At 54.2% G+C, this 106,697-nt stretch overlaps 7 protein-coding genes across 16 annotated transcripts; 4 read left to right on the top strand and 3 right to left on the bottom strand.

The window, feature by feature from the left end:
- The first annotated feature begins 339 nt into the window (after positions 1-339).
- CSK (C-terminal Src kinase) lies at positions 340-18,751 on the top strand. Its single transcript, XM_046008976.1, has 13 exons — positions 340-478; positions 13,667-13,746; positions 14,112-14,225; positions 14,342-14,454; positions 14,818-15,037; positions 15,829-15,922; positions 16,110-16,175; positions 16,259-16,358; positions 16,454-16,544; positions 16,989-17,062; positions 17,148-17,343; positions 17,468-17,554; positions 17,811-18,751. The coding sequence occupies exons 2-13, from the start codon at positions 13,732-13,734 to the stop codon at positions 17,991-17,993; spliced, it is 1,353 nt and encodes a 450-aa protein (XP_045864932.1). The 5' UTR covers positions 340-478; positions 13,667-13,731; the 3' UTR covers positions 17,994-18,751.
- A 4,935-nt stretch (positions 18,752-23,686) lies between these two features.
- LMAN1L (lectin, mannose binding 1 like) lies at positions 23,687-36,843 on the top strand. Its single transcript, XM_046007804.1, has 14 exons — positions 23,687-24,269; positions 27,221-27,375; positions 27,492-27,599; positions 27,697-27,755; positions 29,070-29,169; positions 29,514-29,634; positions 30,457-30,512; positions 31,124-31,256; positions 31,560-31,780; positions 32,143-32,202; positions 32,793-32,860; positions 34,575-34,698; positions 35,318-35,445; positions 36,708-36,843. The coding sequence occupies exons 1-14, from the start codon at positions 24,092-24,094 to the stop codon at positions 36,841-36,843; spliced, it is 1,647 nt and encodes a 548-aa protein (XP_045863760.1). The 5' UTR covers positions 23,687-24,091.
- Positions 36,844-37,833: 990 nt separating this feature from the next.
- Positions 37,834-42,942, top strand: CPLX3 (complexin 3). Its single transcript, XM_046009373.1, has 3 exons — positions 37,834-38,075; positions 39,228-39,315; positions 41,429-42,942. Exons 1-3 carry the CDS (start codon positions 37,912-37,914, stop codon positions 41,651-41,653), a joined length of 477 nt encoding a protein of 158 aa, XP_045865329.1. The 5' UTR covers positions 37,834-37,911; the 3' UTR covers positions 41,654-42,942.
- Positions 42,943-47,101: 4,159 nt separating this feature from the next.
- Positions 47,102-54,186, bottom strand: ULK3 (unc-51 like kinase 3). 2 transcript variants are annotated; one of them, XM_046010122.1, is made up of 16 exons: positions 54,012-54,186; positions 53,221-53,361; positions 53,013-53,133; positions 52,345-52,449; positions 51,482-51,625; positions 51,184-51,266; positions 50,530-50,685; positions 50,271-50,376; positions 50,030-50,070; positions 49,717-49,819; positions 49,522-49,586; positions 49,358-49,436; positions 49,235-49,275; positions 48,833-48,880; positions 48,391-48,457; positions 47,102-48,270 (listed from the first exon to the last, which is right to left on the bottom strand). In XM_046010122.1, the coding sequence occupies exons 1-16, from the start codon at positions 54,168-54,170 to the stop codon at positions 48,254-48,256; spliced, it is 1,476 nt and encodes a 491-aa protein (XP_045866078.1). In that variant the 5' UTR covers positions 54,171-54,186; the 3' UTR covers positions 47,102-48,253. The 2 variants fall into 2 exon arrangements, with proteins under 2 accessions (XP_045866078.1, XP_045866079.1); XM_046010123.1 differs by lacking the exon at positions 51,482-51,625.
- Positions 54,187-55,878: 1,692 nt separating this feature from the next.
- SCAMP2 (secretory carrier membrane protein 2) lies at positions 55,879-77,285 on the bottom strand. 2 transcript variants are annotated; one of them, XM_046007098.1, is made up of 10 exons: positions 77,130-77,285; positions 65,225-65,293; positions 64,723-64,821; positions 64,047-64,175; positions 62,843-62,960; positions 62,163-62,291; positions 61,300-61,459; positions 60,161-60,262; positions 56,532-56,652; positions 55,879-56,327 (listed from the first exon to the last, which is right to left on the bottom strand). In XM_046007098.1, the coding sequence occupies exons 1-10, from the start codon at positions 77,184-77,186 to the stop codon at positions 56,193-56,195; spliced, it is 1,119 nt and encodes a 372-aa protein (XP_045863054.1). In that variant the 5' UTR covers positions 77,187-77,285; the 3' UTR covers positions 55,879-56,192. The 2 variants fall into 2 exon arrangements, with proteins under 2 accessions (XP_045863054.1, XP_045863053.1); XM_046007097.1 differs by lacking the exon at positions 64,047-64,175.
- Positions 77,286-80,478: 3,193 nt separating this feature from the next.
- Positions 80,479-88,358, top strand: MPI (mannose phosphate isomerase). Of its 2 annotated transcripts, XM_046007095.1 has the most exons (8): positions 80,479-80,729; positions 81,218-81,345; positions 82,234-82,434; positions 83,147-83,288; positions 83,632-83,814; positions 85,999-86,172; positions 87,110-87,312; positions 87,645-88,358. In XM_046007095.1, the coding sequence occupies exons 1-8, from the start codon at positions 80,714-80,716 to the stop codon at positions 87,861-87,863; spliced, it is 1,266 nt and encodes a 421-aa protein (XP_045863051.1). In that variant the 5' UTR covers positions 80,479-80,713; the 3' UTR covers positions 87,864-88,358. The 2 variants fall into 2 exon arrangements, with proteins under 2 accessions (XP_045863051.1, XP_045863052.1); XM_046007096.1 differs by lacking the exon at positions 80,479-80,729 and having other exon boundaries at positions 81,222-81,345; positions 82,218-82,434.
- A 1,065-nt stretch (positions 88,359-89,423) lies between these two features.
- FAM219B (family with sequence similarity 219 member B) lies at positions 89,424-97,449 on the bottom strand. 7 transcript variants are annotated; one of them, XM_046007100.1, is made up of 5 exons: positions 94,970-97,447; positions 94,600-94,759; positions 93,896-93,973; positions 93,448-93,496; positions 89,424-91,974 (listed from the first exon to the last, which is right to left on the bottom strand). In XM_046007100.1, the coding sequence occupies exons 1-5, from the start codon at positions 95,181-95,183 to the stop codon at positions 91,810-91,812; spliced, it is 666 nt and encodes a 221-aa protein (XP_045863056.1). In that variant the 5' UTR covers positions 95,184-97,447; the 3' UTR covers positions 89,424-91,809. The 7 variants fall into 7 exon arrangements, with proteins under 7 accessions (XP_045863056.1, XP_045863055.1, XP_045863061.1 ...); XM_046007099.1 differs by having other exon boundaries at positions 89,424-91,977; positions 94,970-97,444; XM_046007105.1 differs by having other exon boundaries at positions 94,672-94,759; positions 94,970-97,438.
- Between the last annotated feature and the right edge of the window lie 9,248 nt (positions 97,450-106,697).

Below are 106,697 nucleotides of genomic sequence, written 5' to 3'. Positions count from 1 at the left end.
GCTACCGCCCCGCCGCGCCGCCGTCGGGGCCGTCCCCCGGCCAGCAGTCCCTCCCGCCCCAGCCAGCCCGTGGTCGCCAGAGCCTCCGGGGCGTGGAGCGCGGGGAGCCTCCGCGGCCCCCGATCCAGCGTCCGGGGCAGCCCCCGGCAGCCCGCGCGACGTTCCAAACTCGAACCTCGGTGGCGGCGTTCGGAAGCGGAACTCTGCCGGGGCCGCGCCGGCTACATTGTTTCCTCCCCCCCGACTCCCTCCCGCCCCCTTTCCCCCGCCTTTCTTCCCTTCCCGACCCGGGCCGCGCGGCCATCCCCGCCTCTGTCTGGCCGTCCCTCCTCCCCCTCTTTTCGCACCAATACCTCTTTGTACCGCACCCCCCGGGGACCCCTGCGCCCCTCCCCTCCCCCCTGGCCGCATGGACCGTCCCGCAGGCCGCTGATGCTGCCCGCAGCGAGGTGGCCCGGACCGCAGTGCCCCGAGAGAGGTGAGTGCATGGAGAGTCTGGAGGGGGTGGGCGTCCGAGTGCTTCCCGAGGGAGTGAGGGTGGAGGTCGCGCGTCCCGCTTCTGTTGCTTCCGTTGCAGCTGCGGTCACGTCCACTCCCATCCCCCACCTCCCTTACCCCCCTCCTTCCCGGTTCGAATTCTCCCGGGAGTCGCTGTCAGCCCGACCGGGAGGGGAGCTCACCAGGGAGGTGCTGCCCTGTGAGCCCCACGGACTTGTCTCAGGCCACTCTGAGTCTGTCCGCTCCTTGCCTCCCCCTGTGTCAGGGCTGACTGGAGCCTGGAGGGAGGGGGCAGCATGGGTCAGGACCCTGGAGAATGGACAGTTTGCCCTTCCCTGCCTGCCCAGGCCCTCCCTGCAGGTCCCCTGGCCTGCCTTGTTCTGAACCTTCCCTCATTCCTCCACCAAGGAGCCAGCTGGCTCTTCTTAGGAAGCCCAGGGCCCACCACCTCCCTTGAACTTGCCAGAGGTTGAGCCTCTCCGCCTCCCAGAAGACCAGGCCTAAGCCAAGGGACCTGTGACCCTTGGGTGGGGAAACTGGGCAGAGCGTCTGTGTGGGTGGACATAACACTGGGCATTAGGACAATGCCCCCACCTCCTGGCAGCCTGGTCATTTCATTCTCCCAGACTCCTCAGGGCCCAAGCCAGGTGTCAGGAAGAGGCGTGTCCAGCCACCAGAGCCTTGGAGCATAACTAGAGGTTCACCTCCCCTCCTATTTTGGGGACTAGTGTACTGAGGCTCAGGGGATGGAGTTGCTACCCCAGGTCTCTGGCAGAGTCAGGCTGTCTGTCCTTTCATTCTCTGCTCCGCGGAGCTGGACTGCTGTGGGTGGGGAGGGAAACCAGGCAGGTACCTTCACCCACCAAGGACCCAGGCCCCCAGCTTGACCCAAGGGACCTTGTGGGGTGAACACGTGCTTCCCAAAGAGGGCTTCCGGGCCCAGCTCTGCTGAGGTCTGGGCTCAGGCAGCATCGGTACTACCCGTGGGATTTCTTCTGGGTGCCCGAGGTGGGTCCCACCAGCAGGGGATGTGGTGGGAAGGGGCGCCGTGTCTGGTGTGTCCCTGGTGCTCAGCTGAAACAGCCTGGTGGTCTGCCCTGCCCCAGGCCTCCCACACATGTGGCCCAGCTGGCCCAGGGACATGAATGGGATCCAGATGGGGAAGGTGAGAGCCCTGTTTCCACAGCCTTGGCTCAGGAGTGTTGCCAGAGTGGGCACACATAGGGGCTCTTTTCCAAGCTCCCCACACTTGGGTGGTTCCAGTGTCTTTTGAGGTGGAGTCCTAACAGGAAGAGAGCAGAGGCAGCAGGAGGGAGGCTGGGAGTGTGGTGGTATACTCTTGCTCCCTGGAGGGTAGGTGGTTCCCTGGAGGATGTTGAACTGTGTCTGGGCCTGCTTGGGGCCACTGGTAGTTTTGTCCCACTCAAGACTCTGCCCTTGATGTAGAGTTTTTTCCCAGTTGCCCCGACATGCATTGTGAAGGGGACCCAGATGTGGTGGGCCTGTGAGGCTCCCTACACCCAGCCTTAACTTCTTTCCAGCCTGGGGCTGAGGCCCGAAGGTTGGGGGCTTTCCTACCAACTGTGAGCTGTATGGGGACGACCCCTGGGTCCCCAGGCCTTTGTAGAAAAGGGTCTGGCTTCAGGTTAGCACAGTTGCAGAGATGTGTTTTTTTATCTGGGGACCTTGGTTTCTTCCTGCCTCTCGGAAGTGGCTGCTCTTCTCTCTGTGTTGGCTTAGGGACGAGGAAGGACCAGATGATGGTCCCCAGGGCCACTGCAGGGGGCACCGGACCTCAAGAGGCTGAGCCACCATGGAGCAGCCCTGAGTACAGATGGGGGCTGAGGCCCAGGATTCACAGTGTGGGACGCAGCTGCCCGAGCAAACTGCCAGCAGGCCTCATAGGGCAGAACAGCCTGGGTCCAGTTCTGGCCTCTATCTTTTGAGGCATTTTGAAGCCTTGACATGTAGTCCCCAAAGAAAGAGGTGTTTGGCCTGAGGATCCAGGAAAGAGAAGGTAGGGAGAGCCCTGCAGGTGCCTGAGGGGCTGTTCCGTATCTGAAAGGCCGTCCCATGGAAGATGTCCCTGAGGTTAGGGCCAGATCTGGGGGACAGTCAGATCCCAGGGAAGCAAATGTGAGCTCAGGAGAAAACTACGTATGTATTACTTTCTTAATGCATAAAGTAGCAACACAGCACCACAGAAAACTTAGAAAACACTGCAAGAATCACAATTTCTTCATCAGAGGAGCAACTGTTTGCATTTTGGAGTTCCCTCCCTGTCCTTTCCTGACCTGTTTTTTCCTTCCTTGCTGTTGTCATTTGAATATGTGCACCATGACACCTTTTTTCTTTTCAGTTCTGTGTCTCTGGGCATTTTCTCATGCTGCCACACAGGGTGTAACTTCGCCACCAGCTTCCAGGCCTCTTCCAAGCCCCCTGACTATAAGCTCATTGTTCCACGCTGCAGTGGGTGCTACAGCTGGTGGGACCACAGGCCCCCAGAGCAGCCTGGGCTATGGCAAAGGGCGGGCAGCTTGGCACCCAGCCGATGTGGTCCTGGGCTCAGCCCCGCCGTTAAGGCTGGTCACCTCAGAGATGGGGATCCTTTGCCACGGGGTGGCCATACATGGGGCAGAGGGCGATATGAGGAGTCCGAACGAACTAACCAAGGTACTAGAAGGTACCCAGCACTGCCCCTAGCCTCGGGTAAGCACTTTGTAAGGAGAGATTGGCGTTGTTCACAGAGCACCCACTGCAGGCTCCCTCGGTGTGTGGGGACGACGCCTGGGCCAGGGAGGGCTAGTCTTGGTCCATGGAGCCCTTCGAAACCCTCTGTTCTTGAGGTACTGGACTACGCCAGCCAGTGTCTGTCCCACCCCACTCCCCATCACCATGGCACGGCTGGTCCAGGACCTGGACCTGACCCTCCCTGTCTCCCTTTGGTCTCCCGGCTCCAGAGCTGACTGGACAAGGCATCTCCTCTGAGAGCCTGCCTGCCTTCTGCCCCAAGCTAGCTTCTGCTACTTCCTAGGCCACCCCAGGTTTCCCTAGCAGAGCTGGAGGCCTATTTAGCTTGGGAAAACCACTACTTGGGCAATGAGCCCAGGCATCCTGAGCCCCAACCCAAGGATGGCATGCCAGCCTCATCTCCCTATCCTTTCCCAGTGGCGGGGGTGGGGCGGGGAAGGGAAGAAAACTGGTGGTGGCTGGAGGTGGGGTGGCAGGGTTTCTGGCCTCCCAGATGGGAGTTGGAAGGAACATAGGTGCTCCACAAATCAGTGGGGAAGTCCTGTGTGTTAGCGGCCACCTCTTCGCCAGATGCTACCTGGGTCCGACCTGAGTGCATACAGCTGACACCCCCTGCTTCCTCTTGCTGGGCTTCTGCGGAGACCAGAGTAACTGGGAGTGCCCTCCTGGAGCCACGCCTTGGGCAGTAGGAGGAAATCAGTCTCAACTTGGCAGTCCTGGGCCTGAGAGACCATAGCCCCAGGTGACCGTAGGGTAATCCAGGACTAACCTAGGCAGGAGGTCCTCCGCCAGGTGGCCCATTCAGTGCAGAGATCCCCCAGGCACCTGGTCTCAGATTCTAGCTGCTCGAGTTCGCCTGTGGAGTGTCTTCCTCCTCCCTGGTCTTGGTGCAGGGGAAGTGGGCATTACAACTACCCTCCTGTCCCACAGCTTGGGCTGGGATGAGGTCACTGGGTGGGGTCCCCTCCAAGATGCTGGCCTGGCTGGGGCAAGCCCTTTGGGTGTTTCTTCGTCTCCGCGCCTTGGTTGGGGACAGGATGGGTGGAGGAGCAGGCTGCCCCCAACGGCGGGCAGGGAGCACTGCCTTTCCCCCTCCTCTCCTGTGGGTCCCTTCATTCAAGGGCTGGAAATAGAATCCGCTAAGTAATGATTAAAGTCAAATTCAGACCTAAAAATAAAGAGCTGGTAAAGGAAGAGCTAGTGTGCTCCCTGCGTGGCTGAGGGGAGAAGCGAGCAGGACAAGGCTAGCTTCCCAGGAGAGGCCAAAGCCCGCTGGGGGATCAGGACTCCTCCGCCAGTGAGGGGAGGGCATCTCTTTTATCAGGCACCAGTTGGGTAGTCTAGCCACACCAGGGAGAGAATCCCATTTTTCCCCTGGGGAGACTGAGGCCCAGAAGGGGGAAGTGTTTTGTCCAGCCACTGCCCAAGAGCTCTCCTTGGCAGGCACCCAGGGACCTGAGGGCCCCACACAGCCCAGTTCGTCCTTTCTGCCTGCTCAGTTTCTCTTCCTGGTTTTGAGGTACTGTGATGAGAGGAGCTTCTCATCACACACCAGCTATGCACGCCTCGGGGGTGCTGGGCCTCCGACCGCAGCTTCCCTCCGTCCCCCTGCCCCCCCCATCTCCGCCCCTTCCGTGATCAGGGCCCAGAGCTGCAGGAACAAGCAGAAGAGAGGCACCCCCCAACCTCCGCCTGTGCTGCTCTCCGCACAGTTGGAAGTTTTGTAGGGGTGAAAACCTGGGTGTCATCTGATGCCTGCCCACCCTGGCTGCTGCTTCTCAGGCCTGCCCAGCCCCACCCCGGGTCTCTATGTTGGTCCTGGGCACCTGTGCTGGCATCCTGTGCCGTAGGGAGACTGGAAGGGAGAAGGAAGGAGGAACCCCGAGAGCTCCCCTGCTTGCCAGCAGAGACCAGACTCAGAGAGGAGTCGGGGGAGCCTGTGGTTCAACTTCCTGTCATGGCTGGTGGGGAGCTCAGAAGCTGGGGGGTCTGCGTAGGCTGAGGAAGCCAGGAGGGCTTCCTGGAGGGGAAAGGCCATGAAAATCAAGATGTTTTGGGCTCCTTGCTTGGAGTTTCTGCCTTCTCTAGGGTTGTTGGCTTCACTAGTAGCTAGATGGCTGTGGGCAATCTCTTGGTCTCTCCGTGCAAAGCAGAATATGGCAGACAATTAAGGAGTGGGCACACGAATGTAACCTCTGCTTCCCAGAGCAGGAGGGCCAAGCTCTAGGCAGATCTCCCTTCAGCTACCTGCTCTCACCTAGCTTCCCATTTTTGGAGGGTCATTTGTCCTGCCCAAGGAAAGGTTGGGGGTTTTTCTCCTGACCAAGTTCTGACAGATCGGAGTTCTGTCAGAGTTCCCTACTCTGCCCCCTTGGAAACTGGACAACCTGTCAGCCTGGTTCCTCCTGTGTCAAACAACAATCAACAGTAAAACCTCACAGGGATTTTTGAGGATTAAGTAAATAACACAGGGTTGGGCCATTGGGCGGTCATCCCCGTGCTTTCATTCCCATGGTCTTGTGCCCATTTCATTTCATTTTCATCACCCATCCTGCCGGGGGAGGGTGTTGATAACCTCCTTCTCCGTCAGGTGTTTAGCAAGACGGTGAGTCCTATGTGTTGGGCCCCCCATGGCTTTACCTTTTGAGTTATGTGTTTTGTGGGTCCCAGTCCTGAGACAGACCAAGAATCTGGGGGCCAAAGTTTTAGGCAGTTCCTGAGCCTCTGGGCCTCAGCCCCCCACCGGTAATGTACATAGGAGACTTCAGGATAAAGGACAAGGACACTCATGATTTTTAAGTGGCTGTTGGAAGTCAGCGCTGAGAGGCTGTATGTAAATGTAGGCAAATGGCCATGCAAAGCCTGCAGCCTGTGCTGGGGGACAGGGGGACAGAGGCCTGTGTGAGGGCCCTGGGGAAGGCCCGAGTCCCTGCTGCCCAGTGCATGTAGGTAATTAGGCTCCTGAGCGGTAATTAGAAACCTTTCTGGGCCAGAAGTGTCAGCCTCACACCGCAGCAGTGCCCCGGGGAGGCGGGGAGGCGGCTTCCCATTAGCCTTCTCTCACACCAGCCCCCATCTCTCCCAAACCACTAGAGGGGATTTCCGGTCCCAGGAGTCACTGGGGGCAGGAAAAAGGCAATGAGTTGCTTTAATTTCGTTTCAAACATTTTTAGCCATTAAGTCACCCCTACCCTTAGAGCAGGAGTCCTGGAGACTGAGGGAGGCCTAGGTGAGTGGGGAGGGAGGGCAAGCAGCACATCCAGGAGCCAGAGCAGGGCCATTCTTCCAGCCCTTTCTTCACCCCCAGGGACATTGGGCATCTTGGAGGGTCTTGCGTGCCAAACTGCAGTGCCTGACCCTGAGACGCGTGTGCGGCGGGTATGCTGAGCGCTCTGGGCCGCCCTCCTGGGTCAGCGCGCCCCTCCAGTCCCACAGCCTCACGGCCTGGTGTGTGGCCTGAGCGTCGGGGTGCCCTTAGCCTGAGTGTCCTTTGCAGAACCAGAGGTGGGGCTGATCTTACTGCAGCCAAACCAGCCCAACTGCTGGCAGCCCCGCCCTCCTCAGGTGCTCTACTGCCCTATCTGAGGGGCGTGCCTGAATCTGGAAGCTCAGTTTTGCTTGTTATCTGTCCTGTGACCTGTCAGAACTTCCGGGCTGGTTCAGAACTTTGGTACACCCCCACCCTGAGCCGCCTTCTGCCGTCATTAACTCTTCCATACCACAGTTTTGGTAGCTTAATCCTGGCCTGGTCCAGCACCTGCCCCCCCCCCCCAATTGCTTCCACTGAAATCATCCCGGTTCCAGCTCCCCTCCCCTTCTTCCCGGAAGCTTTCCTGGGTTGCCCCTGTCTCTTCTGTCTGTGGGGACACCAAGTACCCCTGACCATGACTGACTGTCTGGTAGCCAGGAAGACAGAAGCAGGGAAACATTTTGGTGGCCTTAGGCTGGGCCCACAGGGGAGACAGATGCGTGGGGTTCGTAGAGCCCCCTGGGGTCTCATGGGTCCCTTCCTCCTTTCCATCCTGGCTCACCTAGCAGGGGCTGGTCCACAGTGAGGCTCCAGAACCCTGGCTCGAAGAATGAGAAGGTGTAGTGAACCTGCCTGTTGCTCTGGCAGCTGCCCCTGCCCCCAGACTCTCCAGCTGGGTCCTGTGGCAGAACCAAAGTCTCTGGGGGCCATGGCCTGAGTTCCCCCAGGTCTCTTGTGCACTTCCCTTTTCAGTGAGTATTTTTAGCTGGGTGTAAACAGTTACTGAAGGCTCCCACGCCCCACTGGGCAGTGGAGTTTTGGTGAAGGGGGCAGGGCAGGAGACCCTTGACCTGCCCCAGCCTCTGGTACATGCTAGGCCATGGTGGTCTATGGCTGCCCCCAGGGCAGGGAAAGAGCAGCCTGGGAGTTTTTGGGCTCCCAGTTCTCCTCTCTTCTCCCCTCCCTGCCAGCCCCGGCTACCAAGAAAGGCCTGCCTGAGGCTGCAGCCACTGACCTCAGTGCTTGGGCACAAAGCCCAGCCTGTTCCCGGGACCCCAGCACAAGGGCTGCTGGGAGCAGAGTTTGGGGCAGGAAGTCAGAGTGAAGCGCTGACTTCACAGAGTTCCAAAGCCCCCGTCCCCTGGTCCTTGGCGGGTGTGCCAACAGCTGCTGTCCCTTTGGGGTTAAATATAGTCCCGGCAGTTAGGGGACCTTGGTGTGGCATGGCCTAGCTTCCTCCTTTCCTTTGTTGGTTCATTCATTCATTCGGTACTCATTTACTGAGCAGCCACTCTGGGCTCGGCCCATGCTGGGGACATGAGTCAGCTCCCAGCCTTCCCCCTGCAGAGCTCCCAGGCCAGGATCAGTAAGGTTCTCACCAGAGCCCAGGGATGTGTGAGAGGCTGTGGAAGCCTGGAGCCGGGGGCACAGCTGGGGAACGAAGGAAGGCTCTTGGCAGGGGGGCGGGGTTCAAAAAGTCATTTATTTTCAATCTTATTTTTAGGGAGAGGTTAGTTATAGATACATGCGGTTTTCGAAAAAAGAAAAAAAAAGTCAAAAAGGACAAAATAGCAAATACACAGTGAAAAGTAATTTTCCCTTAAACTGGACTCCCCCCACTTCCCAGCCCAGAGACAACTCGTGTTGCCAATTTCCTGGCTTTCAAGGATAATCCGTGTGTATTTGAGTTTAGGGATGATTTGTATGTCCCCCGCACCGTGTCTTTTTTCACAGGCTCGTATTCGGAGTATTTAAACCTACTAAGAAGCCAAACTAGGGCGCCTGGCCGGCACTGTGGGTGGAGCCCGTGACTCTTGATCTCAGGGTCGTGAGCTTGAGCCACGTCGGGCGTAGAGATTACCTAAAAGATTAATAATAGTAAGGGCGCCTGAATGGCCCAGTTGGTTGAGTGGCGGACTCTTGATTTCCACTCAGGTTGTGATCTCGCGGCTATGAGATCAAGTCCCTCTTCTGGCTCTGTGCTCCACAGGTAATCTGCCTGTTCCTCTCCCTGTCCCTGCACTTTTGTGTGCCCTCTCACATGGTCTTTGAAATAAAGAAATAAAATCTTTAAAAATAATGACAATTATCATAAAAAGCTGAAATAATCATATAAGGAATACCCATACATCCTTCACGCATATTCACCAGATCTTAACATTTGGCCGCATTTGGTTTACCTCTTTTATATGCCTAGATGTGTATACATGGGGCTTGGTGCTGGTTTGTTTGAGTGTCAGTTACAGCCATCTATCTTTCATTTCCAAGTCCTTTAGCATGCACTGCTTACATAATCAGATCACCATGATCACGCTTAAGAAAATTGCTGTTAAAATTCCCTAATATTACCTAACATTTCCATTTTCCCAACTGTCATCCACTGATTTTTATAGCTACTATTTTTCTCCCTCTGAGCCAGAATCCAGTTCAGGATCACTCATTGAATCTCGTTGTCCTGTTGCCTTCTCCCTTTTTTCCAGCTTTATGGAGCTGTAATGGACATACAGTGCTGTGTGAGTCCCTTGTACAGCAAAGGGACCTAATGTACGTGTGTTGCTAAACAGTTACCACAGTGGGCTTGGTGAACACCTGCTCACCTCCAGTAAATTCCATTTTGTTGTTGTGTCCTGTGTCTCTAGTGTCCTGTTTCATTGAGAACATTCTCCAGTCCCTATTCATTTGTTTTGTCTTTTCTTTAAAGATTTTATTTTTCATTTGTCAGAGACAGAGCATAAGCAGGGGGAGCAGCAGGCAGAGAGAGAGGGAAAAGCAGGCTCCCCGCTGAACAGGGAGCCCGATGTAGGACTCGATCCCAGGACCCTAGCATCACGACCTGAGCTGAAGGCAGATGCTTAACCCACTGAGCCACCCAGGTGTCCCCTTTGTTTTGTCTCTTGAGACACTAACTTGGAAAGTCCCGGCCAGTTGTTGAGTCTATGCCTGATGGCATCTTCCTGATTTTAGTCAGGTTGACGGGCTCTGCGGGAATCCTACCCAAAAATCCTAGCAGGAGGCACTCGGCGTCATTTCTTTCATCCTTAATTCGGTTGCACGGTTAACAATGTATCTGCCAGGTCTGCTTGTCGTGCAGGGGCTGCTGCTTTCTGAGTAATCTGTGGGGTGGTCACTGAAAGCCGTGTCCCTGTCTCATTCCACCCAGAAGCTTTTTCTTAAGCGACTTCAACTGGCTCTTTGCCGTTTCTGCTTGCTTTGCCGTCTGGTGCTCTGTGCTCTTAGCCCCTAAAGGTCTGTTCAGGCCCCGTCACCACTGGAACTGTCATTCCCTCTTAGGGATAGCTGGCTGTCTCTTCACTTGGTCCCTCACTGATGGGCATAAAGATCATCTCCCAGTCTCTTGCTGCCACAGACAAGGATTTTATAGGCACACGTGAAACAGAAGCAATTCCTCAGGTGCGCCCCGGAGGTTGAGAGGAGGAAGGAAGTTCCTTGGGGTAGAGAAGAGGGAGGGAATGGAGAGGGAAGGCCAGGCAGGGAGGTGGAAACAGCAGGCAGGACACAGGTCTGGCTGAGGTGTTGGAGAGCCAGCCAGCAGGTCCCGGAAGAGTTAAGTGACTTTCCCAAGGTCATATACACACAGGAAATTGGTAGCAGGGCCAGAAACAGGACTGAGAGTCCCCTACTCCCAGAACAGTGTTCCTGTACTGCCTCCCCAAAGTGGCCTGAAAGGCACACAGAACCCTTGTGTGCCTGGCCCAGGCAGGCTTAGAGGCCTAGGTTCGCTGCAGCCCCTCCCAGCCATTCTGGCTCAGTTGCCCCCCCCCCCCCCAGGAGGGAGACTGCTAAGCCGCCCTGGGGCTCTGGCTCAGGACTTCACCAGGGAAGAGCTGTCAGAGCCCACGGCTTGCACTTGGCATTTCTGTGCAAAGGCAGGTCTCGCTCCTGGTGCGGGAGGTGCCCACTCCAGTCTCTCTAGAGGCGGCCCTCGCTGCTGCAGGGTTTTCACCAGCACATTGTACAGAAGAGAAATCAGGTCCTAAAGTTTTAGCCAACAGAAAAAAGGGGAAGGGCCAGCTCCTTCCCCTGCTTTCCAAATCTATGGCCGCAGCCCCCTGAGGAACCCCCCCACACACACACCACCACTGCAGCTGGCCTTGTCCCTCCTCTGGGCCCTGCTTCTCTTCCTCCCCTACACTCTCCCAGGCCCACAGCAGCTCCTGGGGCGTGGTGTGGGGGCCTTGGGGCATCTGGCACCTGAGCAGGGCAGGGCACTCACTTGAGGTGTAAACCTCAGGCAAGGCCACCTTGCCTCCTTGACCTTGCTCAGGGTCCCTGTCTGTAAAATGGGGTAAGAGTAGCCTCCGTCGTTACAGGATTTGATGAGCCATAGCATGCCAGGGACAGGGCCTTGCACAGAATAAGTGCTCAGAAAACAGGGCCTATTATTATTTGTATTATTATCATCAAGTCAGTGGGGAGGCGGCCGCCGCAGCTGCAGGCTGGGAAGGGAGTGTTTGCAAACTGACAGCCAGGAGGGTGACTAACGGTGGTGCAGTGGTGGTGAGTCTGGGGATGGGGGGGTGGGGGAGGCATGGGGGTGTGGAAAGCTAGCAGAGGCCCTGTTCAGAAGGGCCTGAAGATCAGGGACCCAGCCAGCCCTCATTCGGAAACCCTCATTCAGGAACCCGTTTGGGTTCTGGGCTATCCACCCCTAACTAGCTATAGGGATTCACCCAAGCTGTTCAACCTTGTGAGCCTCAGTTTCTGCTTCTATAAAATGGGGGTAAGAAGAGCTCACAGCTCACCACAGTTTGTGGACCACAAGAGCCCAGCGGGTGGTTCCTGTCCCCAACTCAGTCATGCGAATGTGTGTTTGGGGTTGGGAGGGGTGGGGATTCGTATCTGCTCAGCCTTGTTGGGCCCCAGTCTCCCTGTGCAGACAGCAGAGATCCATGGGCTGGCCTCTGGGGACAAAAAGCACTGTGTATCCTGGGAGGAAGGGTCCCCTTTTTGTCTGCTGGGGGTGGTGGGGGTTATGCCAAGCCCTGCGCCAGACCTTCTCAGTCCAGGGGTCTCATTCTGCTCTGTCCACAGCCTGCATGTGGGGCCTGTTCCTCCCTGTCTGTCAGGGTGAGGGATCTGAGGCTCAGAAGGGTTGAGTCATTCTTCCGAGTTGCAAACTCAACAGAGTCAGGTCTGCCTGACCAGAAGCAGGAGCGAGGCCTGGAAGGGGTGCTGGTTCTCCCTGGCTTCTGCTCTCCTCAGCCACACACTTCTCTGCCGAGGCCCTGGAAGCAGACCGTGGTTCCTCACTTAGGCGTTTGAAGCCCCTGCTAACCTGCAGGGTTGGTGCCAGGCAGGCCACCCCCCCACCAAACTAGCCTCCTCTAGCAGACTGCCAGTGTGCCCGGATGGATGGTCGGGGTGTGCTTGCCAACCCCTCCCGTGGGCTCAAAGCCGGGCCGTTCTCTCTCAGTTGTCCCGGTCTACCTGACCCCCTTGCTCTGCTGTCACCCCAGCCCGGGCCACCCTTCCTGCTTGCCTCCTGTCCTGAAGCTCTCCATTCTTCGGGGCTCAGCTCTGGGGCTCCCTCCTCCAAGAAGCCCACCGAAGCCCTGCAGTCCTTGTTCACCTCACACACCCGGGCACATGCGCTCAAGCATTGCCTCCCCCTACCTGGCCTGGGGGAGGTGGCATTGCAGCCTGGCCCTAGACCTTGTCCGTCCTGTCTGATGAGCCTGGGAACGGGACTCCTGGAGGTTTTCTTCTGACACACTGCAACCGTGGAGGAGTCAGCAGCCTGTCTGAGCCTCAGCCGCCTCAGTCTCCTGTCTGGCAGCAGAGAGCTGGAGCCCCAGCCCTGCTGCTTCCTGAGACAGGAGCTCGGGCTCGGGGCTGGAGGAAGGCGGCGGCGCTGGAGGGGCGCCACGCTAGGGCCGCAGAGTATGTGCGTGCGGGACAGCGTGGCTGCTGCTCTTGGAGTGTGGCTGGGCTGGAGGCTTCTTGGAGGGGCTCCGCTTTACTGGAGTAAACCTACACACCCAAAAGTGCCCCCGTCATAACGGTCAGCTCAGTGAGATACCACAAGGGAAACTCATGCCCCTTCTGGTGGCATTAGCCCTTCCCGAGGGCAGTTGCCATCCCGCACTTGGCTAGATTTCGAACTTTATGAGGTATAAATGGGATTACATGGTCTCTGTTCTTCTGTCGGGCTTCTTAGTTAATACCACTCGGGAAACTCGTCATCGTGGTTTCGTTACTCAGAGTGTTGGTGTTTGCCGCTGAGCCGAGTACCACTCTGTGAAGCTGCACGGTTTGGCAGCTTACCCCGATGGGCGTCTGGGCCGCCCCCAGTGCGAGGCTGGCGACAGATCGTGCTGCGTGAGTGCTCTCATGCCCGTGGCGGTGGCCACCTGCCCTGTGTCCGCTTGGGTGTGTACCTAGCAGTGGGGTGACTGGGCCATGAGGTCGGCATACCTTCGACTTCAGACATCTTCCCCGGGCACGTTTTTACAGGCAGCAGAACTCAGAGGCTCGCAGAGAACAAGTGATTTTCCCAAGTCGCATTGCACCTTCCCCAGCCTCACAGAGCTGCCTCGAGCTCCCTTCCCCCGCAGACCGCACAGCTCACATCCGGACCTCGGGCTGGGAGTGGGGTCAGGTGGCACTGGTGCTGCTTCCCCCCCCCCCCCCCCCCCCCGCCGAGCTTCCTTTGCCTCTGTTGGCCATTCGGTCGGGCTGGAAGCCTCCATGGACCTAGGGTTGGGGACCCCCCTGTCCCTGGCACTCTGTAGCCTTCATGCTCCTGCCTCCCCCATTCAGCACTCTCAGGCTGCTGAGGCTGGAAGAGAGGATGGATGACCCTTGCCCGAGTCCCAGCTCTGGAGGTCTTTGGTGCTTGTTCACATCTCCGCGGGGAAGGAATGGGAGCCCAGTGATTGGGCGGGGCCAGCTCCTCACCCCCTCCCTGCTCTTCCCTTTGTCCTGCAGCTCTCATGGTACCAAGTGGCAGGGTGGCCTTCCTGTGACACGGGGAAGCCCGATCTTCTGAGAAGATGTCAGCAATCCAGGTACCACAGGGGTAGGGGTCTAGAGCAGTTGAGTGTCCCCCCTCCACCTCTGGAGGGGTGCTGAGTGGAAGAGAGAGAATGAGGGCTTGCTTCGATCTGCTCCCCTTGGCCCAACCCTGGCTTTCAACAAAGGAAAATTCAGAGGACACTATTAGATCCAGGGCTCTCAAGATGGGAGTACAGATCTGGGGGTGGTGGGGGAATCTCAGCTGGAAGGCACCCAGAGTTCTTGGGGGTAGGGGTGGGGAGTGCCTCTCCTGGCTCACAAAGGCGGGCCAAGAGGCTCTGACGTTGAGCGTGGATAGGCAGGTGGGTGGAGATGGCCCCAGGGCTGCCTCCACCTGCCCACCTGTCCTGTCCTGCAGGCCGCCTGGCCTTCCGGTACAGAGTGCATTGCCAAGTACAACTTCCATGGCACTGCTGAGCAGGACCTTCCCTTCTGCAAAGGAGACGTGCTCACCATTGTGGCGGTCACCAAGGTAATGGGGGCCTCACATGGCCACAGCTCATCCGGCCTCCATGTGTTCCTGCTGGGTCTGGTCTCCCCTGCAGGCGACGGTGGGCCTGAGAGTGTGTCTGGGCTCCCTCTCCCCAGGACCCAAACTGGTACAAAGCCAAGAACAAGGTGGGCCGTGAGGGCATCATCCCAGCCAACTACGTCCAGAAGCGGGAGGGCGTGAAGGCCGGCACCAAGCTCAGCCTCATGCCGTGAGTACTGTCCAGGAGCAGCCGGGGTCTGCGGTGTGGGGAGGGAGGAGTACGGGAAGCCCTGGTTCTCCCTAGAGGAGTCAGGGAAACAGAGAGGCCGGAGTAGGAGTGGGAATGTGTGAAGACTTCAAGATGAGGGGAAGGGCATGGGTGCTTGACCTCAGAGGTAGGGGGTGGGCCTGGGAGGACCAGAGGAGGAAGTGTGGGAAGCAGGAGATGAGGGCCTCCTACACCTGGCTGAGCCAGTGGGGGCTGTGGTGAGGGGCCGGGCAGAGGGAGCACCTCGGAGAGTGGACCCTGGAGGACACATGTGGGGGGTGGTGACCTCCAGCTACCGTGAGCCATGATCTGGCCTCCCCCCAGCTGGTTCCATGGCAAGATCACACGGGAGCAGGCAGAGCGGCTTCTGTGCCCACCAGAGACGGGCCTGTTCCTGGTGCGGGAGAGCACCAACTACCCCGGGGACTACACTCTGTGCGTGAGCTGTGACGGCAAGGTGGAGCACTACCGCATCATGTACCACGCCAGCAAGCTCAGCATCGACGAGGAGGTGTACTTCGAGAACCTCATGCAGCTGGTCGAGGTGAGCCGGGCCAGCCTTCCGGTTCTGTCCCACCTCTCCTGGCCCCTGGGAGCCTGTGTGTCCCCTGCCTTGATAAAGCTCCTGCTCTGGGCCAGGATTGCCCTCTGACCGCCCACGGTGCCGCCATTGGGAGAGCAGCACTGTCCCCATGTCACAGCCTAGGAGACAGGTTCAGAGCAGTGCAGGGACCTACCTCAGGTCACACAGCTGTAAATTAGCGGTGCCGGGACTAGAAGCTGAGTCTGGCCAATTACAGGGCTAGGCTTCCTTCCAGGCCCACAGAACTCCATGCCTGTCCTCCCGAGTTGCACCCCGATGGCCCTGGGCTCACGGGTTCCCGGGCTCCTGAACCCACACCGATGTGCCCACTTGGTCCTGCAGCTCCCAAGGCCAGTGCTGCCAGCCCTGTTGAGGTTATATCTGGCTTCCGGAAGCCCCAGCGGCCCCCCAGACGCCTCCTGCTGCTGGGGAGGGTCCTGGGCACATCTGTACTGAGCTAGGGCTTGCCTTTTGCCTCGGGATGCTGGTGAGGCCTGAGGCCCGGAGTGGTAGCAACAGCCCCGTGTCTGTCCAGCATCTGGATGTGACTGGAAAGTGGGTCACCAATCTGAGTCTGGGGCCTCCCTAATCCTTCCCCTGGCTGGAAGTGAGAAGCCCTCCTCCCAACCCAAAGCGACTCCAGGCTGGGTGGGCTCGGCCTCCACTGCCCTCTGGCGGTTAGAGACGGGCAGTGCATGGGAGTGGCTGGTGGCTCTCATGGCTGGCCCTCAGTGCCTGCCCTGCCCTCGCAGCACTACACCTCAGACGCAGACGGACTCTGTACGCGGCTCATCAAGCCAAAGGTCATGGAAGGCACCGTGGCAGCCCAGGATGAGTTCTTCCGCAGTGAGTGCCATCCCCGCCCCCAGTCCTCACTTGCCTCCCTGCCTTCTCCCACCCAGGCTCCCTGGCACTGCCCCCATCCCGGAGGCTCTGGAGACCTCCAGGGAGCGCCACACACACGGTCCAGGCTGTGACCGCTGTGAGCCCTGCTCTGGCTTCACCCCTCACTGACACCCCCTCCCCCCGCCAGGCGGCTGGGCACTGAACATGAAGGACCTGAAGCTGCTGCAGACCATTGGGAAGGGGGAGTTTGGAGGTGAGCGGGAGGGGGTGGCAGCCGTGGGGGGGCCAAGGGCCTGTGGAGAGTTCTGGGAACAAGCTCCAGCCCTCCTTCCCCAGATGTGATGCTAGGTGATTACCGAGGGAACAAAGTCGCTGTCAAGTGCATTAAAAATGACGCCACTGCCCAGGCCTTCCTGGCTGAAGCCTCTGTCATGACGTGAGCCGGGGCCAAGGGTGGGTGTGGAGGTCACCCCGGGACAGGGAGGAGATGGGGAGGCTCAGCAGGCTCTGACCACCCGCCTCCTGCCCTAGGCAACTTCGGCATAGCAACCTGGTACAGCTTCTGGGTGTGATCCTGGAGGAGAAAGGCGGGCTCTACATCGTCACTGAGTACATGGCCAAGGTGTGCACCTGCCCGGAGGGCCCACCCCCGTTCTGGAGCTGAGCACCTGGGCCTTCCAGCTGTCCCAAACCCCTCACTGTCCTCGGGCCCCTGCTCCCTTGGGCCCCTCTCTCTCTGAAGTCAGCTTTTGTCCTGACTTGTCGTTTATTCCGTGTGACTAGTTGGATAGCTTGCCAAGCCTCAGTTTCTTCATCTATGAAATGGAGATAGTATCAGAGTTCCTCTGAGAGATTTATGAGATTTAAGGATGAATGCAGGAAAACAGCTGAGTGTGGTGGCCGGCTCGTAGAACCCGGTACCCATTCAGCACTGAGTCCCGGCCTCTCTGCTCCTCCCCCTCCTCGTATCGCCCTCATGTGTTCACCCAGCCCCTGCCCGTGATTCCAGAGGGCTGGGGGGCCAGTCTGACGTGGGGGGCCGCTTGGTCTGTCTGTCCTGCCCCAGGGGAGCCTGGTGGACTACCTGCGGTCGAGGGGTCGGTCGGTGCTGGGCGGAGACTGTCTCCTCAAGTTCTCACTGTGAGTGACGCAGCACCCACTGGGGGGGACCCTGGCCTGCTGCGGGAGCCCTGCCTGAGGGGACGCATGTCTGGCTCTCTCCCAGAGATGTCTGTGAGGCCATGGAGTACCTGGAGGGCAACAACTTCGTGCACCGGGATCTGGCTGCCCGCAACGTGCTGGTGTCAGAGGACAACGTGGCCAAGGTCAGTGACTTCGGCCTCACCAAGGAGGCCTCCAGCACGCAGGACACAGGCAAGCTGCCAGTCAAGTGGACAGCCCCGGAGGCCCTCAGAGAGAAGGTGAAATGGGCCTGTCCCCAGAGCCTGAGGAGTGGGAGGTAGGGGTCCTGGGTTCCCCACCCCCCACCCCCACCACCTCCCAAACTCCCAGGATCTGACAGTGCTCCTCCCACCCGCGTGGCAGAAATTCTCCACCAAGTCTGACGTGTGGAGTTTCGGAATCCTTCTCTGGGAAATCTACTCCTTTGGGCGAGTGCCTTATCCAAGAATTGTGAGTCGAGTGCTGGGACTGGGTCATGGCTGGGGCTGACGGTGAGGCTTTTGGAGCAAGGAGGAAGGGGTGGGCCAGAGAGGCAGCCTTTCTGGGCCCTGCCTTCCATCCTTAGCCACAGAGCAGCCCTCAGGACTTTCAGGAGCCTCCCGGGCCTGGCTCTGAGGCCTGGGTCTGAAGGGGATCCCTGAAGCTGAGTCAGGGTCCGCTGGGGAGTCACGCCCTGCACAGACTAACCCCACCCGCCTGCCCACAGCCCCTGAAGGACGTCGTCCCTCGGGTGGAGAAGGGCTACAAGATGGACGCCCCCGACGGCTGCCCGCCTGCAGTCTACGAGGTCATGAAGAACTGCTGGCATCTGGATGCTGCCACGCGGCCCTCCTTCCTGCAGCTGCGGGAGCAGCTCGAGCACATCAAAACCCACGAGCTGCACCTGTGACCTCTGGCCTCCTCACCCCCCGCACCCCCTGACCCAGGTCGGGGCCTGCAGGGACTGAACATGGAGAGATTGTGGACCTGGTGCCCCCACTTGCTGGGCCCAAGCCTGAACTGAGCCCAGCAGGCCAGTGGGCCTCTTTTCTCTGCCCCAGCCTGCGCCCCCTCTGGCCCCCCAGAGACCCCGCCTAGGCCTGGCACCTTTTCTCATGGACCCACCCAAGGGGCTTCGGGAGCCCCGCCAAAGGGCCAAGAAGGGAGGAGGCTGGGGAGCATGAGGCAGATGCCCTCTGCCATGGTCAGGCTTCTCCTGGCCTCCCATCTCTTGCCTTCTTAGAGTTTTATTCCTTTCCTTTTTTGAGATTTTTTTCCCGTGTGTTTATTTTTTATTATTTTTCAAGATAAGGAGAAAGAAAGTACCCAGCAAATGGGCATTTTACAAGAAGTACGAATCTTATTTTTCCTGTCTGGCCCAGGGATTGGGGAGACCAGGCCCCTCTCTAGGGACCCATCGCCCCAGCCTTGTTCCCCATTCCGTGTTCCGTGTCCCGTGTCGCCTCGGTCGCCCCGTGTTTGCGCTTGACCATGTCGCACTGTTTGCATGCGCCCGAGGCAGACGTCTGTCAGGGGCTTGGAGTTCATTCGTGTGCCGCTGCCGCCCACCCACCTGCCTTGTGAGATGGAACCGTAATAAACCACTCCATGAGGACACCGCTGCCCAGCCTCGGCGCTTCCTCCGCCGAGCCTGCCTGTCCCGCCCGGCCCCCTGTCCCTGTGCCATCTTGTCCATTCCCCTGTCTCTGTGAGTGGGGCTGTGCTTGCCCTGGGAGTGGAGGGGGGCGTGGGGAGCACGGCCGGGAGATGTAGCCGCCGCTTTGTGTCAGCTGCACGAGCGCGTGTCCTGTGTCTGCCGTTGGGGAGCCCTCACCACCAACCCTCCCCCACTGTCCTATTGTGGTCCAGGCTGGGCCCTGGGGCCATTCCAAGCTTCCGACCCCATCCACAGGGTCCTGTGTGGGGCCTAGCTGCCTCCCCTGCCCTGTTGCTCAAGCCAACAGCACAAGGAGGGCTGGAGCCAAGGATGGGCAAGGCAGCCAGCCCCTGCCAGATGGAAGCAGGGCGCCCCGGTTGGAGGCAAGATAAAATGTCTCATGCCTCAGAAGGTGCTGCCCCTGGAGGGTGAGGGAGGGGAAGATTCTGAGCTGCTGGCAGTTCTCACGGTTCACCCCAGATGTAAGAGCACCGCCACCTCCCAGTGCGTGCCCAGCCTTGCGCCTGAGGATACAGAGGTGGAGGCCTTCCCCACCCCGCCTTGGGGGCCACAGATGGAGAATGAGGACCAGCCTTGGCATGTTCTCCCCTCACTCAGGTTGCCCAGGGTCGGTGGTCAGTGTAGAAGCTGTAAAGATTAGGGGAGGCTTATTTCATTCACAGAGACAGGCACCGGTGGCAGGGGGGGTCCCCTCGTCCGGTTGTGGCTTTGACCCAGTCCCAGCCAACAGGGCCTGAAGTCCAGGGAGGTCTGAACTTCACTGTGTGTCTCCTGTCTGTGCCTCAGTCCCTTGCAGCCCAGCTGCTGGCGTTGGCCCCAAACCCCCCAGCCCAGAGCAGCAGCCTCCTCGCCTCCCCCAGTTCATCCTCTACACATCGACAGACTCATTTTTCCAAGACCAGACTATTCATTCAATAGGAGATACTTGAATAGCTGCGTTGTGCTAGGACTGGGGCTCAGCAGCAAAACAGACCTTGTGGAGTTTCCAGTCAGGAGGAGTCACACACACAACTACAAACTGAGAAGTACTATGGAAAAAACATGTGACTTGGGAATGGGATCTTGTCTGTAGGTCAGGGAGGGCTCCTGTAAGAGGCAGCATGTAAGCTGAGATCAGGGTAAACAGGAGGTGTGGGGGTTGGGCAGCAGCATTCCAGGAAGGGATGCTGGGAGTGGAGGGAGGCAGCTCCATCCAGGGTCTCTGGAAACATGGTGAAGCTACACAGGGAGATTTGAGGTGGAGAGGGGAGGCCAGAGGAAGGGTTGGCTTTTGTCACCCTGAGAGCCATGGGGTGCCAGTAACACGTTCTGAGCAGGAAGGAACAATCACATGGGCTGCTGATGGAGAAGTTCCAGGGAGCACAGGGAAGACTGATAAGTGCAGGAGGGGATGGCGGGAGTGGACAGCCTCCAGAGGGACAGTAGAAGCAGCTGAGTGAGCTTGCCAGTGGCTTCATGACATAGGTGAAAACGGGCCAGCCAGCAGGTCCTTTCTTCCCAGAAGACCGGAGCTTGCCCCTGGGTAGCCACAAGGAGGCCGCTGGGGACTTTAGCCAAACCTGAGTTTGCAGGGCTGCAGATTCCAAGCCTGGCTAGGCAGTGTGAGTGAGGCGGGAGGGTCACCAGTCTTGGGAGATTGAGCTGTAAGAAGAGGAAAGAGGATGAATTAGGGGATTTGAAGGCAGCAGAGGCGTGAGCAAATCTGATGCCAGAGGGAAGGACGTTTATCTGCAGGCGGAGTCTAGGTGCTGAGGGGACAGAAAACAGAGGTGCAGGCATGGCAGTGATTGAAGGGGGAGCCTTCCTTTGAGTGGGGAGGTGGCTGACGCCTGCCAGAGCACAGGGGTGTGCCTGCAGTGGGAGCCAGCTCCCAGGGAGGGAGCCACAGGCAGCATCGTGGTGATGGTCATGGTCAGCCCTGGGGAGCGTGGCAGGGAGCTCTGATTCAGAGTTTGCTGACATCTATGGTGGGCTCTCGCCATGGCCAGTGTTGAACCACCAACCTGACTCTGCTGGGAGGGCATTTTGAAAACTGGCCTGGGTTCAGAGCCCTGCAACAGTGCATGGCCATGGAATTGGGACAAAGAACAGGTGGGGGCAGGCAGACAGGGACCCGTGGGTCTGCAGCCAGATAGACAGGTGCTTCCCGTCTTTCCACCCAGTGGCACTCAAGTCTGCCCCATTCCTTCCTTGCATTCTCTCACTTGGCCTATGGCATTTCTGTTCCCTCCTTCCTTTTCTCGCATCCTTCCGCCATGTGCTGGCTGCTGGCTTAGCATAGACAAGGAAGACACAGTTCTTACTTCATGGAGCTCATGATTAATAGGGATCCCACTCAGGCTCAACGTGGTGCCCAGAAATCTGTTGAGATGGAGGGGGCGGGAGCCACAGGGGCAGAGAATGGGGCGCTTCTGACAACGGAAGGGCATTGCCAGGGCAAAGGTGCTGGGGGGCCCTAGCCTGGTGCATCTGGTCCTCAGGTGCCAACACGGGGCTTTCAGGAGCACAGGCAGGTAGAGAGAAAGCAGGGCCCAGACCTCACCCAACCCCGCAGATCCCATGAGATTTTGCACAAAGATGGCCAGTGGTGAGGACCAAGGAGTGATGTGGTCCTTTCTGCATTTTAGAAAAATGATCATGGCTACAATCTGACCCTGGGAATGGGAGTGTCCGGAGTGGAGACAGGGAGACAGTGGGGAGGCAGCAGCTGACCAGGCAGGAGGTGACTGGCGACGGCCCGGGCTGGGGAAGCCATCGGACGTAGAGGAGGAAGGTGAACGCAGTTAGCATTTTACTGATCTGAGCGCTCACTACCAGCCAGGCCCTATTCTCAAGACCCTAGAGGTATCATCTAGGGGACATGAGATGTCCCCCATCTCAGCATGGAAATGCACGCTGAAGAAACAGGCTTGGCAACCAGAGGATCAGGCATGGCGGTCTAGGAGTAAGTAGCAAGAGGAAATTGAAGCAGTGGCTCTGATTGACCGGGTGGGGGAGGGGCTGCCATCCCTGAGACCCTAGCCCAGGACAAGGATGGGCCAGAGGTTGGAGAACAGGAGAGCTGGGGATGGGTGTATTGTCTGGGGGCCTTCGGGACTTCCAGGTAGAGATGTCCCCTGCAGGATTAGGCATTCAGGCCTACAGCTCCAGGAGAAGCCTGCTTGATAGCAGAGGTTTGGGGGTCATGAGCAGAGCAATGGCGCTGGAAGCTGTTGGCATGGGCGAACTTGGCAGGGACATAGCTGGAGAGAGAGGAGAGGCACAAGCGCAAGAAGCCGCCGTGTGAGGGGCCAGGGAGGAAAGGTGGGAGCAAAGGAACAGCTAAGGCCTCCAGGAGCAAGCGGGGGGAGGGGAGCAGAGGAAGTGGATGTTCCGGTGCCTTCCACAAGGCAGAGACAGGTGGAGAAGTGTCCACTAGAAACAAAGAACAGGGTCATTGTCAGGCTTTGCTGGAGCGGTTGTCATGGGGCAGTGGGGGCAGGAGCGAGAAGGACTGAGTGGCAGACCAGGGAGCCGGGCCACACCGGAGCCTGCCTTTCCACGGCGTGGCCATGGCCATGGCCATGCTCATGAAGGTGACGGGAACAGCGGTTGGAGGTGGCTGAGGGCTTACTGTTGAGAAACGAAGATTTCTTTTTAGCGTGTACTAAAATTTTCCACTTACCGCCTTGATTTTAATTAATTTGTAGAGCTTCAGTAACTTAATCCTACTGGGAACTTACAAAGTACAGTGAAACTTCAGCTAGCCAGAATTCTTGGCAAATGAGCCAGCCACTCTGGAAAATGAGCGTTTATTTGAGTGAAAATATTTGAAATGTAGGATTTCTTTTTTAAAACATTTTTAGTATGGAAATAATCACATAAACATATGCAGTAGAGGGAAGATTCTAATGAATGCCCACATCCTAACCATCCAACTTGAACAGCGGCTCCAGACCAATCCTGTGCCCTCTGTGCCCCCTAACCCCCCACCAAGCTCTGAGCTCCAGGACCCTTGGAAGCGGATCCTAGACATGATATCAATTCATTTGTACAGCTTTCCTACATTTCTCTAAAAGAACTTTTTTTAATACTTTATATAATACTTATTTTATTTTAATTAAATTTAAATAAATAATCATTTAATTATAATTTAATAATTATATTATCAATGATATATTAATATATAGTTGCTAGAGTGATGATAATTAAATATAAATTTAATTAAATGATTACTTTAATATTTATTTATTTGACAGAGACACAGCTAGAGAAGGAACACAAACAGGGGGAGTGGGAGAGGGAGAGGGAGAAGCAGGCCGCCCACTTAGGAGGATCCTGACATGGGGCTCAATCCCAGGACCCTGGAATCATGACCTGAGCCGAAGGCAGATGCTTAACCAACTGAGATACCCAGGCAACCCTAAAGCACTTTTTTTTAAATATATTTTTTAAAGAGCTTATTTATTTATTTGACAGACAGGGATCACAAGTAGGCAGAGCAGCAGGCAGAGAGTGAGAGGGAAGCAGGCTCCCCGCTGAGCAGAGAGCCAGACGCAGGGCTCGATTCCAGGACCCTGAGATGACGACTGGAGCCGAAGGCAGAGGCTTTAACCCACTGAGCCACCCAGGCGCCCCCCAAAACACTTTTTAAAAACATGTAACCACAATACCAGTATTACTCCTAAAGTCTTTAACAATAATTCCTTATTTTAATCAAGTATTCATTGTTCAAATTTCCCCCAACAGTCTCATTTTCCCCTAATTGGTTATTTAAAAGGAGGTTCCAAACAAGGTCCACACATTGCATTTATTTGCTCTGGGAGGACTCCCTTTGTCTTCTTCATGTAATTCATGTGTGGAGGAAACCAGGCTGCTTGGAGGCCTGAGTGTCAGGAATGTGGGACTGAGCTGAGCGCCCAGCAGAGCGAGCCGGAAGGCTGGGGGTGGGTTGGGGATGATGACCAGACGGTAGGGACTCCTGTCTGCAGGAGGGAGGCAGGAGGTGGAGGCCCTGAGCAAAGGGAGAGGCTAGGGCTGCTGGGGGCCAGGGCCTGTCCTTATGATCCCTGATGCCTCACGGCTGCCGGAGCTGCTGGAAGGTGGGAAGATGGTCTGAGCCCAGGAACAGGGGCAGAACTGGGTGGGTGAGAGGCCAGGGGTTAGGCTAGAGATGAGGGAGGGGCTGGGCCTGAGGTCAGGTCTAGAAGGAACAGGATGTCTGTGTCAGGGATGAAGGGAGAGAACAGTGCCAGAAACCAGCTCCTCCCCACCTGGCCCTGTCCCCGGAGCCCTCCCTGCCCTGCCAGCTGCAGCTCCTCCCAGGGGCCCAGACACCAGATCCCTTCACAATGCTGGTGGTCAGCAGCCCAGAGGCCTTGTTCTGCCTTCTCCTCCTCCTGCTCCTGGGCCCCTACAGCTCTGCAGGAGCCAGTCCTCCTCACAGAAGGTTCGAGTACAAGCTCAGCTTCAAAGGACCGAGACTGGCGTTGCCTGGGGCAGGAATACCCTTCTGGAGTCATCATGGAGGTGAGGGATGGGATAGGGACCCTCTGGAGGGGCTGACCAGCTCTCGGTGGCTGTGACTCGGTGGGAGTGGGCCTGCTGGTACCAGCTGCTGCCCAAGATGGGGCCAGGCCTGGGCAGGCAGTGGCCTCAGCCCCAGGAACCCTCCCAGGCTTGTCTTCCTTCTCCACCACCACAACGCCACTGCCATCCACCAGTCTCTATTTCTCCCCTCTGCCTCTCTCTTTCTCAGCCCTAGGACTTCCCTCTTCTCCTTTTGCCTCTCCTTGGACCCCCTCTTCTTCCTCTGCCTGTTGGACCCATAAGCACACACACACGCTTGCTCACATGCTGAGTCCCAGACACAGATGCAAGGACAACTTGGACCAGCACCTGCCTCCCTTCTCCCTGCACCTTGCTGCCAGGCCTGTGGATGTCCGTGAGAACTGGGGGCTGCTGGAGGGAGGTACCCTCGTGGCCAGCTGTTTTGCCAGAGAGGGCACCAGCTCTGCCCTGTGTCTGTGTTGGTTGGAAGCAGGCGTGAGAGCATGCTTCAGAAACTTCCTCCAGAAACTTCAGACACTTCCAAGCCTAGGCCTCCATAGTCTGTCTTCTACTTGATCTTGTTCAAAAGGGATTTTTTTTCCCCTGAGGCAGGGCTCAGTCTCACAACCCTGAGATCATGACCTGAGTCAAAATCAAGAGTCGGATCCTTAACCCACCGAGGTACCGGTCAAAAAGCCTTTCCAAGGACTTACAAGGACCCATGTAGTACTGAGGAGCTTAAAATAGGAATGAACAAGACTCAGGGTTAAGACTGAGGCAGGAGATGAGTCCAGAAACATGGCTTGTCACCAAAACAGGCCATGGGGTCTGCCCACCCTTCAGAGTTGGGCCATGGATCTGGTTCAGAACCACCCAGCAGGCAAAGCAAAGAGAGAAAGCAGATCCACTATGTACTTCTGTGTCTGTGAGAAAGGGCATGATTCCTGACTGAGACCAGAATGAATATCACTTTAAGATGACAGGCTCTGTCAGAAGGGTGTCTGGACCAATTTTCCTCACAGAGACATGGGAGGTACACAAGGAAAGGGGCCAATTCTCACAGCACCAAGCCAGACCCTGCCTCAGGCCTACGATGGCAGGGCCTATAAAACACACCCTGCTCTGGGCCTGGTTGAGTCTGGAGTGTCCCAGACCCTATCGGGAGCAGAGGCGCATTCTCCGAGATCACGTGGTGATATGCGTCCTGTCCATTCGTGCACTCCCTCATCCTTTTACCAGACGTCCCCCAGCATGGCCCTCTGTGCTCAGCCCAGAGACACAGGGCTCTCAGCCTCAAGGAGTCACAGTTTGGGGGTGAGGCCTCACGGACAAGCCACGGAAAGCTGAATGTATTAGTGCCCTGTACAGCGGACCATCCTTGCCTCCTGCAAGTCACTTCAGAGGCAGTGGTGGCTTCTAAGGACCCCCAGGACATCTGGCCTTGCTGCCTCTGAGCCTCCCTGCCCCCAGCCCTGGCCTTGCTGAGCAAACACCCTGGATTAGCCGTCTCCGGAAAGTCCTGGCAAGGCCTGGGCCTTGGGCCAGGTTCCAGACTGGCAGGCCAGAGAGGTGGGGAACCAGCTGGGGTGAGGCCTCTGATCTCCTTACCCCCGATTCCTGCCAAGCCTGCCTTAGTTTCTCTCCCCTTTCGCTCCTCCTCCCAGACAGGCCTCCCCCTAGCCACAGCCACTGAGAATTCACACACACACACTCCATCCTCCACCCTTTCCTCATGGTCCTGCCAGTCAGTTCCCACCTTTGCTTTCATTCTTTCCCCTAGGTTCCCCCCCTCCCTGGAAGCCCCCGGCCTCATTCGGCCACACCGGAGTCTCTCCCTGCTTCCATAGCCTGGAGTCCTGAACCCCAGTGTGGCTGTTCTTGCAAGGCACTCTGCTGTGTCCGCTGGCCTCAGGCACATCCTTTTCCTTCGCAGGGCTTGTTTTCTCACCTGAGACGTGGAAAGGGGTGACACAAATCTCTCCTGTGGTAGAAAAAGCTGACGCTTGAACAACACAGGGGCTGGGGAGCCGAGCCCACACACAATGCAAAATTAGGGTATAACTTATGATGCCCCCAAAACTTAACTGTTCATAGCTTGACCAGAAGCCTTATAGATACCCAGATGGCCAAGTAACACATATTCTGTATGTTTTATGTATTATATACTGGATTCTTATAAAAAGGTAAGCCAGAGAGAAGAAAGTGTGATCAAGAAAATCATAAAGACGGAAGCCTGGGTGGCTAATTCCGTTAAACACCCAATCCTTGGTTTTGGCTCAGGTCATGATCTCAGGGTCCGGGGATCAGGCTCCACACTCAGCACCACAGAGTCTGCTCGAGACTCTTCCCCCGGCTTTCCCTTCCCCTCCGCTCTTCCCCCTGTTCATGCTCCTGCTCTCTCACACTCTAAAAATTTTTTTAAAAAACGAAGAAAAAAGAAAATCATAAAGAAAAAAATACATTTACAGTATCATACTGTATTTATCAAAAACATTTGCATTTAATGGACCTGAACCATACGCGGCCGTGTTGTTCAAGGGTCAGCTGTACTTGGAATGCCATGGAGCCGAGTTCGAATCCACTTAGTTCCTTAACCATTCGGAGCCTCGGTTTCCTTGTGTAAATGGGGTCTTTAAAAAGCAGGCCGTACAGACTTGTAGGGAGGCTTGCATGAGAAGTCAGGTAAAACACCACCCCATGGGTCTGGGGTCCGTCGCCCTCCCCTGGCAAAGCCCTCCGCCCCCTGGCTGTGCAGGGCTCGAGCTCCCCCTTCCTCAGTGGGTTCCAGCTTCCAACAGGCCTGTTATTTACTGGCAGGCCTTGATATTCCCTCCTTTCCCCTGCTCCCCGGTCCCAGCCCAGGCCAGAGAGACAATGATGGGAGAAGCGGGGACGGTGGGGCCCCAGGCCTGAGCCGCCCTGGTCTGCAGATGCCATGCTGGGCCTGGAAGAAGTGCGGCTGGTCCCGTCCATGCAGAACCGCAGTGGCGCCGTGTGGAACAGGGTCCCTGTCCTCTTCTCTGCCTGGGAGGTGGAGGCGCAGATGCGGGTGACTGGGCCAGGGCGCCGGGGAGCCCGTGGCGTGGTGAGTGGCCCCAACCGGGGCCTGGGAGAGGGGGTGAGGCAGGGAGATGGGTGGTGAGCCTGAGGTCCTGCTGTCCTGAGGGACCCCCTGGGGACTGAGCCGCTGGGGACCCGCAGGCCGTGTGGTACACCCGGGACAGGGGCCAAGTTGGCTCTGTCCTGGAGGGGCCGACCTCGTGGGACGGCATCAGGATCCTGTTCGACTCCTTGGCCGAAGACACCCAGGTGAGAGTAATTTCCCACCCCCGACCATCCACACTGTCCCCCTCCTCCCTGTGCCCGTGGCTCAGGCTGCCCATCACACCCCCCCACTCCCGTGCAGAACAGCCCCACCATCCGTGTGCTGGCCAGCGGTGGACACACTGGCTATGAGGCGCGTGGGTAAGGCCCTGTCTGGACAGACTCCTACCCCTCTCCTGGGCCACGAGGGCCTCAGGGGTTACCCACACCGCCGACTCAGGCACCTGCCCCAGCTTCTGATGGGATCCCCCCACCCTGCCCCACCAGGACTGTTCCCTCCCCGAGGGCCTCTTATCTGAGCTGCTTGCTGCTGCCCTGAACTCCCTCCCGCTTGGTCCCAGCTGGGCCCAGGAACTGCCCCACTGAGTCCTCAATTCATTCAACCTAACAGCCCCCATTGGCGGGGGGGGGGTGTGAAAGGACACAGGGCGGAGCCTGTGCTGTGCGCTCTCACTCACATCTCACGTGGTCAGCAACACTCCAGAGAAGGGGGCATTATTAGTCCCCAGCTACAGGCAAGGACCGTCAGGCCCAGAGAGGTGGAGCGACATGCCGGAGGTCACACAGCTCTGTGCAGAGCTGAGATTTGAGGCCAGATGGCCCGCGCCCTGCCCCTCCGCCCGGCCGCCTGCCGGCCAACTCCTTCCCTTTCTCCCAGATGACGTGGCTGCCCTTCCCACCCAGCCCGGCTGCCTCCTCAGTGTTTCTCAGCAAACATCCCTTAGCTCATAAGAATTAGAGTAATTGCGGTGTTTATGGAGCAGAGCTTACCTGTGTCCTGGGCACAGCGCCAAGCACTTTGCACTCACTGTCTTAGTTAACCCTCATAACAAGGTTATGAGGTAGTTTCAATTATTATCCACATTTTAAAGATGGGGCAACTCAGGTCTGGAAGGACCTGGTAATTTGCCCAAGGTCACACGGGCCGCTGCTCAAGCTGCGGCTTCTCCCGGTTCTGGGCCGCCTCCCTTTTGGCTGAAGGCAGCAGTGACTGCCTGGTCTATGCGGCTCTGGGCCCAGAGAAACTCGGGACCTCTGGGGCACACAGAACTCGCCTCGTGCTGCCCGTCCTGAGTCTGTCCGGCTGCTTCAAGCTTGGAGAAGATTTCCCAGAGGAGCAGGGGGACGTGGAGGTTAAGGGAGGGACGGTGGGAGGATGCGGTGGGCCTGGGGGCCCGAGGGCGTCCCAGGCTGTCTCCCTGAGGGAAGAGTCACAGGAAGGCCCCTTCTGTAAACTCCAAGGGGCAGCATTCTGCCTGGCCAAGCTGGCTTCCCTGCTCCTCGATCTCTCCTACTAAAGAAGCAGACTGCATCAAGAGAGACTCAAGCTAGACCATAGGGACATGTCCCATTCCCCGGGTCACCCAGTTGGGAGGGGGTGCTGCAGGCCCACGCAGAGCACCCCCTGGGTCCCCCACCCCCGCCACCACCCGGCTGGATTCCAAGTGCCCACAGGGACGGAGCTGGCAACGAGCTGGGCAGCTGCCACTGGGATTTCCGCAACCTACCATACCCCTTCAGAGCGCGGATCACCTACTGGGGGCAGCGGCTGCGCGTGAGTGCCCCTTCTGCTTTTGCTGGTTCTCTGGGCAGGGAGGGACCGACTGGAGGGCTCAGAGCTACAGAGCACCCGTGACCCCAGCAGACTGTGACACCACGCGGGGTCTGTTGCACAGAGGGGCGACACTCTGGTCCCTGCACAGACTGCTAACTCCCAGAGCACACGCTTAGGCGAGCTAGTGCGAGACCAGGTGAACGTGTCCCCTCCTTGCCATTCTGACATCGGGCCCCGTGGCCACCTTTAGAACCAGGAGAGCCACTAGATGAGGTGGGGATAATGCCTGCTGCTGGGGTCAGGGGATTCCGTGTGCAAGGGGCTCAGTCCTCTGTGCCCCTTAGGTGTCCCTGAACAGTGGCCTCGCTCCCAGTGACCTAGAGGAGGTCTGCATTGAAACGGGGCCCCTGCTCTTGGCTCCTGGAGGTTTCTTTGGGGTCTCGGCAGCCACTAGCACCCTGGCAGGTGAGGGCCCTCTGGGCAGGTAAGAGCAGAGGAGTGCTACCTAATGTCCCATGACCCACCCTGAGCACACCCTCTAAAGAGCTCTGGGTGTGGGTCAGCCACTTCCTCTCCACGTGGCCTGGAGAGTCATGCACGAGCCCTCTCTGGGCCTCTGTTACCAGCGGGAAGCTCATGCCTGCCTTGCAGAGTTGCCCGAAGTCTCAAATAGGCTAAAGCACAAGAAGTCTTTATTCCAAGGATGGCCCCATAAGTGCCCCTAGCTGGGAACTGGGGGGCAAGTGGAAGAGGGACATGAGGGACATTTAGGGGACTGGAGCAAAAGGATATAACATCATGAAGAGTCCACGGAGGGACCCACAACTGGAAATCAGGGTGCAATCTGAGAGTGGCAGTTCTTGAAGGCCAGGACTTTTGTCTTTAGACTGCAGGCACTAGGGAGCCATGGAAGGTTTGTGAGGAGGAGAGTGACATCGTCAGAGCCATGCTGAGGAGGCGGCCATTGTGTGGTTGCTTCTGTCAGTAACAGCCACGCTCTGGGGTCTGGGGGTGTCACTCAGCCTGTTGCCCTGGCTCTAGCCATTCACCACCCGCCCATCTTTGGCTCTGTGTGTGGGTCAACCCTCACAGAAACCCCCCTTCTGCTTGTCTGACCCTCACACATTTCCTATGAAGTGAGCAAGATGAAGGCTAGAGTTGCCCAAAGTCACCCAGATCTCTTGCCTACCTGGAATATAACGACGCCTGTGGGGAGGGGGAGGGCTGAGTAAGTGGGCCACTGGGTGGAGGGGGCGTCTTCACTTCCCTTCTCTCTCCTCTTCCCAGATGACCATGACATCCTGTCCTTCCTGACCTTCAGTCTGAGTGAGCCGGGTCCGAAGGTGATGCCAGCCCTGGGCCGGCCTTCAGGGGAGAGCTGGGGGAGACACAGCCCAGGGACACTTCCCTGCCCCAGATGCTTCTGCTCACGCCATGTGCAATCAGTCCTGCCATTCCAGCCTTTATCTCTAAGGCTATCTCTCTCTCTCTCTCTGAGCTTTGCTCAGACCAGGCCTTGTTTGGGCAGCGCTGGGGGCCAGAGGTGACCTAGAGCTAGGCCCTGTCCCAGAGCACGTCCACAGCTGGCTGGGGGTTGTAGGAGCACGGAAGAGCGGTCCTGACCTGCCAGGGGGAGCAGGGGAGGCCACCTGGGAGAGATGAGCTTGAAAGGGCAGAGAGAGGTAGCTGAGCAGAGGAGCAGCAGGGACAAAGGTCTGAGTCCTGAGAGAGCTGTTGGGGCCCAGGCAGCAGCAGGAGGGAAGGCCGTGGGACAGAAACTGCAGGGACAGAAACTGCAGGGCCTGTGGGACAGAAACTGCAGGGCCTGGTGGCTGAGCTGAGGGAGACCCAGCTGGGGTGCTCCACGAGGGGGAATGGAGACCTTGTGGGAAAACTCCCCTCACCCGCCGATCTCCCATGGGTTTCAGGCCTGAGTTTTGTCTTCTTTTTCCAGCCTCCCCCCCAGCTCTTTCTGGAGATGGAGGAGCTCCGGCTGGCGAGGGAGCTGGAAGGGCTTTGGGCAACGCTGGCCCTGGGCACCAAGGAGCAAGTGATTCCACGGCGGAGCTCTGAAGTCCAGGAAGAGGGTAAGGGAGCAGGGAGGTAGGGCAGGGTCCCAATTGAGCATCGCAGGGTCCTCTTCCCTTCAAAGCAGGAGCTTTTTAACTAATGGGGAGATGGAGGTCTGAGGAGGCCATATCCAGCAGACCCTGGGTCCAAAGGAACTCTGTCCTATCCCCACCCCACCACCCAGACATAGCTTTCCAGGGGAGAGTCTTGGAGGCAGAAGCCATGCCTTTCTGCTCCCCCTCTCCAAGGAGCCCCCAAAAGACAGGATCTGCTACCCTGTCCCAGCTGGCTGCCTGTTCCAGCTCTGCTCCAATCTCCAGGAGAAAGAAGCTTTGGGCTGGCAGAGACGCTGGGCAGACACCGCCAGACCCTGCAGGCTCTCCAGGGTCTATCTGAACAGCTGGCCCAGGCTGAGAGACAATGGAAGAAGCAGCTGGGGTCCCTGGGCCGCGCCAGGCCTATGGGAGCCTGGGTGAGTGGCCCCTTGGGCACCCATGGCCCTGCCTGCAGGCCTGGACAAGACAGCTACCTCGGGGACTGGGTCCCTGCCCCCAGGGGGCTCCCTCTGTCCAGAAAGAGGAGGGAGCACTCTACTTAGGAACGCATCTCCCCCAAGGTCTGGAGGGGAAGGAGAGCCAGGGAGCAGTGCTGCCGGGGGCAGGGTGGGGCAGACCTGCCAGGCAGGGGAGCATGGGGAAGGGCAGCCCACAGATCCACGCAGCAGGGCTTGGAAGGGGAGATGCCGGGCATTTGGATGCGGGCTGTAGACATGTGCCAGAAATAGACTGGGTGCTAATTTGCATGTAGCTCCACATGTGATTTGGTTCACACATGGCTTGCTTCATGCTCAGATGGACCAGAATCCTCGTTTCATCCCCACTGCTTTCCTGGCTTCTCCTCCAGGGAGCCGTGTCCCATGGCACGCCCAGCCCGGGACCTGAGAGCCTGAGACTCATTCAAGCTGTGAGATGCCGGGCAGAAGAGGCCCGTGGCTCCTGGGGGCTTGGCTGGGCTCTGGCAGCTCAGGTCTTTCATCTCGTGTCCTCAGGCCAGAGCAGCTGAGGCTGGGCTGCTGGAGGGGGAAGTGGGGATGGGGCCGTACTCCAAGGCTAGGCCCAGAGCTCCTCCTGCCAGTCTATCCACCCCAGAGAGGGGAGGTCACTTCTCCAAGCCACTCAGCAAGACAGAGGCCCAAGAACTGAGAGTTGTTCAGCACTGGTCTCATCCTGCACTGTGCCCTGTGGTGGGGGGTGAGGGGTAGGTAGCAGAGGACTGGATTGGGCCTCTGCCTCCATCAGGGCAGAACCACTTCTGCAAACCGCAGAAAGCCCGTAACCCCCAGGGGGAGGGGTTTGAATGGAAGAGGAATCCAGAAGCCCAGCTGGACAGGAGGAGAAACTCAATGTGTCAGGTCATGTCCAAACTGACGAGGGGCCAGGTAAGCTGGCAAGGCCTTCCAGAAAGAAGGGGCTACAGTGTCCTTGGGGAAGAGGGACTTCAGGAAGATAGGGGCTGTGCTCTGGGCCCTAGAGCACAGGGCAGCATTCCTGTAGGACTTGGCCAAGGTCAGCACCCTGCTCCATGGACAGAGGACTCTTCTCCAGGACCTGCAAAAGATGAGGTAAAGGCACCTGCGATGAGGGGTCCTGGGGGAGGGACAGAGAAGCCCTGCTCCACCCACTTGCTCAGCCTCAAGTCCCTCCATCGGCCCCCTATTCCTTTCCTCATTTTCTGAGCACCCAGCACGAAGTCTGACACATGGGGAGGGGTTGAGGCAGAGTTAGGGTTTGTCCAGTGGACCTGAACTTAATTGAATCGAGTTAAAGTCTGAAATTCCTAGTTTAAAAGGAATTCTCCGGGAAGGACCCCTCATGAGAACCGTTATCGAACCCCCCCTTCCCAGGGAGGGCAGGTAAATCTGAACCCTCCTTCAGTGACAGCTCCTGGAAGGACGGGATGTGTTTTTTTTTGTTGTTTTTTTTTTTTTAAAGATTTTATTTATTTATTTGACAGACAGAGATCACAAGTTGGCAGAGAGAGAGGAAGGGAAGCAGCCTCCCTGCTGAGCAGAGAGCCCAATGCGGGGCTTGATCCCAGGACCCTGGGATCATGACCTGAGCTGAAGGCAGAGGCTTTAAACCACTGAGCCACCCAGGCGCCCCAGGACGGGATGTTTTTTGTTTGGTTCGTTTTTCGTTTGTTTTTAAGATTTTATTTATTTATTAGAGAGAGACAAAGCACAAGCAGGAGGAGCTAGGCAGGGGGAGAGGAAGAAGTAGGCCCCCTGGCTAAGCAAGGAGACCCACGCGAGGCTTGAACCCCGGACCCTGGGATCATGACTTGAGCCAAAGGCAGACGCTTAACTGACTGAGCCACCCAGGCGCCCCATGGAGCGGATCTTTTTTTAAAGATTTTATTTAGGGGCGCCTGGGTGGCTCAGTGGGTTAAGCCTCTGTCTTCAGCTCAGGTCCTGATCTCAGGGTCCTGGGATCGAGCCCTACATCGGGCTCTCTGCTCGGCAGGGAGCCTGCTTCCCCCCCTCTCTCTCTGCCTGCCTCTCTGCCTACTTGTGATCTCTGTCTGTCAAATAAATAAATAAAATTTAAAAAAAATAAAATAAAGATTTTATTTATTCATTTGACAGACAGAGATCACAAGTAGGCAGAGAAGCAGGCAGAGAGAGGAGGAAGCAGGCTCCCTGCTGAGCAGAGAGCCTGATGTGAGGCTTGATCCCAGGACCCTGGGATCATGACCTGAGCTGAAGGCAGAGGCTTTAACCCACTGAACCACCCAGGCCCCCCTGGAGCGGATGTTTTAATGGCATTCTTGGAGGAACCGTAACCAAGATCAGACCCAGCTGAAGGGGGGGCAGGCCCTGACTTCTTTTTGCGCCCCACCAACATCCCACCCTAGGCCAAGCCTCAGGAGCTACCCATAGAGCTCTAGGCACAGGAAGGTCACCTTGATGCCATGGAGGAGGGATCAGGCTGGATGCTGGATTCTGGGTCCCTTACCCACATCTAGACACTTAGGGGTGGGAAGATGGAAAGAGAGAGAGGAACTAAATCCCCTGGGGACTGGGGATGGAAAGCAAAGCCCAGGGAGCCTAGAGTGGAGACAGACAACTTTAGGGAGAACTTCCTCTGACCTAAAGCTGTCTGAGGATACAGGAAGAAGGTTTGGGGAAAGAAGACCAGCCCCTAAGAAGGGGCCCTATGGAAGGTGTCTGTTTCCCACCAGGTGCTGCCGTTAGGGATTATGAGAAGTGGTTAGGGGGTTTGGCTGCAACTAGAAGGCATAATGAGTCATCTCCCTTGGTTTCCATCCCCCACCAGGGATGCAGCTGCCCACGTGGCCTCAAGAGCCCAGCTCTTCTATCTGCCGGTGGGCACCAAGCATCATTTCTTAGAGCTGGCCCAGATCCTGAGCCTCCTACAGAAGGACCTTCAGGGCCCACTGGTGAGTGGGAAGGAAGGGGTACCAGAAGGATCCCATCCTTGAGGTCCGGGCTCAGCCCCCTTCCTCCAGCACTGCAGGCCCTCCTGCCCTCATGCTCCCCTGCTGGGACTGCTGGCGGGCACATGTGTGTCTGTATCTGTGACATGCATTTGATCTTCTCTCTGCCCGCTCCGCTCTCTGGAAGCTCCCATAGACTCTCGATGCCAGCAGGGCTCTGAAGACCCTTGGCTCCAACCCCCCTCAGTGACCAGAAGGGAAATGGGAGTCCCCAGAGCACAGCGGTGAGGCTCTCCCTTCCCTGTGCCCCATCTTGCTCTTACCTTTGCCCTCACCCTCACCTTGGCTTTCACTCTCTACTTCTTCTTTCTCAACTCTAGAGCCTTCAGAGCCCTGAAGATCCCAGGCCCTAGGCCTTCCCAGCTGTCCACCAACACAGCCATGGGAGCTAGGGTGGGGGAAGCAGCTTTTTACTCTGACCCCTCTCCAAGATCTCTGGGTGAGAACCAGGGTGCCCCAAGCCTGAGGAAAGGAAGTAGAGCCCACACAGAGCCCAGATTCCAGGTCCCCTTCTTCCTTCGGGTAAGAAGCTGATCCAAGACTTTAGAATGTCCCCTTTCAGAAAGCAGCAGCCAAGAACCCTCGCCCACCTGGCCAACTCCCGGGGGCCTCCTCGTGCCTATGGCCCAGAATGTTCTTGTTCTTCCTCCTCATTCAGGCTGTTGGCTTCTTCTGTTATGTGCACTTCAGGTGGGTCTTCCCATGGGTAAGGCATCCTATGCCCACCTGGCATCTCTTAATTCTGGGTCATAGCCACCCGATTTGAGAGATGGTGCACTGAGGCCCAGGAGGAATGTGCCTGGTGTACCAGCTGGCAAGGAGTGGCCTTCAGGCTAGGACCCATTTTTTCTGATAGACTCTACTGACCACCAGGTCAGCTGCTGGCCCCATCTAAGTCCTGCCCTCACAGAACTCACTTGCTGAGTATGAGAAACTGATGGGTAACTGATAGTTTTGTGGTCGGTGCCATGATGGCAGGAAGCTCAGGGGCTATGACAGTACAGGAAAAAAACACTCGACCCAGCTTGGGGCGATCAGAGCATTGACCTGGAAGGGACCTTGGATATGAGTCATCAAGATAACTAGAAGTTTTCCAGCCTGTCAAGATAAGTAAGGGCATCAATGCAGAGAAAAGGCTTGGAAGCATGAAAAAAGCACAATATTCTGGAGAAAGGGTGGCAAGTTCAGTACTGTCAAAGCAAAGTATGGGACCAGTTTGTGAAATTGGGCAAAGAGAATTTAAAAGGGGGAGGAGGTCACTAATTCTGACTGGTCGGTGTTTGCGGAATGAATGAAACATTTAGAGATGGAGAGTGTGTTAAGATGCTCAGAAATGGGGGGGCGCCTGGGTGGCTCAGTGGTTTAAAGCCTCTGCCTTCGGCTCAGGTCATGATCCCAGGGTCCTGGGATCGAGCCCCACGTCGGGCTCCCTGCTCAGCAGGAAGCCTGCATCTCCCTCTCCCACTCCTCTGCTTCTGTTCCCTCTCTCACTGTGTGTCTCTCTCTGTCAAATAAATAAATAAAATCTTTAAAAAAAAAAAAGATGCTCAAAAATGGGACTAACAGTACTTATTGGTGAAATTTCAAGACAAGAAGAATCAGTGTGGTCTGGGGTGGTCCCAGGGGAGAAGTGAAGTGTGCTGAGCTTTAAAAGCAGAGAAGAGAGAACAGCCTCTAGGGGAGAACAGCACAGGTACAAAGTGGAAATGATGCCGAGCTTATGCATTATGTAGGCTTGCAATGGTGGCCATAAGTCTGGAGCCACCTGGACAGACCTTGAATGCCAGGGGAATAATGTTGTCCTGACGGGATAGGCCAGGGGAGTCATAAAAGGTCCTAGAACAGGGGAGACTCTGGGGGAGAGATGCTAGAGAGGTGAATGTGGGAGGCTGTTCTTAAAAGCCCCAAAGGCAGAAATGCAAGTAACCTTCTTCTCCTTTCCCTGACAGTAGGCAGGAGCTGGACAAGAGCCTTTGGGACTGTTTGTCCACGGGCAGAACTCTGTGTCCTGCACCACGAAATCCTGGGGCCCTGGGGGTTCTGAGGAGGCAGCCTCTCTCCCTCAGCATTCATGCAAGACTCACCTGAAAGCCCTGAAGGAGGGGGTAGTGTCTGGTGGTAAAGAGCTTGGTCAGTACTCTCTCCTTTTGGGTGCCTAGCTCCTGCTCACACCTTACTTTTGGCAAGCGCCAGTCTTCTAAAGGTGATTTACATCTCCCTGTGCTTTGATATGCTCATTTACCTTCTGACTTCACCTTATTCTTTCTGAAGGCTTCCACTTTCTCTGGACAGGTAGCTGGCAGTGGGCTCCAAGCAGGCAATGAGGTCAAGGACTGACTTGATTATCAAAACCTAGATACCCCACAAGGCTTGAGCCCTAGAGGATGGAGGGAGAAGAAGTCACTACCGTGTATAATTCTATCCCCAAATTCCTCCAGAATAAAGACTGGTATCTCCAGGTGTCCTTCCTGGCTCAGCCCAGCCAGTATCACCATGAACAACCCTCTCCCTCTCCACTTTTTGCAGCTCTAGAGTTCAGTTGGTCTGGTGTGTGAGGGAGAACTCTGAGGCAACCCATGGAGACATAGCTGGGATTCCCGCTTTCTGGTCTCCTTCTCTTTCCCAGCGTCCAGCTCATTGAGCAGCTGTTGGGACAGCGGGTTGGGGAGGATGGGGTACCGGCCAGGGCAGGATCTTTGCCCCTTGCTACCACTTGAAACAGCTAGCTGAAATCCTGGCTGTCAGCGACCTGAGAGGGGAGGGAGTGGGGGGAGACTGGGGAAGCAGGGTTCCAGGCGCATCAGTGCAGCCCCTTTCCCTGGGGAGCGACCCCACCCCCACAGGCCCTAATCCGTTGTCAGCAATGCCCAGGCGGAGCTTGGCGTGGTAGGAGGCACGTGGGGGAGGCGGGAGTGCGGAGCGGGCACGTGGTCCAGCCTCCTCAGCCCCGTGCATGCCCCCCCCGCCCCCCGTGAGGAGGGGTTTGGGGAGGTGGGGGCGGGCCTGGGCGGGGGGGGGGGGGGGGGGGGGGCGGGCGGCGGGAGGCTCAGAGCGTGGGGCGCCTGCCCGCGGCAGGAGCTGTCCGCGAGACCTAGTGCTGAAGTAGGTGCGGACGTGCCTGGTTCCCAGAGCCCGGTGCCAGGGCCAGCGAAGACCATGGCGTTCATGGTGAAGACTATGGTGGGCGGCCAGCTGAAGAATCTCACCGGGAGCCTGGGGGGCGGCGAGGACAAGGGGGACGGGGACAAATCGGCGGCCGAAACGCAGGGCATGAGCCGAGAGGAGTATGAGGAGTATCAGAAGCAACTGGTGGAAGAGAAGTGAGTGGGATCCTTTCCTGGCTCCAACGACCTTCCCCCACCCCCTCCAGCCACCTGGCCGACCTCTAGGGCGGTTTCAGACCCCGAGTCCCTTACCCTACTTTTCTAGACACGGTAAGAGGCTGGCATGTGCTTTTTAGGCGGCTCCCAGTGCCACCCTATCTCAAACCCAGGACCCCGTCCCAGCTTCGCACTCCGGGCCCAGAGGGAGTGGGGGCAGGGGCAGAAAGGACGTGGGATGGGGTGGGGGCACGTGCATTTCTAACGAAACAGGTAATCCCTTAATCCGATCTGGTCCTAACGGTCTCCATCTTCCAACTGGAGCTCCTCTGAGCCTGAGGTTCTGAGAAAAGCGATGCCGCTGAGGGGGGGTCAGAGTCACGGAGACAGATCTTGAGATGGGGCATTCATAGATACTGAGTCTCAATGTCTACTTGTGTGTGGGCAATGCTGGGACAGAGAGGCAGCTGGGGCTGGCCCCCAGAGCTGGACTGCTTAGGTTCAGATCCAGGTTTGTCTTCTTTTTAGATGGGTGACTTTAGACAGGTTACCTAAACCTTTCTGTGCCTCAGTTTCCTCTTCTGTAAAACGGGGGTGGTAACCATAAAACATGCCTTATATATTTATAAGGATTAAATCATTTAATGCATGTAAAGTGCATAGCACAATGCCTGGCACATGGTATTTCATTAAACATTAGCTATTATTTCGCTTAATCCTGATAATAGTTTTGTGAGTTGCAAAAGAGGGAAGTAAGTGGCGATGCAGCCAGGACGCAAACCCAAGTCTGTCCCGAATACTTTCCCCCACACGACACAATCTGTCAGGAAGGAAAAAGACAGACGGAGTTAGAGGCTGCGAGGGACACATTAGGGTCTGCAGAGTGAGCGACTGCCGCTCCTGCCTGGAAATTCCACTGGCAGGTGCAGAGAAAGGGCCGCGATGATGTGGGGAGAGGCAGCAAAGACTAACCGAGACCCAAGACCCGTCAGGTCGGAGCACCCTCCTGATACACAGCCACAGCCGAGTCAGGCAGGATCGAAGCTGTTAGTGCCCCGGGAAGGGATGCGCAGAGACCCCTCGGCCCTTCCCTCGCAGTCCCCGCCCATTTTCTCAGCCCCTGAGATGACTCCGCCCCCGGTGCCCCCGCAGGATGGAGCGGGACGCGCAGTTCACGCAGAGGAAGGCTGAGCGGGCCACGCTGCGGAGCCACTTCCGAGATAAATATCGGCTGCCCAAGGTAAGCTTAGGAGCCTGGGCTGGTAGGCACATTGGGACCCTGAGCTTGGAGCTCCCCACTTTTTCTACAGACTCTGGGCTCCGCAACTCTCAGCTCCTGAAACTCAGGGAGTTCTTGGTTGGATCCTTCTTTCTCAGAGGAGAGAAGACTCAGAGGCTCGGGCTTGGTGCTGCAAGGAAGCCCAGCCTTCCCAAGACTGATAGGTTTGTGTTTCTGGAGCCAGTTCAGGCCCATTCTCTCCCCCATGTCCCCTTCCCCCAAACCCTAATCAGGCCCAGGCAGATGAAGAATCGGAAAGCAGTAGATTTTACCGCAAGGTTGAATACGAGGTTGAGGTTGAGTACTCTAGGAGCTCCTGCACACAGGACGGGGAGAGGAGGGGAATGGGGCGGGGGTAGAGAATGCTGCACCCTCTGTGGTTCAGGCGCTCAGTCTTCATCCCCTTATGTAGTCCCTCAATAACGTTTCCAGGTGGCTATCACCCACACTACAAATAAGGAAACTGAGGCTCAGAGAGATTACAAGATGACAAGACAACACAGCCAGCTAGTGTTGGAGCGGGGTCAGAGCTCAAGCCTTTCAACATGGAACCTCAGGTTGCTGCCTGTGGATGGCAGCCAGTAGGATCCCTGGCTGCCATCCAGGGTAGGAGTCCCCCAGCAGAGAGCAAAATGCCCCTTGCTTGGTCAACAGCCAGATGTTTCCTACAGGCATTGCAGCACTGGATGGGCATGGAATTGTTGCCTAAGGAGGAAAGTGAGGCACAAGGTACTCCCAGTGCCCAGAATTTTCCACTTAAATTAGAAGATCAGACATGTGAACATCACATTCGCTCATTCAACAAATGTTTACTGATCTCTTGGCTGCCTCTAATTCTCCAGAGGGCACCAGTCTCTCAGAGGGAAAACCAGTCCAGAAAGCCAGGAAAGGTACTGAGTTAAACCCAGCTAGGAATGGAGTCATTGCTCAAATGCTTGCACGAAGCCCGTTAAGAGACACAATTCCTGCCATCAGGGAATGTGCATCTAATAAAAGAGGCAAGACTGGGCACCTGGGTGGCTCCATTGGTGAAGCGTCTACCTTCGGCTCAGGTCATGATCTTGGGGTCCTGGGACCAAGTCCTGTATCAGGCTCCGTCTTCGGCTGTGAGTCTGCTTCTCCCTCTGCCTCTGTCTCTCCCTACTGCTTGTTCTCTCTCTCTCTCAAATAAATAAAATCTTTTTTAAAAAGCAGGGGGTGGGGGGAGAGGGAAGTCTTGGCTGTAACTGAGTAGGACATAAAGTGGAAAGGGCCAGGGTCCCCAAAGGGATAGAGAAATATGATGGCAACCAGTAGGTGTGCAGAGAGAGCACAGATATTTGAATCCATGATATAGGTTTATTTTTTTTTTTTAAGATTTTATTTGAGAGAGAGAGAGAGCACAAGCAGGGGAAGGAGGAGAGGGAGAGAAAGAAGCAGACTCCCCACTGGGCAGGGGGCCTGACACAGGACTCGATCCCAGGACCTTGGGACCATGACCTGAGCTGAAGTCAGCCCCTCAACCGACTGAACCACCCAGGCATCCCCATGATGTAGGTTTAAAACAAGTACCCCTGCTTCCTAGTTGTGTGACTTGCACATTACTTAAATTGAGTAATTTGCTTACTTAAAATTGAGCCTCAGTTTCCCCTTATTTGTAAAATAGAAATAAGAACACCTACCTCACAGGGGTATTTTGAATGTCAGCCATACAATAGGCACTTAATAAATGGTACCCATCACTACGATCAATACATCCTCCAGCGTAGGCAATGATTGCCAGCCTATGACCTAGCTGCCTGGAATAGTTTGACTCCTAGGCATTTCCATTTTGCTTTATTCACTATGCGAGTGTCTTCAGTATCTCAGAGTGAAGTTAAGTGGTATAAAATGCAAGGCATGAAAGTGCAAGGTCTCCATGTCCCAAGTGTCCAAAGCTCGATCCTGGGATGTGGAGGTGGGGGCTGAGCTCACCGGAATGTGTGGCTCGAGAATCTAGGGGCTAGGAGCCCAGGCCAGGCCTCCCCCCGTCCCTTCAACTCTGGGTCTTCCTGGGCCTCCAGCCCCACTCCGCCTCCTCCCCTCTTCCCTTCAGAACGAGACAGATGAGAGCCAGATTCAGATGGCAGGTGGAGACGTGGAGCTGCCCCGGGAGCTGGCCAAGATGATTGCGGAGGACACAGAGGAGGAGGAGGAGAAGGCCTCTGTCCTCGGGCAGTTGGCCAGTCTCCCTGGCTTGGACATCGGCTCACTCAAGGACAAGGCCCAGGCCACACTGGGGGACCTCAAGCAATCAGCTGAGAAGTGCTACATCATGTGACTACTCCCCCTTGGGTTGCCCACTGGGGTGACCAGATGGCTGGGCCCACGTGAGGGCTAAGAGCATGTCTCAATGTCCAGGGACCCACACCCCATCTTAGTTTCATTTCCCCCCATCCCGTGTTAGCTCAGGACCCTTCTCATCCATGGCCCCATCCTGCTTTCTGGTCTCTCCTTCTAAACTGGGACAAAAATCCCTATTCCTCTCTTTCCCTCAGGACCCACCCTCTCTACTCAGCTTGGAGAGGCCTCCTAAGATTGTAGGAATATGCCCATCCCTCGCTGGCCATGGCCCTAAGTTTCTGCACACAGAAGCGCCCATAGAGAGACCCACAGAGAGACGTGGAAACCATGGCACGTGTGGAAGCTTGGGCCACAGACACATCCTGGCAAACACACACACACACACACAGGCCAGCCCCTCTAGACACCAACACTCAGACATGCTTAGAGGGGTCTTTGGGCAGACACCCTCAGTAGACCAGAAGTCCAAGGTTAAGCCTCCACATTCATTCTCCGTGAAAGCCTCTGTTCTTTCTGGTCCTCATGGCATCATCTCTAAAATGAGGATGGACTGGGTAATTTCTAAGACTGTTTCTGGCTTGGCCTCCTTGGCCCTCAGAGCCAACCCCGCATTCCTCCTTGGGCAGGACAACAGCTGCAGCCATAGCCAGGAGCGGCTGCCGCTGTGTCTTGGGGCTCTGGCTCTCAGGAGCTGAGCGATGCTGTGTGAGGGGCTGAGTGCCAAGGATGAAGCTGGCACTGAACGGTAGCCCAGGCGGCTCCAGGCCTTCGCTGGACCCAGGCCCAGGCAATTTCTGTTCTGTTCCTATAGAACTCTCTCTGGATTCCATAGCTGGATCTCCTCCGTCAGCTCCATGAAAAATAAAAATTTGAAATGATGTACCTATCTTCCCACTTCTTACAGACCTCCAGGAATTTTGGGGTTCGTAGCCCCACAGCACTCCTCACCCATAGCTTCATAACAATGCCAGCCTCTGTAAGATGTTCAAGCCTTACCCTTCTGGGCCCCTGGGCAAGGGAGGGGTTCCCGCACAGATGGAAGGTGCCAGGTCCAGCCTGGGGCTGGATGAAACAGGTCTGGACCTTGAGGAGGGTGTGGTAGCCAGCTGGATGGGGGTGCACGTGGACAAGATCGGGCCTCCAGGTCATTACTTGGGACCCCGGGAGGAGCTCTGGTTTGGTCCCAGCTGTCTCTGGCACCAACACCTAGCCGCCTTCTCACCTTGGAGATGGAAGGTATAACTAAGAGAAGGCAGGACAACCGCCTCCCAGTCCAGGCACCGCTGTGTGGCTTTGAGCAGGTCTCTTTCCCTGGTGGAGCTTATTTTCCCTGCTGTGAAATGAAGAACCCTCTCCTAAGTAATAAGGTTTCAAAGGATGACTGTTTGTAAAGACTTTGGCGTGTGGCAAACCATTAATAAATGACAACTGATACCTTAAAAAACAAAGACAAACAAACAAAAATAAAGAGCCCAAATCTCATCCTACTTACTTGTGGGGAGGGGGTCCAGGAAACCAACCACAAGCTGGCCACCCCAGGGTCCTGAACAGCAACAGGGTGCTACAGACCAAGCCCCGGCTTGGCACCAGCCTTCAGAAGCCAACCAAGGTTTACAGGCAGCTCGGCTATAGGAGGGCTTGGTTTCAGGGCTAAGTTTCCACTGGGCCTCCCTTGTAAAATAAGAACAAGAAACATAAAACCTGTTCAGTAGGTAATGTGGGGAGAAACAGATGAAAGGGAGAGGAGAAAGAGAGGATGAGGAACGAGGAGGATGAAGTCAGGGAGGGACACAGGCCCAGGACGGGAAGACTTGACCTGTCACACTGAGCCTTCTCTCCAGAGCATCTCCCGGGAAGGGGCCTGGGCCTCTGAGGTGCTCCTAGGCTGCCCCCCTGGGCAGTCTCTGGACAAAAACCCCTCCTGACCTTCCTGGAGCGGGAGGAGACCCAAGCTGGAGCCCCAGGCTGGGTGTGTGTGTCAGGGCGGGGGCGGGGGAGGTGCGTGGGCCTCCTCGAACACGTCAGCAGCAAGACCCACGTCAGCACTCCACCCTCCAGGGGCCTTCTGCTTAATGGGATTGGACAGACCCTTTTCCCCTCAGTGGTTTTCAGGATCCAGATGAAAGAGGCAGAGAGGCCGTGGGGGAGGCTGGGGGGTTAACACTCACTGAGTCCTCACAAACCAAGCTGACTGGGGTCTGGGGTCAGGGAGTGGGGGGACTGCTGAGCCTGCACACTTGTTTCCTCCTCACACCAGGAAACTTCAGGAAGCCCTGGCCTGTCTGTGTGTCCCTGCACTGGAGGGAGGCGGCTCTGGGACAAAAGGAGCCAGCTCTGGGGCCCAGGCAGAGGTGGGCAAGGAGGACAGGCTGAGGGGGTCTCCAGGCTCTGCTGGCCTCTCCCTGCCTCCCCTCTTCCTTCCCCTGCTTTCAGGGCTTCTCTGATAGTCCATGTTCTTCTCATTTGTGTCCCCCACCCACTTCCACCTTGATCCTGCCTCCTACCTGGCCTATACTCATACCCTCTGGTGGGGGCCTCCTCTGTACCCGCCCCCAATCCCAAGCCCTCAGGGCGTGTCTACGGGACTACTGGCCCACTACTCTCTCCCTGGCTGGTTTCTGCTTCCACTAATTCACACAGTCACTTGGTCTGGGATTGGTGTACCCGCCTGGTGTGATGTGAGGGCCACAGAGAAAGCCACTTGCCCCCCAACTTCCCTTTTCACAGCCATTAAAACCCTACCGTCAGTACAGCACAGTCTAGAGAAAGTAATTTACCTCCCTGGCTTTTTTCTTTCTCCTGTTTTTTCTTCCCTCCTCCCTTCCTCTTTCTCAAGCTGGCAGGCAGTCTGAGGATACAGGAGAGCTTGAAAGGGGGTGAAACAGCCCCTGTGTCCGGACCCCCTCCGCACTTTCAGGAAGAGAGGTATGGCAGAGACAGCCGGCCTGCTCCCCTCACCCCACCCCCATTCTCTAGCCCTGTAATCTGGGCGATTTCGGGAAGATTGGTGAGCCTGCTCTGCTCCAGTCCCCTTCTTCTGCCTTCTATCTACCCAGACAGCTCAGGCCTGGTTGTCAGAGGGAGAGGGGTGCAGAGGGAAGCACTGACTTTCCAGAGGCCAGCTGGTCCCCAGGGAGGATTTGGGAGGGTGTTGGGGTTTGGAGTTCAGCGGACTTCCCCTTCCCCCATGGGCCAGATGGTACCTCCTCAGACACAGATGCCCCCTGGCAGGCACTGGGGACATCTGGGGGAATGTTCGCTTGCTGAGCCCGAGGTGCCAGCAGTGCCTGTTGACCCAGCTGATGCCTGAGGTTGGGTTAGGGCCGGGGAGCTGTGAGGGGAGAGGGAGGGAGCCACAGAGCCTGCTGCCCTGCCTCTATCCCCATGCCTGGGGGCGGAACTGTTCCCAGAACCCTGCGGGGCAAGGCTCAGGAAGAGCAGGGGAGCCTGGGTGGGTGAGCTGGGGGAGCAGTGGCATTAAGGCTGCCTCAGCCTTATTCGCAGGACCTGTGCCTGTGTGTGTGTGACCACGAGTGTAAGTCCATGTAGGGTCTGCGCGCGTCTGTGAACCTGAACGTGGCTTTGGTGTTTTTGTGTGTCTGCTGCCCATGGCCTGTTAGTGTCTCTGTGTTAGTGTGTCTGTGGGATTTCAAGTGTGGGTAGGGGTTATTCTAGAGAAGGTGATGTGCCCCTCCCCTCATGTCCCAGCCTCAAGACTGGGCCATCTCCCATGTAGGGGCTGGGACAACAGCTGGCTTCTGGGGACTAGAGTTCTTCTAGATAGGGGCGTCTGGGTGGCTCAGTGGGTTAAAGCCTCTGCCTTCGGCTCAGGTCATGAACCCAGGGTCTGGGGATCGAGCCCCACATCGGGCTCTCTGCTCAGCAGGGAGCCTGCTTCTCCCTCTCTCTCTGCCTACTTGTGATCTCTGTCAAATAAATAAACTCTTTAATAAAAAAAAAAAAGAGTTCTAGATGACCTCCTGCAGGAATCAAAGTTCTTGGTCCTTCCACTTCCTCCTACTTAGAAGAAAGGCAGGCTGAGCACAGGGAACCCTCAGTCTGCTCCAGTGGCCCATCTGCTGCTCCCAGGGCTGACCCCTTGGGAGGCAGAGGGTCCCAGGCTCAGGGGCTCCCCCAGCTTGGTCCAGTGCTGGCTCTGGGCTTGGGGAACTGAGTGGAAGTGGGAGGATGGGGTGGGTAAGGCATGCAGATGCTGGGGCATGTCTGCTCTGTTTTGCGCACTTTCGAAGTGTTAAATGTGAGAGACAGAAACTCGCTCCTAGGAGGAAAAATATGTATTTTTTAAAGCAGATTAGCATATTTCCTATAGGTCTCCACCATTTGAAGAGAACCTAGAGAGCGAGGCCCACCTCCTCTGGCTGGGCTGCCTCCTTCCTTGGCAGGTGGCTTAGACACGACCAGCCCGAGGCCCCAGAAGTTTCCTTCCCCTGGGCCTCCTCCACTGGCCTCAGCTTCCCCGGCCTTTCCTGTCCCTGAAGTGGGGCCCTCCTCCCCACACCCATCTGTAGGAGTTTTGGGCTCTTGTTTGGGCACAGCCAATGGAGCACTATGCAGACATCACATACACACAGTGCGGTCCGCGCCAATGCTTGAGCCCATTATCCTTCGGTTCAGTTGGTCTTTCACACCCGCCCCTCCTCATTCCCACTCTCCCTCCCATTCAGTCTTCTCCATCCGCCCAACCGCTGGGTCAAGTCACTCTCCTTCCTTTCCCTCATTTTTCTCATTGAGGCATTCTTGAGCAGCCCACTCCCAGAGATAATCTGAAGGACATTCCTTTCCTTAAATCTGAAAATAACATTGTGTTGAACTTGTACTGTGCCAGGCTCACATACAGGAACTCCTTTCATCCTTACAAACCACCACCAGCCACTTATTTTCATCCTCATTTTACCAAGCAACCAGCTAATGGGTCCCAAGCTTCAGGGCCAAAGGGCAGAGCCAAGATCTTGGTCATGCCTTCTGCCCTCTAGATCACTGCTTGACACTGCCCCCTAATGGCCAGGCCAAGGGTTTGGGGGGAAATTAGGGCCCTCCCAGTATGGAAGCCCTTCCCTGGCCACACAGGATGCCCCCCAAAGGGGGCAGCTCCTCCTCCCTTAACTCCCCAAAGATGCTCCTGGCTGCTGTTCAGACCAAGACGTGGTAGGGGGAGAGCAGGCTGATGGAAACTGTTTCAGCTTGGGGTCTGGGGAGCTGGGTTTGGGCACTAGACCCTGGAGAGAATGCTCACTGCTCCAGCTCACTGTGACTCACCAGTCCAGGGGACAAGGGCATGGGGAGGCTGGGGGCCTTCCCTGATCTCCCTCAAGTTTCCCAGCATTTCCTGGGGTCCCTCCAGCCCCAGCCCGTGAACCAAGAGATACCCTCTCTATTTTTTCCAGAGCAAGAAGAGAAGCACAAGTTCAGAAAATAATTTAATAGAGAAACCATGAATTACATTCTTTATACCTAGCCTCCTGCAAGGAAGACGCCTCCCGTCCCAAGGAAGCACTAAAGAGCACAAAGGTTACGTATCATCAGCACCCTTGTGGACTTTTAAAAAAGAACCCCCAAATAACTCCACTGGCTGAACATTGTTCTCTAGATTAAAGTCACTTTGTCCTCTTAAAAGCCCATGTGGGGAGCTGAGGAGGTATTAACAGTGCCACTGGAGAGCTGCGAGATTGGGCCCAGAAAGGGGAAAGAGCTCGCCCAGGGTCACACACGGTGGGTAGCAGCAACATCAGACCCAGAGCCAGGTCCCTGGATTGCTGGCTCTTTCTCAGGGAATCTGGCAGCCTCCATGCCTCCCCACTCCAAGCCGGGACCAGCTCTGAGGCAAGTAGGGTGAAGGATGAAGGCTGCAGACCACTCCCCTCGTGCTCCCTGGGCCAGAGCAGGAACAAGGCATGGCTTTCTTAAATTGGCCCCACCCCTGGAAAGTACATTATTTTCATGTCTGAAGGATTATCTTAAAATACTCAGAGGGTGGGCAAGGGTCGGCTCCCAGGAAAACTGGGCACTCTGTGGACCTGAGTCCACACCGAGGGGTGGGTGGTCCCTGAGGGTCTTGGGAGTGCCCCGTTCCCAGGCAAGGAGGGAGGCGAGTTGCAATAAGGGTTTCCAGGAAGGCAGGGGTAGGCACAGGGCACAGCTGCCTGCTGAGAGGGGAAGAGGCAAGAACAGAAGTGCCTGCAGAAGGCCCCCTGCCCCGTTCTCAGAGCAAAACTAGAGGCCTCATGTCCCCAAAGTGCCAGGCTCAGGATCCAGCAACCACCACATAACCAAAGTCACACGAAGGAATCTCTTCTCCCAGAGTCCTGGTCCTCTTCCCCCAGGGGCCAAGGCCCAGTGCTCCCAACACCTACATGGGCCATCAGACCTCCTGGGAAGTGCAGAGGATCCTGAGGGGGGCTGGGGATCCTGGGATGTGTGTGGGGAGGTGTCTAAGAGTTGCCCATCCAGGAAGCCTGTTCCATAGTGTTCCGGAGGGCCACAGAATTCTGGGCATCAGTCTAAGGGAATGTGTCCCCAATTAGGGATGGCTGTGGCCCATCCAGTCATCCCTCCAGGGTCACTGCAGGGTGCACGCTGTGGAGAGGAAGTGGGGGGGGAAGTCCATCTTAAGCCTCTGGCACAGAAACAGAATCCAGGGCCACCCCCTGCCCTTCCCTCTCCTTGGTAAGGGTCCGACTCCAGGGCAGGACTCACAGCTCCGAACAGACTCTGACAGCCCTTCTTTGTCCAGGGTCTCAGCGGCCCAGTGAGACTCCCTCATCTGTGGAACATAAAGGCAGCGCAGGGGTGAGAGACAGCCAGATGCGGGCACAGGGCCGCACTGAGCAGCTGCTGAGCAATTGAGCATGAGTGCCAAGGACAGAGACAGCGATGGGGGACCTTCAGAGGAAGATGGAAGGGGGAGACACGCAAGGGGGTGCAGGGGACAGCCAGCCACAGGCAGAGAAGGGCAGAAGGGGTACAGGGGACAGCCAGCCACAGGCAGAGAAGCAGAACACAGCCAACCTGCAAGAGGGTGTAGGGGACAGGCAGCCGCAGGCAGAGAAGGGCAGGAAGCAGCCAGCCCACAAGAGGGTACAGGGGACAGAGAGCCACAGGCAGAGAAGGGCAGGACGCGGCCAGCTGGCATGCCCACCTTGACCTGCTCCTTCAGATATTCAGCTCGAGCCATGAGGTTCTGAACCTGCCGGGGGAAGACACGCCCTTGGGGGTGTGGGCCGGAGGGGCCTTCAAACTGCTTCCTCCTCATTCCCGATGCTCTCCAGAACCCTCCACACCACCCGAACCACGGCCCCTTGAGCTCTTTATCTGATCCCTTCTCCAAGAGGCCTTTCCAACCGAAGCAGTGTGGCCCTGTCTGTCCTGGTGCCCTGACCCCCAGCACCTGAGCCCCTGATGGAGCACACAGGGCCCCCAGAATTCCCCAGGCTGTGAGGTCTGACTCCCAGCCTTGGAACACCCTGCGAGAAGCTGAGGACCCCCAGCACGGGAAGAGGGGAAGAGGAAGCCTCCCAACCCTCTCAACCACGGCAGTCACCTCAGTGTGAAGCAGCTCCCGCCTCCGGCCTGGGGGCTCCGCTACAAAGAGAGGGAGGGTGTGCAGTGAGGGCTGGGCAGCCCGGGGCCTGGGGGCCAGTGGTGACGCTGGGGGTGGGCTCACCTGCCAGCAGCACCAGCAACTCGCCCAGGCCATGCTGGTACAGGTCCAGGGCATCCTGTTCCCCACCGGCTTCCTCCTCCTATGGCCACGGGGACAAAAGGTCACTTCATGTCACGCCCTGCACTTTTCCTGCCCCACGTGAACCCCTCGCACTGGGTGCCTACCTTGGCCGTGGCGGCCGAAGTCACTTCCAGGGCAGCAAGGAGGCGAGGCTTGTCCCGGGCCATCTCTGGGATGAGGGCAAAGGCTCAGGGTGAGAGGAGCAGCCTGCTTTCCATCTCAGGGGAACCTACCCCATGCTGCTGCCCCCTCAGGCTGGAGGGAAGCTGCTGGGGCCTGAGGCCAGGAACCGGGCCTACCTCTGAGCAAGTCATGTGCAGAAGTCCCCTGCCTCAGCAGGGCCTGATTGGAGGAGGAGACGATGGCTTTGAGCTCCTCAGCCCGGGACACATACTGCCTCACCTGCAGGAGAGGAGGGGCTGATAAGGTGCTGCCCCACCCCCACCTCCCTCCCTGGCCCGCACCTCCAGGTTCTGCCCCAAGCTATAAGGACAGGGGGCCACTGAGACGGGCCTGACCCTCCCTTAGGAATGAAGTTCTGGTTCTTAGTTCTAAGAGAGCCGGTCTGCAGAGAACCCAGGATCGCCCACCCCGGGAGGGTCCCTCACCCACCTTTGCCTTAATTGCATCCTTCCGCTGGGCATCCACTTCATCTGCAGATAGTGGGGGTTTGTGTGAGGTGTCTGCTCTGCCCCCCCACCAAATCCTCTGGGACCCTCCAAAGGACCAAGTGCCAGATTTACCCTCTGCCTCATCTCCCACAAAACTCTGGGTGGGGAGCTGCTTCTGGAATCCATCCACTGCAGCTGGGGCTGCCCCACCCCTGCCGCACCCTGGGGCTCTGGGCACTCACAGTGCAGGGCAGGCACAAAGAAGTCCAGCGCTTGGCAGTAGAGGGATAAAGCGGCCCCAGCCTCCCCATCCTGGTCCTTCTTCACAGCCTGCACCACCAGGGCGGTCTGGGGGACAGGCAGGTCAGGGGTCAGGCCCACCCCCAGGCTCACCACGAAAGGAGAAGGGCAGGTCCCTGCTGCACCACCAAATGGGGTTGATGAACGCCCCCCCCCCCCCAAACCTGCCCTCCTCCTCTGCCCTCCTGCTGGCCCGTTTACCGCGCGAGCCAGGCTCTCCCTGCTGGGCATGTGCTCCAGGTCCACCCAGGGGTGGGCGAAGAAGTCCTGGAAGGAGATGCGACGATTGGGGTCCCGCTCCAGGAGCCGCTGCAGCAGGTCCCGGCAGTCTCGGGAGAGCGGGGGCCGCAGGGGGAGCTGCGGGGAGGCGGGGAGCCAGATCACAGGGGGCCCCAGCACCTCAGCCCCCAGCCCAGGGGCCGGTCAGGACCACCTGGTCCGGGGATGCCCCAGAGGAACATGTGTGCAGGGGGAGAATTGGAGCCTCCGGAAGAACAGTGACAGGACAAGGGCTGGGTGCTGGAGGGAGCCACGCCCTTGCAGGAAGCCTTGCTGTTGTGAACCCCACGTACTTGCTTCTCCTTCCCCGATCCCCCCTGGGAAGGCTGGGCCTAGCCTGCTGGTTTTGTTCCCACAGGCGGCCTGCACACAATTAGTGGGGCAGTCCCTTTGCATCCTGGAGCTGATCTGGGTTCTCAGAACCCTCTAGAGCCTCAACCTCCCCTCTAGAGCACGTCCAGCACCACAAAGCCAGCCCGGAGCCCATGCCCCAGGCTGTGCAGTGGCAGCGAGGGCACCGAACTCAGGGCCCTGAAGCCCTCTCCCAACAGGTTGCCCGGGCTCTTTGAGACCCACCTCGATAACCCGGTTGCTCCGGATCTTCTCCTCCAGCTCCGAAAACGACCTGGAGGCAAAGGGGGGCTGCCCGAAGAGGGCTTCTGTGGAAGGGAGGCAGAGGGCAGGCTGGGAGGGGACAGGGTCAAGCCTGGCCTGGCCCACACCTTGGGGTCGGGGGGCTGACACCTCTCATGGCAGGGACTCCGGACCCCCAGACTCACATTCATTAGAACTCCTCAGGAAGGGCCCTAGAGAGGCCTTGCCTGAGGACACATGGTGGAGGTCCCGGGGTTGGGGCTGGGGACAGAGCTCTCACCGTACAGGATGACCCCCACGGACCAGAGGTCCACACGGGCATCATACTGCCCCTGACACACCATCTCGGGGGCCATGTAGAGTGGGGAGCCACGGAGCACGTGCTTCTCGTCCCAGGGAGACATGTGCTGTGCAAAGCCGAAGTCTGCGGGCAAGAGGCCGGGCAGCAGGGCCCCGATTCTACTTGCTGTAGCTCCTGCCCTTTAAAGCTTCACCCGGCGCTCTAGGACAGGGCTCCTCCCCACCCGCCAGGCTTGCCAGGCTCACTGGGATCAATCCTACTCTTCGGCTTTTGCTTACCCCCTTTCTCTCCAAATCCTAAAGCCTAAAACACCCTCCTCCATCTTCCTCTGGGAGCCAGCCCCCTCAGGCATCTTTTTCCAGGAAGTCCACCTGATCGCATCAGCTATGAGGATAAGGGCCCACCAGGAGTTAGAAGCTGAGGTTTCGCCTTGCTTTCTGGCCTCCCAGCCTCAAGTCCATTCTTGGCCACAGCCACCTCTACCCCCCATCCTCCAACACTGTCACAGAACTGAGTCACATGTTGAGCCCCAACCCTGGGGAAAGACCAGTTCCCAACCTGCTCACACAGTGAGTTCTTCCTGTGGTCACACATGGAATCCTGACCCTGACCCCAGACTGAGCCCTGGCCCCATTCAGTCCACTGCTGGAGTCGAGTGAGGGGAGCCTGAGAAACGTCCAGCCTTTTGGTGGCGGGCCTGTCCCTGCATTTCCCAGCCTGTCATGGCATGATGACTCAACGGAGGGTGCCATGAGAACTGGGGCTGCTGAGCGAGCCTGGGCAGCGTGAGACCCCTGCACACCCACCCTCCAAACCTCATCCCTGCTGTTCCAGACTCATACCTGCCAGTTTAAGGTGGGGCTTCTCCAAGGAGCTCAGCAGAATGTTCTGTGGCTTCAGATCCAGGTGAGAGATATTCCGTTCATGCAGGAACTGCAGGGCACTAGCTGGGGAATAAGACCCACACGGAGAAACAAGTCAGAGAAGGCCAGTCCTCACCTGCCTCTCACCACCCCGCCCGCGCCCCTGCCAGCCTTATATCTGCCCCTTCAAGCCTGCCCAACTGTACTTCTACACTGGCTGCTCTACCAAATGTTTTAATACTTAAATATCAGGTTCCTGCCACTTCTATGAATTTGCCCCCTATCCCCTTGACCCCTTCACAAGTCCCCTCCCCCTCCTAGAAGCCTCCCCAGCCCCCCAACCCTTAAAGTCTTGTTCTTTTCCTTGGCAAAGCACTTGAAACCTACCCTTAGGCCCTAGAACATTCTACAAGTTCCTTATATTATGTTCCATGTGTGGAAACCCAGACTCCCCACAAATGAGGGCTCCTCTCTCTCTCTCTCTTATGACATCCTTAAGCCAGGATAGGCACTTGGGAAAGATGGGGCCCTAACAATACAAGCTGAAGCAGAGACAACTACTAAGAACGGTTCTAAGCCTGCAGTGGGGGGTTAAGGGGGACAGAGATCACGAGAAGGGGTGTCAGGCAGGGGTCCGAGGCTTTTACCCAACTGCTGCATGAAGACACGGGCCACCTTCTCAGGCAGAATTCTGCGGGTATGGATGAAGCGAGACAGGTCACCCCCTGCACAGAACTCCATGATGAGGTAGATGTTGTCGCTGTCCCACTGCGGTTATAGAGGCAGAGAGGCAGCTTGAAGAGAATTCCCCTTCTCTAGCTCCCTTTTGGGGTGGCCCCAACCCCAGGGCCGCACCTGGAAGTCTTTCAGCTGTACAATGTGGGGGTGTCGGATGCCCTTCAGGATCTCAATCTCTGTCAGGAGGTTCTCCACAGATGCCTTGTTCAGACTCTTCTTGGCCACACACTTTATGGCTACCACCTCACGGGTGTCCTTCTGTGGGGACAGGAGATTTGAGGTTTCTGCCTTGAGAGGGACAGAGCCCATACCTGGGTCCTCTTGCCCCATCACTGGGCCTCCCCACTCACATCAGCCTCCAGGCTTCCCAACTTCCCCTTCCCAGGCCAGGGAGGCACTGGGATTCTGGAATCCGGGGCTCCCCACCCAGTCTGGTGTTTTCCATAATCGATTTTATTGTATTCTAGAGCGCCCCCACGAAGGTGTGTCATTCAGTGTTCTAAAGCGGCGCACTCCGATTCCTAACCGGGTCCAGCCTTCTAGAACCCTGTCCCAGACTCCTTCCAGCCCACCAAGGATCCTCCCTGTTCTGCGCCTATACGACGCCTATCTTCCAGTGACACCGAGCTTCACCGAGGCCTCCACCTGCCTCTCCAGACAAAACAGGGCTGTGTGGGCGTGCGTTTTTGTTTTTAAAACCTAAGGGTGGCAGTCAGCTCCCAGCTCCTCCACCGAAGCGCGGCCGGCCGCGGGCCACTGCTCGCACGCCGCATCTCGCCTCTCTCTCGCGGGACGCCCATCCGGGCTCGCTCGGGGTCTGGCGGGCACAGGGGCCGGGCCCTCACTGGTTCCCCAGCCCCGTCCCTGCCCGGTGCCGGGGTTCCCAGGGCGCTCTGCCCCGCACCCACCTTGGCGTAGGCTTTGTACACCGTGGCATACGTGCCGCTGCCCAGGCGCTCGGTGAGAATGAAGCCATCCAGCCGCGGGGGACCCCAGGCGGGCCCCGCCATCCCCGCCGCCCGGTGCCCGCCGCTTCCTGCTTCCCGGCGCCGCGTTCTGGCGCGCATCCCTGCGGTCAGGGCGCGCGGCCGCGGGCTGGACTCCACGCTGCCCCCAGCGCCGCCCGCCGGGACTGCAGCGCGCTGGGCGGGGCGCTATCCCGCCCCACCCTCACGGTCCCCCCCCCTCCCCCCCCCGGTCGTTCCAGGTGCCCTTCCGGGTGCCACGCCACTGGAGATCACGTAGTGGGAGCACCGAGGTTCCGTGCGGTCGGAGGCCAGCAAGCGAGGTCGCTAGGAGGGGGAACGGGTTAATCCCACCCAGAATTTATGGCTCACGTGAAGGGCAAGCGGGGAGGAGTCGGGCTGAGCAGGTGTGCCCGGTAGGGGGGTAAGAGTCAAGGAGGCTCCCCAGGCTGCCCCTCGGGCTCAAAACCTGCGGCTCTAGAGATACTGGGACAAGAAGGTGCTTTTGGACAAGTAGTGTCAAGAAGGCCTTGGCCCCTTCCAGACCAGCCAGAGCAGGAGGGCCAGATGTGGAATCTTGAGTCTCCACACTAACCGCAGCAGCAGCTCAGTGCATGCTCTGTTGGCCATTCCCATCCTCCCAAGTCCACCAGACATGAGGACCGGCATTGTCTGAAAATGTTTTTATTTAAAGCACAAAAATTGAGACATAACATATACATTTGTACATGAAGAAAAAAATACCAGAAAGTGTACAAAACCTTGGTCACTGCCATGATCAGTGGTTCTGGGGCTGAGTGGGCGGGCAGTCTGCACACTGCCTGGGGTTGGCCCCAGGTCCCAGGTGCAGGCAGTTGGCCAGCTTTTTGAGAAGTCCCTTCAGACCACACACCTGCCCCTGTAGATGGCCTTTAGAGGACAGGGCGCAGGTTTTATCTGTGGACTCCCAGGTGCCCATCGCACGGGACACACCTGAGGAATCCCCAGGACCTGTGACAGATGACCCAGGTTCCATGGGGGGGGGGGGGGTTACAGGGGAGCCCTCAGTAAAGTGGCTCATCAGTCCAGCATGAGGGATGAGGGATACAGTTCTGGACTGATTCTTCTGTCCCCCGGAAGAGTCATACACACGAGATATTGCTGAGGGGAGAAGGCAGAGTGGGGAAGAATCTGAGGCCACAGTTAAGGGCCACTGTCCCTCAGGAGGAGAGGATATCAAAACAAGGCCAAACCACACCAGGACAGTCAGACTCCATCCCCCTAGACAACTGTCAAAGGCTGTGCAAAGGACTACTTGGGGTCAATGTCCTCCATCCCTCCCATCCCCGAATCCCAGCCAACCCCACTGTACATTCAGTTAAGTCAACAGAGGGGAGAGGGCAAGGGCTCAGAGAGGGCCCCAGACGGCACACATGCCTCCCACACCAGGAAGGTGCAGAGGGCACTAAAGGGCTATAAATCTGGGAGAAACAGAAGGCAAGGAAGAGCCTGGGAGTGACCATGTCAGAGGCTCTGGAAGCCCAGAGACCACCTCAGAGTGATCTGGGGGACAGAGCTTTCCATCCACCTGGACTGCAGCTCATCTAAAGGGGGACCTAGGGAGACTACTCCCGCCTAGGCAGGAGAGAAAGGCAAGACTGTGGAAGCCAAAGGCTGGGCCTGTGGAGCCAGATGCAGGCCAGGCCTGCTGGGGGAGGAGTGGAGTCCCAGGACCCTGGCAGAGATAAAATTGCAGCCGGCATGGGCCCAGGTCAGCTGGTGATCCCAACTGTGTACACGTATGTGATGTATGTGGGTGTGTGTGTGTGTGCACGCGTGCATGTACCTGTGTAAGGGGAAGTGAACTACAGTCCCACGGCTTCGAACCTACCAAACCACCACCAGAGAAGGAAAGACAGCTTGTTTTTTTTCCTTTTTTCTCTTGTGTAAAAAAAAAGTCCCTGTCCCTCCCTCCCCTCCCCTCGGGCAGAATGGAGAGCTGGTAGCTGAGGAAGGAGGAAGGACTGTGCAAGACCCTTCCCAAGTCTGTGCTGGGCATAACCACTGTTTAAGGCACCCACGGAAAGTGCAGCTAGAAGGCAGGCGAGAGAAAAGGCTCGGGTAGAGGAAGCAGAGTCAGGAGGACTAGTTCCCCTGGAAGGCTCCTCGGGCAGCAGATGAGGCAGCACTGCGGAAGGTCCTGTTGCTGAAGATGCCCTGGGAAAACTCCTCCTGGGCCTGCTGGAAGCTGGCCCCTGTCCGGCGGTACAGGGAGTGCACCTACGGAAAGAGGCTGCAGTGAGAAGTGCGCCCTGGGGGCCCGCCTGACCTCCCACCCAGAAACTTGGTGACAACAGTCACTGGACCTCCAGGGCCTGGGAGGGGGGAGCCCAACTGCCTCCAAGGATGGGCATCTCCGAAGCGAAGGCAGGAAAGAGCTGCCTGCTTCCTCTGGCTGCTGTTGGCCCAGCACCCACCACTCACCCGCTTCAGAAGGAAGAGTGAGAGCACAGCACACAGAGTGAAGAAGCCAGCCACCACCATCATGATGATCGACACAGCCAAGTGGTCTTGCTTCAGCGTAGACAGGGCTGCGATCCAACCACTGTGAAGGGGGGGAGGAGGAAGCCAGAGGGGACACAGTGAGAGGGGGCCCCAGATGTCCCCATGAGGGGCTCTTTACGTGGCTGCTATAGACTTACCCGCCACCACCAGGCACCTCCCTGAGGCACAGAGCCATGGGCCAGAAGCCCCTGGGCTGTGAGAGCCCAGGCCTCTGTGAAAGCTGACAGACCCCATGTTGCCCTCAGACAGGAGTGGTCCAGCGGAGGGCCTTTTCCTGCCGCTCTAGAGGACACGGAAAGCCTGGCTGCTCACTCCCGAAGCCCACCCCCTGGAAGGAGGACCACTGGCCAACCCACTGCATTTATCCTGTCACCTCAGCAACTCCTTCGAGGACCCAGGGCAGCCCCTCTGCCTCCAGTCAGTCATGTCACCTTCCTGAGCCCCAGTGTCCTTATCTATCAGAGGGGAAAGTCTCCCATTTCTGGACTTAAAAACTTACTACAAAGCCACAGTTCTCAAAACAGTACCGTACTGGCACAAGGACATATAGATCAATGGAAAAGAACTGAGAGTCCAGAGAGTCCAAAAACAAACCGATACATCGACCATCAACTGATTTCTTTTTTAAAATATTTTTATCATTTTTAGATTTTATTTATTTATTCGACAGAGAGAGAGATGAGAGGCAGGCAGAGGGAGAGGGGGAAGCAGGCTCCCCGCTGAGCAAGGAGCCGGATGGGGGACTCAATCCCAGGACCCTGGGATCATGACCTGAACCAAAGGTAGAGGCTTAATCCACTGAGCCACCCAGGCGCCCCGATTAACTGATTTCTGACAAGGGTGCCAAGACACCGGTCTTTTCAACAAATGGCACTGGGCAGCCACAGGCAAAACAATGAAGCTGGACCCTGACTTCAGCCAGGCACAAATCTAACTCAAGATGGATCAGAGACCTAATACAAGCTAAAGCTAGAATGCTTAGAAGAAAACAGTTCACTCTCCATGACTCTGGGTTTAGCACTGGTTTTAGATATGACACCGAAAACATAAGCAACAGAAAGAAAAAAAATTGGACTTCATCAAAATTAAAACCTGTGCATCAAATGACAGTATCACAGAATGAAAAAATAATATACAGAAGGGGGGGAAATGTGTTAATCTGGTAAGTTAGTATCCAGAATATATAAAGAACTCGAAAACAAAATGGCAACCCAATTACCAGAGAAAGACCTGAATAGATATTCTTCAATGAAGAAACACAAATGGCCAAAAAGCACATAAAAGATGGCCAACATCATTAGTTATTCAGGAAATGCTAATCAAAACCACATTCGGGCACCTGCGTGGCTCAGTTGGTGACACACCCTGGGTTTTGGTCTCAGGGTCGTGGGTTCAGGCCCCATGTTGAGCGCCACGTTGCATGTGGAGCATACTTAAAAAAAAAAAAGGACCACCACAGTGAGATATACTTCTAGGTTGGGAACACAACAAAATAAAATAAGCACTGGTGAGGCTGCAGAAAAACGAGAGCCCTCGTATACTGCCAACGGAAATGGTGAGGCCATACGAGAACCCTCCTACACTGCGGCCACGCCACCACAGACTTAACACGTGACCCAGCAATTCCACTCCAGATACATACCCCGAAAGAACCCAAACCAGGTATTCATAGGCTTGTACAAAAATGTTCATAGCAGCACTGTTCAGAACAGCAAAAAGGTGGAAACTACCCCAGGGTGTGTCCACTGATGAATGGACAAGCGGACGGAAGAGTACTTCATAAAGAGGAGGGAAGTACTGAGCCATGTTACAGCGTGAGCCTTAAAAACATCACACTGAGGGGCACCTGGGTGGCTCAGTGGGTTAAAGCCTCTGCCTTCGGCTCGGGTCGTGATCCCAGGGTTCTGGGATTGAGCCCCGCATCGAGCTCTCTGCTCCGCGGGGAGCCTGCTTCCTCCTCTCTCTCTGCCTGCCTCTCTGCCTAGTTGTGATTTCTGTCAAATAAATAAAATATTAAAAAAAAAAAATCACACTGAGTGAGGCCAGCGTAAAAAGCCCCATACTGTATGGTTCCATTTAGACAAAATGTCCAGAGAAGGCAGATCCAGAGAGAGCGAGTGCGCGAGAGAGCGAGAGAGCAGCTTCATGGCTGCCAGGGACTCCGGGAAGGAGGAAGCAGGATGCCTGCTAAGTACAGTCTCCTCTCAGGGTGAAGCAAATGTTGAACTAACTAGTGGATGGAGCCGCCTAACACTGTGGACCTACTAAACGCCACTGAATTTTTTACTTTAAGATGTGTTAAGGGGTCACTAAAATTTTATGTTCTGTGTATTTTTTTTATTTTTATTTTTTTAAAGATGTTATTTATTTATTTGACAGACAGAGATCACAAGTAGGCAGAGAGAGAGGAGGAAGCAGGCTCCCTGCAAAGCAGAGAGCCCGATGCGGGGCTCGATCCCAGGACCCTGAGATCATGACCCGAGCCGAAGGCAGCGGCTTAATCCACTGAGCCACCCAGGCGCCCCTGTTCTGTGTATTTTATACTCGATAACAAGAAAGGGAGGTTCTATCCACCCAGCCGCGGGGGTTGGAAGGTGAGTTGGGGAGGCACTGGGAAGCCAGAGGCTGCGGAGCGCGTGAGGGGGCAGGACAGGGGGGCAGGCTCAGACCAGAATGCCAGCCTTCTGACTCCTGGCCTGGGAAGCAAAGAGCACTTACGCCACAGCCTGTCTTCCAGGATCTCACTGAGGGTAGTGAGTTATGACATTCTCAAAGAGAAAGGGGCAAGCCCAGAAACAGCAGGGTGAGATGGATGAGAGGTGGCGGGAGGGCAGCTGGCACACTCGGAGCACAAGGTGAGTCAGGCCCCTCCCTCCGCCCTGCATTTGCCAGCTCCGCTGGAGGGAAGAGACCAAAGTAGTGCAGCCCTTCCAGGCTCAGGCTCTCAGCCAAGCGGCTGCCTGACCTTTCTGTAATGTCCCCTGTGCACTGGGGCAGAAAGGAAAACATCAGCCGGCAGCTTTTCTTTTTGAGGCTAATTTTGAGCTGAGGACTCCAGCACCCAGGAAACTCAGGCCAGCTCTGTGCTCAAAGCCAATCCAGAAAAGGCTGGGGCTCCAGCTCCTGCCATTACAGGGTCTCTGGACAAAGTCACAGCACCAAGTCCACAAAAGGCCAGGGCCTCTGACGGCAGCTACCCAAACCCAAGGGCTCGCCTGGGGCCTGTAGAAGCAGCACCAGCCTCTGGGAGGGAACGGCTAGAGGAAAGGAAGAGGATGCAATTCCCCACAGGACGTAGCCCTGGTAGCCTAAGGGTTTGGGGCCAGTCCACCCACAACACCCCAGAAAGTGGTGAACAGGTGAGGCAGCAAGAGGTGACCAGTGAAGAATGGGAGGGGCAAAGGAGGACACCAGGCAGCCTGCCCCCCACCTTCCAGCCAGAGTGGAGGATGGGTCCTCTTGGAGGGCTCTGTGGGAGCGAGGAGACAGGGCAAGGGAGGTCAGGCCACCTCCAAAGCATCACCCCCTCATGCTGCCCCAGGACTCACCTGTCCCCCAGGCCAGGGATGCCTACCAACTGGATGATATAGATCCCTATTTGACAAAAAAATATGAAGAAGAACACAAAGAAGCTGAAAGAGTTGTCGGACCTGTGGAGAGAAGGGGAAACCCAAGGTCATAAGTGGGCCGGGGGTTCACTCCTCAGTATTCCTCACTTGGCATTAGGAGCCAGAAGGCAGGATGGGAGTGCAGACAGCTCCAGGGGATTAGTCACACTGGCCAGAGGACACAAACAGCCACAGCCATAATCAGAAAGGGCTTGCCACTAATTGCCCTCCAGTTTAAGGGGTCAATGCTTGACCCCTTACTCAAAGAGCTAATAAAGTTGCTCCCCAGAGGATGACATAAAGAACTTAATGGTCCATTTTCTGGGGTATGTACCTGCATTTCATAAGAGACAAGGAAATTGATGCCAAAGATAGAAATACCCAATAATAAAACCATTGGCTTGGGTCAAATAAAAAGGTATTTGGGGAGCACAGAACTGTAGACCAAACCTCCATCCCCATGTCCTCGAGGGCTGGTGTACTGCCCGCAGAGTGCATGGGAGGGTTCAGCCACCACCCGCCTCCTCTCCCTGGGGCCTGCTAGGCTCCCAAGTCTGAAAGCAGCAACAGGGAGGCACAATGCCACAAACGCTAGGGGTCTATGAGGTGGATCTACTCAGGCTCACAGTATCTATTCTCCACCAGCCCGTCTGCACTCTGCATTCAGCAGGCTCAAGAGTTACTGGGGAGGCAGGGGAGAGGCGGAAACAAGCTAGGAGTGATAAGCCATGCAGAGCTTATCAAAATGGACTCCCTAAAGCCTCTGAAGGGAGCTGAAGAAGCCCCGCCCACTTCCCAGTAACGCAGTAGACCGCATGGGAGCGGGTGGGAGCCCAAGGACCACTCTCTAGGTCTCCCGTGCCTAGTCCAAGGACAGTGCCCAGAGAAGACCCCGGATACAACATCTCAGGAAAATGGCTCCTGACCCCCGTCTGCTCGCACTGGGGATGAGAATGGGAAAGTGGATTCCCCACAACCCTGTTGTGCTCCAAGACTGGGATGGGGCCCCTGGGCATAAGGCCCTTGGCCTGCTACTTGGGATGCTAGCCATACACTCCCCTTGCCCCAGCCCGACTCACCTGAAGGCCTTATAGATGGGTCGGTACCAACAAAGGAAGGCACAGGGGGTGAAGATGATAAGCCACAGGATGGAAAGGCCGAAGTCCACTCCCTTGGAGCCGTCGACTAAGAACCAGGCCAGGCAAGCAAGCAGGTTCAGAAACAGAGTCACTGAATGCACTAGGAAGGGTGAGGAGAGAGACAGGCTGGTGCCGAGGGGACAGAAGGGCTCCCGGGCCCAGCAAACTAACCCCAGAGAGGATGTGAGGTCCCTACAGTGAGGGCATCAGCAGAAACACCAGTCCTTGGTCTGCACCGAGGCAGGGTGAGCTCCCAAATCCTGGTTTTTCTGGAGCAGCAAAACCAGGGACCAAACCAAGTTCCTAAAAGGTGAGGGTACAGCCCAAGCATATGAAGGAGGGCAGAGGGGGAAGGGGAGATGCAGACTCAAGGGCTGATCCCTGGGGAAGAAGTCTTTCAGTGACTCTTGTCCCTGGCCCTAGAGGACCCGCAGTGGAGCTATAGGGGGTCTTATATCCGCTCACACTCCTAGGAGCCAAAAGGCCTGTGGGGAGGGAAGCCCTTGCCAAAGGAGGGCCTTTCACAGGCAATGAGCTCCAGAGGAACTCTGCAGCCTCCTGCTAGTCCCACCCTACTCGATCTGTGGTGTGAACTGGGGTGAGTGGGCCCTTTCGGGGAGATTCCCAGGACAGGGAGTAGACAGTGGAGGGCCAATGTGTGGGCAGAAGGCACCCCCCCACCCTGACCCCAGCCCAGCCCTGAGAAGGCTGGAGTCTGCAGTGAGGAGCAGCCAGAGCACAGGCAGGGCTCTGGAGTTACACCCCACTTCCCCCTTGTGCTCAGAAGACAGGCCCGGACTCACACATCCAGAGATAGTACAGCATCTTGCATATCCGCTGGTAGTCAGCAGGGATCTCCACTGAGAAATCCTGATAGAAACAGGGCTTGACAGGGCACCAGAAGGGCAGGGGCGGCCAGTTGTTCTCTCTCACTGTGGGCAAACAAGCAATGCAGTCACGCTTGGCCTCTGTAGCAGCATGTGGGGTGCACACTCCTTGAGTTTATGGGCCAAACCAGGGCTCCCAGAAGGGGCCGGCAAGTGGGAGTCAGAGTCACTATCGGTAGGGAGTGGGATGGGCAAAGTGGCATGGGGCACGAATATCCACAAGCCACTCCAAGCTAATGGATCCCAAATTCACTGGGAAACAGAGCAAGACGACCTGAGTCATTATTTTTACAAACAACCAGCCCATAAATACAAGGAGTCATCATCACAAAGATGAGGGGGAGTCGCACACAGGACCAGTGCCCTACCCTAGCAAAACCCTCCAGAGCTGGGAAGGAGCATGGAAACAATCTATAGTTTGAGGACCACACTGCAGGTATCCCGGCCTCCACCTCGCTGCCCTTCCGGGCACTGGCACCAACGCCGCTGAGATGATCTAGAGCCCAACAGAGCTCCAGGGCTGCCCTGGCCCGAGCAGGCTCAGGGAAGGCTCCTGCATCAGGCATGCTGGCCCAGAGGCTGGCAGCCTCCCTTACCATGTAAGTTGGCCACTGTGTTCTGCAGCTCCCGCTCCTTGCGCTCTAGTTCGGCTGCTTTCCTGTCCAGTTCTTCCTGCTGCCGGAGGAGGCTTGCCTGTGCTGCGGAGGCCACAGCCTGAGGGACACAGAGGGTGGGGGGCAGTCGGACACAGGAGACAGAGGGACAGCATCAGCCTGAGCTGAAGGTGGGAGGGCCTTACCCCAGCTAGGGAGAGCCAATTCCAGCCCCATGGTGTCTTGGGGACCAGAGACCACCACAGAGATGCCAAGGCGACCTATCTCCTACTGCCTCAACACCTCTGTCCTCTTAGGTGTTAACCAGTCTTAGGCAGGGGTCGTCTCCCCTTCTTCCCTGAGCTTGAGAGGAGAGAACTACTCCCCATTCTAGAATCCAGGCAAAGTTCAATTACAGTGACCTTTGGGGTAACAGCAAAGGGAAAATGGCCTCACAAGAGACTAACCTGTACAGAACCCCGAAGAGCCACACCTCACCTGAAGAGCCTGGAGGGTGTGTGTGTGAAGGGGACACAGTGCAAACCTGCCAGCAGTGAGTGCAGGGGGAGGCATTGGAGGGCAGACCAAAGTGCACCTAGGGCCTCAGGGATTTAAGCACCACCCCACCCCACCCCCAGGAGCAGCCCCCTGACGTCCACCTGAACTGCCACCGGGTACATCCCAGGCCAGCGCCCTCGGCTGGGCCCTGCTCTGCCCGGCTCTGGTAACATTCACAGTCCAAGCTTTATCCCCTGTCCAGGAAGAGCAAGGCCTCCCAGGGAGGCATCTAGGGAGCGTCATGTGAGGCATTCCAGTGCAGGGTCCTGGGCCCCGCTCCTGCCAGGCGCTACAGCCACGGGCACCTGGCTCCTCCTAAAGTCTACAGTCCTTAGGCAGCGGATTTCAAACCAGTCACCTTGCGGGATGACCAGCCAGGCGTTATGTGTACATACATACGTGTGCGTGCGTGTGTACTCATACCCACACTCACTCTCTCGCTCTCTCCAAAGAATTCTCCGAAGAGCTGAGGCTGCCTTCAGGCCCCAGGGGCAAAAGCAGGACCAGAATTGACCACGCTGGAACCTGCTGAGGGTCTTGGCCCTCCCTCCCAAGTCCAGTCAGATGGTGGGAGCAGCTTGGGGCCCATGAGAGTCCAAAACCTGGCTCAGGCCTTGCCCTCACTCAGGCTCATCTACACTTTGCCTACCTTCGGAAGCTTTCGCGTGTAGCTGTCTCTGAGAATACTATCTCCTCCTAGCAGCATCTGCCTCTCTGAGAGCTCCCTCACTGCCAGGAGTCTGGTAGGCAGGAACTCGCTGGCCTGTCTAAGCAGGAGCTGCAACACACACTCCAGGGAGGGCCAAGGCCCCAGGGGTAGGAGGGATGGGGGGCAGGGGGGCAGGGTAGCAAGGTGATGGCAGAGAGGGTCAGGCATGAGGTAGACCAGAGCCCAGCATTTGGTGAAGGGACAAAGGGCAATAGGAAGGAAGGAAGACAGGAATGAAAGAGGTGAAAAAAAAAAAAGTGAGATTGTGAGAGAGAGAGATTCTGGGCCCCGAGTAAGAGAGGACAAACCAAAGGCTCCAGGAGGATCTGGAATGGCACAACAGGGGCAAATGCTCTTGCTCAGGACACCGAGGACTCCAGCCTGGTAAGCAGAGCTTTGTTTCTGGTGGTAGTAGTGGGGAGGGGTGAGGATCAAGGCTGGCTGAGCAGACCCTCTGCGTGCAAATGACCAGCTCCAAGGTCAAGAGGGCCCTTGAAGGGGAGCCGGGAATGAAGGCCCTCTGTCCACCCCCTCCCCCAATCTCAGGGCTCAGTTACTGGTCTGGGGGCTTCCCTTGCAGGAAAGGAGAGGCTAAAAGGATCTTTGTCAACAGTACCTGGGGGGTTGGCTGGGTTGGTTCCACTGAAGGCTGGAGAACCGCCGGCTGCGAGGGCCCAGGGAGCTGTGTGACAGGAACAGTTGTCGCTGCATTTGTCTGCATGGGACACACCAAAGGAGGCAGGTGAGTGGCTGCACCGGTCAGCCTGCCAATGAGGGGCATTGCCCCGGGGGCAGGCCTGGGCCTACCTTTGTGACTTCCTGGCCATCAATTGAGCCTCAGGCGCTGGGCAGTATGGTGCTTCACCCAGCACCTCTGGTCTCTTGCTGGAGCTCCAGCTCCCCAGCACAGTCCTGCTCTCTTCAGGGAAGGGCCCAGATCCCAGGGGAAGAACTGGTGACTTCTTCACCCTTCCTCCCACCCAAGCCCATGTTAGGGCTATCCCTTTGAGGACGGAAGTTTCTCAGAGCTGTTTCTGCCTCTGCCAAGGTTCCTTGCCCCAGAAACCCAGCACCAGCCAGAGGGCCCAGGGACTCAGAAAGAGGGCATGCTCACCAACCTCTGAGAAGGGGTTGAATTCCGCCAGGCCACCCTGTGGAGCACTGGTCAGCTGGGTCACAGAGGGATCCTGGGAAGGTAACAAAAAACAGCCGTGAGACACCCGGGAGAAGAGAGAACCTTGATGAAGGGGAGGGACATCACCGTCCCTTGGCCCCTCCCAGGGATACCTGGCTGGAGGGACACTGCTGAGGCCCTTCCTGGTGCCCTGAAAAGCCTCTCGGGAAGGCTCCTGTGCCCAGCCCCTGACACACCAGAGCTGTGATTTCTTTTCCCTTTCTGGAAAAGGACAAGTTCAGCCCCAATGACTTCCCAGGAGAGACCCAGAACAAGCTCCCCACTATGAGACCTCAGAATAGATACCACCCATGTCCTTTCCAGATTCAAAATGGTTCACAGCATTTACCTCCAGGGACTGGGAGGCGTGGGGGGCCAAGGAGGGGTGGTGTAGAGAATTATTTTTTACTTTATAACCTTTCTCTACTGTTGTATTTATTATTTTACAGAAAGCACTTATTCCTCTCCATTTTTAAAGGACAGTTTAAGGTTCTGGAACAAAAACGTGCTGCTGGCTGCCAGTGCTGGTTTTATTAAATCAGGCACACTTGCTAGGAATAGAGAGGCATGAAGGGCTCTGATGAAAAGCCGGGAAAATGTTTTGGGGCTTTTTTCTGGATTCTTTTCAAAAAATCCAAAAATGTCCTCAGAACACAGTCTTTTCCTGAGTTTTCCTTCCTGAGTCGTCCCTTCCCCATCTGACCTCTGCCAAGGCCAACCCTCTGGCCTAGGGCCTGCACAGCATTCCCTGTCATCTCCTTCTCCCCAGCAGCCCCCTGCTGGTCCAAGGTCAACGGGCAGTGGCCTCATCCTGCCCCCTCCACACCCTCTATCATCCATCCCTTCCCCTCCCCCTTCCCTGTATGTAATAGGTATGGGGCTCAGGTCCAGCTCCACAGGGACGCCTGGGCTCTGGAAGAAAGAGGTGTAAAGGATGGGCTCAGGGCCACTGGACTCTGCCAAGTTCCCGGTTACAAGGCCTCCCCGGCCCGCCTCTGTGTATCTAACCCTCCCAACCCCCAACCCTCACTACGGTCCATATGTTCCCGTTCTGCTGGCCCAGCTTCACCTCCACTAAATGGATTCTCAAACACGATATTCACATGAGACAGATCTTCAGAGGACAATCCCCTCACATGTCAGATGTGGAAACAGACACTCACCATGGCATTGTACTTGTCTTAGGTCTCAGAATGGCTGGCTCCCTATTCCGTATATTCACAAAACCAAGGGTCATCTATGAGTGTTCTCTCTGATGTTTTTCACACACACCAATTCTCATCTTCCCACCTGGGCCTCTGATTCCTGACCGGTGAGACTGGCTGGCTGGCCCCCGGGCCTAGCCCAGAGCTGGGCATGCAGCTCCAACTCCCTTCTTCTCTCTAGATACCTCATCTCTCTGCACCCCCACCCAATTTCCTCTGCGAAGAGGCCACCTGGCTATGTGCTCTCTGCTGGCCACCATCCCTGCCTAGTGGCCCCTGCAACTTGGGACAAAAGGACAAGGTGAGGTTCAGAAGGCCAGCTGAGCTGGAGGAACTGGCCTTGAGGTTATTCACTGGCTGAAAGACTAGCAGATTTCTTCCAGAATCACTGGGCTGGCTTCCTGCAAGAAAGATTTGGGGCTCGGGCTCTGTTCCCCTTTTCGACTCAGCAAAGCACCAAGACACAGCAGACTGTGTGAGCTGAAGTCATTGAAATCAGATCCACCATCCAGGGACTGGTTACCTGAGTCTGTGTCACAGGACAGAGGACAGAGGAGTGGCTCTGGTAGCAGTTTCGGGTGCTGGCCCACATGTCTGCCTGGGGCGCATATGTCTTAACAGGCAACCTCCAGACCATGAAGAGAGGTCACTTCCTTTACCAAGGTCAGCCAGAAGAGGATTCTGGGGGTGGGCGAGCTGACTACTCTGCCTATAGTGAGCTCTCTCCTCCTTTTTTCTAAAATCTTCAGCACTTGGTCCTGGACCCCTCACCAGACTCACCGCAAATACTATCTCGGCTAGCAGGCCGTAAACCTCTGTGGCCAGATGCCTCTGTGTCTAGTTCAAACTTCCAGCTCCTAGTGTTTGGTGAAGGGATTGATGTAGAGCAGAAGCTCATGGGATCTCAAAGCTGATGTTCGAGAGTACCTGCTGAGTGCTCTCCTCCACTTTCTCTGGGGAGGTACTGCCCCAAAGCTAGGGGGCGCCCGTGCCATTGCAGCAGCCCCAGGACCCAGGAGCACCCTGCCTCAGAAGAGGGGCCTAGAACACTCCGGCAGGCCTGGGCTCCTTCTGAAAGATGAGAAGCTCAGGCCTGGTGGGAGAGGAAGGGAGCTGACATTTACTAAGGGTCTACTATGTGATGCTAGGGTGAAGTTCTAGTCACCCCAGAACAGGTCACGTTGTCAAGCCGTCAGATATGAAGGTTCTTTTTTTTTTTTTTTTTTTTTTTTAAAGATTTTATTTATTTATTTGACAGAGAGAGAGATCACAAGTAGGCAGAGAGGCAGGCAGAGAGAGAGGAAGAAGCAGGCTCCCCGCGGAGCAGAGAGCCCGACGCGGGGCTCGATCCCAGGACCCCGAGATCATGACCCGAGCCGAAGGCAGCGGCTTAATCCACTGAGCCACCCAGGCGCCCCAGATATGAAGGTTCTACCAGCCTTCTTCAACCTGATTCCTTGAAAGAATTATGGCCCAACGCCCTAAGGCAGCCACCGTCTGCAATGAGTTGCCTTCTCCCCCGTGCATCTACAATAGTTCTGGTTCTAACCCATCCTTGAGAGAACGGAGAAAACCCTCACTTCAACCAGCTTCCATGCTCTGCAGCTCAGCTGAGCAGCCCTGGCCGAGAAAAGCTACACCCCCCCATCCCCAACTTCAACATCATGACCACCCTGTGAGGAATGATTCTCTTTAGTTTGCGGCTGGAAAAAGCACCAGCCCACAAAGGGGAAGTAGGTTTGTCCAAGATCGCAGGGATAGTGGCTGAGCCGGATCCTGAATTTGTCTATCTCCAGGGACACGGTGGCAAGCCTGAGAGGGGAAGGCTTGTTCAGCAGTGCACCCCCAAAGCCTGCTGCAGTTGACAAACAGAGGGTGCTCCATGTGTGGCTGAATGAAGGAACCCTGCTCCTGAGGAAAACAGATAGGGCATGTGACTCACCAGGACAATGGTTTCTGTTCAGTTTTTTATTCCTGGACTTTAGGAAGTCCTTAGGGGACACTCATGGCAGGAGACATGCAGAGTCTTGCACAAAAGACCACACTGGCTGGTCTGAATGAAGACCCTCGGCTTCTACTCCGAACCACAAATAAGAAGTCCACAGCAGCTACATCCTTTCCTACTCGCCAAACGTCAGCTGACTCGTAAGTGGGTCAAGTAGTTATTTTCAAGAGATGACAAGAGCTGAGTTTCACCTATAGAGAGGTAACCCAAAACCCACTTGGTACACAAAGGACTCAGACTGCCTGATGCCCTTTGCCGAATCTGTAAAAAAGAAAATGAGCCTGCACTCAGTTCTTTCCATTCAGGGAACAGTCCGGGTGTGAGGGACACACCAAGACAAGGAGGGTACATTGCCCTCCCAGAGCCAATGATTGATGATTCTAGCAGAGACATGTGTGCACAGCAAAAGAGCCCAGAGCAGAGTGAAGAAGGGAAGGGAGGAGAAGGGAGGGGAGACCCCGGAGGAGAGGAGAGGCTCACCACCGCTGGAGAAGGGGAACCCTTCATGGAGACACAATGTCAGGGAACAGAGGGAAAAGAGGTGGGCAGGCAGGCAGGCTGGAGCTCGGCTGGGAAGGGCTGGGGAAAAACATATTTGTTTCCAGTCTGGCAGTCACTTTCCATGTCACAGGTCCTGGTTGCGCTTGAGCTGTGACTTTGCCATCCTACACTCCACCTAAGCTCCCCGTGTGGGATTTATTTCAGGCTCCAAATAAACGCATTAAATAAACACCTCATGAATAACAACAACAACAAAAACACTCAGCCATTCTCTCTGAGAGGCAGTTAACAATACTTTGGAACCTCTGTGAAATCCTATTTGCTTTGGAGACAAGGCTGTGTGTCATATGACAAAAAAAGGGCAATCCTCCCCAGACTGGCTGGCTGGGTCCCAAGTGAAAAGAGCCACAGTGAACCTTGGTACTCTCTTACCTGAGAACCCATCCTGGGGAAATAGGATAAAAATACGTAAAAATCTGGATCTGCAAAGATGTTTATTGCACCAGTATTTACAATAGGAAGGAAAAAATCAGGGTTGCCTGGGTGGCTCAGTTGGTTGAGCATTTGATTTTGGTTTCCACTCAGGTCATGATCTCAGGGTTGTGAGAGAGCCCTGCGTCAGGCTCCGCGCTCAGCGAGGAGTCTGCCTGAGATTCTGTCTCTCTCCCTCTGCCTCTCCCCCAACTCACTCTCATTCTCTCTCTCTCTAAGAAATAAATTTTAAAAAAAGGGGGGGGGGACACCTGGCTGGCTCAGTGGGTTAAAGCCTCTACCTTTAGCTCAGGTCATGATCCCAGGGGCCTGGGATCGAGCCCCGCATCAGGCTCTCTGCTTGGAGGGGAGCCTGCTTCCTCCTCTCTCTCTCTGCCTGCCTCTCTGCCTACTTGTGGTCTTGTCAAATAAATAAATAAAATATTTTTTAAAAAATCCAGAATCAACTTAAACGTCCGATGATAGTGAGCAAAGAATGTTTTGGTACACATCCTCCCCAATGGTCTAAACAGCTGTTAAAGATCATAGCTACAGACACAGGGCAGCAACATAGAAAAGTGCTTTGTTATACGAATCCCAAATAACAATTTTGTCAAAAGCGCTCATATGAAGAGACTGGCAGGAAAATACATCAAAATAGCAATGGTTTCAAAAGGCAAGAAATTGCAATGATCTATTTTGTCTTCCAAATTTTCCATGTGATTACGTTATTTTTCCCTTCAAAGCACACATACCCACGCATTTTTAAAAAGAGCCTGAGGACCCACCAAATGAGCAAGGTGCAGGCAGGGCCTCTCTCTCCCAGGAAAGTGAGGCTAAACCACCGGCCAGACTCCCAAGGCCTTCCTGGCCCTGGCGCCGGTGCCCGGGGCAGGGCCTGTCTGCGGTCATACCAACCACCTGCCCCCTCCTTCCACCTTTGTCTCCTCCCTACGCAAACCATCCCACACCAAGCACAGGGCTAGGATGCTGGAAAAAAGCCTTGGCTCCTGTCCTCAAGAAGCGGACAGTGCAGAGAACCAGTAGGCAGGAGGGGAAGTGTGGCAGGAGGCACCCTGGAAGCAGGTAAGGCCAGGCACCTTCACGGGGGAAGAAGGGACTAAGCGCTTGGGGAGGCAGGGAAGGCTGTATACTCAGGCGCTGCCTGAGCTGGATCTTGAGTGATGACAGACGTGTAGCAAGCACGGAGGAGGGAGGCAAGAGCAGCATTCGCAAAGGCACAGCAGCTCTACAGGATGTGGGGCGACCCCGTCGGGGGGCTGCCAGAATTCACCCAAGGCAGGACCAAGGACATTGAAGTTTACTGAAAACGCTGCAAGAGAGCACCAGGCAGGACAGCAAAGGAGAGACAGTCTGCCATGAGGCAGGGCAGGGGAGAGGGGGCTGTCAGGAAAGGGAAGTGAGGAGGTATGGGAACATATGGAATTTTCCTTTTTTGGTACCTGTGCCTGGGTGTAAGCAGCCCATTTGGTCAGCCGGGGCTCACGGATCTTCTGCGCTGGGCCACTTAACAAGCCTGTTTGCATTCAGCTACAGGGGTCACTGTGGGTCCTTTTACCTGACTCAGGTTTCCAGTGCTCAGGTCTGACGCTTAAAACCAACTTCTAGGGTGCCTGAGTGGCTCAGTTAAGCATCTGACTCGGTTTCGGCTCAGGTCATGATCTCAGGGTGGTGAGATCAAGATGAGGGTTGGGCTCCGTGCTTAGTGGGGGATCTGCTTGAGATTCTCCCTCTCCTGCCCCTCCCCCTGCTCTAAAACAATCTTTAAAAAAATAAAATAAATCATAAAAATAAATAAATAAAAGCAGCCTCTACACAGGAGAAGGCTCCGATGGCTGTGGAGTGAAGAGTGGAGAGAGAGGAGCCAGGAATGCCAAGGAACCAGCCTGAAGCAGGGGTCAGGCCAGGCTGCCAGAGTTTGGACTCCACCTGTGGGCAGTGCTGGACAGCTGGAGACGGGTGTCTGCCACAGTGAGGACAGTGCAGTGATCGGGGAGAGAGGCCTGGACAGGACCACAGTCCCCAGGGGTGACAGAGAGAACTGGCATAACAACTGGGAGTGGAGAAGGGGGGACAGACTCCAGACACCTCGCTTGGGGAGATGCCATGGGCTCTGCCACTCTCTGAGCCAGAAAGGGGAAGGGAAGTTGAGGGACAGGGTGGCCAGCCTGGGTGTCTGGTGAACAAGGGCAGTGATCACAGGGGAAGGAGAACAAGTTTTTCAGGAGTGGGAGTGTGGGAACAGGGAGAAGCCCAGAGAAGATACCCAGCTGGTCTGGAGATAACTATGGATGAGGTCTGCTTGACTGGCAGGCAACCTGCAGGCGAGATGTGGGAATACTGGTCTGAAGCTCAGGAGGAGGTGAGGGCTAGAGTCCTAGATGTGGTTGGTTCATCTGTTTTCTTGAACTCACAACAATCAAGAGTTGCCCTCTACCAATTGAGCGCCTAGACCTGGGATGGCGGGGACACAGATGCTCCTTGGAAGCCACAGTGAGAGGAGAACGCCTCCCCTCCGGGCCCCACCCGCCCTGTTCTGACCTCAAGCATTCTAGCTGGCTGTTTCTTTCCAGCTCCTCCCAGGGTGCAGGCTGAAGACCCTGAGGGCAAAGCGTCCTCTGCCTGAACCGAAACTACCCCCTGAAGCAACAAGGGCTGTCTCAGCCACAGACTCCACATGTGACTGACTTGAAGACAATGAGCAATTTAACCATCACAGCCTGCCTGGCACACCGACCTTTGTCCCACACTTTCCCGAGATAAGGCTAGCCTCCCCCCCCCCCCCCCCCCCCCCCCCCCCGACTTTGGAGATGTCTTTGAGATGCTAGCTAGGCCTCACGGCAATAAACGCTCTTGTTTCACCACCGCTCATCTCTCTGCCTCTGGGCAGAGAGTCAGGGGCAAGTGGCTGAACCTGCTTTGTTTGGGTCCCCAGGGCCATGTGGTCCTGTACTTGTGCCGGCTACAATGCAAGTGGAAGAACTTACTCAGAGAGGTCTACAGTGAGAACAAAGTCAAGGACAGAACTCCAGCTTTCACAGCCTACAAAGAGGTGGAAGGCGGTGAGAGTCCCAGCATTAAAGAGGCCAGGACAGAGAAAACAACCCGAGGGACTGGCCAAGCAACTAAGTGTGCCTCAAGTAGCGGATGTGTCCCAGGCCCACGGTGGGAAAGTGGAAGACATGACTGGGGCTGGGCTGCAACAGCATGCGGAAGCTCCATTACCTGAAATAGGAACTACCCTCTCTTCCCATCCAGCGGGCTCTCTGCACCCCGCCTATCCCTGTCTACCACAGGACTCTGCCTTTCCTCCTCAGATCCCTCACTGCTCCTTCTAGCAAGTCTTGACTGCCCTCATCACACCCAGCATTACCGTGAACAGATCAGAAGTTCTGGCAGGTCATGTGCTGCTCATTTACCCCTGTCTCCTGCGCAGGCCCTTGGAGCGGCAGGAGCTCAGTGATGTGCCTAAATGTGTCAGCATCTCAAGGGAGCACTGCCGGACAGGTCATGCCTTGCTAATGCACACGCGCTCTTCTCTGAAAGAGTGGCGAGAACCCCCTTGTTTGTCCTGGTTAAGTATTATCACTGCTCAGAACACAGGATTATCCTACTCCAAGTAGCTGCAAAGACAACAGAAGTGTGGGGCTCCAGTTCTGCTGTATCTCTAGCCAGGCACTTTCTAGCACCCAGCCTGGCTCCAGGTGCCAGCCAGAGAGGCAGGGAGACGACTCCCACCCCCCGTCTGGCAGCTGTCTGGACGCCCACTGTCTGAACTTCACCGTTTTCAACTTTCTCGAGACAGTGCTCCTATTCCGCAGGAAAGTTCTAACGGGCCCATCTGGTGGGTTTAAGAATCCCGGCAGTTACAGTCAAAGGGGAGCCCACCCTCTCTGGGAAGTGGCAAAGCCTGCATGTCTGAGCAGGGAGCTTTGTTCACGCCCAAATCACGTTTCTGCCACCACTTTCTCCTCCCACAGGAGAGAAACGTTTTAAATCCTTGGGAAGCAGCCACACTGCTGAGATTATCTTTTATTTCGAGGAGGCAAGTGTCAAAGTGATATTGTGTGATCTGGCAACCCACGACACTGAAAGGTTTTGTCTGTTCAAGCGATGCCAGCCACTTTACTCCCCCTACTCGAGATTGATGCCGTCTGCCTGGGGCAATGTGGCAGATGCGCCCAGGAGGAAAGCGGCCCTGGCACAGGCCTGGGTGACCTGCTTGCCAGCAGGCTACTGAAAACTCCAACCGGCGTGCCAGTGCCCACCTCCAGCCCTCTCCTTCCCCACCCAACAAGCCCTTCCAGAGAAGCTTTGGGGAGCAAACCGAGAGAGGGCGGAGCAGAGGCACCACAGTAAAAGGGGGTGAGGGAGTGCCTGGGAGGTTGTGAAATCCTTAATCCTTGGCTTGCACTTTCCTGCTTCCTCCTGGAAGTTTGGTAAAATCCTCTGCTGCGCTCTTGTGACAACTCTGAGCTCACAGCTCTTATTGGGCAGGGAGTTTGCTAAGAATCCCAATTATAACTCTAGGCAAAGACGCCTAGGCTTCTTTAAATTTCAAGGCACAGCGGAAGTTGCATGGCCTATTACAAGAGCTGGCAGAAAAAGGATTCCATGGCTGGATAACTTTGGAAAGTGCTGGGTCAGACAAAGTTGAGCAAATGTCTTTACTGTAAGATTGCTCAGAGCCTTTCCCAAACTAACAAGCCTTGCCAATCTGCAACAAAAATGGAATACAGAGTGATTCCCAAATTTATTTGACTACATAACCCTGAGTACCTTTCAGGACTGGTATTACTCAGAAGATATGCTGCTAAAAAGCACAGTATAATCTGTACTATTCCAGCCCCACACACTGTTTTGGGGGGAAGGACTAGCGTAGCTAACACTAATTAGTGTGTACTAACTAAAACTCACTTAACTAGTACTAATCAACCCTACCAGTACTCTCATTTCAAGAATGGGGGCAATTGCGGCACCTAGGTGGCTCAGTCGTTGGGCATCTCCCTTCGGCTCAGGTCATGATCCCAGGATCTTGGGATGGAACCCCACACCAGGCTCCCGCCTCAACTGGGAGCCTGCTTCTCCCTCTCCCACTCCTCCTGCTTGCGTTCCCTCTCTCACTGAATCTCTCTGTCAAATAAGTAAATAAATAAAATCTTAAAAAAAAAATAGGGGCAGCGATGATGAAGATACATTCTTTCCTTAGCAGGCCTAAATAACCCCAATGCAGTTTAGGACCAATATGTGCTCCTTCCTGCTACGAATTAGCTGGTAACTCTAGCATGCCCCGTTCTCTGGGTTCCTGGTTTCCTCCTCTCTAGACTAAGGGGTTACAATAGATTTCTGAGGATGCCCTGACTCTTTAACAGTCCACCATGGACTCTGAACACTAAGCATACTTTCATGACCCACCATGGAGTGACAGAAAACATGACTCTGCTCTGAAAGCTAGCTAGGTGTGACAGTTGTGGAGCCTATCGCCACTCCCCTTACTCTCTCCTGAGCTTCGTGCTAACACCCTGGGTAAATGAAGCTGGGCTCACACCTAGTCACCCCAGGGCTACACCCTCCCAATGTCCCAGCCCTGGCAGGCAGGGAAGCAAACACTTCCATCACAAGGATGGGGAGGGCAGCTCTCCAGGAGAGTCTGAAGGCCCCACGTCCAAAGCTCCTTCTCCCCGTGGGGCTGTATGCCAAGAGGAAAAACCCAGTCCAGCATAAGAAGGAGCAGAGTCACAGCCAGCCAGCTTCCGTCTTCCCACACAGGATTCCCCACCAGATGCTGCTCTTTACAGGACCACAGCTGCTTCCTGTCCTGCCATATCCTGGAGCTGCCTGACAGACAGACTGTCTCGCTTGAATGCAGAAGTTACTTTTACCACAATTTGCACAATCACTCCTGGGGCTGAAGATGTGGTTTAAGCCTAAGACTTTCAAGCTGCTATTAATACAGGGCAGCGCTCAGGCCAATTATCTCGTCCACTGCTACCGCTGGAGACAAGTTCTCTGCATCTCCAGAGGACTGCCTCTCAGGTAGAAACAGACATTTTATTTCTGATTCTGACAAGGAAAAAAAAAACAAAAAGCCAACCATTACACAGAACGCATTCCAAGACACTACTAGATCCTTACTAAAACTCAAAGTCCAGTGTTATAAAGCAGTTTTGTAATTAAACTAAACTCTAACCAGATGACACTGATAGAAAAAAAAGATGCAAATGTTTTTTCTTTACTCAACTAATAAAGATGAAGGCATTACGTAAGAGACAAGGTCCCTGCAAAGGTTCCATCAAGAAGCATTAAGCGGCAAGAGGAATGTTTAGGACTTACAAAGACCAAGCTACTAAAATTTGCCCTGAGGGCTCCCTTTGACTAAATACCTTGAGACCATGAAAGAGGGATAGAAAATTCACTCTGATAGTGTACAATTATTCCCTGCTGGTCTCCTTTGTCTTTGCTCTGATCTTTGAAGGAATTCAAGGTGAGAAAACTCATGCGGAGAGTTGCAGGAGGATCCCTCTAAGTACTTCCCCGACACCTGCAGGAAACTTTGCAGCTGCCAGTGACCAGAATAAAATACAAGCATGATGAGTTAATGCGCCTGGTGACATCCTGACAGAGCAGAAACCTCGGGGCTCATAAATCACCAGTCAGCACAATCAAGCTTCCCTAGAACTGGTTTTGAGCAGACATAAAATAAGAGGCACAGGAGATCTGGAGCTAAGAGGCTTCACAGGCTTTCCAAAGCCCTTTACTGGGGAAACAGAATACCCCTGCACCCTCAGCTCAAAGACAGAAAGGTTTCAGCTTTAAGTAGAAGACTTCTTCCGCGATCCTTTGCTCAAAAGATCAGGCCAGCTCAAAGGTCGACACATCTCAACTACCCTAACAACACACACAGGTCCATCAGACTGCACTTCTCCCGCTTCAAGACCCTCAGGCCCTTCCCCCTCCCTAAACCTGGGCTATCTCTCCTATCTAGCCAAATCCCAGTCCAAACTAGACCCGTGGCCAAGGTGTGGCATTCGTATCAAGTCTATATTTCAGTGTGCGTTGGCTACCCACCCTCCCCCGACCTTCCTTTCCTAGCAAATCTCAGTGGGTCTCCTACACCTTGTAGACTAGTTTGGCTGTTCGGCGGAGGCTGGGGGAGGGATAGGGGGTGGAAGGAGAGCTGAAATTGGAATCTTCCCACATTCCTCCTTCCTAGTAGAGGCTTCCACCTCTCCATTATGTTGTTTTCACCTCCTTTCCTAACGTGACTCAAGTAAGATGTCTTCCCAAGACTGCGGGATGGGGTAGCCACACTTCCCCCTCCGTTGAAGTTGCTTCTCTCCCCTACACTGGGGGTCTCCCTGACCGCGTCTGGTTCAGCTCCTTTCCCTAGCAGGGTCCAGTCAGAGGGGCGACACCGAGGAGCTAGAGGGTCCCACCACTTCTCTCCAAGCTACAGCGCCCCGCCCCCTCCTCAGTTACACCTGCTGCTAGTCCCGCCCCACAGGCACTACGATAGGCCAGTCCTCAGAGCCCATTCTCCCATTGGGCAGACAGCCTGTCTCTTCCACGCCACGTCTCCCGGCTCCCCCGAAAGAGGCCCGGGCCGCGGCCTATGGCACTAGAGAGAATTGAGTTGGGGGCTCTACCTGGAAGGGGTTTACGTCCACTGGGTCTGCGAAGGGGTTGGTGTCGAAGGACGACATGGCGGTCGGGGGCTGACGAGCGAGCTCCGCCAACGCTTCTGCCTCCGGGCACCCAGACCCAGCGGCGCTCTCGGTGCAGACCCTCCACTTCCGGGAGCGAGGCAGTCGTTCTGGCGCAGGCGCAGCGCCCTCTCAGGGGGGCGTGGTCCTTGACGTCACAGAGATCCGCCCCGCCCTCCCGTCCAGCCCACTACAGAGCGGCGGTGGGCGTTCGGCTTCTATTTGCTCCTTACCTTCCATTGCTTCTTACCGGAGCTTACTTGTGCTCCGCACTGGGGACAGCACCCAGGCTCGAGGGAGCGGGAGCCGGAGCCGGAGACGTTCCCAGTAGCCTCTCCAACTTCCTCTTTCCAACTTCGTTTTGGAAAATTCCCAAGTAAACTCTGCTAAGTGGAGTCAGAAAGTTAAATCCTTAATTTCCCTCGAGGGCAAGTTTGGAAAGTCGCACTGGTCCAGGCAGGAGACAAGTGTGAGCCCATTTCGGCGGGAGTGGGGAACAGAGTTCCTGACCCGACAGGACTTCGCTGAGCTAGGCGAAGATTCTGGTCGTAGAGCCCAGGAGAGGGGTTCTTCTTGGAAGAACCGACTGTGCATCTGTCCCACACAGGTGCTGAGCCCTGATTCTTTTAGGTCTTGACTTCTGCGGTCAAGTTTTATCGTTTTAGTGATGAGGATCCCTGAGCCCAAGACTGTTTTAGGGTCTGAGCTGGGATTTGAATCTGGACATCAAGCATTTGTTAAATGAGTGAGGGATTTCAGCAATGGGGGAGATGCTCTCCACTACCCTTATTTCTTCATACTCTTCTGCTTCGTTCATTTGTGCTGCCACCGAATCCAGCCACTATCATTCCTTACCCAGCTCTGGTACAGGGCTGCTAATTGGTCTATTGTTGTTTATGTTGTAACCAAAGATAGCTTTAAAGGGAACAAAATACTATAAAATATTATTATAACAATACCATTTATTTAAAATATTATTATAAAATACCATATTATTTTAAACATTACTGCTTAAAGTCCTTCAATTATTTTCCTTAAAGGCCCGAATTCTTGTATGGCCTCTAGGTCCTGTAGGACCCTCACCTATCCAGCCCTGCTAGTGGCTTTTCAGTTCCACAAACTTCCCTTGTTCCCTCCTACCTGGGAACCTTTGCCCATAAAGTTCCCTCTTCCTGCTATGCTTTTAGCCCATGCTCTCATCAACCGTAGGTAACCCCTACTTATCCTTTTATCCAAGCTCAGATGCCCCATCTTCAGGAGTGGCCTCTCCACTCTATGAGTTAGATCACCTCCGCCCACCACAACAAATGCTTATATTACCTTGTAGTTTTGCTTCATAAGAGGTATCGCAAATTTTAAGTATATACTCATATTAGTGGTGATCTGTTTATGTCTCTCTCTCCCACTAGACTATAAACTCCACAAGGGCAGGAGTAGGGTCTGTTTTGCTCACTGTTAAATTTCTGGCACTACCATAGTACCAAGAACATGATAGGTAATAAGTAAATATTTACTATTTACCTCACCCACTTTTCTTACCTTCCTCTTTCCTGTCTAAATTCCAACTTCTCCCAGAAGGCTCATATGGCTGGGGGAGTGGGGATGAGGAGAAGGAGAGGTATTCAAAGGTAGGAGGTATGTGAGATGTGCTGTTTGTAGGATTCTTGTATTTTCCATTTTATTATTTCTTAGTGTATGGTGAAGCTTCCTGTGAAGTGCAGGCTGATTTATCTGAGCCAGGGGACCCTAGGGGAGGGGGATGTCCACAGCCAGGGAGAACATTACAGAGAAATCAGCACTCCTTCTTTCCCCTGGGCATGTGAGGTAGAGATTGTGCAAATTGGGGAAGGGGCGGAGGGAAGCACAATCAGGACTGTAGTCCCTCATTCCAGGTGTCTCAACTGGCTGCCCTCCTCCTGGGCTGCTGACTGACGTCCAGATGTCAGGGCTTATTTCCAGAAGATTTAGCAACATCACTCCCCAAACAAGGCCCAGCCCAACCTTCAGCGTGCAGAGCTCCAGGTGATTCTCCCTGGCTTGTGTGTGTGTGACATGTGAACAGCTCAGCCTGGAGGAGTGACTGGGGTTTTGGGTCAGCAGTACTTAGGGCAGGGAGGATCAGAGAAGTACCGAGCACTGACTGCCTTCTTGCACCTCACACCATCTCATCTCACTCTCCCACACACCTGTCAGGCTGACATGGTTATCTCCATTTTATAGAGGAAGAAACTGACACTGAGGTGGTTAAGGGCCTTGCATGTGACATTTACCATCATCAAGCATCAGTGAGTCCCTACTTAGATCACAGCAATTCTTTGCTACTGACTGAGCTACTCAGTAAAACCTGACATCCTCACAATAGCCTGCGAAGTTCTGCCTACTGCCTTTCTTCTCTGACCACCCCACGTGTACCCTGCACCCACACACATGCTCGCTCTGCTCCACACGTACACTGGCCTCTCTGCTCTTTACTCCAGAATAGGATAGGCACATTTCCAGGTGCCCAAGTTCCCATCGTGGAGTCTTTGCTCAAGCTATTTCTTCTGTCAGAATATTCCTCCTCACCTCTAAGTCAGTGCTCAAGCCTCCCCTCCTCAGTGAGACCAAGACATTTAAAATTCTGCAAACAGCTTCCCACTCCCACCCCTCCTTACTTTCTGTGGCACTTATCTTTTTTTTTTTTTTTTTTTAATTTGACAGAGAGAGATCGTAAGTAGGCAGAGAGGCAGGCAGAGAGAGTGAGAGGGAGAGTGAGAGGGAGAGTGAGAGGGAAGCAGGCTCCCTACTGAGCAGAGAGCCCAACGCGGGACTCGATCCCAGGACCCTGAGATCACGACCTGAGCCGAAGGCAGCGGCTTAAACCACTGAGCCACCCAGGCGCCCCGGCACTTATCTTTCAACATACTATATGATTTACTTATTTTTTTTAAAGATTAAAAAATTTTTTTTTAATTTATTTGACAGACAGAGATCACAAGTAGGCAGAGAGGCAAGCAGAGAGAGAAAGAGGAGGAAGCTGGCTCCCCGCCGAGCAGAGTGCCGGATGCGGGGCTGGATCCCAGGATCCTGGGATCACGACCTGAGCCGAAGGCAGAGGCTTAACCCACTGAGCCACCCAGGAGCCCCTAATTTACTTATTTATTATACTTATTTATTTACCCGTCTTTCCTTCACCAGAATGTAAGCTCTATAAAGGCAAAGGGACCTTTGTCTTGTTCTCGGATGTATCATCAGCCCATGACATTTTGCCAGTGCTCACTAAATTTCTGTCCGGTGAAGGAACGAACGAATGAATACCGAGACCCAGGACTGCGGGCGGGAAGTCTCTGAGCTGCTGGAAGCTCCTTCCTCGTGACAGCTGGAGCCGGGAGAGGTGTTCAGAGTGCGGGGAGTATTCTCGCAAGGCGCACGGGTCTCCAAGAAGGCTCTCGAGGAACTACATTTCCCATGAAGCTCTGGGAGCAGTAGGGCCGCGGGTGCTACCGGGAAGGGCATACGTGCCAGAAGCCTGGGCCGGTACCCCGAGGATGGCGGTTCAGAAAGGTGGGCTGTGGACTGCGGTGCGGACGGGAACGTGGGGGTGGGTTGCATCTCGGGGATCTTTCCCGACCTGATATGCCAGGTGGGACCCAGGATTGTGACTCTGCGGAAAGACGGATGGGCTCGGACAGAGGAGGGGACACCTGCGATAGGGATTGAGCCATTATTTCAGCGCTCGCAGGAGGGTCTTGAGGGGAGGAGCCGCGCGTGGGTCACTTCGAGACGGCGTGTCCTGTAATAGGTTCCTCCCGCTCCCTCCCGGTCCCTCCACGCAACTACCACCCTCATGTCTGCGGAGAAGCCTTACTGTCCGCTTTACAGATGGGAACATCTCCCCTGCGGAGAAGGGTCTCAACAACCTACAGACCCCTTATTTGACTTTGTCCCCCAGACAGAACCCTCAGCCCGTGTCTAGTTTTCCCAAGACCGTAGGGTCAGGCCTCAGGAGTGGAGTGGAAGCTGACCCACTGTTTCTGCTCCCCTGCCCCCAGTGTTCCCACTTTCCTGTACCGTACAGCACTATGCCTGGGGAAAGATGGGTTCCAGCAGTGAAGTGGCTCGGCTGCTGGCCAGCAGTGATCCACAGGCCCAGATCTCAGAGGACAAGCCGTATGCGGAGGTGAGACCCGGGTTGTATTTCACCTTATATATATTTTTAAATTTTATTTATTTATTAGAGCGCGCAGAGTGTGAGAGAGCAGGAGTTGGGAGGGGCAGAGGGAGAGAAGCCGGCTCTTTGCTGAGTAGGGAGCCCAAGGGAGGGCTCCAGCCCAGGCAGTGATAGAGCTGTCCAGGAGCCCTTGTATTTCACTTTAACAGCAGGTGAGAACAAGGGATTTATCCATTCAGAGGGCTTGGGGTAAGTCATGTGGATCAACTGGGAGAGGGAAGCAGCAAAGAGGGAGGAGGCTATTCTTGGCTCTTCAGATCCCAGAAAGTGATGAATCCAGATGGCAGCACCAAAAGAAGGGAGGTTTTGTCATCATAGGCTGAGATTTCTGGTACCCTCTCCCCGCCCCCTGCCCCAAGAACTCTCAGCATTTACTGAATTTTAATTCAACCCTCTTGTACAATTAAAAGTTTTACTTCGACTAGCTTTTACATTTTAGTAGCCTGATATATGTATTTTTCTTGCTCATTTAGGTGAGATAAAGCCAAAGCATAGTAAGGCCTCTACTTTGAGATTGGAATAAGTGAATGTTAACACTTCCCAGAGCCATCTGAGAGAGCTTTTTGGTGACCTTGACAGTGCAGGTGCCATTCTCATTGGACAGATGAGAACACTGAGACCGACCGACTAGAAATAACTAGCCCAGGCCTCCACATCTGGTTGCAGGCAGAGCCTGACCTGGGTCTCTGCACTATTGGTGTCCTGGGGTCTGCTGTTTTCCTGTATGCCTGTGATGGCATGAGCATTTAATACCCAGGCCCGGGAGGCTCCACTCAGGATTCAGGTTGGTGGTGCCAGGTTCTTCCTCTTTCCCTCTCAAGTTTCCTGTTTTTCCAGTTGTGGATGGGGTCCCACCCCCGGGGAGATGCCAAGATCCTCGACAATCGCAACTCACAGAAGACCCTAGGGCAGTGGATCTCTGAGAACCAGGACTGCTTGGGCTCAAAGGTCAAGGAGACCTTTGATGGCAAGCTGCCCTTCCTCTTTAAAGTACTCTCGGTTGAAACGGCGCTGTCCATCCAGGCACACCCTAACAAGGTACAGGACCGGAGTGGGGTACAGAGGTCAAGGTACAGCAGAACTCATGTCAAGGCCCTCCCCCTACTTTTACTGCTGCGTTTTACCCCACCCACGCTGCACTCCAGCCCAAAGCTAAATCCAGGCCTGACGACTCCCAATTTAGCTCTAGAAGGCTGGATGCTGGTGACACAGGTTGGCAGCTAAGTCTCAGTGGACAGCTGACCAGCCCATGTCAAAGAGCTGCTCCATGCCCTTCCCTGGGTTCCCCTCATGCAACCCAGGACTATTCATATCTGCTGTTTCCCCTGCTGGCTCTCTAGGAGAGTCCGCCTTCCAGAGCAGGGAAGGCATCCTAGCTGCTGCCTCAGCTCCTAGGCATTTGTCTGTCCAAACTTCTCATTTCTAGAGGGCAGAGTAAGACCCAGGAAGACAGGGATGTAGCCAGAGTCACACTGCTTGTTCGTGTCCGAGCTTGGCTTGGTGTTTGGGCTTCCTGATTTCCAGTCCAAGCCTCTTAAAGTCTCCCCCAGATTTGGCCCATGTTCCTACCCTGGTTTGAGTGAACCCTGAGTTTCTACATTATGTCCTGACTGGGCTCATTTCTGAAAGTATGAAACCAACTGCTGTCTGGCGACTGGGGAAGGTAGAGAGCAAGGGCCGGGTGAGACTGGTGTCCTGCTAGGTGATGACTGCACCTTGACCATCCTCCTCTTGCCCCGGACCCCCGCAGGAGCTGGCAGAGAAACTGCATCTGCAGGCTCCACAGCACTACCCTGATGCCAACCATAAGCCAGAGATGGCCATTGCCCTCACCTCCTTCCAGGGTTTGTGTGGCTTCCGGCCCATTGAGGAAATTGTGACATTTCTGACAAGTAAGGTTGGGCAAAATGCTGAGAACATGCATACTGGGCCTATGATGCATGGGCAACCCCAGGCAGAGCTGGAACAATGGCAGAGAACAGAGGCTAAGTGTCACAGGAAGTGAGGGGCTGGTTGGCCCGATGAATTCTTGAAGCCATGGGGCAGGCCTGTGAGACCAGACTCAGGTGTGCTTGCTGAGGCTGGTGCTGAGCAGTCAGTTTTCACCTCCCAGTTTGCTTAGCACTGCATGGCTCCTCGGTGAGGGATGGGATGGGGAGGCCTCCTCAGACTTCCCGCTTCTTCGGGTTCCATCTTGTTGGTCCTGACATGGGCCCTGGCCTGGCCTTCCTGCAGAGGTGCCTGAGTTCCAGTTTCTGATTGGAGATAACGCAGCGGCACAGCTGAAGCAGAGCTCGAGCAGTGACTCCCAGTCGGTGGCCTCAGCTCTGCAGAGCTGTTTCTCCCACCTGATGAGGAGTGAGAAGAAGGTGGTGGTGGAGCAGCTCAACCTGTTAGTGAAGCGGGTCTCCCAGCAAGGTGGGTGTGGTGGGCCTCGGTTCAGTGCCCTCTCCTGCCTGGCCCCAGCGCAGACACTAGTCCGTGGAGCTTTGGCTCAAGTGGAACACCAAAATGGGTCTTAGATGACTTAGATGGGCTGTTAGCAATGGGCATTTCTTTCCGTCATTGTGGAGCAGGGCCCTCAGCTGAGTGCTGCTTCCTAACTGGCTCTAGAGGGCTGGAGACAGACGGGCCTGGACGACTGTTAGGAGGTCTTACCACTTAGGCATTCTGAGACGTCCCCTACAGTGGCTCCCTGTGGCTGGATTTGTACTTTGGGGCTAGAGAGCAGGAAGGGGACAAGGGAATTCTTATCTCCTTTTCTTTTTTTTTTTTTTAAAGATTTTATTTATTTATTTGACAGACAGAGATCACAAGTAGGCAGAGAGGCAGGCAGAAAGAGAGAGGAAGGGAAGCAGGCTCCCTGCTGAGCAGAGAGCCCGACGTGGGGCTCGTCCCAGGACCCCGGGATCAGGACCCGAGCCGAAGGCAGAGGCTTCAACCCACTGAGCCACCCAGGCACCCCTTTATCTCCTTTTCTTTTTTTTTTTTTTTTTTTTGGACAGACAGAGATCACAAGTAGGCAGAGAGAGAGAGAGGAGGAAGCAGGCTCCCTGCCAAGCAGAGAGCCCGATGCGGGGCTCGATCCCAGGACCCTGGGATCATGACCTGAGCCGAAGGCAGAGGCTTAACCCGCTGAGCCACCCAGACGCCCCTATCTCCTTTTCTTGAAAGGCCTGAAGCCCAGAACTTTTGATCAGTAGATCTTTCCTTTTTTTTTTTTTTTTGGTGTATATATATATATATACGCATACATACACACACACATTTCCTTAAGTACCTGCTCTGTGCCCAACCTTGTGCTAACTAAGGAGAGTTCAGGAAATGACTGTGATGGGTGTGGTTGTCACATTAAGTCAATGCAAGCAGTATAAACCAAGGCAGGAAGGACTCCGGCTGTGAGCTTATGTGAGCTTATGAGGCGTACGTGATGAGGCCCTGTCCCCTTCTCTAAGAGACCCAGGAGCTCTTCTGGTTCTCTCTCTACACATTTCGCCTGCTACCTTTGAGCCACAGAGAATTATTTCATCCAAGCATATCCTTTGTTTTGTTTTTGTTTGTTTGTTTGTTTCGTTTAGTTTTTGGTGTTGTCTCTGCTTCCATGCCTCCCCTTTGGGGCTTCTTGCACTCTCGGTGGAACAAATTACTCTTGCCAGGAGCTCCCAGAACCCCTTGTTTCTAGCACCTGTGAGTCTATATCAATACAGACACGCTTGTGACAGCTGGGTTTTTCTCCAGGCTAGGGACCTGGCTCTTTGGCCTTTGTGTGTTTCCAGTACTTAGCACAGAAGCGGTATTCACGTCTTTCTGTGAAGACTCAGAACCACCCTCCAATCCAGATCAGCTGGTTTCTTCATTTTGGCAGTGATACATTCAGCTTTCATTAACTCATGCCCTCCCCACTTCTCTGCACACTCAAGAAATTTCAGCTCACCTCCCTGCCCTCCCCTCATTTCCAAATCCTTCTCCCCCCACTACTCTAGCCCAGGCTGAGGACACATTTTTGGTCCTGGGCATATTCTGCCTCTTGCTCTCTGGGGTGACCAACTATCTCAGTTTGCCTGGGACTTAGTGATTTTCTGAGGCACAGTGCTTTCTGGGCTAAAAAAGGGAAGGGCCTGGTCTGTCTGGGACAGTTGTTCACCCCATATGGAACTCTTGGGTTATCCCCTAATAGATCAAGCTCTACAGCAGTGGTTCTCAATCAGGGGACACTGGCACTTGTCTAGAGACATTTTTTTGTTTCATTAAAATGGGTTGGGGGGTGCTATATTGTGGGTAGAGGCCAAAGATGCTCTGAAACATCCTACAAAGCAAGGACAGCCCCCACAACAAAGGATTATCTGGCCCCAAACTTTAGCCCTTTCAGTGGCTAGAATAATGCTGAGCATATAGGCAGTCAGAATGGGGAAAATGGCATCTGTATGGGCTGGAAGATCAAGGAGGGCTGGCCCCCAAAGGGTGGGGAAGTGCCTTGGAGAACACACCCACCTGTTTCTGGATTTCCCTGGGCAGGGACTTCCCCAGGACTTGATGGCCAGGGTGGGGCTGTGAACACCACTGAGAGTTCCTAAGTGGCCTTGGGGTCTCTGTGACTGTCAGTGGCTGCGGGAAACAATATGGAAGACATCTATGGGGAGCTCTTACTGCAGCTGCACCAGCAGTATCCCGGTGATATTGGATGCTTTGCCATCTACTTCCTGAACCTGCTTACCCTGAAGCCGGGAGAGGCCATGTTTCTGGAGGCTAATGTGCCCCATGCCTACCTGAAAGGAGGTGAGCCACACTTGTTTTTTCTTAAAGATTTTATTTATTTGACAGATCACAAGTAGGCAGAGAGGCAGGTGGGGGTGGGGGGGGAGTGGAGCAGGCTCCCTGCTGACCAGAGAGCCCGATGCAGGGCCTGATCCCAGGACTCTGGGATCATGACCTGAGCTGAAGACAGGGGCTTTAACCCACTGAGCCACCCAGGTGCCCCTAAGATTTTATTTTTAAGTAATCTCTATACCCAGTGTGGGGCTTGTACAAGAGCCGCATGCTCCACAGACTGAGGTAGCCAGGTGCCCCAAGGTGAGCCACATTTTAGCAGTGAGCGCCATTACCAAGCCTTGCTTCCTCATTTAGATAAAAGGGGGAGGGGGAGGTCAAAGAGAGACCTTTAAGGTCCCACCAGGTCTGACATAGGCTTCCTGGGGTGAGCTGGGTAGTGGCCAGTAGGGATGAAGAACGCCAGCTTAGTGCTGGACACTGCTTGAGGCTTCACACGGACCTGTGAGGTCACGATACTCTCCTGCTACCCCATCTGCGTGTGTGGGAACAATCTGAACCCAGGCTACATTGGATTGAGGCTGTTCTCTCCCCTGCATCACTTTTGCCTGTCTGCCCTATCTATCCAGAAATTTTTGTGAGAAAATACATTTCCACAGAAAGGTGTCACATTTTGACTATTGGCTATTTATCTGTTCACGGATAGGATTCTGTGGTAGAATAGTCTGGGGAAGGTTGGGGCTCCCCCAGGAGCTAACATGATGTGAACTACCACCTGTTTTTGGTATCTTAGCCCATTCTCCTGATGGTGCAGTTGACACATTTTTGCATAACTGCGGGGGGGGGGGGGGGGTTCATGGCCCTCAGGTTAGGAGGCCCAGCCCTGGTGGGCCAAACTCCAAGACAACCTTCATCAGGTTAGCACATGACAACTACCTGTCCCCAGACTGTGTGGAGTGCATGGCGTGTTCAGACAACACGGTTCGTGCTGGCCTGACACCCAAGTTCATTGATGTGCCAACCCTATGTGAGATGCTCAGCTATATCCCCAGCAAGGACAGGCTCTTTCTTCCAACTCGGAGTCAGGAAGACCCCTACCTCTCTATCTACGACCCCCCTGTGCCAGACTTCACTGTCATGAAAATTGAGGTGAGTGGAGGGTGGTGGTGGCTATGGTGAGTGTCTTTCATCTGGCATGAAAAACCCTGGCAAGGGCCACAGTGCGGAGTACACCTGGGGCAGTGTTGCCTTTCTTTTAAGCACACTTGGATGTTGGGTGGCGGGGGTCGGGGGGGGAGTGCCACACATGACAGCCACAGCCAACAGGGCCGGCCCAGTCCTCCTTGTACTGGGTACCAGACATGGGCCATGCTGCCAAGAGCCTGAGCAGTGGGGGAGAAGGCAGCCACGCTCTCCCTCTCCCTGCAAGCTGACAGGCACAGAAAATGGGCTGCACCATCCTGTTGTTTCTTCCTGCCCAGGTCCCTGGCTCCATCACTGAATACAAAGTCTTGGCAGTGGACTCTGCCAGCATCCTACTGGTGGTCCAGGGGAGAGTGACAGCCAGCAGTCCTACAGCCCAGACGCCAATCCCTTTGCAGCGTGGTGGGGTGCTTTTCATTGGAGCCAATGAGATCGTCTCACTGAAGCTCACTGTGCCCGATGACCTACTGATGTTCCGTGCCTGCTGCCTGCTGTAGAAGCCACAGCCTTCCTGGCTGTTCTCTGACAGTTACTCTAAGTCTTGGCTGGCCTCTCCTCAGGCCCAGCTCCAACTCCGTCCCTGCCCTGGACTTGGGTATGCCCTAGAAGAGCAGGGGTAGAGTAGTGAGCTTGAAGGTAGTGACTCCAGAGCAAGCCTTGGACAAACCATTCTTCTGCTGGGAGGAGGGCCCTGATGAGGACTAAGACCTGAAACTCCGCTTGTATTCTCACCATACCCGAGCCAGGCTCTCCTCAAGGCAGGAGGCAGCAGCTCTGTTCCAGCCCACAGCATTAGGCAGCTGGTAAAAATCTATGATTTGTTCAGCATCACTCACAGCAAGAGGGTAGGTAGTTAATTTCTAAGAACAGGGTTCTGGCCTTGGGACTGCCCATTTCCTCAGCTGCAAAGGAGGGGAAAGAGTAGGCCTGTGGACTAATACTATTGTCACCCTCTGGCTCTGTCAAAGCAATTAAAAGATCACTTGTGTTGAGGCTGTGAGAGCAGTCAGCCTTCGGCGTTCCAGTTCTTGAAGTGGGCTGATCAAGCCTTTCCTGGATTGGACGTCCAGTTTTTGCTTTAATTCCTGCTTCCAGCAGCTCCCAAGGTTGAGTATGTATGGAGCCCTTTAATAGGAACATATGGGAGGGGCAGCCTGTTTCAGCCTTAGTGGCAGAGCTTGCAGATGACCTTGGGTCCTGCAGTCCTGGAAGGTGAATCTAAAGATAGGTAGTTCGAGATTCCTTGTTTTCACCTGGCCTCAGGGCAGGGATCAGCCCACCAAGGCCAGCAGGCTGAATCAGACCACACCTGTCCCTTATATTCATTTGGCCCAGGGCTTTCAGGCTCCAGTAGCAAAATGGAACACGCACAGACTGTATGGCCTGCACAGCCAAAGTAGTGACTGGCCCTTCACAGAGAAAGTTTGTCAGTCACTTCTTTAGAACACGCTCAGTCGCTGTACACTTGGGGATTCAGGGACAGGGTGATCCCATTTGTGTTGTGAAGAGAAATACAGCTAGTTTTTCTAACCTGGTGGGAAGTGTACAGAACATCTCCTCCCCCTGCTTACCCTCTAGACATGGATACGCCTCTGTAGGAGGTGGCGTAGCTGTCTGAGGTCCTGTCACCCCAGACTAAGCAGAGCCCCAGGCTGTTCAGGCCTTCCTGCAGAGTAAGGGTTCACACGCACCAAGGATCCTTCTGGGTGGCTGCCCATACTAGACCCCCTGCACAAGGGAAATCTAGGCAACTACCTTCAGAAAGGTTCTGGCCAATCTGTTTTGGGTTTTTTTTCCTGGCCTCCAGATTTTCTTCAGCTAAAAACAAAAGATGACCTGACAAACGGAAGGGTCTGCCAAAAGGGGGAGAAGTGCTGTGCAAAGTCCTGCTTCCTCCTCTGGTGCCGGCCTGACAATGGTGCCCACCGGGAACAGCAGGGAGAGGGCGGTCCTAGGAGGAATGGCCACAACTGGGGCTGTGAGGGTCATTTCACAATTCAGAGGGCTGTAGTCTAGGCCTTGCTTTAAAATCCTATGGAACACAGACACAGCTCAACTAGCATGATTGTATTTATTCTTAAAAACTTCCAGAGCTGTAGAAGCCTAAGCCAAGAGTTCTGTAGAGTACTCTGTAAACACCATACACATATTCCTCTGTGAGGTTAACTGCGAGTACACCCCTCTCCCCCCAGGACACCGTCACCTGCAGATTACCCAGCTCTCTGAATTAAGGCAGTTCGGCTGTAGGCACCTTGGTGCCTTTACTGGTGACATTTTAGCCTGGGACCTCTGGCCCCAAACAACAGACCATTTCTACCCTGCCTAGCCGCCCTGTTCTACAACTTTCCCCGCAAAGATAATGTCTTCCACATGGAGTCAACCAGTTCTGGAACATCATCCAGGAACAGATGCAAATACATTCGTGTTGACTTAAAATAACAACCATCTGGAGGGCCTTGGTCTTGGGGTCCTGCTGCTACCTTCACCCACAGCTGCTGCTCACTAATTCTGTCCTAACCAACCTCCCCACACAAACGTGGCCCCACTGGGCTTCCTGCCACCACCAGTCTCTCTACACCGCCCTGCATCTGTGCCCTCTCTCCATGTGCACTCTGGCACCTCTGCAGAAACCATGACGGCCTGAAGACAGTCTCTGTGGAGGAGCCCTTGGCTCCTCCCATCTTCAATGCCTGCAGACATGAGCACCAAGGGCTCAGCACATGAGGCACCTGTGTGGCACTGCAGAGTCCCAGTCCTGAAACCTGTCTGCATCCCCAATTCCCCAGACCCCAACCTGAAGTGCCTGAGGAGGCCTCCATCCCATCTCCCACCTGCTGTGATGCTACCAGATGAGAAAATGCTAACCACTGCCCTCTGGGTACCATGTATTCTTCTCAACTTTCTATGATTTGACAGAAGCACCAAGATAGAGGCCAATCAAGCACTGACAGGTTACCCTCGTCATCTGACCCCAGCCTTCCAGTCACCTCATGGTGGTAGAACAAGAGTCCGTGTCAGCTCTCATTTCTCTAGATGCTGCAGGATACTGAATAAATCACCAGATCAGGCACTTTCCGTGTGGCGCCCACACCCCAATTCTGACTACCACGCTCCTTAGGCTGGGAGCCGTGTCCACTCTCCTTCAGTTCTCACGACAGCTCTAGAGAGCTACGCACCCCCTCCCCTGCCCCCAAAAAAGAACCACTGAAAACAAGTCCAGAGAGGACTGGTACAACGAGAGATAGCATCTGGGGTGGTGGCGTGGTCACTGGGGGAGATTATGCCTGTCTCAGCTGTGTTCACACAGGGCTGAGGCTGGGGTGCCCCAGAGGTTTACTGTAAAGCCCAATCCTCCGTATCTAAGAGGCGGCCCATGTCGAGTGAAGGGAAGCCCTCTGCAATGGCCAATGATCTCCTCAGGCAGGGGCCCTGGGAGCCGGCACTCGTCCCTCCCCTCCATCCTGTGAGCCTCTGCCCACCTCAAAGCCCCACACAGCCGGGCCAGTACACTTCTCACCCATTGCTATTCTTAAGTTTCAGAAGCTAAATAGGAAGGCACCTGACCGATCCCTGCCACTTCCTCTGCTGGTCACCCACACCTGCAGGCTTCTCAGTGAGCTCGTCCTTTCACCCAACCTTGGCACTCAAAAAGACTGGATGCTGAACTAGCTAAGACCAAGGCAAAGAATGGTGACCAGGGAAAGACAAATAAATAAGTATGTACACAGTGGAGCAATTTTTCTCCAACTAGGGGTGGGCTGACCAGTCATTAAACCCGCCCAGACAGTTTGAGCCAGCTGGGGATGGTCTGGGTCCAGGGATTCTGGAAGCCTTGATCCTGCTGTGCCATCAAGCAGCATGCTGTGTTCCCTGCCAGAGCCAAACAGGTGCAAGGGGAAGAAGGCCAAAGGGCCTTGCTTTATGCTTTCTTGAGGGTCCCATCTGGAGCCAGGAAGACAGAGCATTGTGGAATTTCTTAAACTGGTCCCAAATCAGCTATTTTTTTCAAAGGCTCCCAGCTGCAAGCCATAAAGTGCTATTTTCTACTTCCATACACCACCATCCAACATAGCCAGGGCACAAAAGCTCTCTCTCCATAGAGCAGGACAAATACCCGTCAAGATGTCTGAAAGATTTCCTTAGCCAACTTTGTCACAAGAATCAGAATTCCTCTGTTCCTGCCCTTATTAAAGTGGTTTTTCCAAACTCTAATAGCAGAGGAAAACTGCAGAATTCCACCTATCACCCTATGGTCCAGATGGGGGCCTCTGGCCTGAGAAGCACCAGGTAAGGCGTTAACTGCAGGTCACTGACCTTCCCAGAAGGTCAGTGCCTCCAGTGATTCTGGGGATGACAGCACTCCCCACTGCACTCCGTGACCTAGGAAGGGCCCACAGGGCTCTGCAGCGCATGGTGAGCAGGGCCCGTCTTAGGGGGTTATGTCTACTGGAGGGTACAGGAAGGAGAGTCCCCAGGACAGCACCAGCAGCAGGAGCACGTTGAAGAGGCCATAGGCTTGGGAGGAATGAGATCCAAGTCCTCATCATCTGGAATCTCATCCAGGTGATACCCATCCTGGAGCAGCTGCCGGCTTACATCCTGGTTTACCTGCTAAGAACAGAAGAGGAGAGAACTATAAGCCACATGGCAAAGCAGAAATGACTGCTGCCTGAAAGGCAGACCTACATGCCCTTACCAGAGCTTCCTGTCCATGCCCCACCCTCAGGCCAACTCCATACATTGCCGACTACATGAGGAAGTGTCCCCACCCAGCACTGAGGGGCCCCAAGCATCGTGAGCCAGCACCGTCCTGGCTGACATGTCATTAACCCCCAGGGGAGCTGTTCTCACTGAAGAATCCTAAGGCATCTGATGTAAATATCAGATTCCAGATTATGTTTGAAAGTCAACAGCCTGATCATTCAGAACGACTGGTCCCTGTGAACACTGAGGAATATGGGACAGTGATAGCAGAACAATGGGAGAGAAGATGAGTTACACAGGATAAGGGTGGAGAGCAGCTTCGTCCCCACTGCTGGTTAAACACGTTAGCCTTTATGCCAGCAAAGCTTTGTTCTCAGCAAAGTGGAACCTGTCAGCCTTGCTTCACCAGTTCCATTGAGCAGAAGGAAATGGAGATCAGGAATACTGTAGGACTTTCTCTGGCTCTTGGTTAATTTTTCTTTTCTTAGTTTTAACAGTCTTAGACACCCAGATATTCGAGGAGGATAAAATTTACAAACTGCTTCTATTCTCTCTGGCAAAAACTCGAAGTGTGGCCAAGGGTTTCCAGAACAAGGAAAATACCAGTGACGTTCAGTCATGTCTCTAGCACTCTGCGTCTATCTAAGGCAGTCAGCTACACATGCCACATCTTTCCATCCCTGTGTCTCTGGGACCGTCACTCTGGAAATGTGTCCAAAAGGCCAGCCCACTGGTATCTCGGTCTGAGTTCCCATTGAGGAACAGCTGAAGGAACCCAAGTTGTTTGGCCTGAAGAAAAGCTTGGTGGAGGATGGCCATGGGAGGGACAGGAATGTTGATCACAGATTAAAGGTAATCAAAGGATGGGACACTGGAATTACTGAGTGACACTGGAGGGCAGTCTTAGGACCACTGACTCCATCCTCTAGGAGACACTTCAAATTAATAAGGAAGAATTCTCTAAGAGCTACCTGAAGAAGGCATTTGTGCGTGTTTGTGTATGTGTGTTGGAGGGAAAGCAGGCAGCAAGGCTTCCTGGAGAGAGTGAGTACTCAGTTACAAGAAGCATTCAAGCAAGCAGAGGCTGGTAAACACTTAGGTGGGATTTTTCATGAGGATTCCTTTTCCAAGTGTTCGCCTGGGCTAGAAGACTTGTGAGGTCCTTTGAGCCCTAAAGATCTATGGTCTCTTGGATTTTCAACAGCTTTCCTCAGACACCTATACCTCTGCTGGGGGAGTAAGGCAGAATAGAAATTGGAGAACAGACCGGAAGTCTGGCACAGTGCCGTGCACACAGCAGGCATAAGACAAGCATTTGGCAGTGGCGGTGATGCTGCCTGCAGCCTGGCCCCGTGCAGAAAGGCGCTCTGGACTTGCCTCTGCAGAGGAATACCCGGAGGAGTATCTGGATTCCAGCTCCCCATCACTAGGAGAAGAGGAAAACAGTCAGTTCAGGGGGATGCCTGTGGAGCTCAGCTGCAAATGGCGAAGTGGAGAGCATGCAAGGACTTGTGAAACAAAGACCATCACAGAACTCAAGCCCAGAATCCGTCCTGAGTACCACTGGCTCTTCCCATTGGCTCCAGCAGGGACGGGGTCACTGTCACAAACAATGAAGCTGTAAGAGGGGAAAATGATTCCCCCACACAAGGTTAGTGCTCCAAATCGAAGGGCAGCATGAGCACCTGAGCCCTCTAACCCAGCTATCCTGGGAAGGGATAAGTCCCTGAAGAAGACAGCTCTGGAACATGCATGAAGGGTCTTGGACGAGATCTGCCGTTTTACCCGTCCCTCCCCAAGGGATATTTTCAAGGAGAGCACTCACCTGTCAGAGTCGAGGGACACCAGGTTTTCATCTGGACTCTGGCTGAGGGCAGTATAGCCCTTGTTAAACTTCACTGACCTGAGGGGAGACAGGGAAGAGACCAAGCATAGATGAAGCAACAGTTCACAGAGAAAGCCAGAGTCCCTGCCCTTATGGAAAAAGGACTGACTGTAGTACGCCTGTCTGGCCTTCCTGTCACACAGCCACTGCAGCCTGCTCTATATAGGGCAGCAGCGGCTGGGAATATGCACTTCCCCACACCACTCCCCCTACTGCTCCTGAGGAAAAGCACACCTACTCTTTCCGGTACAAGGAGAAAACCCCCACTTCAGCTTAGTTTAACACAGAACAGAAAAACTGCAAGTCCTGGGGGCAAATCTCTTCTCCAGTTTGAGCTCTTACCTATAAGAGGCTCTGGAAAAGGTCTCACTCAGCCCTCAGACTTTACCATTCTGTTGAAAAATAAATACAGCACTGGCTGTTCCCACACTGCTTTCTAATTTCACTCCTAGTGAACCCAGCCACTGTGCTGCTCCCAGACAATGATCCTATGCACTAACAAAACTCTTATACCAAACCCCTTTTCTTGACATCATTACATCCTTAAAGGGAAAGAAAAGGTCATTCCTCTTCCCATTTTAAAATAGTGAAAAAGACGGGTTGGCGTCAGGTGAATCACTAGCTCGGTCTTAAAAGGGGAGAACCTGTCTCTCAGCCTGAGGACCAAGGCCTTTTCTGGAAACTGCTTGCGCAGAGGAGGTGGCGCCTGCTGAGACCTTTTCGCTGAAGAGTCGGGACGGTTCGCCGAGGCCCCCAGCACGCCTTTTCTCCGCAGAACAGCCTTGGCCAGATCCCGGTGCTTCTCTGGAAGTCAAAGGGCCCGGGTCAGCGGGGTCTTACGCACTCCGCCGTGTCTCCCAAAACGCCAGGAGCCCGCTTTCTCCGAACAGATTTTCGGGGACGGGAGCGGGCTGCAGCTGCCCCTCCGGGGTCGCCCCGGCGGGACTCCAGAGCCTGCCCGGGGAACCACGTAGCCCGCCCAGGCAGAGACACCCCTCACTGGGCCGCACTCACGCAGCTTGGCCTGAATGGAAGGCGCACGCGTCACCATGTACGGCCCCCTCTTCTCCACAACCGCCGGGAGCCGCTCTTCCAGTCGGGGGACTCCACTGCCGCTTCGCCCGAAAGGCAGCCCCTTAGCTCCCGCTGCGCAGTCCAGGGTCCCGGCGGGGCGCGGTCCCGGGGTAGACATCCATACCCCGGGCCCGCTGGGATCCACGGTCGCCATGCCCTGGCCACGGCCCGCCGCAAGGCAGCGGCCCGCCTCTTGGCTTACGAGTAGTGGGCAGGGAGGGAGGCGGTCTTTTTTGAGAAAGATGGCGGCGCGCAGGCGCAGGCCGTGTCCGCCTAAGCTTTCCGGGCCCGCCTGCCGAGGGGAAGGCGCAATTGTTCTGCACTCCCGGGGGCGGGGCACTTTCAGTTCCGGCTTTTGAGAGACGCTGAGGTAGTTGCAGTCGGCCGAAACCTGGTCATGTCCAAGCCAGTGCGGTGTCCAGTGGAAAGGAAATATCGATATTTATGCAGGGCCGTGGCTGTGCGCGCGCTGGGCGAAGCCCTTTACACCCTGGCGCGCACGCGCTCTCCGCAGTGTTTCCGTATGGATCATCTCGTCACATCCCGAGCTCCCAAAGGCGAGCCTTGGAGAACCTGGGTTGAACCGAAGAGAGCTGTTACGAAGGAAGGAGAAATTAAGCGCCGTTCTCCAGAAAACGAAACAGGTCGGAGAGGTTCAAGGCCCTTGAGTCCGTCGGACACTAGAGGCATTTCCTGCGCTGGTCCATCTAACATCAATCCCACGTTATTTCCAACACAACTTGGTGCCCGCCTCTCTGTAACCCTCAGTTCACACATTTTTACATGGAGCCAACATCACTGCCTGTTGTACAGCGAAAATAAGTGCAAAATAGGCTGTGGAAAGAAGGGTGAAAGTGCACTGAGTCTGTGTGTGGTAGGGCACGGAGCTGTCATGGCTCTTGTCCTCCCGACCCCAAGGGTGTGCTTGTGGATGGCTGGAAAGAAGTTCCACATCCTTGTAGGTACTGCCAAATCCCATGAGGCCGCCACAGGCTAATTGATTGGCCTCCACGGAGTAGATCAACAATATGCAATTTTGAGTCCCCAGGGCCACCCAAACAGTGGAGCAGGACTATGCCTTAGGCAGGATAGGGGGGAAAAAAAGAATTTAGCACTGGAGTTTTTGAAAAATCAGAAGCACGGAAGAATGTTAACTATTTTGGTAGATTCCACTCTTTAAAAACAAATTACTTATTTTAGAGAAAGAGACGAGCAGGAGGAGCAGAGCGAGAGGGAGAGAGAACCCCAGGCACACTCCCTGCTGAGCACAAAGTGAGAAGTGGGGCCTATTCCACAACCCTGAGATCATGACCAAGTGGAAACCAAGAGTCCTTTGCCTAATGGACTGTGCCACCCAGGCACCCGGACCCCTCTTTTAGACGTCCAGAAACAGCAATTTCATATGGCTCAACTTAAAAGTAAGCTCCAGGCCTAGTGTGGAGTGCCTTTACCTGGCTGAACTCAAGACCTCGAGACAAAGACCTGAGCTGAGATGAAGACCTGAACTGAAATCAAGACTCCACCTCTTAATGGACTGAGCCACCCAGGCAGCCCCATATGGTTCAACTTTGTATTGAATTCTCATGACTTAAGGATGTAGCCTGTTGTGAGTCCTTTTAGTCAAACGGGGCTTAGACTTGGTCAAATTCACCAGTTAAGTGAGAAACCCGGGATTTAAACCCAGTTCCCTGTGGACTCCGAAGACATGTTTTTCTCATGGCTCTGCTGCCTGTTAAACTGATGGGGACTTCACCAGGGGCCAAAGAAAACGTGGCCAGAACCCACATGATGTCACAAAATCTCTGGGTACTTTGTAGCACTGTGAATGCCCTCATTTATGTCCCTTCTGGATCTCCCATCATTAATTGTTACGTGATTGAACATGTTCTGCCACTTACTGGCCAGGTATTTAATTTCTTTATATCTCCATTTCTTTCACAGAGGAATGGGGATAATAGTACCTATCCAACAGAATTGTGACATTGAATTGTAAAGTACTCCGAATGGCACCTCGCATGTAAGAGTTGAAGATACATAACCTACGGGGCAAAATGCAACTCTTAATTTCAGGGTTGTAAATTCAAGCCCCTGGGTGGGTGCAGAGATTACTTAAAAATAAAATCTTAAAAAAGAAAAAAGTAAACTTAGAAAACTTAGTGTTCTAGGAACTTAGTGTTCATTCTCATTTGGCTTTACATTCCCGAAGGGAGACTGCCTTATTTATTTTATAACTCTTGTTTTCATCCCTTTCACCTATTTGCCACACCCTGGCAACCACCAGTCTGTTGTCTGCATCAATGAGCTTGAGCTTGGTGTTTTGCTGTTTTTATTTTATTTTTTTTAAAGATTCTTTTTTTGGGGGCGCCTGGGTGGCTCAATGGGTTAAGCCTCTGCCTTCAGCCCAGGTCATGGTCTCAGGGTCCTGGGATCGAGCCCCGGAGCCCCACATCGGGCTCTCTGCTCAGCAGGGAGCCTGTTTCCCCTACCCCCTCTCTGCCTGCCTCTCTGCCTACTTGTGATCTCTGTGTGTCAAATAAATAAAATCTTTTTAAAAATTTCATCTTTTTTTTTAGGGGCCCCTGGGTGGCTCAGTGGGTTGAGCCTCTGCCTTCGGTTCAGGTCATGATCTCGGGGTCCTGGGATTGAGTCCCGTCGGGCTCTCTGCTCAGCGGGGAGCCTGCTTCCCTCTCTCTCTCTGCCTGCCTCTCTGCCTACTTGTATAAATAAGATTGTATATTTTATTGTATAAAATAAGATTTTATTTATTTGACAGAGAGAGACAAAAGCAAGAGAGGGAACACAAGCAGGGGGGAGTGGGAGAGGGAGAAGCAGGCTTTCTGCCAAGCAGGGAGCCCAATACAGGGCTTGATCCCCAGACTCTGGGATCATGACCTGAGCCGAAGGCAGACGCTTAACGCCTGAGCCACCCCAGGCGCCCCTTTTTAAAAGATTCTATTTACTAATTTGGGAGAGAGAGAGCATGAGCTGGGGAAGGGGCAGAGGGAGAAGCAGACTCCCCGCTGAGCTGGGAGCCTGTTATAGGGCTCAATCCCAGGATCCTGGGATCATGACCTGGGCCAAAGGCAAATCCTTAACTGACTGAGCCACTTAGATGCCCCTATTTTTTAAAACATTTTTTTAAAGATTTTTATTTATCTGACACAGAGAGAGAAATCACAAGTATGCAGAGAGGCAGGCAGAGAGAGAGTGGGGAAGCAGGCTCTCTGCTGAGCAGAGAGTCCGATGTAGGACTCGATTCCAGGACCCCGAGATCATGACCCGAGCCGAAGCCAGAGGCTCAACCCACTGAGCCACCCAGGTGCCCTGATTTTTTTTTAAAGTAATCTCTGCACCCAGTGTGGGGCTCAAACTTAGAACCCTGAGATCAGGAGTCATATGCTCTACTAAGGCAGCCAGGTGCCTGTTTGTTTTTTAGATTCCACATATGAGTGAGATCACACAGCATTTGTCTTCCTCTGTCCAACTTATTTCACTTAGCATACTGCCCTCTCAGGCTCCATCAATGTTGTTGGAAATGGCAAGATTTCATTCTTTTTATGACTGAATAGTATGCTATTTTATATATATATATACATGTGTGTGTACATATGTGTGTGTGTATATCTCCCTCAGAACAATATACTGCTCAAAATATAAATGTAAAATATAAATGATTATTTATTTATAAATTATAATTTATAAATTATCTCAAAAATCATTTTTAAAATCATTTTAAAATAAATTTATAAATTATAAAATATATAATAAATTATAAATTATAAAATATAAATGTAAAATATAAAAAAATTATAAAATGTAGGGCGCCTGGGTGGATCAGTTGGTTAAGCGACTGCCTTTGGCTCTGATCATGATCCCGGAGTCTTGGGATCGAGTCTCACATTGGGACTGTTTTGCTGTTTTTATTTATTTAAAAAAAAAAAAATATATATATATATATATTTTTTTTTTTTTAGGAGCGCCTGGGTGGCTCAGAGTAGGTTGAGCCTCTGTCTTTAGCTCGGGTCATGATCTCGGGGTCCTGGATCGAGTTCCACATCAGGCTCTGTGCTCGCCAGGGAGTCTGTTTCTCCCACCGACCTCTCTCCTCTCATACGCTCTCTCTCTCAAATAAATTAATTATATATATATATAATCTTGGGGTCCTGGGATCCCGATGTATATGTATGTATGTATATACATATACATATATATATAACTTTAACTAATGAGTTGTACTGGTCATGCAAGCTTCCTTAAGGAGGACCTTGAGAAAAACATGAACTAGCAGCACGCCTCTGGTGCTCACCTTGAAGGTGAGCAGCTGGGAATGCTGCCCTGCTTCCCTTTTTCTTTGTCTTCCCTGTCCCAGATAAAGCCTCTAGTTAAGGTACTCCCTTTAACTGTGCTTGCAAGACTCCAAATCCCTGCAGCTGGACAGACACACCTTACTCTTCTTGTTTACCTGGTTCACCATATGACTCACATTCCTTCCTGTTTACCTACTAGACATATGGCTATTGTATAACCTTTTCTTCTTTGTTGCTATCTTGTATCTAACAAGGGAATGAGGAGTTCGGGTAACAGTCCTTCCAGCTGTTGTCCCCTGCTCCCTCTTCTCTTGCAGCTGACTTGTTTGTGCCTCATTCTTCTCCTGTGCGCTGTTAGAGATGATTCTTAGGTTGTTTCCATATCTTGACTTTTTTTTTTTAAGATTTTATTTACTTATTTGACAGAGTGAGATCACAATTAGAGAGGCAGGCAGAAACAGAGAGAGGAGGAAGCAGGCTTCCCGCCAAGCAGAGAGCCCGATGTGGGGCTTGATCCCAAGACCCTGAGATCATGACCTGAGCCGAGGGCAGAAGCTTAACCTACTGAGCCACCAGGGGCCCCATATCTTGACTATTGTAAATAATGTTGCAGTGAACATGTAGGGTGGTGCCTATATCTTCCCAGATTAGTGTTTTCATTTCACCCAGAAGTGGAATTGCTGGATCATACAGGAATTCTATTTTTAACTTTTGAGGAAAACTCTATACTGTTTTTCATGGTGGCTGCACCAGTTTGCATTCCCACGAACAGTACATGAGGGTTTTCTCTACGTCCTTGGTAACACTTGTTACTTCTTACTTTTTTTGAGAATAGTCATTCTAACAGGTGTAAGGTAGAATCTCACAATGGTTTTCATTTCATTTCCCTGATTAGTGACTTTGAGCACCTCATGTGCCAATTGGCCATCTCTATGCCTTCTTTGGAAAAATGTCTATTAGGGCCCCCCCCTTTTTTTTGAATAGAGAGCGTGCAAATGGGAGGGAGGGTCAGAGGGAGAGGGCAAGAAAGAATCTCAAGCAGGCCCCCAGCTCAACATGGAGCCCAACAGAGGGCTTGATCCCACGACCCTGAGATCATGACCTGCGCTGAAAGCAAGAGTCAAACACTTAACTGAATGCCCACTTTTAAATCAGAATTTTTTTCTTTCCTTTTTTCTTTGCTATTGAGTTGCATGAATTCTTCATATATTTTGGCTATTCACCCATTGTCAGATAAATTATTTGCTAAGATTTCCCTCATTCAATAGGTTGCCTTTTCATTTTGTTGGTTTTCTTTGCTGTCCAGCTTTTTAAAAGTTAGTTTGTTTTTAATTTTAGAGAGCACCCACATGTGTCTGAGCAGGAGGAGGGGTAGAGGGAAAGGGAGAGAGTGTCAAGAGACTCCCTGCTGAGCGTGGAGCCTAACGCAGGGCTCCATCTCACCATCCTGAGATCATGACCCAAGCCAAAATCAAGAGGCAGATGCCTGACTAAGCCACCCAGGCACCTGCTGTTCAGCTTTTTAGTTTGATGTAGTTTCGCTTATTGTTGCTTTTATTGCCTTTGGTTTTGGAGTCAGATCCAAAAATCATCAAGACCAGTGTCAAGGAGCTTACCACCAATATTTTCTTCTAGGAGTTTTATAGTTTCAGGTCTTACATTCAAGTCTTTAATCCATTTTGAGTTAATTTTTGTGTATGGTATAAGACACTACACTGGTTTCATTCTTTTGAGTGTGGCTGTCCAGTTTTCTCAACACCATTTATTGAAGAGACTGTCCTTTCCTCATGGTATATTGTCTTCTTAGTTGCAAATTAGTTGACCATATATATGTGGGTTTATTATCTCTATTCTATCGACCTGTAATGTTTTTATTCCAATACCATACTGTTTTGATTACTACAGCTTTGAAATATAGTTTGAAATCAGGGAGCACAATGCCCCCAACTTTGTTCTTTCTCAAGACTGCTTTAGCTATTCAGGATCTTTTGTTTCATGCAAATTTTAAGATTCTTTGTTCTACTTCTGTGGAAAATGCCATTGGGATCTCGGGAGGGAATGCACTGAATCTATACATTGCTTATGTACATTTTAACAATATTAATTCTTATAAATCCATGAGCATGGTATACCTTTCCTTTTGTGTCTTATTCTATTTCTTTCATTAATGTCTTAAGTTTTCAGGTTTTCACTTCCTTTATTCCTAGATTTTTTTTTTTTTTTGGAAGCAATTTTTTTAAAAAAGATTTGTCAGGGAGAGAGCAGAAGCACGGAGAGCTGCAGGCAAAACAGGCAGAGCAGGCAGAGGGAGAAGCAGGCTCCCTGCTGAACAAGGAGCCCGACACAAGACTTGACCCCAGGACCCTGGGATTATAACCCGAATGGAAGTCAGATGTTAAGCGACTGAGCCACCCAGGCATCCCTTTTTGAAGCAATTGTAAATGGGATTGTTTTCTTAAATTTCTTTCCGATAGTTGTTAGTAAACAACAAATTTTTGTATATTGACTTTGTACCCTGCAACTTTACCAAACTCATTTATTAGTTCTACCATTTTTCCTTGGGAGTCTTTAGGGTTGTCTATATATAACAGGTCATCTGCAAATAGTGACAGTTTTACTTCTACTTTCCAATATGGATGCCTTTTATTATTAGTCTGGCTAGGACTTCCAATACTGTGTTCAATAAAAGTAGTGAGAGTGGGCATCCTTGTCTTGTTCCTGATCTTTCAGCTTTTCACTTTTAAATGTGATATTAGCTGCAGGCTTGTCCTATATGGCCTTTATTATAGAGGTATGTTCACTCTATACACACTTTGCCCAGGTTTTATCATATATAGATCTTGAGTTTTGTCAGATGCTTTTCCTTCATCTATTGAAATGATCAGTTTTTATCCTTAATTTGTTACTGCGGTATATCACACTGATTGTGATTTACAGATCCCGAACCTACTTGCATCCCTGGAATAAATCTCACTTGACCATGAAATATGATCCTTTTAATGTACTGTTAAATTCAATTTGCTAATATTTGTGGAGGATTTCTGCATCCTGTTCATCAAGAGTTAGCTTTTCATCCTGCTACCTCCTTCTGAAACTCTTTTTCCCATCTCACAGGATTCAGACTCTAACCTTTGATGTCTCCCATTATTGGTAGACCAGATAACTGCATGAATCTGAAGGTCTTTGTGGGGTACCAGGTCACCAACTCTACTTTTTATTTATTTATTTATTTTTAAAATATTTTATTTATTTATTTGACAGAGAGAGGTCACAAGTAGGCAGGGAGGCAGGCAGAGAGAGAGAGGGAGAAACAGGCTCCCCACTGAGCAGAGAGCCCGATGCGGGGCTCGATCCCAGGACCCTGAGATCATGACCCGAGCCGAAGGCAGAGACTTAAACCACTGAGCCACCCAGGCGCCCCACCAACTCTACTTTTTTTTTTTTCTTTTAAGATTTTATTTATTTATTTGACAGAGAGAGATACAAGTAGGCAGAGAGGCAGGCAGAGAGAGTGAGAGGGAAGCAGGCTCCCTGCCGAGCAGAGAGCCCGATGCGGGACTCGATCCCAGGACCCTGAGATCATGACCTGAGCCGAAGGCAGCGGCCTAAACCACTGAGCCACCCAGGCTCCCCCAACTCTACTTTTTAAAAAAGATTTTATTTATTTGAGAAAGAGAGAGTGAGAGACAGCACAAGCAGGAAGAGAAGAGGAGGGGAGGGGAGAAGCAGACTGTCTGCTGAAGATGCCCAGCGTGAGATTCAATCCCGGAACCCTGGGACCATGACCCCAGCCAAAGGCAGACACTTAACCATCTGAGCCACCCAGGCGCCCACCAGCTCCACTTTCATCTCCACACATTGTCACCTCCTTCCAGGGAAGATATATTTCCCAATCCTCACAACATTCTTATGTGGCACTATCATACCCACTTCACATATGTATAAGGAAAGTGAAGTGAGGGCCACAGGAATTAACTCATCTGCTAAAGACCACAAAGTTGTGGGGGTGGGGGGTTGAATCCTTATCTGCTTCAAATGCCTGTCCTCTTTTTGTACCAGTCACTTGTGTGCCTTTATGTTACAGATTGACTTTTACCCACCCCCTACTCCCATTCTTATGTTGAAGCTCCAAACCCCCCAGCCTAACAGTTCTTGGGAGATAAAGCCTTTAAGGAAGTGATTAAATGACGTCAAAAAGGGTGGGACCCTAATCCAATAGGACCCATATCTTTTTTTAAGTTTGTATTTATTTGAGAGACAGCACAGCAAGGGAAGCAGCAAGCAAAGGGAGAGGGACAAACAGGCTCGCAGAGCAGGGAACACGATGTGGGGGTCCATCCCAGGACTCTGGGATCATGAACTGAGCCAAAGACAGATGCTCAATGATTGAACTACCCAAACACCCTAGGGATTGTGAACAGAGGAAAAAAAAAAGCCCCATTTCTTCATTTTATTATTACATTATTATCTCCCATCAGCTGATGGGTAAATATACAAAGATGCTAGGACAAAATATCACATCTGTCTTGAGGGGATCTAACTGGAATCTCACATCACCTGTGTAGTATTCTTTGTAATTTTAATTTTTTAAAAAAGATTTTATTTGAGAGACAGAAAGCATGAGCAAGGGCAAGGGTAAAAGGGAGAGGGAGAAGCAAACTCCGCACTGAGTATGGAGTCCGAGGTGGGGCTGGATCCCAGGACCCTGAGATCATGACCTGGGCTGAAGACAGATGCTTAACCAACTGAGCCACCCAGGCACCCTTAATTTTTAATCATTTTTAAAGTTTTTGTTTATTTATTTGACAGAGTGACACAGTGAGAGAGGGAACACAAACAGTGGGAGAGGGAGAGGGAGAGGCAGGTTTCCCACCGAGCAGGGAGCCTGATGGGGGGCTCAATCCCAGGACCCTGGGATTATGACCTGAACAAAAGGCAGACGCTTGATAACTGAGCCACCCAGGTGCCCCAATTTTTAATTTTTTTAAAGTAACCTCTACACCCAACATGGGGCTCAAACTCACAACCCTGAGATCAAGAGTCACACACTACTGACTGAGCCAGCCAGGCGCCCCTCATCTGTGTAGTATTCTTGCCAAAAATTGTTTAACTGGATTTTAATAATGAGGAAGCAAACAGAATGCAGAATGTAGGGCATTCTACACCACCACTGCCTGGACTCTCCAGAAAAATGGACTGTATACATTTTATGGCAAACTTTAAAAAAAAATTTTTTATTTACTTACTTATTTGACAGAGAGAGACACAGCGAGAGAGGGAACACACGCAGGGGGAGTGGGAGAGGGAGAAGCAGGCTTTCTGCAGAGCTGGATCCCAGGATTCTGGGATCATGACTCAAGCTGAAGGGAGATGCTTAACGACTGAGTCACCCAGGTGCCCCAAACTTCTTTAAGTATATTAACAGTACTGTGGTAATGTAGGAAAAGTCCTTATTTCTAGATAGCTGCTTAAGTATTTAGGGGTAAAATGTCATGTCTGCAATTTACTTTCAAAGGATTGAGGAAAAAAGTGTATATATACTAAGAATAAAATAAATGTAGCAAACTATTAGTTTTTAATTTTTCAAAATAAAGAATAAGGAAAGAGAAAGTTCAAAAACCCATTCTGTTAGGGTAGAAGCCCCTTACATCATCAAGCTGTGGAAGCATATTTTTTCTTTAAATTGTGAACGTTACTTATTGTCTACTTCTTTGAGGTAGAACTAGAGTCCGTTAAGCTAAAAGATAACCTGTTTTCTCCAGCACAGTAAAGGAGTCAATCAAATTTGACTTAAGACAATGAGGGAATTGACCTGACAAATGGGCATTTGACAGGAGCAAGAGATTTATCAGTAGACTTAATTTACCTAGTAACCTTTGCCGCTTAGTAATAGGACTATGACTTAGAAGTTTGCTTGCTCTGAAAATAATTTCCATTATTAGGGGTTGACAACCTTTTTCTATAAATTGTCAGATAGAAAATATTTTTGACTTTGTGGACTTAGTGGATAGCACACAGTGTCTATCAGCTCTGCCATTGTAGTGCAAAAGCAGCTGCAGAAACTGCACAAGGCAGGAGCCTGGGTGGCTGTCTCTGTTGAGTGTCTGCCTTTGGCAGGGGTTGTGATCCCAGTTCCCCATCAGGCTCCTTGCTCAGCAGGGAGCCTGCTTCTCCCTCTGCCTCTAGCTCCCCCTGCTTGTGCTTTCTCTGTCAAATAAAGAAAATCTCAAGAAAGGAAGGAAGGAAGGAAGAAGGAAGGAAACTGCACAATACACATGTAATTAATGCCACTGAATTGCACACTTAAAAAAAAAATCTGACTTCTGATTTCAGCTCAGGTCAGAACCCTGAGATCAAGCAGCGTACTCAGCGTGGAGTCTGCCTCAAGACTCCCTCTGCTCCTCCCGCTGCACTTGCATGTGCTCAAGAATTTCAGTCTCTCTCAAATAAATAAATCTTAAAAAACAAAACAATAAAACAAAAACAAAAACAAAACTTAATGAGACACCTGGGTGGCTTAGTTGGTTAAGTGTCTGCCTTCAGCTGAGATCAGGATCCCAGAGTCCTGGGATCAAGTCCAGCATCAGACTCCCTACCCAGTCGGGGGCCTGCTTCTCCTTCTGCCTGCCACTCCCCCTACTTGTGCCTTGAGCTCTCTCACACAAATAAACCAATCAATCTTTGGGGGTCTGAGTCAGTTAGGCGGCTGCTTTGGCTCAGGTCATGATCCCAGGGTCCTGGGACTGAGCCCCACAACAGGCTCTCTGCTCGGCGGGGAGCCTGCTTTTCCCTCTCCCTCTGCCTGCTGCTCCCCCCTGCTTGTGCTCTCTCTAAAAAAAATAAAAATCTTGAAAAAAAAAACAAAACAAAACACTTAAGGGGTGCCTGGGTGGCTCAGTAGGTTAAAGCCTCTGCCTTCGGCTCAGGTCATGATCCCAGGGTCCTGGGATTGAGCCCCACCTGCTCAGCAGGGAGCCTGCTTCCCCCTCTCCCTGTGCCTGCTGCACTGCCTACTCGTGATCTCTCTCTCTGTGTCAAATAAATAAATAAAATCTTTAAAAAAAAACCCACTTAAAAATATATAAAAAATTTAAAAAGCAGCCATAGATGATATGCAAATGACTACGTGGCAGTGTTCCAACACTGCTTATGGGCAATGAATTTTGAATTTCATATAACTTTGTCACAAAATCTTAATATATTGATTTTCATCCATTTTTTAAAAATGTAAAAAACAATTCTTAGCTTGTGGGCAGTAGACAGGTCATTGGCCTGGATCTGGCCTGAGAGCTACACTTTGCCACACTTATCTTGGAGACAAAGAAGATACACAATGAGAGCAATTTATTAATTTTTTAAAA

Source organism: Meles meles, chromosome 6, assembly GCF_922984935.1.
Source record: "Meles meles chromosome 6, mMelMel3.1 paternal haplotype, whole genome shotgun sequence".
Classification (NCBI taxonomy): domain Eukaryota; kingdom Metazoa; phylum Chordata; class Mammalia; order Carnivora; family Mustelidae; genus Meles; species Meles meles.
The sequence above is the reverse complement of the archived record's forward strand: the minus strand, read 5'-3'. Positions and strand labels throughout refer to the sequence as shown.

Bases quoted from the DNA above. Each gene is read 5' to 3' on its own strand.
- MPI (XM_046007095.1), top strand. The intron at 83,815-85,998 runs GTGGGTGTGGTG...TGTGACTGTCAG, and splicing joins GAAGCGGGTCTCCCAGCAAG to TGGCTGCGGGAAACAATATG. The intron at 86,173-87,109 runs GTGAGCCACACT...ACCTGTCCCCAG, and splicing joins CCATGCCTACCTGAAAGGAG to ACTGTGTGGAGTGCATGGCG.
- ULK3 (XM_046010122.1), bottom strand. From the start codon at position 54,170: ATGCGCGCCAGAACGCGGCGCCGGGAAGCAGGAAGCGGCGGGCACCGG. The intron at 50,686-51,183 runs GTGGGTCTCAAA...GCCTCCCCGCAG, and splicing joins GGAGCAACCGGGTTATCGAG to CTCCCCCTGCGGCCCCCGCT. The intron at 48,881-49,234 runs GTGACTGCCGTG...TTCCCCCGGCAG, and splicing joins GGGAGCTGCTTCACACTGAG to GTTCAGAACCTCATGGCTCG.
- CPLX3 (XM_046009373.1), top strand. From the start codon at position 37,912: ATGGCGTTCATGGTGAAGACTATGGTGGGCGGCCAGCTGAAGAATCTC. The intron at 38,076-39,227 runs GTGAGTGGGATC...GTGCCCCCGCAG, and splicing joins AAGCAACTGGTGGAAGAGAA to GATGGAGCGGGACGCGCAGT. The intron at 39,316-41,428 runs GTAAGCTTAGGA...TCTTCCCTTCAG, and splicing joins ATAAATATCGGCTGCCCAAG to AACGAGACAGATGAGAGCCA.
- SCAMP2 (XM_046007098.1), bottom strand. From the start codon at position 77,186: ATGTCGTCCTTCGACACCAACCCCTTCGCAGACCCAGTGGACGTAAAC. The intron at 61,460-62,162 runs GTGAGTCCGGGC...CACCCTTCCTAG, and splicing joins GCTGTACTATCTCTGGATGT to TGCATTCAGTGACTCTGTTT. The intron at 56,328-56,531 runs GTGAGTGGTGGG...CTCTTTCCGTAG, and splicing joins CACTCTTCCTTCTGAAGCGG to GTGCACTCCCTGTACCGCCG.
- FAM219B (XM_046007099.1), bottom strand. From the start codon at position 95,183: ATGGCGACCGTGGATCCCAGCGGGCCCGGGGTATGGATGTCTACCCCG. The intron at 94,760-94,969 runs GTGAGTGCGGCC...TTTGACTTCCAG, and splicing joins TTCCATTCAGGCCAAGCTGC to AGAAGCACCGGGATCTGGCC. The intron at 91,978-93,447 runs GCAAGTCCAGAG...TTCTGTTCTTAG, and splicing joins CCGGGTATTCCTCTGCAGAG to CAGGTAAACCAGGATGTAAG.
- LMAN1L (XM_046007804.1), top strand. From the start codon at position 24,092: ATGCTGGTGGTCAGCAGCCCAGAGGCCTTGTTCTGCCTTCTCCTCCTC. The intron at 27,600-27,696 runs GTGAGAGTAATT...ACTCCCGTGCAG, and splicing joins CCTTGGCCGAAGACACCCAG to AACAGCCCCACCATCCGTGT. The intron at 32,203-32,792 runs GTGAGATGCCGG...GCATTCCTGTAG, and splicing joins GCCTGAGACTCATTCAAGCT to GACTTGGCCAAGGTCAGCAC.
- CSK (XM_046008976.1), top strand. The intron at 14,226-14,341 runs GTAATGGGGGCC...CCCTCTCCCCAG, and splicing joins CCATTGTGGCGGTCACCAAG to GACCCAAACTGGTACAAAGC. The intron at 17,063-17,147 runs GTGAGTGACGCA...GCTCTCTCCCAG, and splicing joins TGTCTCCTCAAGTTCTCACT to AGATGTCTGTGAGGCCATGG.